This window comes from Thamnophis elegans, chromosome 2, assembly GCF_009769535.1.
Source record: "Thamnophis elegans isolate rThaEle1 chromosome 2, rThaEle1.pri, whole genome shotgun sequence".
In the NCBI taxonomy this organism is placed as follows: Eukaryota; Metazoa; Chordata; class Lepidosauria; order Squamata; family Colubridae; genus Thamnophis; species Thamnophis elegans.
Window position 1 is genome coordinate 61,610,757 of NC_045542.1, and position 144,179 is coordinate 61,754,935.

At 40.4% G+C, this 144,179-nt stretch overlaps 3 protein-coding genes and 1 pseudogene across 7 annotated transcripts; all 4 read right to left on the reverse strand.

The window, feature by feature from the left end:
- Nucleotides 1-5,054: 5,054 nt before the first annotated feature.
- LOC116503849 (Golgi apparatus membrane protein TVP23 homolog B-like) lies at nt 5,055-16,419 on the reverse strand. Of its 5 annotated transcripts, none has more exons than XM_032210519.1 (7): nt 16,335-16,419; nt 14,167-14,252; nt 13,443-13,587; nt 11,092-11,181; nt 9,027-9,158; nt 8,806-8,934; nt 5,055-7,838 (listed from the first exon to the last, which is right to left on the reverse strand). In XM_032210519.1, the coding sequence occupies exons 1-7, from the start codon at nt 16,344-16,346 to the stop codon at nt 7,806-7,808; spliced, it is 627 nt and encodes a 208-aa protein (XP_032066410.1). In that variant the 5' UTR covers nt 16,347-16,419; the 3' UTR covers nt 5,055-7,805. The 5 variants fall into 5 exon arrangements, with proteins under 5 accessions (XP_032066410.1, XP_032066409.1, XP_032066411.1 ...); XM_032210518.1 differs by having other exon boundaries at nt 16,287-16,347; XM_032210520.1 differs by lacking the exon at nt 16,335-16,419 and adding an exon at nt 16,236-16,315.
- Nucleotides 16,420-22,401: 5,982 nt separating this feature from the next.
- CDRT1 (CMT1A duplicated region transcript 1) lies at nt 22,402-56,964 on the reverse strand. The gene is given in 26 exon segments (XM_032208886.1): nt 22,402-22,915; nt 22,917-23,226; nt 23,229-23,654; nt 27,277-27,327; nt 27,330-27,428; nt 28,777-28,898; nt 28,900-29,046; nt 36,048-36,060; nt 36,063-36,110; nt 36,113-36,204; nt 40,537-40,679; nt 42,099-42,247; nt 43,129-43,250; nt 43,453-43,656; nt 47,105-47,250; nt 48,683-48,755; nt 48,757-48,794; nt 51,815-51,942; nt 53,167-53,199; nt 53,202-53,369; nt 54,435-54,545; nt 56,424-56,543; nt 56,546-56,791; nt 56,794-56,820; nt 56,823-56,869; nt 56,871-56,964. Coding segments are annotated over 26 exon segments (3,270 nt in total). The 5' UTR covers nt 56,957-56,964; the 3' UTR covers nt 22,402-22,794.
- A 2,420-nt stretch (nt 56,965-59,384) lies between these two features.
- Nucleotides 59,385-94,667, reverse strand: LOC116523927 (annotated as a pseudogene).
- Nucleotides 94,668-114,228: 19,561 nt separating this feature from the next.
- Nucleotides 114,229-128,956, reverse strand: LOC116523928 (cytochrome P450 2C5-like). The gene is made up of 9 exons (XM_032239019.1): nt 128,780-128,956; nt 126,615-126,777; nt 125,383-125,529; nt 124,123-124,283; nt 123,011-123,187; nt 121,818-121,953; nt 120,089-120,276; nt 118,118-118,259; nt 114,229-114,416 (listed from the first exon to the last, which is right to left on the reverse strand). Exons 1-9 carry the CDS (start codon nt 128,954-128,956, stop codon nt 114,229-114,231), a joined length of 1,479 nt encoding a protein of 492 aa, XP_032094910.1.
- Between the last annotated feature and the right edge of the window lie 15,223 nt (nt 128,957-144,179).

Genomic DNA, 144,179 nt, shown 5'->3' on the forward strand with positions numbered 1-144,179 from the left:
GCAGTAGGCAGGACACACCCTTCCAATATTCTTGGCATTGTTCTCCTTTGTGTCTTGAGCTTTAGAACTCAGTGGATACCTGGATTCCCTTGAGGCTCCTTACTAGTGCTTCCTGAAGCTGTTGTCAGGGCTTCCATAGCATCTTTATATACAGAGGTTTAGCACTTTTCTGAGAACTTGTTTCTCTTAATGACACATTTACTGTCCTTTAGAGAATGCTAGTCCTGTGCTGTACAGGTATATTGCAATTTGGAAAGAGAGCCAGGGTCTGGTAGGTGTGCATTGCTTGTTGTATTACCAATGAGTGCATTACAGATTTTACAAATGTTATTACTGGAAGGGAGGGCTGCCATTTAGTTCACTCATATTCCATTGCCTTCTTCCTGAATTACTTATAGGAAGGTTTCCTTGCTGCTCACCTTGCTATTCTTTTGCGGTACCTGTTGAGGACAGTGTTTGCTCTGCATTGATTGTTTCATCTCTCACACACAAACGCTTTCACTTTGGGCTGTCTATTTTTGGATGTGAGGTTAGCACTGTTTCAGAAGCACAGTAAACCTGTGTTCAGAAATAGCCTGATAGACAGGTAACAAGTGCAGGGCACTTCTATGCTTGTAACTTGTTAGTCAAGCCACTTGACATGTGCTCCCACTAGTTCTAAGCACCTGACTACATCCATCCATCCATCCCTATCTCATCATGATTGATGATCACTTTTTCCACTGCCAGATGTAATTTTCAACAGGAAGAGAAACAAAGCCAAGGGGACCCCACCAATCACTTTCCTTAACATGTCCCGCATTAACACCTTAAGGACAGCACTAGTTGCTGGTTTCTTTTCGAGTTAGAAGAGAGATCTGCAAAGAAGGCAGTGCCATTTGTGCCATCATGCTTTTCTGCCTAATTCATGCTTTTTTCTAATTCAAAGATAGCATTTGGTGGCCACCTAGCTGTGCTCTTAATTTATTTGATGCCAAGAGAAAATAGACAGGAGTAACGAGATAACAGGAAGTTTTACTTTATGCTTTTCATATTGAACATCCAACCTTGCTTGTTTTGTTTTTTACTTCTTAAAACTGCCAGAAGTCATTCTCTTTGGGCATGATGATTCTTGTACTCTAACAGATTGAACGACATCCAGTGGGAATAGTTCATGTAGCAAATTCCTTGCTTCACTCTTCCTCTATGTTGCCGCTTCTGAGAACCACATAATGCCTTTGAAAGCATTGCTTCTATTTCTATTATACCAAAAGTTCATCCAAAATCCTTTTTAATGTTTACATTCCATCAACTATCAAATTGGGTGGCAAATAAAGGCCACTGCATTCTCACATCATAATGGGATGTGTTGCTTTCCAATTGGCAAGAAAAGCAAGGTTAGAAAAAGGCTATAATTAGCTGATGTTATTATTACGTGGGTGGGTTTTGTTTTTTGCTCTGGGGGGAAAAAGTACTCCTAAGGAATTAAGTAAACACCACCACAACAAAAGAAAGAGGACCAAAGCCCTTCCCAACATGCCTTCACAAGATTATACTACCATAGTATTTACCATATATATTTGCAAATGAATCCACCCATGTATAAACAACTCAATTTTGGGAGAATACTCTGGCACCTAAAATTCTCAGCTAATCTAGAGTTACCTGCAAGGTATTAAGAACATTCAAAATCCATAGGCATGTGGGGGTCTATACGTTAGGGCTCAGCAAAACAGCTGCTGGTACTCTTTCCTTTCACGTAACGGTATTTATGGTCATGTTACACATTTTTGGCGCACAAATTCCCCAATATTTAATCTATTCTCTAAATTTAGCTAGGAATGCTGTGGCTCAGTGGCTAAGATGCTGAGCTTGTCGATCAGAAAGGTTGGCAGTTCGGTGGTTCGAATCCCTACCACTGCGTAACGGAGTGAGCTCCCGTTATTTGTCCCAGCTTCTGCCAACCTAGCAGATCGAAAGCATGTAAAAATGCAAGTAGAAAAATAGGAACCACCTTTGGTGGGAAGGTAACAGCGTTCTGCGCGCCTTCGGCGTTTAGTCATGCCGGTCACATTACCATGGAGATGCTGGCTCTTCAGCTTTGAAACAGAGATGAGCACCGCCCCCTAGAGCTGGGAACAACTAGCACATATGTGTGAGGGGAATCTTTACCTTTAAATTTAGCAGCTTCAGCCCCATCATGGAAGTGTTTGCCAAGCTGATATCAATTTTACCAGAAGTGCTATCAAGTTAATTTATATACATCAATTCTTAAATGGAATATAAACATATTATCTATGCAGTAGTTTACAGCTGCTTAAATACCTCAGGGTTTCAGGGTCACCTTGCCAACTTGCAGTTCCATCTCAAGAACTAGGCTCCATTAAATGAATTTAATCTGCCAATTCATTTTCAAACACCAGTCTCTGCCTGAGGCCAATCCAGAATTCTACATCTTCAGCAGCTAATGATAGGAAGGATTGCTTTTTTTAAAAAAAAATGTAGAGGGGCAACTGGTGGAACTTCGTTGAAGGCTTCCAGGGCTGATTATCCTTCCCAGCTAAGAAAAAGCAGGTGGTTGGAAATAAAACTTTTTGTTCTTCTCAGCCACATTTTTTCAAAATCTAGGTCACAGCAAGACATAAGATGAAAAAGTTCTACAATATTCCCCCCCCCCTCTCCAATACTAGATAGAATAAATCAGGGATGTCAAACTTAGATCTGCCCCATGGGGGCACCCTGGAAACAGCGAAGAACTGGTGGTGCCTATGCCCTCCCAAGCTGTTTTTGGCTATGACAGCCTCCTGCAGCCCTCTGTGAATGAAAACATGTGCGGTCTTCCTGGGCTCCATTTTCGCTGGCAGAAGGACGCAGGATGTTGAGCTGGTCATGCCCACCCTGGCCACATCCAACACAACCTTAATGTGGCCCTGAATGAAAAAGAATTTGACACCCCTGGAATAGAGGATGTGATGGCTCAGTGGTTAAAGACACTGAGCTTGTTAGCTGGCAAGCTGACAACCTGGGTTCAAGACCAGAGTGCACAATGGGGCAAGCTCCTGTTACTTGCCTCAGCTCCTGCCCACCTAGCAGTTCAAAAGCATGCAAATGCAAGTAGATAAATAAGTACCACTTAGGTGGCAAGGTAACAGCATTCTGTGTGCCTCAGCGAATAGTCATGCTGGTCACATAACTACAGAAGTTACTTCAGACAACACTGGCTCCCTTGTTTAAGAAACAGAGATGAGCATCGTCCCCTAGAGTTGGACAGGGGAAACCTTTACCTTTACTAGATAGTATATCACAAATTGAAGAACTGGACTTTACCAGGAAACCATACCTTCTGTTAACAGAGAATTCTCAGCACAGCTACCAAACTGATTTCTTAAGAGAAATCAGGGAAAAGTCAATGGACAAATTTGACCACTGTGAATCCAACAAGTAGATATATTCTGAGAACGGACTATAATAGGAATATTCTGGCAAATGGATGCCCTCTAGAAACTTTGAACTGTAGCTTCTACATTGCCTTGCCATTTGCCATAATGACTGGGGTTATTTAGGGAAATTTCCCTTATATTCAAAGAAAAACAAGGTGGAGGTTTTCACACATCTAGTTCAGAAAGTGCAGTTGTACAGACAATACAAAAAGTGTTTTTAAATATTCATTTGTAAATAGCTATCTCACCTTTATGCATACAAAAGAATTTTTTTTTTCTGAAAGTGAACAAAACAGCTACAAACCTTATTTCCTAAATGATTTAAAATTTGAAACATTTGTACACATATCGAAAAGAACCAGAATTCTCAGAGACTGGGGCAAAATATCACGGTATCACTGCTGAAATTAATTTCCTAACTCCATCTTATAAAAAGAGATGTATGGCATGACTAGCATTTCGGACATACGCGCTTGTTTCAGGGCTATCCATCTGAAAAGATTGTCCCAGAACAGAAAGAAGATAGTGTGTTGGGATGTTGACGGAAGAATAAGGCTGTCTGGATGCTTCAGGAAATAGCTGTACTGAGGGAAGCATACACTATATATTAAGATGTCCATCTAGAAACAGCCAGAATGAAAAATGCTACCCATACTTAGTGGAAAATGTGGTGAACCATCAGGGAAGGCAATAGTCTGTGTTCAGGAAACACAAACAAATACTAATCTTGAAAAATTTCCAAAAGTAAGAATTAAAGCAAAGCAACAATTATAGTTGAAAAGAAGCACAGCTTTGCCTTCTAATTAAGTAAGAAAGGCACTTTAAACAAAACTGCTCATTTTGCAATGCCTTTGTATACTTTCCAGGTGCAATTATCTTTGGAATACTATCTGCCAAACCTCAGTCTCTCTGCTAAAGGATTATTGGTGAAGGTGTAGAAAATGATTGTGAGGTTGGAACAGATTACTTAAGAGGAAAGGAAGGTGACAATGTTCAAGGCTTTTTTACATAGAAATGAAAGGTAAAGCAGGAGGTAGTGAGAAAAAATTCAACTCAAACTTGACTGACTTCATGGGTAAAAACCATCCACATAGTTTTCCTAGCAACAAATGGAAGCAAAAATTCAAAATATTGTTTGTTGTTATTGTTGGTATCCTAATGTAGCCCACATCTCTATTATTTCCTGGGGGTGGGGTCTCCCTTGTAAGTTAAAGTCAGATCTCATTTGGCTGAGATTTTGGTGATCAACCAGATTAGCTTTGAAGAAGATATAATTACAGTGTAAATTTAAACATGCAGACTTTCAGGTTTTTTTCATTTAATATAACAATTGATTCATTCCATAAATCTAAAATGTGGAAGAATCATGACAGAAAAAAAACATTCTACAAACATCTATGCAATTTATTAGCATATAATACAGCTGGAAAGTTAATTAACTTTAAAAGCAATTGGATAGATTTATACATTATAAGGTTATCAATGGCTGATAGCTATGCATTTATTATGTGAAACAGAGGCAGTCTGCTCTCTAAACCAGATTTGGCTGAAATCTGACAATTATTTGATGGATATTTGCTTGGCATCTGATGGGCAAGTTTGGTGTATAGGATGATAGTTTATTTGTTTATTAGATTTATATACACCCATCTTGCTAGTTCAGCATGGTCCTTCACGTCTTACAACTATTGGGGAATTTGCCAGTAATTCAGTGTGCTATGTGAAAACTGTTGCTGGGAAAGGTTCAGCAATGAAAAGAAAGTTATTTATTAGATGACTTCGTATAGCAGAATAAGGGTTTTAAGAAGAAATTATGTTAAACTTTAGAAATGCAAAGTCCAGAAAGATTGATGAGTGAGAAGAGATGATAGGAAATATAGGAAGCAAAAAACCCGACAAAACTGGGAGATTCTCAAGAATCCCAGCTTATGTACATTGTTACTTTAAAGCTTGAATACTGTTGATACAATATAAGCAGAAACAAAACATCCCAAAGGTGATGTGATTCACACCCATGTAGGCACAACACTAACTTACTTTCTCAGTTAAATGGGTGAAAAGTTTTCCTAGAAACATTACATTTGCAGTCGTATGAATATTGTCTTTATGATATTCAATCTGTTGTGACTCTTTTCAGGTAACATTATTAGAATATGGTAGTTAGTGGAAAAATAAATTTGCAATCTTAAGTCGTTTTACAGTAGTGTTCACTAGTTGGGTAACCGAGGCCACTGAATACATCACTGAGGAATGCCAGCAACCAAAAGTGCTCAGCTAGATGGTTGCAATGTTAAGCTAAGGAGATAAAGCTCAAGTTGATTCACAAAATTCTTAATAATGCACTTAGAAATAGACTTGTGCATCTCCGAAACTACTGCAGCTGCTTTCCCAGAGAATGCAGTTGTGAAACGGGCAGAGCTCAAAAAGGCAAGGGAAGCAAAGGCAAAGAGGGAGGACTATATGAGAGTAATTTCAAGACGTAAGCTTGTTAATTGACATGACTATAGTGTATCACCCGAGACACATGATATTGGCACACTAAATCAAACCCATTCACAATTTCACAGCTTTAAAAAAATATATTTCTTTGAAAAACAGGTTAATTTGAAAGGTCCACAAACATGCACGATGCAAAACAAGAGATTTTAAATGCATTATTTCTGTATTCCAAGAACCTTCACTTTTCATATCCAAATATGAACATTAACTATCACCATTCATAGAAACTTGCCAACTGTTTTTCCTTTTAAAAATGAACAATAAACCACCATTAGGCTTACATTAAGTTTGCTTATAATCAATACTTCTTTCCTAAGCTTAACTTATAAACTATCTGAACAGTAACTGTAACACAACTTTAACTCCTGTTTAAGCATCTTGAGAAATATACAAATTGATCATGTTTGAAATGAAGAATTGGATGTCCATCCAGTAAACAGTAGTAACTCAATAAACTTTCTGATTTTTGAAAAGCAACACAGTGCTTGTGACAAGCTAGGCCCTGTGCATAGAACTCACTCTATTCAAAGCAGGACAGTTTGTAGAAATCTACAACATTCTTAGTAGCATCTAAATTCACTGAAGCTTTGCTTACACTTGTAAAGATATATTTGCAGATGGGCTAAATCAGTAGTCCCCAACTTTTGCAGCTTGGTGGGCTGGCTAAAGGAGGGAAGAGGGGAACTGTCCACCAAAGTGGTAGGCCAATGCACATGTTCATGCAGCTTGATTTGCGCAAGTTGAGCTGCGCACACATGTGCACATGCGCCGGCCCACCACTTGCACAACTCAAGCTGCACCCACATGCAGGCATGCCAGCCCACTGCTCACACAGCCTGGTTCCAAATAGTTCATGGCCCAGTAGTGGACCACGACCCGGGAATTGGGTACGCCTGACTTAAATCATTCCAGTGGATTACCTGGCCTGATTTTTCTAGTAATATGAGCCCCCTAAATAGCTCAATCTCTTATTTCACCAGTTCTGAAGTTGCTTGTTTGGGTTCATTATGAATTGACACTAGCAATTTCAGAAGAGTTGTTCTATAATTATCAGTAACTTGTTAAGTGGCACAAAGGAGCATACTCAAATCCTTTTTCTCTCTATAGGATGCTATGAATTGAGATCTATATCCTTGTAGGCTACTATAGTTGTAGCCTGAGAATTCTATTTTACTCAGATAGTAAGCTGAACAGAACTTGCCCTTGCTTCTCAGGAAATCTCAATAACCAAGAAGGCTCAGATCAAAACCAAACAAGAAAGTTAATTTTTGCCAATCAACAGGCATCAGTATTTTTCCATTCTGATTGTGAAACTGGAACCCTTAGTTCTTCCTCTCAATTCCTGATCTTTAGCTGAAATTATCCAATTGTCCAAATTATCTAATTCAGATCTAAAATACCTGCTTAAAAATACCTGATCTTGCAACAATGTAGACATTAAATCGTGTATTAAAGGTTACATTCCATAGTTCTCATGTGAGGAAAGGTTGCTCAAGTCCTCATCATGAGACTTCTTGAACAAGCTGGTTTTGAAACAGCAAAAATATTTGACTGCAAAGTTCTTGGGGACAGTTTAGGCTATTTCCAGAATGCAACGTTATAAATAGTCACAGATGTCATCACTATTTTTTTAACCTACTTCTAAGTGGAGAATTAATTATTTAATTAATTAAAGAGTCCAGCAGTCAGTTGAGTTAAGAAGAGCTCTGTAAAATCTATGTTGTAAGAAATGGTAACAATTAACACTTCTATGGGATATTTAATTACAAAAATCCATACACAATTATAAATTTCCTGTACAGAGCCCAAGAAATAGTGTTCGCCCCCCCCCCCCCGCCCCATTCTCCTTAAAGACTGGAAATGGCAGGTAGTGTTTCTTCATGAAGCTCAAGATACAGTTTGGTCGTCCTTGGGCGTGGTCTGTAAAAGAAATGTAAATAGCATTAGATCAGGACTTATACTGACTATAGTTAAACTCTTGAAAAAAAGTCTTGTAAGCTGCACTTGCCCCAATTCTGCAAAAAATATTCTCTGTACCACTTTCTGTGGGCAGATACAATGCAGAGGTGGTATTCAGCAGGTTCTGACCAGTTCCGGAGAACCAGTAGCAGAAATTTTGAGTCCCACCTGATTGGGAGGGAATGGGGATTTTGCAGTAACCTTCCCCTGCCATGCCCATCAAGCCACACCTACAGAACTGGTAGTAAAAAAATTTGAATCCCACCACTGATACAATTACTGGACATTGCCTAGAAAAGGCTGTTAGCAAAGCAGAGTTTTTTCAAGGAAACAATACCATCTAAACATTGTCTCTTAAAAAGGTTAAATGGAGCAAGAATGGTTATTAAAGTCATGAGGAATGTATAAGCTAGGGGTCCCCAAGTTCTGGGCTGCAGTCCACTACTAGGCCATGGTCCATTCAGAACTGGGCTACGGAAGTGGTGGTGAGCATGAATGCAACTCCACACCTGCTGCTTGCGCAAATGGAACTGTGCATTCACCTGCTGCTCACGCGCAACCATCCCCTCTTCTCCCTCTGACACTCCACCAAGCCAGAAAAATTGGAGACCGCTGGCCTAAACTTCAGACCCTCAAAGTCATATTTCTCAAAGTTAAGTCATATGTATTCAAATTAGCAGGAGAGCACTGTGAAAGCTTATGTGACATCTTTCCTCAACAGGCCAAGGCAGTGCTGTAACGCATACAACTGAAACAAGCACCCATCTCAGTTGTAACAGAACCTGAAGAGGCCATTCTTGGACCTTTAATTCTTTAAATCTCTAGGCTTACAAAAAGTAGCAAAATCAGGAAATGAAGAGGTAGGTAAGCACCAAGGCAAATGCTGGGAGAGGGGAGAGAGAGTTGCATAAATAAAATTCCGATGTACCTGCCGCAGGAACTGCCTTCCCAAGTAGAAAGTTGCTGCGCTGGTCAGGTTCTTCCTGCTACCCACTTTGCACCGAATATAGCCATAAAGATTAGCTCCTTGCAATGCTACACCCATAATTACCACTGCCTATAAAAGGAGAGGAAGATATGTGAGAGAAGCAAGGCCTCCCTGTGCCCCAAGAATGAGTTTAGCAGGAGACAACTGGGCATTTTACTCACCAGCCACTTAACTTTGAAAGAAAACAGGGCAGTGAAGGCAAAAATCACCCAGAGTAAAGGACACGTGATTAATCCTAGCCAGAAGATTCTGGACTCTGCTTCTGAAATAGCTTTCCTCCTATGAGCAGATGCCTAAAAATGAACGGCAGTAGTATTTTACTTATGCTGTATTTTATTTTTTTAATTAAGTATAAAGCAACCTTACAAAAAGCTTAGTTAAATAACGAAAAATCTCAGTGATGATAGTACAGCTTCTGAAGCAGCAGAATCTAATTATTTTTTAAAGAAATCATGCAAGTGAAGGCTTTATATCTTTGGAGTTGTATTTTTCTTCAGAGTGGAAAAAGAATGAAGTACCCTTTCATCAAAAAAGGGGTACCAACCCAGCACCATATTTTACAAAGCCTCAGCTATCCCTGTCACTCTGTGCTCTTCAGGCCCTGCCATGCCCAGCTGGCCTTCACTGTCTTAGTCCCACTGCCAACAAGACATGCCTGGCCTGGCTCTATGTGAGGCAGCCTCTGGCTTCAATAGATGTTTCTCCCAATGCCGAGGTGGCACAGTGGTTAAATGCAGCACTGCAGGCTACTTCAGCTGACTGCAGTTCTGCAGTTCGGCTGTTCAAATCTCACCGGCTCAGGGTTGACTCAGCCTTCCATCCTTCCGAGGTGGGTAAAATGAGGACCTGGATTGTTGTTGGGGGCAATATGCTGACTCTGTAAACCGCTTAGAGAGGGCTGAAAGCCCTATGAAGCGATATATAAGTCTAACTGCTATTGCTATAATGCTGCTCATGATTTGGAGAATGGCGTGAGCAGCCTTGGGAAAAGGCCTCATAACCAGAAGCTGCTTCACACAGGGCAGACCTCATCAGCAGTGAAAGATGGTGAAGGTGAATGTGGCAGAGGCATTTGGCCACTGTTTGGTGCTCGAGATAGCATTGTGCTGAAGTAGAGGCCCACACTCATCAGTGGTGCTGGCTGGCTGTCACTTCTGAAGGCCCCAAGCCACTACTTCAACCCCAACATTGCTGCTTCTGCCAATAGGTTTTGTTGTGCAGGACAGCCAAAAGGGCAGAAATGTCCTCGCAATCATAAATGCAGGTAAGGTATTGCAAAGTAACTGAATTCTAATCATGTAACCACAACTTCAGGAATGGGACCTAAATACCAGTCATTCAGCATTGCTGTAACTTCAGTCACTGAAACAATGGTTGTAAACTGAGAACTACCTATAAAGAGCAATAAATACCATTGCTTATACAAGTCTTCACGTGATGAAGACCAAAGGGGATCAAATGTTTGAAAACTAACTCTAATCTCTGTCAGCATGTCAGGAAACAGACAACACAAGAACTAGAGTTACTCATCTTTATTGTTTAGGATGTAGTGACAGAATCCTGGAAAGCCTGAGAAAGTTTCTTTCTCCCTATTATAGTCAAAGTGAACTAATCTGGAGTTTCTTCCTCACCCCCTTCTGTATTTCCTAGCTAAGATGATGTTTTTTGTAATGACTGTTGCATATTCTTCTTCAAGACTATCTTCATATTCCTGTTCAAGCCTGTAGGAAGTATAAACTGAGAACCTACCCTCAAACTCACATTAAAGGAAAGGGAACATTTCATTTGCATTGACCTGATGTATCTACATATTTTCATGACTTAAGACTGAAAAAAAAAAGATTCTCAGCATGCCTAAAAACTGTTGCTTGTGTTTGGTTCTTTAAAGTAACTAGCATCATTTTATTCCTATACAGGAGCTCTAAAATATATTGCTTGTATGATTTCAAAATTTGATCTTACTCATTCAATTATAATTCTTTAAAATAAGTTCAATAGTTTTATATCATTCATCTCCCTGCAAAAGAACACATTCTGTACATCTTTGTAGCCTAGTTTCCAGATCAGAGGTTAAAGCAGATTTCAAATGCACACTACTACGAACCCCAATAATTGTGCTGTGATTTGTATGTAGTGACCTTGTATCCAATTCTGGAATTAAAAGTGCTCTAAGCTGTAGAGTACACCATTCACAGTCATTCCCTCAGCAACAGGGGAGATATTTACCTTCCTGGCTTCAAACACCCAGTGACTTTTGCCATCATCATCAACCTGATTCCACCATCGGAGGCCAACCATCAACCTTCCTGTGACATTCTGGAAAGAGTTAAATACAGAATGAAAGTGCTTCCTGCAACAGCAATCATACATTTTGCTAAATAAGCTCCCCCAAATGGCTCCACTGTTTTATACACGAAACTCTAGTGAAACAAGAATCTCATTCCTGTTGTGCTGTTCAACAGCATAACTACAGGCAGCTATTAGAGTCATAGTTCTAAGTGAGCTATCAATTGCTCAACTTGTACTAGTATGCCCCTGGGCCACATTATCGGCAATCCTATTACGTTTACTGCAAATAGTTGCTTGGCAAGCAAAGTTATAATTTCAGTGACATGGAGACATGTTGTTACGAAGTTTCTTAGACCACAATCTGAACATACGTTATATGCCTTCTGGTTATTTCAAATGGCACAAAAATAGTTTGCCATGTGTCTTCCTGCCCAAATAACTCTGGAATGTTTATAACAAGTGCCTGCTTTAAAGATATAAACAATTACATGATGGAAATGCTTTTTCAAACATTCAAACATATTTGTAATATTATCAGGCATAAAAGTGCAATAACACATATTTAACAATGTTATTACTCACTTTGACATGCTCTCTAAAATACGTTATAATAATGGCAGCATGACCAAGGAATAGAACTAGCCTCTACATTGTACAAGGGAAAGAGGCTGTTTTGTTCAGTATCTGTAATAATGAGGAGTCCTAAGCAAGCCAAGGGACAAATCTAACACTGTTTGTCAATTGGAATATATACTCTATCCTCTTAAGCCTTTGTTCACTTAACACGTAATCATGCTGTGTTAATTTGACTCTGGATTTAATATATAAATGTGCTTAACTTCCTTCTACAATGAAAGCTTCTTGCTTTTTCTTCTTTTTGGCTCTATTCTGAATTCCATGAATGCAAAAGAAGCATGCACGTTTTCCACAGGATTCCCATCCTCCCAGTTCAAAAACTCTGTAGTAACTTCTGCTTCTATAAAGGTTAGGAGAATAAATTTTAAAAAAGTGCTGTCTCTTTTGGTGGCAGAAACATCCCATAAGCAGAACTCTGACAAAGTAATGTTCCAATAAAAACAGTAATTAAAATCCACAAAAAGTAGTTACAAAGTATTATAGGGAGCAAGCCTTCTGCATGTACCGCATTTTTTGCACTATAAGATGCTCTGTACCATAAGACACACCTAGCTTTTGAAGAGGAAAACAACAAAAAAAATCTGCCTCTTCCTCCCAGCTATGTGCCTCCTTGCAGAAAACAGCAAACAGCCTGGTCAGCTTCAGGACAGCCTGATTTAACATGAACAGTAGATTGGCGGTTGGATCGGCCTCTCCCAGAATACTGCTGATCAGCTGTTCCAGGCTGTGGGGATCGCTGCTGCCCATCGCCGCCGCCTATTGCTGCCTCCACAAATCCATTTTCAGCCTCCACGCTCTCCATTATTGACCTCTGTGTATCTCATTTTTGGCTTCCATGCATCCCATTTTCAGCCTCCATGCATCCTGTTTTCAGCCCGTTCCAGGTGCCTGGAACAGGCCAAAAACAGGATGTGCAGAAGCGAAAAACGAGATGCATGGAGGCCAAAAGTGGGATGCAGAGAGTCCGAAAATGGAACACAAGGAGGCCAAAAACAGGACGCACATAGGCCAAAACCAGCATGCACGGAGGCCAAAAATGGGGCATGCAAAGGCTGAAAATGGGATGCACGGAGGCGGCGGTAGGCAGCAGCGGCAATCCCTGTAGCCTGGAACATTCCGGGAGACCGATCCAACCTCCAATCAGCTGCTTGTGCTAAATCAGGCTGTCCTGAAGCTGACCAGGCTATTTGCTGTTTGCTGCAAGGAGGCAAATTGCTGGGAGGCAGAAATCAAAGGGGGGGGGGTGTCTTTGGCAACATTCACTCTATAAGATGCACAGAAATTTCCACCCACTTTTTTTTGGGGGGGTGCATCTTCTAGTCCGAAAAATACGGTATATACAAGGATGGTAAAATGTCTACAAATAGAATAAAGCGTAAAAATAGCCACTTTGTTGTATTTAAGTGCAAATGTAAACTTTTATGTTCCTTACATATGTTCTGATATAACTTTAGTAAAACAGCTCAAAGCACTACAGAGCACCCTGCCTCAGCTCATTACTTTGATCTCTGTATTTGAGGAGCAGAAAGAAAAACAAGCTAAATGAAATCAAAATTAGTATTTTAATTTTGATTAACAGTACTGTTCCCTACACTACCAATTTCTCTGATAGGAAACATTTTCAAGTATCAACATGTTACGAAATGACTTACCTTCACTGCCCAAAAGTCACACGATAGAAGTAAGATGATTGTCACCATACAGGCAATATAACTGTTGCTTAACAATTCACAAAGTAAGTAGACAATTATTGCACTGACACGGAAGAACAAGTGGAAAAAGGAGGCTATAGGATGTCTGTAAAAGATATATGAAGAAAATAATTTGGTTATCAATTTCAGTATTTAATCTGGCCAAATCAAGGTTTAGAATTTATGCTATTATTCCAATTTCATAAAGGCAGCAATGTTCTTATTAGCATAACTATATTATTATGATTGGTCACATGGTCAGCCAAGTGTTTAGGCTGGATTTGGCATTTTTGTCTATCTATTGAGTCCTTCCCAAGGACCTGAGTTAGGCAGATGTTTAATTGTATTAAAAGTATTAAATATGAACAAACAAATTTTTAACTTTAAACACCATATTCCACATCATTTTCTTGCAAATGTCTGCTGAGGGTAAAGAAATGTAAATATTGCAGTTCATTCAATGTAAGTCTCCCCCTAGATATGATAACGAAAGCAGAATCTATGCCGATATTGATGAAAATATTTTCAACCTATACACCTACACAAGATTTCATCATCATCATAGTTACTAAACCAAACTATATTTGCAGACTCTTAGGAGAGTTAGGCCATGCCAGAACTTTTTCCCCCAACTATCATCCCAAAAGCCCGTTAAGACATAGCAACCTATTTCTTTCCGACTTACCTTATTTTTGATTTCTTGGGCTTTCTAGACATTTCATCTTCTCTTTCATCAAAAAGTGAAACATCTTCCGTCTCATCATTACTATCCTAGAGTGATACATGCAGATTTTAAAAATTGGTTTTTTTAAAAAAAATATGCCATTGTGCAATAATTCAACAAAAACCTCCAACATATGCTATTATGATAAAACTATGGGTGCCTGACGGTGAGGGTAAGGGGGAGCAGATGATAAAACAAGAATTGTGACGTAAGCTCCATAGTGAAACACGACTATGATTCTCACAGGGTTATTATTGTGGGAAAAATAAGAAGCAGGAGTATTAGGTACGTCCACAGGCTTGAGTATATATATAAAAATCAGGATGTTTTATTAGCATCAGCATCATTCTGCTGAAAATGCCAGATTCTGTGGTACTTCTGGATGAAACTTAGAAAATTACAGAGACATGAGGAATATTATATAATTTTACTTGGCTAAACTCTGATTAAAATAATAGCAACAAAATGTAAGGTTTTTTAATTTTAAAACTCTAGCAAAACATATTTATTTCCAGTTTAGTTAATTAATGTCATTATAAAAAGGAATGCAATTGATTAAATAAAAATGACTTTTTTCTTTTATTAAGAATACTTATTCTACATTAAACTAGAAAATATTTCATAGGCCCTTCAACAAGTTTGTTACACGTTTTCAGGAATGCATGCATTCTTGAAACTGATACCACGTAATGTTAAAAAGCAGATGGCTAACTAAGTACACTAAAAACCATGTCATCCTCAGTGACAATATTTTTAGGGCCCAAAAATAAAACTCTGAATATTGGATCTGTTATCCATTTCTTAGCCTTCAATCAATCAATATAATTATTTCTGTCAAAGAAAGCTTAAAAGTAGTGATTAAACAATAGCACTATAAAGAAAACAACATTTTTAATGATTTTCTATGAATGTGTGCATCGCATTTTAGCATACCGTTATTAATAAGCTAAAAACACTTAAAACCTGAGCTAAGAATAACCTAAAATAAAGGATAAAATCATGGCATTATTGAAAGACTATGTCCCTAATGAAAACCAAACAGGAATCTGAAAACATTCTCTGATATCATTTTTCAGTATTGTTGAGAATTATTGTTCATAATTCTCTGGTTTAGTAAAAGTTTACATTTAGAGCCTCAGGTAACACTACTTGTATCCCTTCAAATATTTGAGAATCTCTAACCTGTTAGCACCCCCATTAATTTTCTTTCATTCCAACCTACCCTGCAGGGTGGTTGTTGCAGGGAAAATTAGAAGAGAGTTCAAAGTTTATTGCTTTGAGCTTTTGAGTGAAGGGACGATTAAAGCTCAAAGATTAAGTTCATTTCCTCACTAATGAATTATAAGCCTTGGGGCCATTCACCCAATTTTGAAGAAATATAAACCCTCATTACTGATCTTTCAAATTGATTATGGGATGACTCTAGAAGACGTTATAAATTACCAGTGGAAAATATACTTAGTTGCATAACTAAATAAAACAATTCTAAACTTAATGTCATGTATTCCAATTCACAGGCATATAATACTGCCACGAACCTGCTGTTCATGCGATATGTTAAGGTCACCTTACTATATTTGAGTTAAAAATGACCAGTAAGCACCAGCAATCTTTAAAAGAGTTTGCTGTATGCTGCCGCCTTGCCGACCTGGAATTTTCGCACCCCGCAAGTCTCAGTCTTCATAATTTGCTAGAGTTCACCAGAGGATTTTATTTAGACAATTCACAGTTTCATTCCAATTATACCCACATTTTAATTGCCTGGGAGCTCCCCCATCCCAAATTAAAAGCAATATACAAACACATTTAACAGTTGGGGACAGGAGGGAAGAAATGCTTTGCGGGCATAAGCCCGGTCATCATCGCGGGATAAGGAAAGAAGATGAGGGCAAGAACCAAGCCCTTCTTCTTCTTCTAACAAAACAGCTACAACTTGTGCAAGCTTAGGGTAGGCTTCATCGCCATGTACTCATTTCCCGCAGCCACGACCTTGGTTTGGAAGTCCTCCACCAGGTCCTCTTCCAGCTCACCTCCCTCCCCAATATTAAAAAATCCCTTCAGTCCCGATTCAAGCAACCCACTCGGCGTCCCGGGCCAGCGCTAGGAAATAATAGCCCCTGAGATCCCACCTGCCGCAACATCGCTTCCGCCTTCTGCCACGTCACAAACAACTCCCCCAAGCACAGTCGTCTATGTCATCAACGCACGACGGACGCCAGGCTATGTGGTGATGCCTCCAAGCCAATGGAAAGCCGTCAAGCGTTGACTGATATAGATATATGGCAAACAGCGTTCGTCTCCGTTTGAGATTAGATTATCTCTATTCCGAGTACGAGGGGCTTCTCTATGTTTCTCAACCTTATCAGTTTTAGGATGTTTGGGACTTTTAACTGTCACAATACCATGCAGGTCGACGCTAAGGTTAATAAACACTGTTCCAGATAGACTCTCTAAGGCAGAGGTCTTCAAACTTGCCAACTTTAAGACTTGTGGACTTCAACTCCCAGAGTTCTCCAGCTAGCTAGGCTTGCTGGAGAATTCTGGGAGTTGAAGTCCACAAGTCTTAAAGTTGGCAAGTTTGGGGACCCCTGCTTTAGAGAAAGTCAGGATTTTAATAGGGATAACATGGGGAAATGTAACGTGGCACTCAAAATGAAACCTATTGCAATTAATCATTATATTCTTTTAGCTCTTAAGCTTTAAGAATGGGGCTGCCGGCATAGTGATTAGCTTTAATATAGATTATGTTAGTTTAGCGCTATGCAGCTTTTGGTTAAAGTCAAAATCCTAAGAGGTCGCTTCCGGGTCGCGGCGGGAAAACTTCCGGCCGTGATTCTCCCGGCTTCCAGCCTCCGCCGGCGGCAGGTCAGGCTCCGTCGGCGCCGGCAAAAACGGGGAGTGACGGGGGACCGAGAGCGGAAGTCCCGCCCCCGAATCCCGGAAATGGCCGGACTGTCTTAGGAAGTGGTACTTCTGGAGTTCAGCTACGTGGTTGTTGTGAGGACCGTCCTGGGCATCTGACAGATAAAATCACGTGGATTTACTCTGTGTTGGGCTCCAGCCTTGAAGCAACCTCAGCAGAGGATGCCGGGGCTAAATCTTGCATAGTTACCTGTGAAGTGTTTAATGCCACCTCACCTTTGCTTGTCCACCTCTGTAGGGGCTCCGTGTTTCTCCTGGCTGGTTCAGGCTCCCTGGGAAGGGACTTGTGATTGGGTTTGGGCAGTAGCTTATTCCTCTTTCCTCTTCAGGAGGCAGTGGTAGCAATAGCAATAGCAGTAGACTTATATACCGCTTCATAGGCCTTTCAGGCCTCTCTAAGCGGTTTACAGAGAGTCAGCATATTGCCCCCAACAATCTGGGTCCTCATTTTACCCACCTCGGAAGGATGGAAGGCTGAGTCAACCCTGAGCCGGTGAGATTTGAACCGCTGACCTGCTGATCTAGCAGTAGCCTGCAGTGCTGCATTTAACCACTGCGCCACCTTGTCCTCTTGCTGAAGGGATTATCACTCAGCTAAACTTGCCTGGGCAATTTTCATTCTTTCCCTGTTAGGGCAGGTGTAGAGAAATGGCCACACTGCACTTTCAGTAGACTCTGGATGCAATTGCTTTTTTGGCAGATGAGGTTAACTCCACGGACCGGCCTTTCTTAGAGCCCCAAAGATCGAATTCTGAGCCCAAATCTCAGGCTCTGCTTAGTGATGAATGATTATTGTGTTTCTCTCGTGGGCTATGTGTTTGAACTTTTGTTATTTTATTTTTAATATTGTTCGCCAGTCAAAGTTACTTGTTGAGATCGGCAGCTGTATAAATTGATTATATAAACCCTAGAAAACCTTTTCCTAAAAAGAAACTGGGAAATGAAAGAAATGCACAGCGGTGGGGGTGGCGGTGGGGGGTAAATGAGTCATCTCAGCAAACCAGGGAGTGCAAAATATTTAAAAGCTGAAACTGTGATCCCATCTGAAATGCCCTCCATAAAGTTTTATGGCTGTGTTGCTCCATTTCAGGACAAGGAATCATGCTGGAACGCTCCCCCTACAGTGAGACTCCACAGTCTCTTGGGTTGGCCTACCTTGCAAGGTTGTTGTTTCAGGGCAAATGAAGAAGGGGGGCCCTGAGAAAGGCAGGGGGCTTGAAGGGGGCGCAGGTGACCCGGAGAGCCCCTCAAGCGGGACGGGGGCACTTTAAATCCCTTGAGGACACCCCCCCCCCGGGGTTGAAATCTGGTGACGAAAATTCGGTGAAAATGTATTTATTTCATTCATTTTTTATGAAATTAAATTTTTATGAAATTTATTTGCATTTCAAATGACTCTGCAGCATAAAAACCTTAAAAAGCAATAAGATCACAGGATATAAAATGACCGAAGTAGATAAATTAAGATCATTGAGTGAAACAGAGCATATTTCATGTATTAATTACATTTCTTTATCCCAACTTTTATTACTATTAGGAGGAGGGTGTGAGTGTTATGGGGAGGCCCAGCAAAGTGAGGACTGGAGGCGGGGGTGGAGGGCCTTGGGAGATGTTGAATTTGGGGCCAAGACCGGGTTTGGTGACGAGGGTGATGAAAGAAGGAGAAGAAGGGTGCCTTGAGAGGTAGTGGAGGCCGGCATGGGCGCTGCAGCCGAATGGTGAACTAGTGAAGGACGAAACAAAATTTGAAGTCTTAACCGGAGAAGCCCGATTAGCGAATGATAAAAGATTTAGAAAACTCATTATTGGCCTGATGCGAGATTGTTGTGATACATCTATCTATGCCCAAGAAAACTTCATGCATGTGTCTTATTTTATGAGAAACTAATAATTGTTCGACCTTGATTGAAATCCGTTCTGATTATAAAGCTGCTCTGCTTCTTAATGTGAGGTTCTGAGGTATTTTTCCACGCATATTAATAGAACTGTTTCACCTAGTAACTTTTTTCCCCTACTGGCTTTTTTCCCCTACAGTCTTGACTCAAGACTGTTCTAATAGCAATAGCACTTAGACTTTTATAACACTTTCCAGCCCTCTCTAAGTGGTTTACAGAGTGAGCATATTGCCCCCAACAATTTGGGTCCTCATTTTACCAACCTCAGAAGGATGGAAGGATGGTGAGATTCGAATTGCCAAATTGCAGTCAGCCAGAAGTCAGAAGTAACCTGCAGCAGAAGTAACCTAAAGTAAACACTGCCACCACGCCTCTTAATATCTCCTGAACTATGAAATTAGTTCAGAGAGATGAATAATCTGTAAAGCAAAGGGAGATTCTATGAAGATTCTCAATCATCCAGGTCATGATTATCCCACAGGTGCTTTTTCAAGTTTCTTGTATCTACTGGTGGGGTCTCTCTTCAGAATATCATTGTCCTTTAGAAGTTTGTTCACCTCCGTCTTTTAGTCATCTGTGTTCAGGATGAGTGTGCATCTGGCAGAATGGTGATGATTGGGTGTCTTCCTAGAAATATCACTGCTCTCCTTTCTTGAATTGTGAGGTTGGAAAAGGGGTGTTTTTGTCTTGACAAAGGGACAGATGTTCTTGGGAGCAGTTTTTTAAAAAGATTTTCTAGGGGTGGGTTTCTGTCTGTCTGTCTCTTCTTCCCCTCCCCCCCCCAGTAGTGAAATTCAATTTTTTATACTACCAGTTCTGTGGGCGTGGCTTGGTGGGTGTGATGTGGCTTGGTAGGCATGGCAGGGGAAGGATGCTGTGAAATTTCCATTCCCTCCCCACTCCAGGGAAAGGATACTGCAAAATGTCCATTCCCACCCCATTCTGGGGCCAGCCAGAGGTGGCAGCTGCTGGTTCTCCGAAGTACTCAAAATTTGCTGGATTTCACCCCTGCTCCCCCCCACCCACCCTTAAGGCTAGGCCAGGAGCTTGGCTTCTATGTATCTGAAGGAACCAGCAATTGTGCAGATAGAAGAGCAGCATAAAATTTTACTTACTTATCAAGGCTTTGCATCATTCCATAAATAGGCCTTGTTAGATATTAGTTCTAACTACAGTGGTTTCCACCAAGGTGCTCTGTTCCAGCGGGAACAGAGGTTTAATCCTATTGGTTGAAGGGTCTGACAGCTCCATATAAAAGGGCTGCTGTGAGACTCAACCTTCGCTGGATTATTCTCACTTGTTGTACTTAATAAAGAGCTGGACACAAAATGGCCATGCACGCCCCACCGACTTTGTATGACCCAGTCACTGAGCACTGGGATTCATACATGCTACGATTTGATTGCTTCATCGAGGCAAACAACCTCATGGGCCTTCCTGAAGGCCAGAAAAAGAACATGTTTCTCGGATACTATGGCTGGGAAGTGTTCGAGATGGCAAAAAATCTCTCTTACAAGTGCACAATAAATAAAGCACACAACAAAGCCCCTACCCTGTACCCATTGTACAGCACCTACTTCATTCACTAGGCCCAGGAAAATCTTCACAAAATTGGGCATGGCACAGCCATACCAACAATTCCCTGTAGATAGCACTACGGTGGAGGCCCAAACCATTGTGACGCACAGGAGTGCATTTAAATGTCACCGCCTGCAATTCGGTGTTAGCATCGCCCAAAGCGTCATGGAATGGCTTTTGCAGGGGATTCCAGGAGTCATCCCCTATTTCAACGACATCTTCCTATATCAGTTGACTCCAGCCCATCGAGTGATATGCTCAATACAGGTGGCAGCGACTGGGGGGAGGATTCCGACCCGATGATAATGAAGCCTATCAAACCGTTTGTGATACAGGTAGTGGTGGAAGTGGCCAGGAAACAACAATGTACAGCCCTGATCGATTCAGGGTGCACTTGTTGCTTAATGAATGCCACAGTCGCTGATAGTCTGGGGGTTGGTCTCAGCAAGTTGGCTAGGCCAATGTGTTTTAATCAGATGGATGGGTCGTTATTGGGAGGCCAACCAGCCACACATGTAACTGATCAGGTGGTATTGCGGATAGGGCCTCATCGGGAGTTCTTGTGTTTTGTAGTGGTTCCACACATTAGATGAGATTGTACTAGTGTGGCTGGATAAGTGGGAACCCACGATATGGTGGGGGGGGGGGGTAGTAGGCATCTCAGAATAGGCCTTGGTCCTGCCCTCCCTCCTCATGAGGCACAAACCATGGCCCAGGGTCCGGTGGGATTCTGGGCTACAGTGCCATTGGTACATATAGCTGGGGAGGAGCGATTCCTTCAGGTATATGCAGACTTAAAAGATGTATGTAGCGAAAAGGAATGTATACTCCCCCCCCCCCTCACTGCCCCACAGATGGTGCAATGGAACTACTCCCTGGGGCTAAACTGCCAAAGCCCTGAATGTATTCTATGACCCCACAAGAGCTAGCAGAAAAGAGGGCATACATAGAAAAGAATTTTAAAAGGGGCTTTATTCAGCCAGATAGATCAAGGGTGGCGGCCCCCGTTCTTTTCCGGGAGAAAAAGAATGGCGGCCTTTCTGTTGACTTTTGGGGCCTTAATGCTGTCTGTGTGGAACATTTGTACCCTCTCCCTTTAATGAAGGACATGCTGGCTAGATTAGCAGAGGGATGCATATTCACGAAATTAGATCTTAGGGAGGCTGGTGACAAATGGAAGACAGCCTTTAATTATCCTCTAGGCGGTTACTAGTTTAGGTTATGCCCTTTGGACTGCAAGGAGCCCCAGCGGTGTTCATGCAGCTAATTAATGAAGTGCTGCATGAGCATCTATATCAAGGGGTACACAAACAGCTAAGTAAATCTACAAAGCTAGTGATAACTGAGAACAATCCACGATTAATTGCAGGGTGGTATTTGTTTTGGGTTACGAGGGGATGGGTGTGCACACTGAGGTGCAGGTTATCCTAATTACTAAATAACTATAAAAGGTGTGGGGAAGGCCTGGTGGCAGCTCTGACAATTTATTTGTTGCCTTAGTACTTTGTTGGTCAGTTTGTGCCGAAGGAAGAATACAAACTGCATTTCAAATCATTCCTATGTTTGGCTGTTTCATTAACTCTTCAGAACCTGACACTTAAGTATCAGGCTACCAAAATGTATTGCTGGAGGTGTGATTTAGTTGCTCCCACTGAGCTTTTTATGTGAAAAAAAAGGTCACTTGCTGCAATTTTCTGTCCAGGAACATGCACAGTACTTCTACCCACCTGTATCATTTATGCCAGTTATAAATAAAAGCATTCAAGTACAAAACAAACACTAATTTCAAATTTTGAAAAATATTTTGTAAACATATAATTTTGGTAATTTTTACAACTACGCAGTGAAACATTACACTAAGATATCAGCTAAGTAAGATACCTTAGGAATGCATACATATAATTTATGAAGCAAAATTTATAAAAGGTGTTACCAATCTTGTTAATAAATGTTCATGAACAGAACAGGAACTTTAATAAAATACAAATGTTGCAAACTGGAAATATTTTGGAAAGGGAGGGAAACTCTTCATTTTTTGAAAACAAGGAAGGTCTAATTGTTTGATATAGCAGTTTGTCACAGTCTCCCAAGAGGGAATAGGACAAAATTTCAGAGCAGAGGGAATCAACAGTACCTGGGCTGGAATTTTGCATTTGTTTTTCAGGGTTTGTCAGCTGTATTAAAGAAGTTAGCCTCAAATGAAAACATTAGCTCCAAGTTCAGGAGCAGCAGTTTTTCCCTCCTTAGTGAAGTCATCTATAGGAAGACCTTTAATTTTCCTCACCCAAGCATTTTTACACACCTTTTCTCTATTGCAATAACTTTGTCTTGGTTGCCTGGTACTCTGCAATCTTAGCTTCTTCATATTCTTTCATTTGTTGTGTAGTCAAAAGTTGGAACCCAGAATTATAACGATAAGGATTTGGATTAATGGCATTAAAAACTTTTCTGCGCCGTGAAGTTACATTGATATCAGGTTGGGCAATCTTCATTCGTGGTATTTTGATGGATTCAGCTGAACTTGTAAAGCCACCAATGATCTTACTCGCGGGGACAGCTGGAGATGAGATGTTAAAATAAGCTTTCCTTCTTGACAAGCTGCTGCAAGACTTGGAACGTGTGATACAGGGGGAGGAATGAAGGATTTCACAGTACTACCAAGCAAAGAATTCTTTGTATTGAGCTGTAGCATTTTGGTTTCATAAGGTGAGGAAATCTTTTCCATACCTAAAGTGATACCAGCAGCCTTTAGTTGTTTCACTTGGGCTGCTAGATCTGTTGCCTTGTTCTTTGAGCTTTGAGCAGATAGAGTTGATTTAGGCTGTAATTTCTTGGGCTGAACAGGTTCCCAAGCATCTTTAATGTTCATGTTGTATGCCATATTGGCACTGACGTTATCTTGTTGATAGGCATGATGTACTGTACTGACAGTGAGGAGTATCTGATCATTAGATATGGGATCAATAGGATGCCTCTTCTTTAGGTGATTTAACAAAGCCTTGGTATTCTGGCTAAATAAGGAAATGGGTGGAGTTTCTTGTACTAATTCCTCATCTGTTTTAAAAAGAAAAAGAGAGAAAGGAGTTTAAAGCCTAAAATACTACCTATTGATATCAGAACAGGACTTGAAGACAGAAAGCAGGGGCAACTCAGCAGAAGGCCCTGCAACCTGGTCTTCAAAAACAGACATTAAAAAATACTTACAGAATTAGAAAAATCGGAAGCTTTATTGAAAAAACCCAGGAAACTGTTTGATTTATTAATTTAATGAACATATGGGTCATCTTAATCACAGAGGATTATAAGATTTAAAAGCACCTGATAATGATAATAAATAAACATAGAAACCATCAACAGTAATACCCAATGGCAGGAAGAACAAAAATAAAACCCAATTACAACCATAAGACAGGGATTCAACATCGGGAACAAGTCATAACTCACCCTCTATTGAGTGACTGTATTTGGGCTGATACTTGCCAAAGCATCATGACTACAGATTATAAACAGTAAGCAAACAATTCTGATATTTAAAAAACAGGAAATGCAAGGAATATGCATATGTTGCACTGAATCACCCACTCCAATGTTCCAATGCTTCTCTAACTCTTAACAGTTCCCAAATATCTATTTTTTAAGGGTAATGCTTTGCAAATCATCATTTCAATCAATGAGCACTTACCTATAATAAGTTTATTGAATATGGTGAAACTTATTTCCAATTGAGAATACTTTAGACCAGTGATGGCAAACTTTGGGGTTTGCCGTGTCAAAAATCTGGAAAATCCCCAACTTGATTCGGCTGATGTGTTATATTTCATACCCAAAGAAAAGAGAATCAATTCTCTATCTCCCCTCCATCTAGGCTTACCAAGTGTCAACAATGACACTTGACAGCAGCACAAAGACTGAGCCTGAAGTTAAGGCCTGGGCTTTGACTTCAACCCTAGCATCACCACTGCTATTGATAAAGAAAACCTTGCACCATGCCCCAAAGCCTATGAATCTTGGGGAACAGTGCAATTGCATCATGAACCAGCACTCCCATGTATCTACCATGTGCTTCTTACATTCAGTATTTTCTTTCTGTTGACAGCCTACTTGAGGCTGCTCTGGGATACCAAGGACCTTCATTCTTTTCTTTTTAAATATACTTTTTTATTTCCATTTTCATGACATACAATCACATGTATACTATCACATAGCCAATATCCTATTGTATTAAGTAGTAATTACATCAGTTCCTCTTGTCATCAACGCCCCAAAAGATAAAAACCCATTATTAGCTCTTCTGCTCTCCATACACCTCTTTCTTCTACCTCTCTCCTACCTCCTTTCTTCTCTTCATCATCATTTCCTACTCTACGTCCCCTTCCTTTCTCCTTCTCCTCTCTCTACATTCCACTCCTCCTTATCCTCCTCATCTTCCCCCCTTACCCTCTCTCCTATCCCTCTCTTCCATCTCTCTTCTCCCTTCTGTTTCCCACTCTTCCTCTCATTGGTGTATTTCCGCTTCTGAGCAAGCTCCAATCTATGTTAATGGTATTTATGCTTCCATATCAATATACTTAACATATCCTAGTTTCAAAGAAAAAATAAGAGAAGACAGTATACATGTGGAATCGTATTACATTAAAATCTAACACCCCTCGTCAAACCTAATATACATCCCTCCCTCCCCCCTCCCCCCCCAACCCCCCCTCCCAGCCTTCCCTCCCCCTTCATTCTTGAAGTGGCTTCAGAGAAAATTCTTCCGCATCCTCTGCAGCCATTCTTGCATAACCTTTGCAGCCTCAAAAATCCCACAACAATGGGATTTTCAAGAATAGTTGTTGAGTATTGGTGAATGCTGGCATGTCACCCAAAATACGATGTGGTTATCTCTGACATGTATGTCCTACGTTCTCCCTCACTGCATTAGATTATAGTGAAAGTCCATTTCATTTGTAAGGTATGAACTTGCCAGTGCCTGCTTTCTTTCTAAGATTCTTCTATATCCCTATTTGCTCAATTTAGACTAGCAGCAACTACTAGTTATTCATCAAATTCTCAAGGCTATCAATAAAAGCAGTACTAATTGTTATTAACATCATACTGCAATGTTCCTAAGATAAACTGCCATGCAACAAGTTTAAAGTAATTTGGCTTGGTTCTTTATGCAGTAGTCAATAATAGTAACCCAGTGGCAGTTTATGGTATGTCTGAAGCCTGAATTCTATTTTGTGCATAACATAATAATACATAATAGATTATCTAAACATCAGTCAGAGTTTTGTCTTTGGTAATGGTAAAAAGCTTTAAGCCTTGTGAAAACCTGGCAGACATTCACAGGGCTCTTGATTTCTTTTGTCGTTTTTTAAAAGTGTGTCTATATTTATTTTAAATAAATACAGTATGCACTTCTTGTGCCAAATTCGGTGTTTAGAATTATAAATAAAAATATTAGATAGAATAACAGAGTTAGAAGGGACCTTGAAGGTCTTCTAGTCCACCCCCTGCTTAGGCAGGAAACCCTACACCACTTCAGACAAATGAATATCCAACATCTTCTTAAAATGTCCAGTGTTAGAGCATTCACAACTTCTAGAGGGAAGTTGTTCCACTGATTCACTGTTCTCACTGTCAGAAAATTTCTCCTTAGTTCTAAGTTGCTTATCTCCTTGATTAGTTTCCACACCCATTGCTTCTTGTTCTACCCTCAGGCGCTTTGGAGAATAGCTTGACTCCCTCTTCTTTGTGGCAACACTTGAGATATTGGAACACTGCTGTCATGTTACCCTTAGTCCATCTTTTCATCAAACATATTGAATTTCTTATTGAATTTCTTATATTCACAGTGGCGACAAAGGCAATTAAAGCCAACAAAAAGATCTGTTTGGCACATAGCTCAAACCCATATCATTTTATTTATAATTCTGAAATGTTCTTTTCATTCCCATTATGAGATCCTGGGTGCAGGGAAGGCTTGAATATCCATTTGGACTGAATGGTTTGTTTAGCATTGAATGGGGACAGCGCACATCTACATGGAAGGGACTGGAGAGAAAGCATAGGCACAGAGATGGATGAAGGTAAGGCTACAGCAGAAGGGCCAATTGAATGGAATGAACAGAAGAATAAAATTACCTTCCAAATTTTTTAGCTATCGTTTGTTTTATATTTTAAGGGAGAGAATTCAAAAAGAAAACAATCTGGTTATAGGAAGATGTGGGGTGAAGAGTTATCCTAAAGGGTTGTGATGAATGCGTCCAATTTCCAGCTACAAGACCAGATACGATGCTTAATACCCCCTGCATCTTTAAGGGTATTTCCCATCATTAGCTGAATAATTAATAACTGGCTTTGCATACTCAGGAATCCTAGCTTATAGCATAAAAATATATGGAGCAGATAGTCATCTTTTCCAGTTGCCTTTGATTTGGGGAAATCAGATAAGTCTGTGCAGACTTCAAACCAATTTTCCCATTTTTTTTATTCCCAATTTTTTTTTTTTTAGAATATTCCACTTTGGTTAGAAATTGGGAGATCATGACAGTTAATCCATTTTTTTGTAATTCTCTTTAGTTTTGCCCATAAATTAAAAACACACTTTATTTTCTTAAGGTATTAATCAGTAGCCTAAAGGTAGATATAGTACCATTATAACTTTTAAAAATAATTCTCAAAAATTATTTACCAGAAATAACTTTCATTAATGTTGAAGATTGCTCCCGTAAGGCTTGATGGCAAGTAGAGAGAGTCTTTGCTTTTGGTATGGATCCAGGTCTATGGCTGCCTTACCTTCCCTCTTCCGGGGTAAAGGAGTCTTCACAATTTCATAAACAAGGGCTAGAAGAAAATCACATGGTTAGCAATCCAAAATGTCACGCAACAGAACGCCATGGAATAATTCTAATTAAATATGGCCTCATAAAGTTAGAGGATTAATTCCCACAGTGGGATTTTGTAGAAGAAGGAGACTATACATCCGATGTATATTTGTGTGCATAAAGATCCTCAATATGGCAAGTTTTGAAAAATATCAAATACCTTGGGAGAAAAGCATACCATACCAGACCTTTTCAGTTTTGAAAGAAATCTGAAAAGATAATTCATGGTGTTTGCAGATGAAACTTTATCATACAATTATTTTGTTTCCCTGAAGAATTTTATAGAAGATGAAACATAGGTTTCATATCTTTGGCTTACAATCTATTTTATCTTACTAAGTCTATGTTTTTTCCTATTAAAATATTACAGTACAGCAAAATAAAACATCTGTACAATTGTTTGACTGATATCCCCCAAAAATTGTCTGGAAGCATAGCTATCTTATAATTCCACTTTAATTTATTAAAACTTACTGAAATATCTCCATGAGAATTAAACAGATATAATACTTGGTATAATAATGGGACCTGACAGTGTTCATTAAGTACAGAGCCGTGATGGAACAGTGGTTAGAATCAGAGGTGGGTTGCCAATTTCTTTACTACCGGTTCGGGTGTACTCCTGAGTGCACGCGAGATGCTTCTGTGCAAGCATCCGGGCAGGTGGGCAGACTCTCCCACCACTGCTACTGCTGGTTTGGCCAATCTGTGTGAACCAGGAGCAACCCACCTCTGGTTAGAATGCAGTATTCAGACTAATTCTGACAACTGCTGACTGCCAGCAGTTTGGCATTCGGGTCTCAAGGTTAACTCAGCCTTCCATCCTTCTGAGTTGGTAAAATGAGGACCTAGATCAGTGGTTCTCAACTGGGGGGTTGAGCAATTGTCCCAAAATATGCACAACTGTATCACCCCAATTATACTCATTCAGAACTGATTCACCAGTGTGTAGAATTTATATTGCCACTGGTTGGCAAAAAGAATGCATTAGTTACCATGTGATTATTTGGACGCTATAGTTAAGTGTTCATGTTATGAACATAATGTATTTTTCACTTTAACATAAGATGGAAGAAGAGTCAGAGCAATCACATCATTTCATTTCCTGCTAAGTGTAGTGTGCAAATGCACACTACACATTTGTAGATGGTATTTATCTTATTGATCTGAAGAAAAGGCTTCCTGTTGAAGCCATCCATCACCATCTGCTCACTCTGACATAATTGTTGGCAGAAGGGGTACTTCTTGCTAATTTGATATACAGTAGATACATACATATACAATTATACCTGCACAAACATATATACCTGGGACACTTTTGGATAATCTTGTGGTCTGCTGGGAAATATAATAGGAAAGTACTGTGTCGTCAGCTTCTCTGTATAGCTTCCAATTTTTCTTTCTGGCTCTTTCTCTCGCACGGATTTTGATATGGAGGCGGCTTAATTTGGGCTGGTACGTCATGAAATCTGCCTATGACTGCTTGGTTAGATATTCTATTAGCAGCTATATTATGATCCCATTCTACTTCCTCAAACCGGAACAAAACCACACTTCCTTCTGCGTTGATCAATAATCTAGGAAAGAAATTGTATGAGTGAGAAAACATAAAATCTGTCCACTGATTCAAGAAAATGATTTGTAATGAAGTGGCTTCAGGTTGCTGACACAACAACTATTCTTCCTTGCAACTAGGGCCCCCAAATTCTATTATTTAAAATCAGAAGATCCACAATAATACAATCATAGAAAGGGGAGGTTGGTCACTGCAAATGAAGGAAAGGTCTCCCCCCCCCTTTTCCCCATCACAATCTGAATGAAAAATATTCCTGAAAAGCTGTTTTTGCATGGTCAAGGACATTTCCAGTATTTTCCTTCCAATACTAATACTTTGGATGATTTTCAAGGAAAGAGTCTTCTTCTGCAATTCCTATACACATTAAGTAGAAATGAATTTACAGCTCGCTTTTCCATAAAAATGAGTATATAAAACCAGATTGCTATATGAGTCACTCTAACACAACAGCAGTAACTGAAAACATATCACTTTGATAGACTCAGGCTTCTCTAAGTAAAAATACTTTGATATCAAAAGCTATCAAGTAATCAGTTAATTCTCTAACCAGGGAACTCTTGTTTTAATTAATTTTAGGACATTTTTACAGATTAAAGACAATACAAATTTTTTAAAAAGAGTAGGAAATAAAAGAGAAAGGAACAAAAAAGAAAAGAAAAAGTAGATATAAAGAAACAGCTTCTAATTTTCTTTACATCGATTGTAAATACATTGATATTCCAGTTCAGCATTAATATTTAAATTACTTGTATCATTGTGTATATTTTAATCAATTTTTCTAACTTTTTTACAAGTGAATCAGGCATTATAACATGACCATTCACATTTACCATATTTCCAATATACATACGCTTAGCACCTTTATACATTCCAGAAAGTTTTCCTGATGTCATGTGCCAACACAGCATTTTACAAACATTCTCTTTTAAACTGTAACATAAAGTGAAGTTCAGCCCTTTCAACCACATATTTTCCCATTGATCCATCTGTATATTATAATCAAAGTGCTTAGTCCATTTCGTCATACACTCATTAACTTGTTCTTCTTGTTTCAAATTACAGTAAAACACACATATTTTTAGCAATTGTGCATAATGTTCATCATTTTCACATAATTCTTTGAATTCTGTCTTACATTGTTCAGTTCCTAAAATCATTTATCTACTTAAAATCTTTCTCTTAACTTAGGGTGACCAGACGTCCCGCTTTTGGCGGGACAGCCACGCCTTTCATAAATTTTCTCGCGTCCCGCACGGTTCTTAAAAACACACGCTTTTGGGGCGCTCGCAGCTCCCTCGCTCCCCCGCCCATCAGCTGCTAGCTCGCTGGGCTGGCTCATCATTCGTTCTATCCTACAAATTTAAGCCAGCCCAGGCTGCCGCTCACTGAGTGGATTGGCCTGGACTCCAGCCAATCAGTGAGCTGGCTGGGATGGAAAATTTTCAGCACGCCACGTGCTGAAATTTTTCCATCCCAACCAGCTCACTGATTGGCTGGACTCCGCTTAGCTGAGCACGCCTGCGTGAGTCTCCATTTCATTTCATCTTTTGGGGTTGCAGCTGCGCTCACTGGTGAGTAATCATGTTATGAATTGGTACCGGGTGGGAATCGGGAGGCACTGGGGGGAGACAGCCCTCCTCTCCTCCTTCTCACCACTTTGCGGAGTTCATTTCACCTCCTCGCGTCACGCCAGCCCTGTGCTGCGCCGCCACGGGCGCAGAAGCTCCGGAACGAGTGGAAGTTCTCTGCGCGAGTGAAACAGCCCCCGCCGCGTCACCGCAGAGACTTCCACTCGGTCACGGACTCACGGAGCTTCTGCCGGTGTGGCGGCGCCTGTGCTGTGCGTTCCCAGCGACCATGCCGCGAGTCTGTGAGGCGTGGTAGCATCCCCTGCCCTCCCCTGTGGCTCTCCTGCGGCGGCGTCCATTCAGTCACGCATGAGAACTTCCACTCGGTCCCGTGGCTTGTGCTGCGTGAGGTGAAACGGCCGCAGCCGCCTTGCTCTCCTGCCGCCGGCGTCCATTTTCAGTCGCGCAGAGAACTTCCCACTCGTTCCGGGTGGCACAAGCCCCGGGAACAAGTGTAAGTTCTCTGCGCGAGGTGAAACGGCCGGCAGCCGCCTCGCTCTCCCTGCCTCTCCGTTCCCAGCAGCCCGTCCTCTCCTCCTCCCTCAGTCCTTCCCGCGCCACTCGCCAAAATCTCGCTCATCCCTCCCCTGTTTCGGCTGCTGCTGGCCATTGCCCAGCTGCCGCAGCCGCCTCCCATTCTCCCTCCCTCCCCCTCGGACTCCTCTTCCCGCCTCCGCCGCCTCGGCTGGAAGGGCCGGAGAGAGAGAGAGAGAGAGAGAGAGAGAGAGAGAGAGAGAGAGAGAGAGAGAACGGGGGAATCTCTCGGGGCTTGCCAGAGCGCTGCTCCTTTCCCAGAGCAGAGATAGAGAAGGAAAGAAGGGGGGAGAGAAAACTGGGTGCCCGAGCTCTTCCCCACATCCCTATGCAGCGGGGAAAGAGAGGTCACTCCCAGTGAAGTGTCGTCCCCACGCTCCCGCTGCTTCTGCCGCAGCCACCCGAGGCTGAGACGGGATTCGGGTTTTGACAGATGCCCGTTTCCCCACTCCCCACGCCCGAGCCCTTCCCCCACATCCCTATGCAGCGGGGAAAGCTCGCTGCTTCTGCCGCAGCCACCCGAGGCTGAGACTGGATTCCCCTCTGCCAGCGCTGGGCAGCAAGCTGAGATGTTAAGCTCACTCCCTCTTCTTGCAGCACGCTCCGATGCGAAAAACGCCGAGATCCCGCGCACATTGGGGGCTGCTGCGATGTCCAGGGAGGCTCAGCTGGTCTGAGTAGCAGGGCAGGGTGTAACGCGGGTGCCCAGCTCAGGTGCTCTGAGCAGGGGGGGAGCCACCCCCTCTGCCAGTGCTGGGCAGCAAAGCTGAGATGTTAAGCTCACTTCCTCTTCTTGCAACACGCCCCGATGTGAAAAACGCTGAGATCCCGCGCACTTGGGGCTGCTGCGATGTCCAGGGAGCTCCAGGATGACTGAGAATCCCCCGTGTTATTCCAGATAGGATAGAATATTGCCTTTTCCACTTTTTCCATTCCCCCCAATGGCGGTTAAGAATCGCAAAAATTTGGGGCGTTGTGTCTGCGGGAGAAGAAAAGAAAAGAAAGGAAAAGGAAAGAAAGGAAAAAAAGAGAAGAAAAGGAGGGAGAAAAAGGGGTTTGTTGTAGAGTTGATAAAGAAGCTTTAAGAGTTTGGCGGCGAGAGGATTCTGAATGGATCCGAATGATCGGGACTCGAAACAGCTCTATTACGTCCGTGCTTTTTGGGGGGGAAGAGAGAGAAAGAGGGAGAGGGAAAATTTTTTGGGAACGGTCGTAGCCTTCCTCATCTGGATCCTGGAGCGAAGCGCAAAAAGCACAAAAAAAGTGTTGGGGTTTTTTTTGTATACTCTGATTTTTGTCTCTCTCATTACTGTTTTCAATTCAATTCTTTTTTTCCAGTCTTTTTTTAAAACTGAACGCTTCTACCTCCACCCCTCCTTCGCAGTCTGCCCCGAGGAGTTTTGGAGTGGAGGGGAGGAAGAGGGTTTGAGGCGTGGGGATGGAGGTGGTCGCCGCTTAGTTCCCCCGCCCGGGTTCCGGCGGAGAAAAGAGGACGGGATGGGGTGGGGTGGGGGATCGGCTGGCCAAGATTTCCAAGCTCGCAAACAGCACGGATCCTCCAACTCTTTCTCTCCAGCTCTAAGTATTTACACTGAGGTTTTTAGCTCCAGCATCCCTGTTTTTAAAATGCTGAAGACCCATCCTGATCCCTCCAATGACGTTCAGATAATGAAATATGCAGGGCATGTTGTAGTAAAAAAAAATTGCCAATTATCATGATTGAAACAGGATCTGAATTGTAGAACTCCAATTTGCTTGGCATAATGTTTAAAGGACTTTGATTTGAAGAGAAGAGATTTCAGAGGAAGAAATGGCTGTGGCTTCAGAGGAACAAGTGGCAGCCTCAAGTTACATGAGCTCGCCATATGTCATACCTACATGCTTGCAAATTCTTTTACTTATTGACCAAAGACCCAGCTAGGAAAAATGATAACCATGGAATCCTTTAGTGAATGCTATGCAGCAGTATGTGTATCAAAAGCATAGATTTACAGGAGCTTAGTAGAAATGTGGTGTAGTACTAATGCAAATCAAAAGCAGAAGAATTTATCCTTGAGGATCTTTACTATTTTCAAGCCTCTTCCCTCTTCAGGCTTCAGAATTTAAGGAAAGAGAGAGGGAGAGGGAGAGGGAGAGGGAGGGAGGGGAGAGACAGAGAGAGAAAGAAAGAGGGAGTGTGCGCACAGGAGTGGGGATTTTCTAAAAATCCCATTGAATCCAGAGGAGGGAAGAGAGAAAGAAAGAGGGAGTGTGTGCACAGGAGTGGGAATTTCCTAAACCCCATTGAATCCAGAGGAGGGAAGAGAGGAGTGGGCTTTTTGTAAAAATCCCATTGAATCCAGAGGAGGGAAGAGAGAAAGAAAGAGGGAGTGTGTGAGGTGGGGGATTTCCTAAACCCCATTGAATCCAGAGGAGGGAAGTGAGAAAGAAAGAGGGAGTCTGTGAGGTGGGGGGATTTCCTAAACCCCATTGAATCCAGAGGAGGAGTGTGTGTGTATTTGTGTGTGTGGTGTGTGTGTGTGTGTGTGTGTGAGAGAGAGAGAGAGAGAGAGAATATCACTGTCTTGTAGCTTATGATTCTTGATGAATGTATTGTATTTTATTTTATTTATGTACACAGAAGACAAATTCCTTGTGTGTCCAATCACACTTGGGTAATAAACTATTGTAGTCTACTCTACTCTACTCATTTTCTTTCAATTCTAATAGGGAGTTTAGCTTCTCTCTTGAAATGTAAGCTAGCATAATGCAAGCTAGCTTTAGCTTTCAAACAGTTCATTTAGTGACCAAAGTTACAACGGCCGATGACCATTTTTCACACTTAGCGACCGTTGAAGCATCCTCATGGTCACGTGATCAAAATTTTGATGTTTGGCAACAGATTCATATTATGATGCTTTCAGTGTCCTGGGGTCATATAATCGCCTTGTGTGACCTTTTGACAAAATATAAAATTTTTAATCAAGCCGCCCCCCCCCCCCCCCCCCCGGTCAATGGTGTCCCTCTTTACCAATCTGAAAATCTGGTCACCTTATCTTAACTCTACAGTTGAAAACTGTTGGAAACTAAACCTTTCTGTGTGTGGTCAATTCCTCCTTTGACCACATTTTATATATTCTGTGCTTTTGTTTTAATAGCTCTCAATAGGTTAACCATTTCTGTCTGCTATTTCACAAAAGGCATTTTCAGGCACAACCTAAATTGTATCTATTCCATTTGTATCTATTCCACATCCTCCATAAACACTTCTAGTGTAATGATTTTTAAATACACATTAACATTAACTTTATCATATTATCAAAAATCATGCTATCCATATCTCAGGACATATTCATATCTTTTTTAGTTCTAATATTCTCTTATTTCTCAAGAACATCCATTCTTTTGTTCAAACAAAATAGTAGGCAATTTCAGATCAGGCCATCCCAGTTCTCCTCGCTCTTTTTCATCCTGAGTAAGTCTTCATTTATTTCTTCATACTATCTTTTTTCCATTGCTTAAATGGAACATCAGTTGTCAAAATTGGTATTGTTTGATACAAAAATATATTACTCTAGGCAATATATTCATTTTTATCCCAATGACAATTTTCCCCATCTTAACATATCCTCCTTGAATTCCTTCTTGAAACCTTAGTATAAATAGTTTGAAATAACATATACCAGTAATTCATTTTTTTTTTTCTCAATCTGAAAATCTCAATGTTGGTTTTTACCATCTTTTTGCTGGCATCTTCATTTTATCATTACTAACTTTAAAATCCTACTATTACAACAAAATTGTTTAATTTTTCATTAATATTTCTATTCTTTCCAAAGGGTCTTCCAAAATTATCACCAAATACAATTAATATGTTTAATCTTCTCTCCAACAATTCTATCACCCCATCTTAATACTTAATACTTAATTCAATACTCCAAGAGTTAAACAAAGAACAATGGTGACAAAGGATATCCTTGTCTTGTTCTATTCATGGAATTCCAAGCCTATAACCTTCTCCCACCAATATACAGTACTTCAGCTTTTTGTGGGATAGAAAATCCCTTCCCAAATATCTGAAACCAGAAAAATTTGAAGACCTGTAGTTAAATTGATCCTAAATAGCTTTCCCCATAGCTACATTTTCCATAATATGCACAAATGTAAATATGTAAGCTTAGCATGGGTATTTGTGGCCTGTAAAGATAAGAGAGTGACTTCAAATGAGATTGGATGGCCTGTTCATATTAATAATTAGTGTAATACTGCTGCACTATCATGGGTGGCTGTCTAAGGTATGCATATTGTCAATTCTATTACAGGAAGAGTTATATTTTTAATTTAGTTTGAAACATCATGATTTTCTTCCTCTTTCTCTCAAAGAAAAACAGTCAAGAGAAAACAATACAATGAAGGCAGGATTCAAGAATTTAGAAATCTACCACTGTTGAACGGAACAATGTTTAGCTATTTTTGAAATTCCGTAAAAAGTATTTTGGAAGCAGAAAAACTCAAAATCGTCTTTCAATTTTACATGAGAAGACTGAACTCTGGAACTTTTATAGAAGGAAACAATAAATAAAAGATTCACCAAAGACCCCAGTTTAAGTTACATTGATTTGTTTTCTTTAGTTATTTTGTTTGAAAGTGTACATGGAAGGTCAATGCATCATTATAGCCAGACTTTAAAAATACATACCTCAGAAGTAATACCCATCAATTTTAAGTAAACTTACTTTTTAAGTAACAATAATTCAAGACTATGTTGCTTGGGGCAGGTTGGATTCACAGCATTTCCATATATCTCTTTCTTTCATTACCATTATTATTATTGAATTAGGAATAAGAACTTTAATCATACCTGTTTTCTAAATACAGAAGGACACCACTGGGTCACCTCTGCTGTTTGCTCTCATAACCCTCAACAGATTCCAGAGAAGAAGTTAAATATGCGTATCTTCCCATCAGCGCAGCCACTGATGACTCTGAGATAAACAAAGGCCAGCGATAGAACCTCCCTACAAACAAGATCAGCAATTAAAAACAAATAGTTATCTTTTTAATTAAGTTGATACATGATATTATTTTAAAGCAAATTTTAATGCAGTGATGTTTATTTAATATACTTAAAATTATCAACAATTATTTAAAAAGCCTACAGTATTAAAAGAAAAAAATAAAGATTCTTTCAGCATCACCATCTACCTAGCACCATCTAGAATGTAAGTATTAGGATAAGATTAACTTTTCATCCAAAGTTGAGTATAACTTTTTTTACTTAGATGTAGTACAGAGACAGAACAAACTCTATGATAAAATAGATGCAAAATTTCAGATTATGTTCTGAAATGGTTTCCTTATTTGATGAAGGAGGGAGAAAAAGAAAGAAGAAAAGAAAAAAAGAGAGGAGAAAGCTACAGCACAGACTTACAGACTGATGTCAGCCCTATTTGACAGACTAGATCCAGGATGGCAAACCTATGGCATGCGTGCCACAGGGAGCCATTTGTCAAGGCACGCGAGGCATTGCCTGCAGCTGGCCAGCGTGCATGCGCGTGCTGGCCAGCTGAGTTCAGCCTTTTTTAAAGCCATTTTTCGGCTCCAGAGGCTTTATAGGAGCCTGGGGAGGGCGAAAAGAGCCACCCTCGCCTCCCCCGAAGCCCTCCGGAGGCTTCAGAAGCTTCCATGAAGCCCCCAGAGTGCAAAAAAACGGCCCTGTGGCCAAACAGGAAGTTCAGGAATGGACTTCTGGTTTGCTCGTAGGGTCGGTTTAAGCCCTCCGGAGGCTTCAGGGATCTTCAGGCGGCTTCCCTGAAGCCTCCAGAGGGTTAAACCGACCCTCTAAGCAAACTGGAAGTCACTTCCGGTTTGCTCGTAGGGTCTTTTTAGTCCTTCAGAGGCTTCAGGAAAGCCTGAATTTCCCTGAAGCCTCCGGAGGGCCTCCGGGGGGGGGGGGTTGTTTTCACCCTCCCCAGGATCCTATAAAGCCTCTAGAACCTTCGGAGGTTGAAAAAAGCATGGAAAAATGGGGGGGAGCGCCTCTCATGTGTGCATGCACACCTGGGGGGGTGGGTTTCATGCATTGCATTATGGGTGTGGCATGCCTGCGCACGACCCCCCTGCATTCCCCCCATGGCACGTGAGCAAAAAAAGGTTTAGAGATTAGAGATTTAGAGATTTATTAATATTTGTAGGCCGCCCTTTTCCCTGAGGGGACTCAGGGCGGCTCACATAAAATAGGGGAAGGGAGATACAGACATTAAGGTAAGACATATAATAAATAATAAACAACTACATTCATCATTCGGGAGGGGAATTATCCTTGTCCCCAGGCCTGACGGGCGAGCCAGTTCTTCAAGGTTCGCCATCACTGGACTAGATCATAAAATTAACTCCACAGAATGGCTAAAGCTACTTTTATTGAGTTTGGCCATAATAACAGAATCTTCCAAGTCTGACTGTTCTAATTCCCTAATTCACTGAGATAAGGGTCTTATCTCATGTGAGCCACTTCCAAATGTTATTAGATGCTCTGGAGTTTAAAAAGTGCTTTAATACCTTTTGCCTAGGCAACAAAACCTGAATATCTCTATCAGTGTCATCTACCTTACTTTATACAATGTGAACAGCTAAACATTCATAACTCCTTAGGTGCCATCTATCAGTCTGACCTGCCCAGAGTGTGTCCAGAATCCAATTTGGATGTTTCAGGTTCATCCTTGATTTTTTATGAATTAAAAAATATTCAAAATCACCTGTACTCACAAATCATTCTAAGAAGAAAAAAATGATTGTACTACTGTACTAAGAGAGCAATTGCTAGAGAAAAAATTGGAATTTAACATTTGGAATGTGAAAAAATAACTACCAAAACAAACTGAATCTCTTAAATGAAAGCAGTCATTGTACATTATGTGGGCTAAATAGGGAGCTGCCTGAATTAGGAAATTATATTGGTTTCAATCCTGTGTGCCAGTGGCACCTTACTCTAAATGCTAACAACAAAAAGAGCAATAAATCAGACTAGAAAGGAAATGTGATGCAGAAAAAATAGATGATAGATTAAAAGAAATATTCTCTCCTTCCTGTTTAGAGACCAATTAGTTATCCATTTCACAACTATTTCAGGTGCGAAATGGAAGGCAGGGAAATTCTTGTCAATGGTCTCTCAGCTTTCCTTGCAAATAATTCTTGTATATATCTATATATCTATATCTATCTATCATCATCTTCTATATATTATTTATGTAACATACATACATACATACATACATACATACATACATACATACAGAGCCGAGGTGGCGCAGTGGTTAAATGCAGCACTGCAGGCTACTTCAGCTGACTGCAGTTCGGCTGTTCAAATCTTACCGGCTCAAGGTTGACTCAGCCTTCCATCCTTCCGAGGTGGGTAAAATGAGGACCCAGATTGTTGTTGGGGGCAATATGCTGACTCTGTAAACCGCTTAGAGAGGGCTGAAAGCCCTATGAAGCGGTATATAAGTCCAACTGCTATTACATACATACATACATACGTTCCAGCATAACTCTGGAGCGCCTCGAACAATTTCAACCACACTTGGTACACCTAAGACTTACCCTCAGGAAAAAAATACTGGGGTGGGGTGTAAGATACCCCTGGTGTGTGTGTATGTGTGTGGAAGGAGAGCGAATGTGGCATCTTAGGTCAGCAAGTGTTTTGATGTCAGTTCCTTTGCAGCTTCCTCTGGAAAGCCAGCCATGGCATTCACCCTCCAGTGGACCAATGGGGAAACGCCTGATGGATTTGGGGCAATGTGCCAGGATTGTAGACAGGGCGGAAAGAGGAGCGCATGGGAGGGGAAAAAGAGAGGACAGGGATAATGGGCATGGGAATAGGGGGAAGAAAGGCCCCTCTCAATGGCTCCCTGTCAGACAAACGTTTTGACGTGTATACCCAGGCAATGCCGGGGTTATCAGCTAGTTATATATATAGTTACTGGTCATGACCTCCATCTGATTTGAATACTCAGTTGTATCTGTCCGCCCCGTGCCAACTCAAATGAAGCGGTGGACGTGATGAACCAGGGCCTTGAAGCTGTTAGGGACTGGATGAGGGCTAACAAGCTTGTGCTCAACCCAGATAAGACCGAGTGGCTGTTGTGTTTCCCTCCCACTAATTTGGCAAGTATTCCATCTCTCAGGCTGGGGGGTCAAATATTACGCCCCTCAGACAGGGTCCGCAACTTGGGAGTCCTCCTGGACCCACAGCTGACTTTTGAACCCCATCTGTCAGCTGTGACCAGGGGGGCATTTGCCCAGGTTCGCCTGGTGCACCAGTTGCGCCCCTACCTGAACCGGGAGGCTCTCACAATAGTCACTCATGCCCTTGTGACCTCTAGGCTGGAGTACTGCAATGTGCTCTACATGGGGCTGCCCTTGAAGAGTATCCGGCGACTTCAGCTAGTCCAGAATGTGGCCACGCGAGCGATTGTGGGTGCACTTCACTTCACCCACATAACACCTATCCTCCGCGAGCTGCACTGGCTTCCAGTCGATCTCCGGGTACGCTTCAAGGTGCTACTTACCACCTTCAAAGCCCTTCATGGTAGTGGATCTGGGTACTTGAGAGACCGCCTACTGCCAATTACCTCCACCTGACCAATTAGATCCCATAGATTAGGCCTCCTCCGAGTCCCATCTGCCGGTCAATGTCGACTGGCAACTACGCGGAGGAGAGCCTCCTCGGTGGCAGCTCCGACCCTATGGAACGATCTCCCCGTGGAGATTGTACCCTCACCACCCTCCAGACCTTCCACACAGCCCTTAAAAACTGGCTATCCCGTCAGGCCTGGGATTAAAGACTGTAACCCACCCGAATAGTATGAATGTCGTGCTTTTAATGATGTATTGTCTTATGTGTCAATTGTTTGTTTCCCTCCCTTTTCGAGTTGTAAGCCGCCCTGAGTCCCCCAGGGAAAAGGGCGGCATATAAATAAATTACTCTAAACTCTAATACTCCTAGATTGCAGGCCTCTTCTTCCAGAACCATAGTCAGCGTCAGGACTGGCATAATCCTTGAATCAGATGGCTTCTGAATTAATAGCTGAGCCTGTCCCTGTTTTTCTCATCTGGTTCCAGTCTTCAGTCTCTGGGTCATCATGACCTTGACTGCATCTTTCATTTAGCCAGAATGAAAATAACTTCCTTCATGCCAGAAGACTACCTTTCTCAATGGTTTCAAGATTTATCTCCCTCTTTCATGGTTTCAAAATATCTTCCCCAGTGGCTTCAAAGAACACAATGGTTCTTTAATAGAGTGATTGGTACAGTTTAAAATGCAAACTGTATTTTATATTAAAAAGACTTACTTGGGATGTCGGAAAGCCATTAGACATCGCTTATGTTTTCCCACCATGCTCCATGCCAAAATATATCCATCACTGCTTCCTGTCACAAGATGCCACTCATCAAATGACAAACATTTTACAGCACCTCGATGACCTTCTAAAACCTGTAAAAGGAGGAGGAAGAAGAGGGGGGGGGAGGCTTCTCTTTGTGTACTTTTGATATAGTACTTTGATTTGATTGTGGCTGATTGCTTATTTTGCCAGTGAATATTGAAGCTAAAACTGTGAAAGACTTTCCATAGATTTCTTTTGCTAGCCTCTCTCCCAAATGTCACTAAGGCTAGCCTCTTTATTGGATTACAAAATAACCAGAGTGATATTGTTTTTCCTGCTCAGAAGTATACTGTATAGAAACATTTCTAAAGCTTTGAATGATTTCTATTTATTGTGTGTAAAATGTTTATCAGATATTCCCTATAGAAAATAAAAAGATGTTAGATGTAAGATCCAATAACAACTCTTAAACTGGAATAAACTGGAATAAACTCTTAAACTGGGTCTTAAACTGGAATAACAGAGTATGAATCAGTGTTTTTCAACCTTGGCGATTTAAAAATATTTGGACTTCAACTCCCAGAATTCCCAAGCCAGCAATTTGCCAAGATTGGTGTACACTAGCATAAATAGCAATGCTGTATAACTATGGCCATAAGTGTCTCTATCCCATCATGATGTATTTCAGTTACAGAGTTAATAAAAAATATCCCCAGCAGATATCTCACAAAGTGAGTTACACATGCTTATTCCCACAGGAGTATATATGTTCCACATAAAATGAATTATGTTTGAGAAGAACAAGCCTTGCTAAAGAACAATGAGCCCTGAGGGTAGGCATATTAATCATTGACTTTGTTAGAGAGAAAAAATAGAAAAGGTAAAGTAATTCTTTTGATTTCTTTTGAGCCAGCCTTTCAGTTGCTCTGATACAAGAATGAAATACTGCTTTTTTTTACTCCTTAAATATCTTTACATTATATCATTATATCATAATATTACATGTTAAGATTTCAAGATGAAACTTTAAAAAACTTTTAACTTGTTTTTGACGATTATCTTACCAAGTTTTTATTTATTATTTATTTATTTTGGGGGGGGGATTTGTTTGCTTGCTTGAAAACTTTTCTCGTGTAAGAAGAAATCCTAGAGTATCACGGGAATCTCAAAACTCTACAAACAAGATCTCAAGATTATTTCCCAATTAGTGATTTATATATCATGTTATAGAAGTATCCATCCAGCTTTTGATAAATAACAGTAATGAAGACAGACTTTGTACCACTTTAAAGGGGACTGAATAGGATTTAAATTACTAGTGGAGAATTGACTCAGGGCTAAGACCAATCTCTCCTGGGCATGTCTAATTTATAGCATGATGCCTAAGGGGACTTTGCATTGAAATGTATTTTAAGCACTTTCTGATTCTTCCTGTACTCTTGTCAGTTTGTAGGTACAATTGCACTGTTGGTTACTTACCTGAGTTTAAATGTGAAAGAAATTGGGCCAATCTTTTGGAAAATTCATACCTTGATTAGTATATATGACTCAGCATGCCAAACTTTCACGAGGCCCTTGTCACAGGAACTCACAATATAAACCTCATTCATTTTGGCAGCCCAAACATGAGCTTTGTGCGTGAAAGTTTTAATACATCGCGCAGTTCTCATGTCCCACACTGTAAAAAACAAGAAGATGTAGTGATTTCTTAGCACGTTGCTCATCCTGTTTACTCAGAAGTTAAGTTTCAATGCATTTAATGCGGCTCAGTCCAAGATAGAAAAACATCAGTGAGACTTATCTGGGAGGTTATACATCACATGTATCAGAGGAGTGTGATTTATCTATATTCACTGAATTGTGTTTTATCTGTTTGAGAAATGCACTGCTAGGTTGCTTATACTACGTTAAACCTTTGTGAATGAGTGGTTCAGAATATGATGTCCAAGTCGGCAGGGAGCAGAAGTAGTCTGCACTAATGCATTCTAACCATTGCACCACCATAGCTGAAAAATGAACCAAGTAGGATTTTTAAGCCAGGGAAATAAGGCCCCACTGACTTTTGGAGTGTTGTTCTCAGCATGGTACGTTAAGCCTAGTGTAGCCCTTGGGCTGAGAACATCAGTGATGGGTTCCTACTGGTTCGGACCGGTTGGACAGAACCGGTAGTGGTATAGCAGCCTGGGTCGCTGGAACCTGCAGTGGCCCAGGCCTGCCATGTCCCGAACTGGTTCCCCGGTCTCTTCTGCTGTCACTGCCATGTTTCTGCACATGAGCAGAACAGTTTTCAGTCAACTGCGCATGCGCAGCAATGAGTGGGGGGGGACTTGCGAGCGCAAAATGCCGTCTCAGTGAACTGGTAGTAAACCAGTTAGGAACCCACCACCGGAGAACATGCTTCTGATTTATGTTGGAAAAAGTCATGATTGGCTCATTGTCAAGCAAGTCTTCTTTTCTCATACAACTTACTAGTTTCTTACTTTACCAACTTTAGCATTTTAGCTGAAGTCATTGATCCCCCCCCCCACTTCTCTAAGAGGGATTAAAGCTGATATTCACATTTTGCTGTGCAGTCTTTGGATGCAGACACAAATCTGAACTTGCACACATCCAAGCAAGTGATATTCCCTTTATGGCCCAGAAAAATCTTCATACAGGTTCCTTTTCTGATGTTCCACATTCTAAAAAAGAATTCAAGAAAATGGTAAATAAACACTATGCAAACAGAAACTGAAAAACCTATTATATAGCCAGAATAAAACAAGCTGATCTTCCTCATTGTTGCATCAACATTCAACCCCCCACCCCAAAAATGGAAACTAACTCCTGGAAAAGGTAGATTAAACTGTCCTGGGATAAAGAAAGGACATTAAAAGCATTCACCTGATACTGAGATCATAGCTGCCACTCAGGAGGAATCCTCTGTCTTCATGGAGATACAAGGCTCTGATACTACCAGCATGCCCAGTGAAGACAGGAGGGACATTCTTAATCTTCTCTATATCTAGAAAGTGGACTTTTCGATCTAAAGAACCAAAGGCCAATAGCCTTCCAGTAGTGCTGTGAATCACTCGATTGGAATCCAGACTGAAATAAAAAGCAAATGTTAAATTAGGACCCTGATTTATTTTAACAGGCATACTATAATTTCTACATCCCTTTCCTTGTTTCCACTGGTGGGGCGCAAAATAACCAAACCTTACTGTTTCCAGACAAAGATGCTTCCACAAGCTTGGAAGGATAGTTCTTCCATATGTTTGAACAATTCTTATGGGTGAGTTGGTGAGATGTATCCTTTTTCAGGTTTCAGCCACATACACACATATGGGCATTTATCAGTTTTACTTTCAGGCAGCAGAGTTAACAATGTAGCATGGAATATCAAGCAAAGCAATTTTTCTTTCAAATAGGAGTGTGCAAGTTAGTTCAAGTTTCAAAGTTTCAAGTTTCAAAGGACATGATGGCTCAACAGTTCAACACTGAGCTTGCCAGTTGGAAAGCTGACAGCCCAGGTTCGACACACGAGCACCAGGCAACTGGATGAGCTCTCATTACTTGCCCCAACACCTGCAAACTAGCAGTGCAAAAGCATGCAAATGTGAGTAGATAAATAGATACCACTTCGGTGAGAAGGTAACAGCATTCCATGCACTGTTCCCTCTAAGATGCGCGGCTGCGTGGCTGCGCACATGGCATGAAACACCGCACAGCAGTTTCTAACTGCCGCGCAGTGATTTCTGTCACAGGCTCGGGAAGCTGAGGGGCCTCAGATTTTCTGTCTTGGTTAGGGTTACCATGGCACAGGGGTGGGGGAACAGTGGCAGGAGCTTACACAGCACAGCCGGTCTCCTAGGACCTCCTAGGCGCTGGCTGCGCCGCTCATTACCGTCAGTCGCCCCGCAAAAGCAAATGCGGGGAAGTCCTTTGCAGGCAGCTAGAACTGGCCGCCCGCAAAGGACCTCCCCAGACTTGTTTTGATGAGCACAGAGCGACTGACAGTAGTTTGCGCGGGGTGCGGCCACTCAAACTAGCATCAGTCACCCTGTGTTCAGCAAAGCAAGCCCGGGGAGGTCCTTTGTGGCGGCCAATCCAAGCCGCTTGCGTGAAGGCTCTGCAGCTGAAGTGAACCCCCCAAAGCCCCCACCGCCACCAGAATATCTGCTGCTGCCTCTTCCTCCTCCAACAGCACTGCCGTATTTTCCGTCCGACACTGCAGCTGAGATGAAGCTGCCAAAGCTCCCGCCAGCACCCCCGCCCGTGGCAGTGGTGCCTCCCCCTCCACGCGAAGCACCTGAGCTGGGCCCCGCGTTATCCATCCCCCGCCCCTCCTCCGCCGTGCTTTTGAGGAGCCATGAGGCTGCGGGAGCTGTAGGAAGGCAGCGGAGGGGGCGGGAGCAGGAAAAAAAGGCCTCATGGCTTCTCAAAAGCACGGTGGAGGTGGCGGCAGGGGTAACGCGGTGCCCAGCTGAGGTGTTCCGAGCGGAGGTGGAGGCACTGCCACTGCTGCCATGGGCGGGGGCGCCAGCGGGAGCTTTGGCGGCTTCACCTCAGCTGCAGTGCCGGGCAGCAAATGTGGTGGTGCGGTTGGAGGAGGAGGAGGCAGCGGCAGCAGTTATTCTAGTGGCGGCGGGGGATCATTGGCATATTCAGTGGCAGCCCTGCCCCCTGTGAAAAAAAACCGAAGATGGAGTAGATCCACGCAGATGACGTCGCTGCAACATGACTGGAGGAGGAATTCTGGGAGTTGAAGTCCACAAGTCTTAAAGCTGTCAGGTTTGAAGACCCCTGGGTTTTTTTTTCTAAAAGGGTTAGGGGTGCAAGGATCTTGTAACAATAGCTTTAAGACTTGTGTGCTTCAAATGCCAGACTTTCTGAGCCAACATTTTGGTTGCTAAGCAGCAGCGTTGTTAAGTGATACTGATATTATAATACTTTTAATTATTGTGGGTACCTTGAATAAACATAACTTTGAGTTTCAAATAATACTGATTTTGTTGTTGTCTTAGGTGACATTGTGAAAAAAATTCAGGTGCTCAGGCATGAAAATGTGCCGCTCAAACACTACTTTTCTGCTCACGCTGAAAAAAAATTAGAGGGAACATTGATTCCGTGCACCTCGGTATATAGTCATGCTGGTCATATGACAAGAGAAATGTCTGTCTCTCTTGGTTAAAAAACAGAGATAAGCACCACTCCTTAGAGTGAGACACCCCTGGACAAGGAAAACCTTTACCTTCACCTTTTCAAGAACCAGGTCAAAGTTGTCAGCTAGTCTAAGGATTTAAGATTCAAGAGTAGAATTCCTACATGGAAGTCATACAGGAGACAGATGTTGTTTCCAGCAAGGAGAACAGAGGCAAAGCAAGTCTCTTATATAGGCAGCAGCCAGATATCACTAATTAGAATGTTTAGTCCCTCACCTAATAGACTTTCTCTGTTCTGTTTTCTCTTCTATTCATCTAGAACCTGGGCCCATGACAAGATGAATGAGAATTGGATGAGGGTAAATTATATCTTAGACACATACCGTATTTTTCAGAGTATAAGACGCACCCTTTTCCTCAAAAAGAGGCTGAAAATCTGGGTGTGTCTTATACACCGAATACAGCATTTTTTTTGCCTCCCAAAGCGCCACCCTTCACCAAAATGGCTGTATATACCCTTATGGGGGCTGGGGAGGGCAAAAATGAGCAAAAAAACAGGCTGTTTTTTTGCCCTCCCCCCAGCCCCCAACAGCACTCTATAAGCCTCCATAAGGCTATGCATGCAATTTTTTGACAAAAATGGGCCCATTTTCATGAAAAACGGGCCATTTTTTGCTCATTTTTGCCCCCCCCCCAGCACTTTGCAACTCCCCCCCCCCAGGCTATTCATGCCTTTTTGGGGGGTGGGGGAAACGGGCCCATTTTTAGAAGGTTTGCAGAGTGCAAAAATTTTTTCCCTTTTGGAAAGCTCTTTAACTGATTGATGAGAATTACATTGATCAAGTGCTGTGCCAGCAGAAACACCTACCTATCTATGGTATTTCTCTCTATCTCTATTTCTCTCTCTCTCTATCCCACTCCCTACCTACCTAACTACTCTCTCTCTCTCCCTACCTATCTACTGTATTTCTCTCTTTCTATTTCTCTCTCTCTCTCCCTTTATCTACCTACCTACTTACCTACCCTACTCTCTCTCTCCCTATCTAGCTACGGTATTTCTCTCTCTATTTCTCTCTCTCTCCTTTTATCTACCTACCTAATTACTCTCTCTCTTCCTATCTATTGTATTTCTCTCTCTTTCTATTTCTCTCTCTATCCCTCTTCCTACCTATCTACACTCTCTCCTTCTTACCTTCTGTATTTCTCTCTCTCCCCCTCTCTCTCTCCCTTTATCTACCTACCTACCTAATTACTCTCTCTATCTCCCTACCTACCTACTGTTTTTCTCTCTCTTTCTCTCCATCTCTATCCCTCTATCTACCTCCCTACTTTTCTTTTTAATTTGCCTCCTCAAAACCTTGGTGCGTCTTATACTCCCAAAAATACGGTACCTGTTTATTAGAATACGAACATTGTAGCCACTGCAGAAGACATTTCTTTCTTCTAATTTGATAGTGTCTGTCTCCTGGCCGTGATATGCTTTCTGCATGTATTCAATTTCTTCACTTTGACTTGTAATTTGTTGCTGATCATAATCCTGCAAGCAAAGCAAACAGTGACAGTGATAGATGATGAGAAAGGGAAAGCAAATAGCATACATGGAAATATGTGACTTCCTACTTAAGCTGGCAGAAGTGCTGGATTTCTTTCTCTCCCCAAATCTTCTCGTTCTTAGCAGCATAACCAGAACAAAAAGATATACATATTCCAATAATTATACACTGACATTTCTCCCTTTGGAAAGAGAAACAGTACAGTTAAGGGCAGGAAAGCTCCATCTTTCTATGTTTGATAGTTTCCATCTGCTACACGGCAGTGAGAAATTATCATCAAAATGCCTTGAGACTAATGTGCTGGACTCATTCATGAAGGTTTGTGTACAATAGCACAGAAGTAATTTACCATTAAAATCTGCTAGCATTTGGTTTTCTGATTTAATCTGCAGCCTTAGAATTCCTTGGTGGTCTCTCATGCAAAGTAAAAATGAAATTTATTGATGCTTAGCTCTGAAGCCCAGGCACAATGAACTAGGCTCTGCCACCCTACATAATAACTATATAAAATCCTGGAATTCCCCATCAATCAGTTCATGGAATTCCAAGAAGGAAAAGGGTTCTGCCCCAGCGATGCAGAGGGCTTGGGGCATGCAGTTAAACTCTACGCTTAGGATGTTCTTTCAGACCAAGTTTATTATCAGGCATCCTTAATAGCAAAACTTATAGTTCAGTGTTGTGACTCAGCAGCAGTCTTCTGTGAGTCTTTTCGGGATGCAAGATTAACGATGCAGCTGGGGCTCGTTAGTGGGGTTTTGGAGATAAAAGGACGGATGCTGCCACACCCTGGTTGCAGGAGTCAACATTCATTCATGCATCAGTCTCATCGGTCATGGTTTGTTTGTGATTTGCTTTCTGTAACCCTGATTCAAGGAGACACTTGGAGAAGTGCATTGTGTTGTAAGAGTTTTGTTTTGTATTCTGTTATCTGGTCAGAGACTTTATTTATGTTATTTTTGGGCTCGCAGCCAGTCTGAGCCGAGAACTGATAAAGAGAGTTCCTTTTAAGTTTGTTTGCCTGTCGTCTGTTAACGAGCGAGGAAGGGGAGACAGAACAGTTCAGTGTTAAGATACTTCTGACTTTCCATGATCTGACCCATCACGTAGTGTACAAAGTCTGTGATCTTCTATATCCCTTGATGAACAGAGATGAGGAGATGAAGGGGATGAGCGGTGGTTGCCATCCCAGTTAACAAAGGGCGATTCAGAGAGTGACCAGTAATAAATCACTTTTCCCGGCAGAATACCTGCTGCCCAATCAGGGAACACAGATGTGGTCACATGTTATGGAACTACATTTCCCACAAGGCAGTTCTGCCTACATTTCCCATAAGTTAGTTTCTTAAAGGAGACAGTTCTTAATTCCTACATTAGCTATATACTGTTGGGACAGCACAAAAAGTATCCACAATTTACCTTGAATTGCTTCTTAGTTTTGGTTAGAACTATATCACCATTTGCTGTTATGCGAGGAATAGCAACCTTTACTTTTGGCATAGGTGGAAATTGCTCCTTTAGGACATAAGCCCTGAAACAGATAACAAAATTGCAAATTCATAATACTGCACAGGATACAGTTCCTTAAATAAATGTGTTCCTGAAAAGGTAAATCCAAAATGCTACAAACATACAGTACACATTTCTTTGTGAAAAGTCAAGATCAAATTTAGAGATGGCTTTGCTCAATCTACTGTCTTTAATGGTGCAGGGAGATTTTAGCACTGATATCGTTTTGAAACAAACCATCTAATTCAGAGCAAGAAAACAAGCATTTGGGGACTAGGGTATAATTGTGGCCTCATCAAGTTTTCCTCATCACATTTATTGTGAGAGAGATAGGCAGATTTAGTTGGAATAATGGCAGATGACTGGCAATAAAACAGAACCCTCTACCACACTTGAAGGAAGCATAGTAAGACAGTCTTTTCTTCCTTGCCCTTTGGAACATCATAATCTCCAATGTAAGATCCACCCTCCCTTTTGACCTTCCATAATGGCCTGAACATTTGGCTCTGCCAGCTGGCCCAGAGCTCCAAGGGGGTTGCACCATTCTAGAGGTAGTTATTGGATTAGGAAACACCCCACCTCTCCCCATGTCTTTTGTGTTCCCCTCCTCTCCATCTTTTAACAATGTTTATTACCTTTTTTATAAAAGACGTGGTGGTGCAATGGTTAGAATCCAGTATTGCAGTCTAATACTGGTGGGTGCCAGCAGTTCTGTTCTGACTGGCTCAAGGTTGACTCAGTCTTCCATCAGAGGCAGGTTGCTCCCAGTTTGCATCGGTTCGGGCGAACTGGTAGTGGTAATTGGGCCTGGGTTGCCAAACTGGTAGTGACGGCTGGCTGGCCACACCCCCAAACCAGCTTGCTTCGTTCTCAAAGAGAATGAAGGGGGTGTGGTGCACCCAGAGCTGCCACTTCTTTGCAACAGCCGAGGATGGAAGAGGAGCCAAGGAACTGTAGGGAGCCTCCTGCACCTCCCTCCCAGCCTCCAAGCTGTTTTCAGGCACCCAGCTTGCCGGCCTGCCCCCATCCCCATTGTAGGTACAACAGCGGTGGCTTCATGAGATGGGGGCCCCTCCCCCATCTAGCTGCTTTGTGCAGTGATGGAGTGGTGTGGTGTGAGGTGAGTGTGGCTGGGGAAAAATGAGGGAGAGGGGGAGAAGGTTTCTGCTAGGGAAACGGGAAAGCAAGCTAAGTCACCTCAGCGAGCACCACTCTTCCTCTCAGTCACCTCTTGAGGTTGACTGGGTTGGACCCACGACTGCTCTCACCTGCCCCACTTCTCCTCATGGTTAACACCATGTTTTGCAGGAATAAAAGTGAGGATGCAGAGAGAATCTGGAGAGGAACAAGCAGGTTCTGAGCAGGTGGGCAGGCACCTAACATACATGCGTTTTCCCCTCTCGACTTGCCCATTCACGGCCACACGGCTCTGGCCTGCCCACTCCCCCTGCTGGACCGAAAAAGCAATGTGAAAGTTTAGGCTTGATGGCCTGTTGTCTGGGAAGGGGGAGAAAGGAGGTGGAAGCACCAAGTGGGAAAACGTCTCCTTTAGCTGCCTTCAGCCACCTCTCCCCTTAGGCTTGCTGGGTCTAGGTGCTCGTTTTCCTACTGGAGAAATTCCAGAAATCTGGAACCCCGAGAAGACGGCTGTGGTGCTTGAAGACCTATGCGCATTGTGGTCCTGCAGATGCTGCATCAAATGTAGGTATCCTTGAGTCTGGCGATCTCAATTCCTAGTAGAAAGTGAGTGGCAACCTTGCAAGGTTGTGAAATTCTGCTCTGAGAGAAATTTCTGACATTTTGCAAGGCAGCTATCAAAGAGAATGAAGCGGGCGCTGCCCACCCAGAGTCGCCTCTTTTTCTTCGCAACAGCCGAGGATGGAAGAGGAGTCAGGAACTGTGGGGAACCTTCAGTGTGTTTGCACCTCCCTCCCAGCCTATGCCTGTGCTCTGCACCATTTTTGGGTGCCCAGCTTGCTGGCCTACCGCCCGTCCGTCACGTTACAATGGCACTGGCTTTGGGAGATGCTGGCCAATGCTGAGGCACAGGGAAAGGCTGGGGGGGGGGGGGTTCAATGCTGAGGAAGCAGCAGCTGTGGCAGTGGAGAAAACGAGGCTTTTTTGCCAGCCTCACAGCAGAAATTTTTGCCGGTTTGGTGGGCATGGCTGGGGGGGCAGGCATATGACTGAGTGGGCATGTGCAGCCCACTCAGTCACATGCCCCTCCCACCTAGCCATGCCCACCGAATTGGTAATAAAAGTTTTTGAAACCCACCCCGCCTTCCATCCTTCCAGAGTCAGAAAATGAGGACCCAGATTGTTGGGAACAATAGCTAATGCTGTAAACAACTTAGAGAAGGCTGTAAAGCATTATGAAGTGGTACATGTACAATTGCTATGTTTTCTTTATTATTTTAATGTGTGATAGTTTTAATGTTTGTTAGCCACTCAGAGTCATCTTTGGACAAGACGGACACCACATAAATTTAATAAATAAATAAAATTAGAGTGGGAGAGATCTGATGGTTTCCTAAGCTAGTTGCTTTACTCTGCCTAATAATGTGCAGGTAAAACCAGCCCTGCAATAACAATTTACATTGTTAATTGGAGGAAAGAAACACCCACACTAGAGAATAAAATCATTGTAAATCCCTTTTTATGATCCTGTAAATTCTTAATTCAGGCAGGCGACTGGATGGAGCGAGCATTTATAAGATCCTACAATGAAAGGCAAATATTTCATTGGAAATGAGTATAATGTTCGCATGAATAAAAAGTCACTGTACATTTGCTATATATAATAAACATATTAAGTCAGGCAGATATGTTCCAGGGGAACACTCTTCCAGATGTTAAGCTGGTCAGCTGTCAAGCTTAAAAGTTGCCTTCTCAGATGCAGCTCGGAGGAAGAAGAAGAGGACAATAGTGCTAAGTGGAAAGGAAGCTAAAAAGTCCTGCTCCTTTATGAGGCAATTACAAGGAAGGAATTTTCTCCATGCATGCCAATGCTTGGATAAGAGGAAATGAATCTACTACACATACCTGAAAAAATGAAATCTGACTTCGGAGAACATAATTTGCTACTACATCACATTTAACTTGTTTGACCAAAAAGTTCCAGTGCGGACTTACAGAGGCACATCGTGATAAGGTTTTCATGTCTAACATTCCTGGAAAATCCAAAATAAAAAATATTGATTTTCACCAAAATTACTGTTTCTCTCCTCCCCACCCCCAATCAGTTTGGGCCCCATCAGCTCAGTAGAAGAGCAGGGTAGTAACTGAGATGCCAGTTGTTCCCTGGTTACAATAAGTTTAAAATGGTTTGACTAGTATAAGCAGAATCCTCCCAGATTTATTAGAGCAAAATGTGTCTTGGGATCTCTGAGACTTTAGAGCAGGAGCGTCAAACTCAAGGCCCATGGCTGGATTCGGATTGCAGGGTGCTTAGATTTGGCCAGCGGGGCCACCATGGAAACAGCAAAGGACCACCCCCACAGTGCCTCTGCCGATAAAAATGGAGCTCAGGAGAGCTGCAGGCGGACCTGCGAGCTCCATTTTCACGAGCAGAGGGTTGCAGAAGGCCATTGCAGCCAGAAACGGAGCTTGGGGCCTGTTTTCACTGGCAGAATACTCGGGCCACCACAGGCACCCTTGACGCAAAGTGATGTCAAGGCTGGCAATGCCCACCTCGCCATTGGAGGTCAAACACAACTCTATGCAGCCCTCAATGAAATTGAGTTGGACACTCCTTCTTTAGAGCCATAATAACGAAACCAAAATTGAGATAAACATAATAGACTTCAGATTCTAAACTGAAGAATGATTCCATTTGCCATCAACAGGTTTAAAACAACAAATGCAACCAGTAAAACTAACCATCACTCTTACAAGCCTGAACAGTTTTCACACTTTCTCAGACTCAGCAGGGACGGTTCTTGACGGATAGTATATTTTAGGGTTCCATCAAGGAAGGACTTTAAAGCCATTGGTTAAATAGCTGGGCGCATCCTGTAAATAATTCCTAAACTTCCATGTAGCTTGGATTATTTTCATCTTGGCAAACCTTGTTCCTATATCTCTTATGGTTGGCCTCTCTTACCACTCTCCTGTGTTGTCAATATAGCCCTTTCAAATCTCTGGATATGGGAGAAATACTGGCCAGTTCACTCCTTGCTTTTCCCTCTCTAACTCACTTTTGATTGCTTGTTTATCTATTTGCATACATGTTAACTTCTGAGGAACATGGAACATTTATAGCTTATTCAGCACTGTTGCAGTCAGCTACGGAGCTGGGTTGATTGAATGGGCTCCTGCAAGGACAGCATCCCAAACCGGGGGAGGGGGGTGGCTATTGTAGAGAAGAAAAGGTTGAGGAGATATAAGATCCTTACTCAAAATGGATTTTGATAAGTGGACAGGCAATACCGGATGAAATCTTTGGATTTGTTGGGGGACAGCTGAGGAGAAGCAGGTGGAGTGGTTGCGTGCAAAGTCAGTACTGCAAAATAGTTAGTATCACTTTCCAGCTCACTCAGTGCTTTTTTGAAGATATTATCTGATTGTTTGGACCAAATCTTTTGTACATGGATATTACCTGTGGTAAGAAAAGAAAAGAAAAACAAGGTACAAGTTATAATGTGCAGGGACAACAAGGCATTAATGAACCCAAATGCAAAACCTGAGTGATTCATAGATGAACTACTGGATTCCACATTGTTTACTAGGTGCAATAGAGAAAAGTGACATAGATCTGCCCCTCTGTCCTACGGGATTGGGCGGCATATAAATCTATTAAAAGTTAAAGTTAAAGTCTTAGAAGAGTGGTTGAGGGAGGCAGGCAAGCTAGAATCCTGTTAGCCTTTTCCCAATAAACCCTTATTTTTTCAATCTTGACAACTTTAAGATGCATAGATTTCTACTCCCAGAATTCCTCAGCCAAACCTTCCAGCCCTCAATCAGTCCACACACGTGAAATTACCAAGTTTGAAAAACACTACAATAAGTATCACATTGCACTTGTTTCAGAGGCACTGAGGCACTTCTGGGTTGAAAGGATTAGCTGGTGACATAAGCATTGCTGATGCATACCAATTGTGGACCCCATTCATGTCCCCAAAGAAGCTAGAGCAAAGCTCACCCTGCTCCATGGCAGCACTCGGGTCTCAAACACAAGCTTGCTACTTGTCAAAACAGTGTCCTAACCACGCAAGCCACTCTGCTCCTCATAAGCTATCCAAATCCATAGTATTTGTCACCTTACTTGCTAATGGCTTATTATCATTATATGTCAATCTATGTTAAGGGAATGTAAGAGGTATGTTTGTGGGGAGAAATATGCTGTATAATTCATTTCCTCTGCACAGACTTCACCTGTACATGTGCAGTGATCAGCCATTGTAAGAACAAGTTATATACAGGTCTTCAGTCTAATCCAAAATAACATTGCTATCTCCTTATGGGAACCTCATGCTGACAAATAGAACATATACAGAAGTGGGCATAGATTGACCATACTGCACTGGGAATTTTCATTTTCATAATGAAAAAAAAATAGTATTGTTATTCATATAAATGTGTTCACATAAAGAAAACTGCATGTTAAACATGACTTACATTGTATATTGTATATACTATACAGTACATAAAAATCAAACCATACCAAACACGCTGCTTGCTTTTGAAAGAAACTGGGTTTCACCCACTTGGGAAAGTGTAGATCTCATGGGGAGAAGAGGACGCATGTCAGATTTGCTCCGCTTTTCATGTTCTTCTGTCATAGATTGAAAGATGAAATAATTGAGCAAGAACAAACGGAAAGGGAAAGCAGAACAATTTCATAAAAATATGTCTCCAGATGGGAAGACAAGAGAAACCAACTTCTTGTTCTTCAGCTCTTCTACTGAGATTTGGGCATTTAGCAAAAGCAATAGCACTTAGTCTTATATACCACTCAATAATGCTACAGTACTTTAATAGGAAAAGATAATCTGATACCGTTCCAGACCCAACTTTCAGTCCAGACAGCATGCCAGGAATGAGAATGAACACTGTAAATAGTTGCTTCTTTATTGTTGCTTACGTATTTACAAGAATCTCCAAAGACTAAGTTTCATTCTCTTGGGAACAGCCAGATAGAGGCTTCTAGTTGTGATTGGACCATGTGGCAGAAAACAGAAATAAGGCTGAGCTCACCTCTGAACAGTCTGGCAGAAGTTCCCCTCATGGGAATTTGAACAAACAAGTAATTTATTTTGTTTACTCCCCTTGGGAGTAAAAATTATATACACAAGAATACATGTTTGGAACGGTGACATGACAGGATGAATATTTTGGAGAAAAAAAGTTATATTTGGTGGATACCTTAAGGAATGCTGAACATAAGACATAGACAAAATATGGAAATAAAATTGTAAAAATAATATGTTTATTTATTCTCCCTCCAAATGTATATAGGTCGTCCATCTCACAAAACAAGTCACTCTGGGTAGCATATAGCAAATATATATTTATTGTGGGGTCCTGGACACTCTCTGAATTTGGCTGATTTCTTGTAGAAATTTCATTACCCAACAACAACCTCGAGAGCACCAAGGCCCTCATTGTTCAACCTGAGCGGCAAATATTCTCTTCAAAATGTATTGCACATTATGAAACTCAGGAGCAGGAAATCTAGGTGGCACCTTCTCTCTGAGTATTTAGGAAGGTGATAAAAAATGAAGTTCCGGAGAGCTTGTAAAGATTAGAAGTTATCAATAGGATATTCCTGTTAGTGTAATTTTGATAATTCAACACAGAATAAAAGGCTGTAATGTTAGGAAAGATGGAAGGAAAAAGATGAAGAGAACTAGCAACAAGGTGGATGTACTCAGTTCCAGTGGCAATAGATGCATTGTTGGGAGACTTGAAAGAACAGGTTGGGGATATATCCTGATGAATAAAATATATTTATGTGGTCACTAGGAGTAAAAAATAACTTGATGGCACACAATTTTATTTTTTGTATTGTGTTTTATGCTTCACAGTCTATCATCAGGAGTTTGGTGTTACAAAAATTAAGAACATAAATATTACAGGTAACTACAATCCACGCTACAATTTATTTTCTGGATATCAATTTATGCTGCAGTCACATTATATATACAGTATTACCTACTTACCATCGAATCATTCCTTTGCACTTAGTGTATTTTTCTTGAACAACAGATATAGGATGGTATTATAAGCATGATACACAGCAATGCTGCAAGCTAATTGATGATCATTAGATATTTTGAGTGATGAAAATGGGATAATGCCTTGGGTAAACTTCATTGTTTATTTCTTTATTAGATTTTAATACCATCTTTATTAATTTTATAAATAATTCAAGGCAGCAACATACCTAATAGTCTTTCCTTCTCCTATTTTCTCTGCAACAATACCTGGTGAAGTGAGCCCAGAGAGAGTGACTGACCCAAAGTCATCTTTTAGGCTTGCAGCTGCAGTCTAAAGCAGGACTAGAACTCAAGACTCCCAGTTTTTAGCCTGATGCTTTAACTACTAGACTGATGGTGGAACATCAACAACTAAAACCCTGCGATCCCTCCCCCACTTCGCTGATGCTAAAAAAAAAAAAAGCTCCCGCAATTGTGGCAATAGTGAAATTTACCTTTTTCCACGTTTTCAGGCATGGCATTCTCGTGTTCACCTATGAGGATACGGATCAGAGTAGCAGCCATCAGCAACAACTTTGAGTCGCACATTTGCAGCAAGAGAAGTATGTAGTTTGCTTGGTCCAAAAGCAGGTGCCTGCGAACCATCTCCAAAGATCCGCCATGGATTGCGCCAGTTTCTGTGGATCCATTGCCCGATCCAGAGCAGAAGAGGCTCTGAAGGTGGAGCTGACGCTGGAACGGGAATAGTTAAAATCCTTGGCATCGATAGCCTGTAGGAGGTTCCATGAGTATTTCAGGAGATCGTAGCTTTCGAACCGGTTGATGATCCCCATCACGAACGTCCTCTGAGTTGCTTGGCTGCCCGAACAAACCACTCTCGGGTGGAAAAATCTTCCAGGACAAGATGCAGGATTTGCAGCGGTAGCAAACCGGAACAAGTCTGTTGCTTCTCACATCTTAACTCTGGGGCATACTTTAATTTATATTCGTGGGTTGCCTCATCCTCCGCAACTGAAGGTGTCTTCATGACAGCAATCTCTGATTCACGAAGGATAGGTGGAGCAACTGGTAAAATGCAACCAGCCCCTTAATCTCCCCTTGCCTAACTACTCTAATTCGACTCCAAGCAACAGCAAGCCAAAACTGTCAATAAGAACCCGGCTAGTTTCTGTTGGTGGAACGCTTTTAAAAAAAACTCCTAGGAGACCCAGTTGCTACCGTAATTCTCCTAAAATGTGCCTGAGTGGATACTTTTACAGTAAGCATGCATGTAAATTCCATTAGACAAAGGGCATCAACCAATTAATACAAAGCAGGAAGTGCAATTAAACAGCGATCAGCTTCAGAATTATCTGTTAACTATTTACTATCTGTTAAATGTCGGATAGATGTTGAAGATTGAAAAGATGGCTGTTAGATAACTGGGATTAATCTTATTTTAGAAATCCTAAAATCCCTAGGTGGAGAAATCTTGGAAAGCCAGTACTATCCATGATTCATTTTCTATAAATGAACCAAAGGGAGTTATTTTTCTTCCTCTGTCACGTTCATTTCATGTCTTCTCTAAGGCAAATCAGAAACAAAACAGAATGGTCTCAGACTTACTGGTTTGATGGTGCCAAAGTTTCAAGTTTCAGCCATTAATATTATATGAGTTTCAAAAAAAAGTCTTTGTCCGTCCCCCCCCCCCTTTAAATGGGAGAGAGCCATTTTAAAATAATAAATAAGAAAGTTTCCCTTTGGAGAATCTGGCTGGCAGCAAGTAACCAGCATGAATGCCATCCCTCATCTAATGTTTCTTTTTCCCCCCCTGTATTCATTTCATGTATCAAAAATCATGTTTTACTTATACATGTTGTCTAATACATGCTTGACAAAATAAATAAAAAATAAAAATAAATAAGGGGAAGGCTTCCTCCTTGGAATTGACATAGCTTTGATCAGGTACTGAGAAACAGGTCATACTACACCCCAACAGTTTGTAGTACTGAGCTTGCTATAGTGTCTTTCTTTCCATATTCTTAATCCCACATTTTTCTTCCTCCCTGCTCTCTTTCCCACAATGAGCCTCCAGTGCGGGGGAGAACTATCTTCACATTTCTGTTTAAAATGTTCTTCTTAGTATTGTAGGAAGTTATCACCCAGCCCTCTCCCAAAAAAAATGAAATATCCTAGGAAATATTGAAAAGGCAGAATATTTATCTGGACGTGAAAAGGAAGAAACGTGTTTTAAAAGACAGAATAGGCTGCCTGCAGCTTCCTGCCCATCCCCCTGTGTTAATGAGCCATTAAAGCCTGAACTAAGTCCACTTTACATAATAAAGAGTTCTTCCCCTTCAGCTCCAGAGTGATGGGATTAAGGCATGATAATATTGGCCCTTTACCCAACTTGCCACATGGCATCTGAGAACTCAACCAAACCTGGATTCAACAATGCAGCCAGAGAGTTGCCCCTGCATAAACCCCATGGGAGTCTTACAACCAATCTGAATACAAGCTCAAGATCAAAGGCCAGAGGGCGGCATAAAAACTAGGGTCTCAGCTTCTCTTCTTCCCTTTTTCTCTTCTCTTCTCCACCAACATTGAAGGCATGTGATCACCTTTTCTGTTCAGGACTCAAGCCATGTGGTCCTGTCCACTATTAAAAACATCTTTCCAAGCAGCCTCCATGCCTCCAGTGTCTTTTTCCCCACTTGGAGCCAAACCCAGAAGGACTTTCTTCCAACAGTATGAATTCCGCTTCATCCCTTTTAGTTTTAGAAATTTCTGCCATGTCTAAGGTTGAGGAAATACCGTTAAGTTTCATTTTGTTCATATTGTTCTACATTTTTTGGCTAAATAAACAAGCACAATGAGCATTCAGGTCAAAAACTTTATTTGTTTTAGATAATAGTAAGAAACTACTCTCAGATTACATTGAAATCATTTTACTGAAATCAATTAAAAGTTATATTACATATGATTCATATTATGAAACTCTGATTCGTACTATGGTGACTGTATTTCAACAGAGACAAGAAAACATTGATTAGATTTGGTTACCAGCATCACTAAAATTCTTTCCTAAAAGGATGCCAAACGGCATTTTTAATGACATATTTTTTAAATAATTATTCAATGTTAACTATTTTTCATTTATTTAGTTACATTCACATTGAATAAATCTTAATTTTTGGCATGGTTTCAGTCTAAAATTGAGGTTATGGTCCTGTCATACTACTAAAAAGTTAAATCAACTTTAGCTTGAAAAAGTTTGTCCTTTGTGAATCAGATTCTCTGGATGAAATCAAAATTCAAACATCAGTAGAAATAACTGTAATGGTGGTGATGGTGCTATTTGTAGTAAAACAGTCATTTACTGAAATATATTTTGAATGCTTTTATTTTTCAGCACTCCATTCATTTCTGAAACTTTGAACACAGTATTAGAAATTTAGGGCTGGGATGGAGGAAATTTGTTTTTGGGACAATTGCTAATTTATATTTTATGTTTGATTGCCTGAATGTACCAATGCTTCCCATCCTTTCTACAGCCCATAAACAAGTTCTCTAAATCTATGTCTTTAGGGTCCATAGTCAATTCAAAAGTGAAGTTCTGGAGCATATTGGCAAATGATATGAAGATTTCAATTTTAGCCAATGATTCTCCTGGACATACTCTCTTCCCTGTAAAGAGGGGGGGGAAAAGAAGATAAATAGACACAGGGAGTGTGGCTATGTTTGCCATTTTGAGTTATTTCTAAAGATTACAAAGGGGGGGGGGTGCAAAACAAACAAACAATTAATTATCCACTGTCTTATGCTACCCAGAAAGTAAGGCTTCATCTCAGATTAACAGATCTATAAGAAAGATCAAAGAATATAAAAGTGACATGGCAAGGCAAATATTACATGGCCAGTACATTTAAAAAAAAAAAAAAAAGCTGGCAAAGCAAGTAACAAGAAGACCTGACAATGACTAACAGCAGAAAAATGGAAGAAAGAGACTATTCTGATTGTGTACTTTATATGCATGTAATGCATACTAAACAAGAATTGAGAAGACAGTAAATACCAGCTCTATAAATAAGCTGAAGAACAGTGGACCCCTAATTATCTGCTGCAAGAAGATCCCATTCTGTTCATGGAGTAATAGAATAGGACTGACAACAAACAGCAGCATGGCAAAGTAGCAACAATGGTGCATTGAAGGATTAGCAAAAATGCCATTTATCTCCAAGCAACAACTGGTGGGACTATAAAACAGACAAAGTAATGGAAAATGAAGACACTAAATTGCTTTGAGACTTTAGAATTCAAATAGATAAGCACCTGCCACATAACACTCAAGAGGTGACAGTTATGATAAGAAAGACAAAAATATTGATAATAGATGTAGAGACACAGAATAAAGAGAAATACCTGGAGAAAATCACAAAGTATAAAAACTGCAAACAGAACTAGAAAGTCTTGAAGCAAAAGAAAGCAAAGACTGTAACAATAGTAATAGGCACCTTAGGTGAAATCACAAAATAACTAGAGCACCATTTGAACACCATTGGCATTGACAAAATCATCATCAGTCAATTGCAAAAGGCAGCTTTACTTAGAACAGCTTACATCCTGCAATGATGTCTTTAACATCATCAGACAAGAACATCTGCCTACCCAAGGTCCATGGAAAGGAATCAATAAGTGGAACAAGAGTATCAAATTCAGTCTAAATATTTGGTTGACTATGCAACCAAACCATGAGAATTAAAAGAAAGACAAACTTTCTTAACAGGCAAGACCTAACAATATTACCCAGATAACTACCCTGTAGACCTATATGACTTACATTCACATTGGCAAGAAATAGTGCATGGAGAATGACATAATCAGGTTTCCTGAATCTTCCTAGAATCATAAAATTAGGGAAGATTGGAAGGGGTTGCTACATTATCAAGACTACAACACTGGGAAGAGACATTAACTCTCTGCCTCAATTTCTCCACCCTACACTAGTTGAGCCTCTCCTCCCTGCTATTCTTTTCAGGGAGTACAAAAACTAAAAGTAAGAAATAAGGAGCTAGAACAAATCACAGAAGTTTGTTTTTATATATGACAACTGCAGCAGACTATTGTAAGCCCAAAATTGGAAACATTACCCACAATGGAGGAATGGTTGGTGAAGATGAATGGAACTTGCAGAGATGGCTAAATTAATTTTTTAGATTAGAAAAAAGACAATAACTACATTTATTAGCCACAGTGGGTAAGTGCAATACTGTAAACTACTATTGCTGACTGGCAGCTGCCTGCAATTTGGCAGTTCAGATTCACCAGGCTCAAGCCTTCCATCCTTCCAGGGTGGGTAAAATGAGGACTCAAATTGTTGGGGGCAATAAGCTGACTTTGTAAACTGCTCAGAGAGGGCTGTAAAGCACTGTAAAGTGATATATAAGTGCTGTTGCTATTTATGGCTATATGAAAACCTCTTATAGTCTTTTTGCATGAAAAAGAAAAAAATGACTTATAGTTTCAATTATTAGGAAAAAATAGATAACAGAAAAAAGTGAGGTTTTTAATTTTTAAGGAAATAACTTTTAATCATTCTTGTATATGCTGCAAAAGAAATCGTGAGCTTTTAAAAAAATATTTTCATTCTTTTTTCTTCACTTTTGTTTTTCTTTTTTCTTTCTTTTTAGACTGAATTAGTTTTTTACGCTATTTTTAAAACTGTTAATAAATGCTTTTATTACAAAAAAGAAACAGGCAAAGAAAACTGAAAAGAAGAAAATATTAATCTCCTCCAGTGTTTTGGTCCTATCATGAAACTATATCTCCTGCTCTATGCTACATGTTTGTGGCTTTTCAAGAAAAAAAGTCAACCTTTAGTGAGGAGTTGATTAGCAGTCACTATGAATCTTCTGGTTCTAAAAAGTTCAAAATTTTCCTTCATGATTGAATCAGATTCTCTCTGTGATTTCGCCATTTACTATGCATGTTCTGGACAGGCTCATCTTGAAACTAATACAGATTGTGGCAAGGGCAGCCAGGAAGAACATAGGTGAAGTAACAGTTCAGCAGCCTTGTGGGAAGTTATCATCCAGCCCTCTCCCAGAAAAAATGAAATATCCTAGGAAATATTGAAAAGGCAGAATGTTTCTCTGGATGTGAAAAGAAGCATGTTTTAAAAGACAGAATAGTTGCCTGTAGCTTCCTGCCTACCCCCACTTTGTCAATAGGCCCATTGAGATGGCCAGGCTAGCCCACTTTACATAATAAAGACTTCGCCAGCAGCTACAGAAAGGGCATGATAATATACTCAACTGAACCACAAGGCATCTGAGAACTCATCACAGCCTAGAGAGTAGCCCCCTGCATGGCACCATGGGAGTCTGACAACCAATCAGAATACATTTCTTACACAGGAACAGGAAACAGAGAGGTGGGACCTAAACAGGTATAAAAAGCCTAGCAAGCCCCTTCCTCAGCCCTTCTCTTCTCCTCCACCTACATTGAAACATGTGATCACTTTTCTGGTCGGGGCTCAAGCCATGTGGCCCTGTCCAACAATAAACCATCTTTCCAAGCAGCCTCCATGTCTCCAGTGTCTTCTTCCCCACTTGGAGCTGAACCCAGAAGGACATTTCTTTCAACAGCCAGGTAACTGACCAACCTTGAACATTCCAGATCACTAAATTAGCCATAACCCCTCTGTTACCTGCAGAGAAAGGCAAGTAGGCATCCTTCTTTTGGAATTCACCAGTCTTATCCAAAAATGAGCTAGATCAAACGTCCCAGGATTATCCCAGCAGAGAGGATCAAAATGCACTGAAGCCCACAATGGAAGAACAGTTGGTGCCCTTTAAGGAGACAAGAAGATACAAAGAGCAAAGGTGGATTTTTTTTTCCCAAAAAAGAAACAGGCTGCTCTTAATTCTTTCAATAATGTGAATTCTTGGAAGATTAAAAAAGTAAAACATTGATGCAATTTACAAGGTACCGGTGTTGACCACTGCATATTCACATGTTTAAGACCTACATAAAATTATATTAGTGTATTAAAAATATACCAAGACTGAATTGTCTTCTATGTTTCACAACACACAATCTATATTTATCCATATTTGTATTATTAAACTTTGCAACTTTCAGATTATTGGTGGAATTCAGGGTAATTCCTAAATTCTGAGCTTCTCTATTGTGATCTAAATTACCAAAAGAAAATACTAGTCAAAAGTGGGAGTGATGTTATTAAAAATTCTTGAGAAATTTAAAGTTAGCTATTTAAGGTGTCATTTGTTTTCTTCATCAGGAAAAACTTATTTTGAATTATTTTTTGAAATGCCCCTTGTGTTCATACGGTGCTGCCTTGGTACAGCAGCACCATTATAATTTAGTGGCTTGGATACATTTCTCTATGGTGCTTTTTATCCAGAATGAGGTTGGGGGATTAAAACATCCCAAAACAATACAGAAGACCAGAACAGAGACAATGCTCACTGATAATGTTATACTTGGCCTTCACCATTCTCTGGCAGACATTTTTTTCAGCTTGGTTTTTCCTGCAGGCATTTTATTATCTGATTAATAATATCATCATCCCTCCAAAGTGGAGAAATAAATTGGTTGTTGTTACAGCATTCTGTGGAATTGGGGGATTTTTTTCCCTTGACTGTTCTGTTTATTTGAGTGTTAAAAGGTGTGTAATGGGGAGGATGTACTCAGGGCTGCAGCCTCTTGCTTTCATCTTTATTGTTCCTTTTGAAAGATTTATCAATTAGATTGGTTACATATATTTGATGATAGCTCATTTTTCAAGTTCCAAATGTCTAAGAATATGTTGCATTTTGAATCCTGTTCTGATCAAAGACATCTAAAGTTTCTCAGTTGAAATTGTGGTTGAACCTGCCTGTGTGTTGTGAAATTAAAGAACTTTTGTCATATCTTCTGACGAACAAACTGAGATTGAGATGTCAATTTGCATGCATTGAAGTGAGCTATTGCTATATCCTATTAGTATGCAACTCTATGTTAACTATATGGGCATTTTATACAATGGCAGTAAAAATAATAATCCATTGAGAAGTTTGAAACTTTTTAAAAAAAAATATGGATACCAAAAGAGAGTTTTCATTAGAAATCAAAAACGTAGGAACTAGTGGTTCAGGAAGGTGCTTCTTTTAACAGAGGAGATTCTGAAGTATTGTTTTATTATTTTTATCTTCCGTTCAATCGTGTCTAATTCTGTGAGATTTTGAGGACAAGTCCCTGCAGCTTTCTTGGCAAGGGTTTTCAGAAGTGGCTTGCCAATGTCTCCTTCCTAGAGCTGAGAGAAAAGTGACTGGTCCAAAGTCACACAGCTGGCCTCCCAGTTTCAACTCTGCTGCTTTAACCACAAGACCACCCTAGTTCTCTAATATACTTATACACATTTATGTTCATCTTAGAATATTTATAGCTTCCAAAATCTGACATAAATGTTTCATTATTATATTATTTTACAACATTAAAGCATATAGCAAACATTTTTATTGTCTATAAAATTTTAACTATATTTTAAAGATGATGTTTTAATATGGTTTTGGCAAAACTGTTGAGGGAGGGAAAGTTATTATGGTAGGAATATATTTTTCCAGACTCATTTCCATTCTTTGTCTATTTTTCCTCTCTCAAAATTAATTACCTGTTTAAAAAACTGCAACGTGCCAATTAGCAGTTATTTGGGAAACAATTATTAAAAATGCCTGTACATATGAAGATGAAAAACAGATTCAGTACCTCCAACAAAATATTACTTTCTTCTATCAGGAAAGCAGAGATTTTAGAATCCAATAGAGACAAGTTAGATTCATTATCCATCATTTTTACTGATAGTTGAAGTATCTTTTTTCCAATCTGGGAGATGATTTCCATAATTATATTATGAATAAAAGTTTAACAAGAAAAGCATTGATCACCTTTCTAAACATCCTTACTACTTGGTGCAAGAGAAAAGAATTATTTTTTATAACTAAAAACCTTGAGGGAAATTAATGAAATTCTGCAGGATGGAAATTGCCAAGAATCATGAATAACATTTGCCTTTGCAAATAAGTAGAGAGTTCTGTAAAAACCTAGTGTCCTAAAAGTTCAAATGATATTAAGAAAATATATGCAGCAATTATAGCAGAAGTTTAATCATTCTGCAATTATAGTTACATACTGTATCTCTGCGCAAACAGAATCTCAAACTTCGGGATTTTTTTATACCTGAGGGATAAACTGTCCCTTGAAAATCACATTCTGGGTTGTTGTACGTGGGAAGGTCTCACACTCCCAGGCTGAAAACACAGCATCTCATGAGCAATGCATTGGTGTATGGCAGGTTCACCTTATCCTCCATGGAGGGCTGGCGGTTTGGTCCCACAACCTCATCGATTTCCTGTTGGATTTTTGCTGCAATGAACTACACATTGTTATAGTCCAGACCTAAATCACACTCATCTTTATAGAGCAGATAACAAAGATGCTCAATATGCCCTTTAAGAATAGTTAAACAAGATATCCTATACTACTCTCCATTTACTTCTCCACTTGATACTTAAGAACAATGATAGCAATTTTTTCTGGCTGGATGTAGAACTTGGGGAAATCTACCACCAATTCCCATGCAGAATGTGGGCTAAGCTAGTTGGGTAATTTGAAAGTTCATTTTCCCACCCAATCCTCTTCTCCATCTCCAGTACAATACATTAACTAGGTAAATGTAAAGGTTGCCCTGTCCAGTTCATGGGTGGATTCCAGCCAGCTTTACTGCTGGTTTGCTTATGTGTGCATACGCAGTTCAATTAAATTGTTCTGTGCATGCGCAGAACTAAAAAACAAGATGCGATGGCAGCCGGGGAAGGCGGTTTGGGGGTGTAGCAGCCTTGGGTCTCTGCTAGTTCCAGCGACCCAGGCCACCATACCATTATCAGTTCGGCTGAACTGGGCCAAACCAGTAGGAACCCACTGCTGGTCCAGTTGCGCCTGACCTCTAGGGTGCGATGCTAATCTCTGTTTCTTTCACTGAGAGAGCCAATATTGTCCAAGACATTTCCATGGGCATATGGCCAGCATGGCTATATGCCAAAGGAGCACAGACAGCAAATTCTCCAACTCTTTAACTGTAAGATAGTGGTCATCCAAATTATATAATCTGGATGCAGCTGCTGCATAAATGTTCTTGGAGTCAGAGTTGAAGAATGATACTTTGGTGCATGAAAGGACTTGTTTTCTGCTAGTTTCATACAGGTCCTCCAAATGACAGTATATATCCTGCTTCTGATCATAGAAGAGGGTAGGAGAATACAAATATGGCTACATTTTGTAGTTTTATCTGTACCAGGTCACTTTCAATGATGCACCACACTTTTTGAACCAAGTTACATAAGGAGAAAAACTGAGAAATCCCATCTTCCCCAAGAGCAATGATGGCCATTGAAAAGGGAATTCTTTTCTGCCCAGACTAAACAAATGCAAGACCATCACCTTTCAGTTACATTTCTATTAAGTGGATAGGCTAGTAGTCAATTTCAGAGCTTGTCAATTTCTATATTTCTCCAAAATAATTATTGACCTCTCAACCCCTAATAGATAACAGAGAATTAGAGTTATCTCTCTTTTGGCTGCCATGTAGTGGACTGCCATATTTATACAGTCAGATGAAACCATTGACTGAGTTGTTGGAATTTGCAACAAGGCTATATTTACATCAGTTTACATTCCAGGATATAATGCACTTTTAAATAGTAGCATTCTATGAAAAGAAATAAAGAATTAGAGCTTCCAACACCCACAATCACTAAGGAATTTCCTCATCTTATATGTTAAAGGACAAGAGATTTTCCAATTATGTTGATTACGATAAGGATGGGCTATTCAATTTCAAAGCTTTGCAATCAACTGATGGGTCAATAAAATGTCTAAAAAGGGGAGCAGGGGGGGACCACCATATGACACCTCAGACAAAATAACACTGTAAACAGATGATGGCCCCCAGAACAAAGCATATGAAGGGGTTCCACAAGTGAAATTCCAACATAATGCTACTTGAGTAGAGTAGACCTTTGTCTTCAGTTGTGTCACCTTAAGCTTCCTCAAGCACCATGAATTGTCTCAAAGGAGACATTTGATTTTCAACATATTCCTGTTGGAGTCTCTTAAACCAGCTTAAGCCTTCCTTAGCAACAGGATAGAGGTTCTATTGTGAGACACATTGTTAGTAAATGATAAGTGGGTATCTTATACCACAATAAGGATGCTGAATAGGTAGGAGCCTAGCGATCAGGGGGTGCAGTGCAATATAAGTGTGGCAGGAATTGTTGGTTGCCTGAGGGACGGAGGAAGGTGTGTGACTGGCCTGCAAGACATGGCATGGCTGGGTAAGGGAACTGTGTTAGTGGCTGGCATGGCACAAAAATGGCATGACCCAGAAGGCTGCAACCAAGCTAGGGCAGAGCACAGGTAACTTATCAAAATGATTTTCAACCTTCCCTGCTAGTTTGGCCCTCTGATATCCTTGTGGGAAGCCAGCAAGGAAGGTTGTAAATCAAGTGACTATAGGACCTTACAGCCATAATAAGAGTGAGCCAGTTGCCAATATTCCAATATGGTCATGGACCAAGAAGTTGTTTGATGGATGGTCCTTGCTTTGAGGACTGGTTGTACGTATCATTTATTTATATCTATCATAACTTTAATGGATTCTGAATGAGTCATTGTTAAATGAGATATCAGTATTTGAAATATGGCATACATTTTCAAACATTGTTAAAATTATTTCAATTATATTCAATTTCAGCACAAATTAATAGGGAACATGATAAATACTTCTGGTTCTCAAATTACAATATACTTTTTTTTATGTGGAGGCTTTGAGGGTTCTTCCCCTCATTACAAGATTGATTCTTACAATATGTTTGTTAACACAGGTACTGTATATGCAGAATCACCAAGGAAATATATTTAGAGTTACAGTATATAACATTTAATTAGGTTCCTACTATTCGAAGTTTTGTTAGTAGACTAACTGGGAAAGCGTGATCTAGCAGTTAAGGCACCAGGCCAGAAGACAGGAGTCTGTTCTACTCCCACTTTGGGCATGAAAGCCACCTGAGTAATATAGGCCAATCACTGTTTTCTCAACTCAATCACTCTACTCTGTTATTAGGGGAAAAATAGGAGAAGGAAGGAAAACTTGCATGTTCTCCATCTTGAGTTGCTTCTAAAATAATAAAGAGCACATAAAAATCTAATAATAAATATTTGGAAACATGGGAAACATGCCAACTCATAGTTTTTCTTTGCAGGATATCTGGGAATCTATATTTAAAAATAATATATAATATAAATATTTAAAAATCATTTCATATACTGCTGGACTTCTGGGAACCTGGCCAGAAGGATAATACCATATGCAATAGCATTGGCTGTGGTATCTGTCCCAGCAAGTAAGAGCGCAAACACAGTCATGATTAAGTCTTCCATACAGATAACTTTAGAATGTTTGTTCCTGTAAAGTAAGGTAGAAAAAAAATAAAAGGTAGAAGTTATAGTGTGTAACTTCATCATCATGTCATAAAAATTGTCCACCTGCTTCTCATTTTATTTTTTTCTAGACCAATTTCGAGGGGAGGCAGGGAATAATCCAAAATGTAATTCAATGTAACTTAATAGATGTTTGGATCAGATAGATCAATGTTTAAATGAAATAGAAACAGCTGAGATGCAAATGAAACAAATAACATCTTTTTCTCTCCTGTATCATCAAGTTTTCCCCAGATTCCTTCCAGTTATGAAGTCATTGTAATGCAGAAGTTTCCTCTTATCTCCTCTTCATCGAATCTCCTCTCTATCTCCATCTCACAAACTGAGCTTTTGAATTTGGCTCTGAAGCATTACATTTCATTCATAAACTTTCTATTCACTGTTATCCCCTTCCATAGACCTTTTCATTCTGGCCAAAAATCCTTAATGTTCAAAGGATATTCTTATCTCATGACTCAAAGCATCCAGATTAATCTTGCAATGAATGTTTGCTAGCCCCAGTCCAGGAATCTGGCACATTGTTTTGCTCTTTCAAATAGTACCCAAAAGCCTAAAAACAAATAACAGATGAGTAACTGTGTCGAACTACACCCTCCTTTGCCAGCAGAAGGGACATGGGAGGTTTCCCAGGTACTGTCCAATAAGGACAGGGACATTTTTAACCCTCTCCTCCTTTATAAAATAAAAAAATGAGAAGGAAACATCTGACAGAAGCATTTTCCTATTCCACATTTTTAAAAAGAATTCAGTGCAAAGTTCTAGAATCATACTATTGATTTTGTGGCTGTTATTTTGTTTGATGTGGCTTGGAGGATTACAGGGTTGAAATAGGAAATGCAATGCTCCCAAAGGTTCCCAGTCCTACCCTAAATTTGATGGAAATTAACAACAACAACAAAAAAACCAGCATCCCAAACTAGCCATTCTGTCACTATTCAGCTTCTGAAATGTTTTTCCAAGTTTGCCACTGAATTATAGTTTTAAGTGCAATGACTGAATGGACTAGGTAATTATTTAATTTGTTTTAAAGCAATTAATCATATTAAGTTTCTTGGTCCTGGCCCCAATCATTTAAGGAACACATCAAAAGCCCATTCTCTACAGGACTCTCAGACCCCCAACAAATAACATTGCTCTTCTCTACAGGTTTACCTGCTACCAAATTGGCTTTGCTAACTCATGACATGATATAGACATGGGCTATGCACTTCCCTCAGTGCTGAAAAGGACACTATAGGCAGAGCCACACAACAGTTTCTTAAGGAGTGAGTTTGTTTGTTACAAAGATTACTATTTCTAGGAAACCACCATCCTAGCGGCTGCATATTTTATTGCAGTATTGTGGCACAGGAGGGAGGCCACCATTTTTTGCTTTCTGAAGTCTCAACAGTACAAATTTCTCCCATCATCAGAGAATGGAGCAGAAGTGCATAACTGAAAACTCTGTCTCTTTGTACTTGTGTGCGAAATATCCTTACAATATACCTTTCTAATTTAATAAGGAGGCAATCAATAAAGTCTCTGGGATTGTCTGGATCCAGGGTCTTCTTGTGAGATTCCACTCTAGTCCTAATGTAGCCACAAATCTTGATACAGTCAGTGACAGCTTTACTGTGAGGTCCAGGAAGGAATTTCATGATATTTGGCATAGCGCTATAAGCCTGTAACATGATGATAGTAAAAGTTAGCCTTTCTTGTTTGTTTTCTTGTTTTGCCTTTATTTGTATGCCACCCTTTTCCCTGAAGGGACTCAGGGCGGCTCACAATTCAAAAAAGGGAGGGGGAAAAGACAAACAATAGACAATACAGCATGTTAAAAAGAAAACACAACAATCGCACAATTTGAGTGGGGGCTACAATCTTAACACCAGGCCAGCCGGGACAGCCAGATCTTTACAGCGGCGCAGAAGGACTGGAGGGTGGTGAGGGTCCGAATCTCCACGGGGAGTTCGTTCCAAGGGACGGAGCAGCCACCGAGAAGGCTCTCCTCTGGGTAGTTGCCAGTTTGCACTGGCTAGAAGATGGGATTTGGAGGAGGCCTAATCGATGCGATCGAATCGGTCTAGTGGAGGTAATTGGCAGTAGGCGGTCTCTCAAGTACCCAGGCCCACTACCATGAAGGGCTTTATAGGTGATAAGTAGCACCTTGAAGTGCACCCGGAGATCAACAGGTAGCCAGTGCAGCTCGCGGAGGATAGGTGTTACGTGGGTGAACCGAGGTGCACCCACAATCGCTCGCGCCGGCCGCATTCTGGACTAGCTGGAGTCGCCGAATGCTCTTCAAGGGCAGCCCCATGTAGAGCACATTGCAATATTCCAGCCTAGAGGTCACAAGGGCACGAGTGACTGTTGTGAGGGCCTCCCGGTTCAGGTAGGGACGCAACTGGTGTACCAGGCGAACCTGGGCAAATGCCCCCCTGGTCCACAGCTGACAATGATGTTTGAAGGTCAGCTGTGGGTCCAGGAGGACTCCCAAGTTGCGAACCTGTCTGAGGGGCGTATAATTTGACCCCCCAGCCTGAGAGATGGAGTACTTGGCCAATTCATGGGAGGGAAAACACAGCAGCCACTCGGTCTTTTCTGGATTGAGCACAAGCTTGTTGACCCCCATCCAGTCTTAACAGCATCCAGCCCCTGGCTCATCACATCCATCGCTTCGTTGAGTTGGCACGGGGCGGACAGATACAACGGGTATCGTCCGCATATTGATGGTACTTTATCCCGTGCCGTCGAATGATCTCACCCAGCGGTTTCATGTAGATGTTGAAAGAAGGGGGGACAGGACCGAACCCTGGGGCACCCCACACGTTAGGGGCCTAGGGGTCGATCTCTGCTCCCCAACTAACACGACTGCGACCTGTCCGAGAGGTAAGAGGAGAACCACTGTAAAACAGCGCCTCCCACCCCCACCTCCCACAGTCGTCGCAGAAGGATACCATGGTCGATGGTATCGAAAGCCGCTGAGAGGTCAAGGAGCACTAGGATGGAGGCGTGGCCTCCATCCCTGGCTCTCCGAGATCATCGGTCAACGCGACCAAAGCGGTTTCTGTGCTGCAGCCAGGTCTGAAGCCAGACTGGAACGGATCGAGATAACTGGCTTCCTCCAAGGACCGCTGGAGCTGAAAGGCCACCACCTTCTCAACAACCTTCCCCACAAAGGGGAGGTTGGAGACTGGAACGATAGTTGTTTAAAACAGCTGGATCCAAGGATGGCTTCTTCATGAGGGGTCTCACCACCCACCGCCTTTAAAGCGTGGGGGAAAGATCCCCTCCCGAAGAGAAGGGCGGTAACAACCGCCTGGATCCAGCCTCGTGTCACCTCCCTGCTGTTTACAACCAGCCAGAAGGGGCACGGGTCCAGCACACATGTGGGAGGCACCTACAGCTCTCATGGCCTTGTCCACATCCTCAGGGGTAACAGCTTGAAACTCAATCCAGCGATGACTTACCAGATCATCCCTTAGTGCCTCGGCTGGTACTGCAGAATTGGAGTCCGGTCCGCCTGGAGCCGAGCAACCTTGTCTGCGAGAAATTGGACGTAGTCCTCAGCCCTGCCCTGCAGCGGATCGCCCGTATCCCTCCTATTTAGGAGGGAACGGGTTATCCTAACAGGGCAGCTGGGCGCGACTCAGCAGACGCAACCAGAGAGGCAATGTGTGTTTTCTTAGCCGTCCTGATTGCCCGAACGTAATCTCTGGTGTAGGTTGTCCAAAAATGCTCGGCTCGATTCGGATTTGCTGGGACCTCCATAGGTGCTCTAGGCATCTTCCTTCGGCGCTTCATCTCCCGGAGCTCCTCAGGAACCAAGGAGCCTTCCGGGTATCCACTGCCTCGGAGCGCCGTAGAGGCGCAATCCGGTTAAGAGACTCCATCGGTGCCAAATCCCAGGCAGCAACCAGAGTCTCCGCCGAACTGTGGGCGAGAGCATCTGGAATAACCCCAAGCTCCGTCTGGAACCCCAAAGGGTCCATAAGTCGCCTGGGGCGGAACCACCTGGTCGGTTCCTCCTCCCTACAGTGGGGGTTTGGTCTCCGAAAGTCAAGCCTCAATAGGTAGTGGCTGACCATGACAGGGGCAAGATCTCGCTACCCCCTCAGACCAAGATCACAATTCCACTGCTCCGAGAGGAATACGAGGTCAAGCGTGTGACCCGCTGAGTGGGTTGGTCCTCGGATTACTTGGGTCAAGCCCATGGTTGTCATGGAAGCCATGAACTCCTGCGCTCCATCAGAGTGTTCACCGAGCGAAGGCAGATTGAAATCCCCAGAACCATGAGTCTGGGGAACTCAACTGCCAGCTCGGCTATCGACTCGAGGAGCGAGGGGAGGGCTGTTGCAATGCAGTTAGGAGCAGGTACGTTAGCAGCAGACCCACTTGACCCTTGAGGTCCAACTTCACCAGCAGGGACTCACACCCGACAAGCTCCGGAGCAGGGATCCTACGAGGTGCTAGAGACTCTCGGATAACAATAGCCACGACCCCCACCCCTTCTCTTAGCCCTCGGCTGATGGAGCACCTGAAAAACCCTCTGGGCACATCTCTACGAGGGGGACTCCTCCCTCCGGGCCCAGCCAGGTCTAAGTAATACATGCCAGGTCTGCCCTCTCGTCTAAAATTAAGTCCCGAACGAGAGGAGCTTTATGAACAACAGACCTGGCATTTAGTGACGCAGCCTAAGGCCAGAGTCCCTGATTACTCACACCACCTGGCCTTGGAGTGGGACTCATAGGGCCGGAAGGAGGGATCTCTGTGGACGTAGCGAGCCCTCCTTCCCCGGTAATGGCCTGCCCTAAAGTCCCCGCCATATCTGCCCCTTCCCTGTTAAGACCGTAATGCTCCAGCCCACTCCTGTGTCCGTGGTCTCCCCATCCACCCCCACAACCCCCGCGTGCTCCGGCAGGCCCTTCGAAACAAGCATTTTGTGGCTGGGATTGACCCAGGTCCCTCCAGTACTTCTGCAGAGCACTCAGTATAGAGGGTGCCTGGGTGAGGCCCCAGCCTACTCAGACATACCCAATCACACACCCATTCATTCCCCACTGACAATTTAAAAACACAGAGAAAAATACAGCAATATAGGAGTTAAAGGGGCACATACACCAACAGTCACATCATTCACACCTCACTCATAAAATGCGGAGACTAAGTGCGCAGTCTAGGATGGAACACAGTGAGAAGGGGGGAGGGGAGAGTACTCCGCTCCTCTCCCTTCCTGTGGCAGTTAGTTGATAAAATAGTTAATAAAAATAATTAAGAGCCCAGCTCCAATCCATTGAGGGTATACAGGGGGGGAGGGTGGCGTTTCCCCCCTCTGGTAAGGTCGAAAAGTCCCAAAAGTCCAGATGGTTAAAAAGACCGCCAAAGATTTTGGATCCGGGTAGCCAAATGTGTAGCAGGGCGTAGGGTCTGGATGGCCGGAGTGATGTCACTAGGGCAGCAAAAGGTAATGCTGGTTGAGCCGGTATAGTTTTGTTCGCGGATGTTAAACTCTGAAAGCTGCAATTGTAGGCTGGGTGGATAAGTGCCAATTAAGAAGGTGGTAAAAATGACACAGCAACGACAGAGAAGTAAGAAAGGCACCAGTAGTTGCCACTGGGGGAGTCCAAGCTCCAAATACGCTGCCTCTCCGGAGTAATGGTGACTGATGTAAAGTGACCTCAGTAAAGGTAATATACTGGTCAGCACAACACTCCTGGGGCAATGGTAACAGTTGATGGTATTGGTTGCCACAGAGGGCCTGTCGTTGAGTTTCTAAAGTTCCAGTCCCAGTCCCAGCAGGTAAATAGTCCGGCAATGTGAAGCCCCGAGAACAGCGGCGAGGTGGAAGAAAAAACGCCGCACCAGGATGCAGGGGGGGGGGAGTTATCGGAGCTGCAGTGGGGGCAGGAAACTAGTTCCTCTGTCTCCCAGTCCAGTCTAGGCATCTCTCCTGGGGTCCCCACCCCCTCTTTGGGGTGCAAACCAACCCCTCGGTGCTGCCCAATCCACAAGAGTTCAGCGTCTCTCAAAGCAGCGGGGCCGAAGCCACCGCCTCTCACACGAGAGCCGCCGCCGCCGCTCCCCAGCTGTTCCAAAGGGCCGACGAGGAAAACCGCACTGGAGGAGGTAACGCCGTCTTGGAGCCGCTCAGAGGCAGCCCCCTCCTCAAACAGCCACCCCCCTGGACAGCCCGAACATTGGCGCCCCACAGGAACCCCTCAATTACCATTTCAGGGGTCCTGGTCGCCAAAACCGGTCTTTTTCTTCTTATAACGATCAGAGCAACGAGGCTCGGCAGCCATTCCCGTTCTCACGCATGTGCCTGGTTGCCTTCTGTACAGCTGCACTGAAAAAAATTGTCTTCCATATAAAGTGTCCTCTTAGTTCTATTTTTTAAAATAAAATAAAATACAAGACCAGTATAAACAGTTTCACTGTAATATGCAATGCCTGCTAATCAAATGAATATAAAATATAAGCTAATGGAATCAAGCTTATTTAGTTATGATTTTTTCTCTCTTTAGTTATAGCTCCTCAATTACTATTTGAGAAATAATGGAATGAAAGCTGAGGAGTTATGGAAGACTTAAAGAACAATTATGTATGAAGGCCTCTGAAATAACAATAGTTAGAGCTCTGAGTAGTTAGCTGAGAAGAAACAGGGCTGAATCTGTATGCATCTTGAATAACTCTGGAAAGAATCACTGCTACAACATGTGAACTAACCAGAAGCAAGATGAACAGTCACTTGCATAAGAGATGCAGGCTGATTCTCACAAACATACTTTTAGGTCACTTTAAAAAGCCTCCAGTTTTTGTAAGTTGGAGGGAAATAACTGAACCAACCCTCTTAGTCTTAAACAAAGAGAAAACTCTGCTTGTAGAATAAATAAAGTTGGCATACCATTCCAGGAGCACTCAAAAGGTAACCTACAAATTCCTTAAAAATTTCCAATCTTTGAATGAACATTTTATCATCATAAGAGTATCGTTTCCCAAAGACAACAGCACATATCACATTAGAAACAGCAGCTGAGGTGGTTGGGACTACATCAAAAGGCTGATCTGCAACAGCAAAAAGAAAGGGGAGATGATGTGACCTTGTTTGCAACCCCCAAATCCTTTTCTCTAGTGACTTTGTGAATTTTCTTTTACACTACATTCTGTTTAGACTTACACACATGTGGAATCTTTATGGTTCCAATGACACCTGCCTGGAAATTTCTAGTGTACAGCCTGATTCTAGTATATGATGTCATGGTTGTAATTTGTGCCTCTTTGAAAGACAATGAAAGTGCAGATGGGCCATTTTTAGGAACTTCTCAATCCAGTGAACAGACTCTGGAAGTCAGGATTCAAGACACCATGTGCCATTCAGGTAGATTTCAACCCACTGTTTAATTGTAATCAGCTACCTTCAGAAGTATAACCAGAAAGGCAGAGTATTAATTCAAGAAAAAAACCAAGCATTTGCTTCTGAATTTAAAGATGAAAAAATAAATACACCATCTCACAGTTTTTGTGAAGCAAATGGAGACAAGAGCATTATGTACACTATCTTGTGTTGTACACATAAAGGTGGGATATAATTCAATAAATCAATAAAAATATTTTGCAATGTAGGATCACCTTCAAGCTTGATATCTTTTCTATCAAACAGAGAGCCTCTTCTGATATCCGTTCAGCCATCGACTTCTTTCCCATTCCAAAGTTCCTCACAGTGGTGAGCGTAAAGCGACGCAGAGCCTTCCATTTTCGTCTTCACCAATAATCCCTGAAAGAATAGAAATTGCAGTAACAAACAACAGGCACAGCAGCATTTTTTTAAAGAACAAAAAAAGCAATCTGCCCAGTAGTCTCCCTCACCGGCAAAACATCTAGCCTTCTCAAATGTAAAAGTAAACATGCATTTCTTTTTCCTTGATTCATTGATAATTTGGCAAAAAAAAAATTTGCTCATGAGTTTACACTATTTATTCAGATTACATCTTGAGCAATGTTACAAAGTATTTTGATAATCATATTTAATATTTAAAAGGGATAGCTTTTTTTTCTGAATATTCCTTTTTACCTGCTTCCTACCAATAGACATCACAAAAAGCCATACTTGAAAAACAAAACTGCTATTTTCCGTTTCTTGATATTTCCTGAAATTTGACATCTTCATTTCTGGAACGTGACAATAACTGAATGAGAACTGAATTACTGGATAAAGTTTGAAAAGACCTTCTGATTGCAACACCTACCTGCAAACTATTAACCTTAAAAGGTTTGAGTCTAATTTGTAAAGATATGTCCAACTTTGAAAGAGTGCTTCAGCTCAATAATTTTTTCAGTTAATTCACTCTCAAAGTAGATTTGTAGATTAAGGAGATGAATATTTCAAGCTACAAATAGTATCTAATGGTTCCAAAGTTTTTTGTAGCCTTTTGAAACGCCTTAGAGGTTTGATAGCTTCACAATTGCTAAATATTGCAGCTTTGGTATTGAAATGTCTTTCCTTCCTTCCTTCCTTCCTTCCTTCCTTCCTTCCTTCCTTCCTTCCTTCCTTCTTTCCTTCTTTCTAATAAAACAGTATACTACTATGCTAAAGGTACTATTTGAACAAAAACATATATAAAATGATGGTAAAACATCTAGCTGAAACTTAATAAAGTTAACGTCTTCTAAAAGATCCATTATTCCTATTATTTTTTACTATCTTTCAGGTTCAGGGATTTTACAGTTTCCTCAGGATAATTGATGAACACTCCTTCTTAATCTAATTTTAAAGCATTAAACTGTTCCTGAATCTGTCATCAAATTATACTTATGAAATTATGTGACTAGCATTATCTATAAAGGGGACATGCATATTCACACCAGCGTACCTACCATCCCTGTCTTACTGTCCCATTTATATGTACTCTTTTTATGTATTTATGGCTATGTTTCGCTTATTTTTATCCATTTATTTGTGCCAATTTTTTCATGTGTTTTTCCTACTTGTTTCCTTGTACTTGTTGACAAATTAAAATAAAATAATAAATTAAATAAATCTGAAGTGTTTTGAAGTGTATTGCTAGAAGTTTCTGTTGGTTTCTGACTGATTTTTTTTTTTACTATTTAAATTTGAACTTGGTTCTGTTTTATCTAGTTCACTTTAAAGTTGGCTAAAACAGGATTGAGGACACTACAGTTCAGAAATCTGTTGTTTGTGAGGGAATATTGAATAAAGGGGAAAATTTCCCTCAGACCACCCAAGTGGCTACCATATTATTTGGATTCTAATGCCAATCAGCTGAATGTGGGATAACTGACTTCTGTCGTGCTACTCTTTCTTAGTTTGGTACTTTATTCTCCAACCAGAGTTTTGATTGAACAACTTTTCAAGTACCAAGAGCTTTAGTATTTTATTTCCTTACTTAAAAATATGACCACCATCACTTTCTTAGAAAAGTTAATATTTTTATCTTTCCTCTAGCAATTGGAAACTACATCTCAAATTCAAGTGAAAATAATCTGCACTCACCATAGCCCTTGGTTATTTCATTAAGGATAGGTATAGGAGGTCGTCCTCCAAATTCTTCACTATGAGTTATCAGGGTATCTTTCACTGCCTCGTATCCACAAACTACAACCAATGGGTTTGGTCCTAGCCAGATAGTAAAAACTGACCATACTTCTTAGCAAGCTTAGGACAAAAGACAACAAAGGTATGAATTAGTAGGATTTGAGATCTCATTTTTTGATATCTGATTAATTAATAGCTCTGAATACATATTCATATTTGTCACTATTAGAATAGCCCGCTCCCTCTTGAAAGGGAGGGATGCGGACGACCCTTTACAGGGTAGAGCTGAGGAATTTGTTCAGTTTCTAATGGATAAAGTCGCTCGGATTTGGAGTGATCTGGACTCCAATTGCACAGTACCAGCCGAGGTACCGGGGGAAGGTCTTGAGCGGATTTTATGGAGCGAGTTTCAACTTGTCGCTCCTGAGGAAGTGGACAAGGCCATGGGAGCGGTGAGTGCCTCCACCTGTATACTGGACCCGTGCCCCTCCTGCTGGTCTCGACCAGCAGGGAGGTTAAACGTGGCTGGCTCCAGATGATAGTTAACACCTTTCTCCAGGAGGGATCCTTCCCGCACCTCCTAAAGGATGCGGTGGTGAGACCCCTCCTGAAGAAACCTTCTCTGGATCCAGCAATTTTGAGTAACTATTGTCCAGTCTCCAACCTCTCCTTTGTAGGGAAGGTTGTTGAGAAAGTGGTCGCCTTTCAACTCCGGCGATCCTTAGATGAAACCGATTATCTGGATTCCTTTCAGTCTGGTTTCAGGTCTGGTTACAGCACGGAAACTGCTTTGGCGCACTGATCGATGATCTTTGGAGAGCCAGGGATAGGGGCCACTCCTCTATCCTAGTGCTTCTTGACCTCTCAGCGGCCTTCGATACCATTGACCATGGTATCCTTCTGCGACGGTTGCAGGAGGTGGGAGTGGGAGGCACCGTGCTTCGGTGGTTCTCCTCCTACCTCTTGGACAAGTCGCAGTCAGTGTTGGTTGGAGGGCAGAGGTCGACCCCTAGGCCCCTAAATTATGGGGTGCTGCAGGGTTCAGTCCTGTTCCCCCTCCTATTTAACATCTACATGAAGCCACTGGGTGAGATCATATGCCGGCACAGGATTAAATATCATCAATATGCGGACGAAACACAATTGTATCTGTCCACCCCGTGCCAACTCAGTGAAGCGGTAGAATTGATGTGCCAGTGCCTGGAGGCTGTCAGGGTCTGGATGGGAATGAACAAGCTTGCACTCAATCCCGACAAGACTGAGTGGCTATTGATGCTCCCTCCCAAGGATGGTCCAGCTATTCCATCTCTTAGCCTGGGTGGGCTCGCAATTTGGGAGTCCTCCTGGATCCACAGCTGACTCTAGAACATCATCTGTCGGCTGTGACCAGGGGGGGCTTTGCCCAGGTCCTCCTGGTGCACCAATTGCGACCCTATCTGGACCGGGAGGCCCTTCGGATAGTCATTCACGCCCTCGTCACCTCAAGACTGGATTACTGTAATGCGCTCTACATGAGGCTGCCCTTGAAGAGTGTTCGAAGACTTCAGCTAGTCCAGAATGAAGCCGCACAAGCGATAGTGGGTGCACCTAGGTACACCCACGTTACACCTATCCTCCGCGAGCTGCACTGGCTTCCCATTGGTCTCTGGACACGCTTCAAGGTGCTAGTCGTTACTTTTAAAGCCCTACATGGTATCGGACCTGGTTACCTGAGAGACTGCCTCCTACCAGTTACCTCCCAGAGACCTATTAGATCGCACAGACTAGGCCTCCTCCGGATTCCATCTGCCGCCCAATGTCGGCTGGCAACCCCCCGGGGGAGGACCTTCTCTGTAGCTGCTCCAGCCCTATGGAACGATCTCCCCGTTGAGATCCGGTCCCTTACTACACTTCCGGCCTTCCGCAAAGCGACCAAGACCTGGCTGTTCCAGCAGGCCTGGGGCTGTTGAATTATCCAGCCGCATCCTAAGTTATGAATGTTGTTGAATTTTTAATTTTTGTCTTTTATTTCTTGTATCCCCCCCTTCCCTTCTTATTTGTTAGCCGCTCTGAGTCTTCCGAGAGTAGAGCGGCATACAAGCTAAATAAATTCAATTCAATTCAATTCAATTCACTTAACATTAAAAAAATATTACCAATGTAAGAGCCAAACCTTTTCCTAATCTAACATTTAATATTAGAAATATCCTTTGGATCAAGTTTTCCCAACTTGAAATTTTTCCACTTGAATTTTAATTTACTATAGTTAAAAACTTGATGGCCAAGAATTATGTTAGCTGGTCCAAAATGCATGGTTCAAAAATGGTGCAGAATGAATTCATTGTGATTAAAAGAAACAGATTCATATTAAAAGTGACTTTGCTTTCACATTAGAGCTTCATTCTGGGTTCTCCATTAAACATCACAAGTGTGACATTCAAACATCATGATACAACATGCATTGTTTAAATCCTGGTTTGTTTGTTTCTTTATTTATTAAATTTAACTACCAAACTCTCCATAACTCTGTGCCATTCACAAGTAAAAATAATGGCATATAAGAAAAAATATAGCAATAAAAAAGGGACAAAGTTAGGGGGAAATAATCAAAGGAATAAGCATGAAAAAGAATAGGAGCACATAACCAAAGAGAGCTTCCTTGTCAAAGGTTTAGGAAGAGAGGCAAGTATTTAAGAGTCTTTGAAATGCCAAAAGAGTGAGGGCCATTTAGATCGGGATATTCCAGAGGGCAGAGAAACATGACTGGAATGAGTCTAGATAATTGGCTTCCTCCATAGTTCACATCACTTGCACATTGCCCATCATCTCAACAACCTTCTCCAGAAAGGGAACATATAGTTATTGAAAATATTGGATCCAATGGTAGACTATTGCCTCTTTTATCACCTCCTCAATCAAGGATGCTGACACTACACTAAAGACCCTACCAGGAGAACACAGAATGGGCCCAGATGCCAAACTGATGGCAAAGAGAACTTTGCCAGTAAACGAATACCAGATCATGCTATCAGGCCCAGCACCTGGTTTCTCAGCTGATCCTGCCCTCTAAGAGAACAAGACAGAACAGATCTGAGGTATTTTATCCACTAGGTAGTCTGATTTCTCTTCACAGTAGCCCTCCCTCCCCATAGCAGCTCCCTCACCCTGAAAAAGACTACTAAAAAGCTATTAGTAGATATAGTAAAGATGCAGAAGTATTAAATGTCCTTATAATGACAAAGTATTCCCTAATATAGGCTTTTAGTCACATCCAGGCCCTCCTCCCCCAAGTCCTACCATGCTGCCTCATTGTGGCAGAGAGTGTTCCTTGGAGGGATGAGCAAAGAATGTTGGGAGTGTATAAATTAATTATATATTTCCAGCAAGGTCACCAAGGTGCAAAGACTGTCTTACCTTTGGAAAGGTTTTATACAGAGGCAGAACATCTTTTTGCAGTAGATTTCCCAGAAGGAGCCAGGGTCTCGGGCCAGGAGGAAACCTGGCTCTTTCTTGCTGAAACCGGAAGGCCCAGAATATGAGCAGAAAGAAAATGAACAGTATTATTGTCACAGGAATCAGTGCCAACTGCATGTTTATTCTTCTTGCCTGGAGGGAGTAAAAGAGATGAGACGGCTTGGAAATGAGTCTGGGACACACAGAGAATGACAGAGGCAAAGTCAAATGTGATTGTTTCTCTAGCTTTCTCTCTTCCACTCTCCAAGTTATCTTTTCACTTTTGCAGGCTATCAATTATTCCAGAACATGAAATGCTGTTGTTAAATATATGTTTTGTTACCATGAGCAAACTTAGAGCAATTGAAGAATTACTCTAATGACATATTTCTAACTAAATAAAGGTTATTTAATTAATTCAATTTTCTAGATTGAAATAGGTATCTTCTGATTGTGGGTAGACTTTGAATGTAAAATGCTAAATGGTACTAGAGCAAGTATGAAGGAGATAGCATTGGACAATCACTTTCTGGGCAAGCAACTGAACTTGATAGATTTCTACAATAAGAAAATTGTGGTTACAAAATGAACTGTTGGCAGTTCAGCCAACAAAAGAAAGAAATAGATGTACAGATGAACCTATCTGAATAAGCATCGTGGGAAGTATTTATAAATTTATATAACTGTTAGTAATATTGTATAGGAAATCATGTGTTAGTTAACCTAGGTCTCCAACATAGTGACTGATTAACAGCCTCTGAAATCCTTTTAAACTTACACAAACATAAGAATTATACAATTATTTCAAATTGCAAACACACATAAATAAAAACACAAAACTCAATTAACACAACATAAACATAAACAGCATTATAACATAGTTCAAGTGAAAAGACCCAATCACATTACTTAATTACTTGATTTAATCAGCTCCTTCTCAAGAATCACACGTGCACACACCAATGCCCTCAAGTGTCACACATTTCTAGACCCCCCAAGATCTACACCAAGGACAAGCTGTCCTACAAACAATCTCTCTGTACCCCATTTTCTCTGTAGCTACCCCTATAGGCAAACCTCTTTGATTTTGTCTAGTCATTCAGGTCATAGTTGTCCCAAAGGTGTTTCTTCAAGAGGCAACTGGACTTCCTTTGTTTTTTCTTGAAGATGTTTTGCTTCTCACCCAAGAAGCTGAAGAGGCCTCTTGCCTCTTGCAAAAGCACCTTTGGGACGCTATGCTTTTGAGAATAATTAATTTCCCTTTTCTCACAGATGCCTGAATTTCATTTTGATTTATTCTTGCACAACCCCAACTTGAGTTGGAACCCAAATTATTCTTCTGATAGCCCACAAATAAGGCTATCTTCTGCTCTCATCATCAACAGTATGAACTGGGCAGACAGTGGAGACAAAGGAGAAGGAACAGCTTGTTGCACTTTCCAGATGTCTGGACTTCAGTTCTAAGACTGCATAGCTAGCATAGCCAGTTTGGTCTAATGGTTATGACACCATGTCAAAAAGCTGAAGATCATGAGTTCTTGTCTCGCCATAGCCATGAAAGCCAGCTGGGTGTCCTTGGGCCAATCACTCTCTCTTAAGACCAACTCACCTAGCAAAAGATTTTTGACAAGGAAGCTCTTACTGTTTTTCAGGCAGAAAAACAGAAGAAATATCAGTTAAGATCTTGTGCTAGTTGCTTAACCGTTGCTGAGCAAGTTTAGCAGACAATTTTGCTACCTTGAACATAGTTGTTTATCTACAAGACCATCCTTTTTGCAACATCATGAAAGTTAATATATTATCAATATAGTTGTTCTAATGAACTTGGACAAAATGAGAAAGAGTTGTAATTATCTCACTTTTAGAAAATAAAACTACTGTTTATAGGACACCATGAGGCAAATAAAACATATAAGCAATTAGACAGACATTTCCACTTGAATAAAAAACAATAGCACACATACTTGATAGATAAAAAGAAAGCACAAACCTATACAGAATAATTAGATTTATAGAAACAAATGAAAGCTTGTCAATATTTCTGTGCTAGCTTGATTGTACTCATTTCCAATAAGGTACCACAAACTATAATTTTGCATGGATTTTATGTTGCATTGATGAAACTGTAATTAAAACTCCAAGTAGGGTAACTGAATCAATTTATTGTAGTGAAAAAAGAGAAGCGTGTTTTGCATTTTAAATACTTATTTTGAAAAAAATTAAGAATGAAAGAATAAAGTTGCTACTATAAAACTGTGTTATTTGTTCATTAACAAATGTCACAAAACTTTTAGTTATGATACTTATGATGTTACTGCTTCATTCATGTGAAGCTATTTAATATCTAATGAAAGTAATATAATACTTATATTCTTACATGAATATAAAATTGATACTTTATTTTAAAAAAGTCTATCTTCTGGTGACTGGATGGACAAATCATAAACTTGAACTGTCTCCATTGTACGTGTCATATGTGTATGTGTGCGCGAGAGAGAGTGAAATATAAGAATACTCTGTAGATAACACTCCCTTCCTTAAGTAAGTAGGGGTTTATCAAAACAAAATTCATTGGATCCCTCATGACTAATTGATACTGAATATAACAGGATTCTTTCATTTTTTTTAGTCCAAATCTCAAATCATGAAATGATTTCTTACCTGTGCAGAAACAACTCTAATAATCTGATCTTCAAAATATGAGTGGGTTTTTTTAAATGAAAATTGCTGTCAGGCCTGCAGTTGGATTGGATTGGATTATTACATTTATATGCTGCCCTTTTCCCCGAAGGGGACTCAGGGCGGCTCACAATTCAGTCAGGGAAGGGGGTACAGACAGGGGATAAAAAGATGAACATAACAATACACAATTAAAACACACAACAACCATACCATTCGAGGAGGGGGGCAAAAGCTCTTTAGCCCCAGGCCTGTTGGAACAGCCAGGTTTTAAGGGCTTTGCGGAAGGCCTGGAGGGTGGTGAGGGTTCGAATCTCCACGGGGAGCTCGTTCCAGAGGGTCGGAGCAGCCACAGAGAAGGCTCTCCTCCGGGTAGTCGCCAGTCGGCATTGGCCGGCTGATGGAATTCGGAGGAGGCCTAATCTGTGGGATCTGATCGGTCTATTGGAGGTAATTGGCAGCAGGCGGTCTCTCAAGTACCCAGGTCCAATACCATGAAGGGCTTTATAAGTGATGACTAGCGCCTTGAAGTGTATCCGAAGACCAATAGGCAGCCAGTGCAGCTCGCGGAGGATAGGTGATACGTGGGTGAACCGAGGTGCACCCACGATCGCTCGCGCGACTGCATTCTGGACAAGCTGAAGTCTCCGAATGCTCTTCAAGGGCTGCCCCATGTAGAGCACGTTGCAGTAGTCCAGTCTAGAGGTCACAAGGGCATGAGTGACTGTTGTGAGGGCCTCCCGGTTCAGGTAGGGACGCAACTGGTGCACCAGGCGAACCTGGGCAAATGCCCCCCTGGTCACAGCCGACAGGTGGTGTTCAAAAGTCAGCTGTGGGTCCAGGAGGACTCCCAAATTGCGAACCCTGTCTGAGGGGCATACTGTTTGACCCCCCCAGCCTGAGAGATGGAAAACTTGGCCAATCAGTAGGAGGGAAACACACCAGCCACTCGGTCTTATCCGGATTGAGTACAAGCTTGTTAACCCACATCCAGGCCCTAACAGCCTCGAGGCACTGGCACATCACGTCAACTGCTTCGCTGAGTTGGCACGGGGCGGACAGATACAACTGTGTATCGTCCGCATACTGATGGTATTTTATCCCGTGCCGTCGAATGATCTCACCCAGCGGCTTCATGTAGATATTAAACAGGAGGGGGGACAGGACCGAACCCTGCGGCACCCCATAATTCAGGGGCCTAGGAGTTGATCTCTGCCCTCCGACCAACACCAACTGCGACCTGTCCGAGAGGTAAGAGGAGAACCACCATAGAACAGTGCTTCCCACCCCCACCTCCCGCAGTCGTCGCAGAAGGATACCATGGTCGATGGTATCGAAGGCCGCTGAGAGGTCAAGGAGCACTAGGACGGAGGCATGACCTCCATCCCTGGCTCTCCAGAGATCATCAGTCAGCGCGACCAAAGCGGTTTCCGTGCTGTAGCCAGGCCTAAATCCCAACTGGAAGGAATCTAGATAATCGGTTTCCTCCAAGGACTGCTGGCGCCTGGGGTGGAACCACCTAATCGGTTCCTCCTCCCTACAGTGGGGGTTTGGTGTCTGAAAGTCAAGCCTCAGTAGGTAGTGGTCCGACCATGACCTAAAAGTTATATTCTTTTTAGGATATTTGGCCTGCCACACACTCTATAATTTTTCTATGCTGTTTCATTACTATAGTAATTGGGAGGGGGAATATTAAGGAGTAGAATTGTAGAATGTGTTGTTGTCATTCCTTTCTAGAAGCCCAAGGTCATTCTTTGTCTCCGCACCTCTGCACCTGACCGGAACCTGATGGGTGGAAATGGCAGTGTGGCTGAAGAAGATTGGACCATGTGATGAACTTGTGGGTGTAGGGGCAAGATATTGAACTTTCAACTGGGTGGGAACCCAGGAAGTTTCAGATTCGGGATCCCACAGATGTGCCAACATGTCTGTCTTATTAAATTGGAACTTTAAGGATAGCTCTGCCTTGGGTTCTGATTTAATTCTGCATGATATTTGGAACACTGACAATTGCTTTCTGCTCTTTAAACAATTTAAACTGTTCTTTAAACATTTAATTCCACTACTAATACTTGTAACAACTCATCTATTTCATATGGATCCAATCCTCTCTGATTGAATAGCATTTCTCCATAGTTGTTTCTTATTCCATAGTCTATTTGGTTGAAATATTTATATCTGATAGTATCAGGTGGAAGTTTGAATTTACATTGTCTGATGAAAGTGTGGGTAATAAATGAAGTATTGTCTTAGCACAATTTAATTAAAGTACATCCTGAATGATGGTCTTACCCAGTTCAAAATTTCCAGTGGTCCTCCGTCATTACAACTTAAGCATTCCTATCAACCTTAGTGGTGTGTGAAGCTAGATGCTTACAATGCTGGGTTAGTTAGAAGTGCACAAACATAAACTGTGTTCCTTTGCAAATAATCAAAAGAAAGAAGATGAGAGGGCAAACAGAAAAAATATCCCTATGTATAAAACTTTAATGAACTGAGAAAAGGAAAAAAAAGTGGTTGTCAGTGTATATTCAAGAATTTTTCCAAGAATGTTTGTAATATGTCCTCGTCTACTTTGCAAGTCTCTTTCTGGATTCCATATGTCTAAGCACATATTATTAATGAGAATAACATGGACTTTCACAAAATTGGACCTAAATGGACCAATCCTTCCCAAACACCCCAATGGGATGGTGTGTTATGGAGATATAGTCACAAAGATGTCCTCTTAAAAGGCAGTATAAGGAGAAAGTGAGGCAATGTGTGTTGTGATGTAGAGGTACAAATTCTACCATTTATGTACTTGTGCTGGAAAATTAGATATTTAGGCATCATTGTGGTTTGGGACGGAGACCTCAATGCATATGTACCATTTGTCTATCTAGCTTGGTCATGAAAGGCATTGCCATTAGACTATGGAGTGCGGGAGAGAGGTTGGCCTTCTATTTATCACCCAGGGATCCTGCAGTACAGAAATACTAAGTCAATGTCATGTGACAAAGACGAGAGATAAAAAAGCATGTATATGTATTGTTGGGAGCCCATTTTTATTCCTTTCTTTGTTTACATATTTATAGGTTGATGTATGTGAGTGCACAAGAACAACACATTAAAATTGCATATATGTTTTCATATGCACCAAATATATCAGTGTACCCAAAATGGTTGCTTACCTTTGTTCTATTCCCTTCAGCAATCTCTAGAGGTGACTGATTTGTAATGTTTACGAATGAGGAAATAAGAGTATGTGCCCAAAGGGAATATTTCCTTGTTTCCCAATGTGAATGATAAATGAAATGAAATGTAAGCACTAATTAGCAGTCACATTAAATACATGCTTATCAGAAAAAGGCATTGTTATTTGTTTCAGTGATCTATACTCTTAAACTTCTGCATATTTTCCAGAGCTATGTTAAGCTTCTCCAATCTGTCCTGACCTAAAACCTTGTAAATTTATTTCTGTTTATTTCTGATTGGTTGGGAGCAATCTGATCAAATTTCATTTCTGGTCCACTCATCATTTAGTTTAAAAACCTGTATATTGCTTTAATGTTTGTTGAGATTGTTCTTGTTATTACACATGGAATTGGATGAATTTTTAAGAAGAGCTAGAAAATCATAGGAAGAGAACACAAACCAAATTCCGTAGAATTCTCTGCTGGTTTCAGGTTGGACAATGAAAATCTGAAAAGTTACAATTCAAGACAGAGTGAAACTTTTCTCCACCAAGCAGCCTGATTTAGCTTCAGTAGTTCTCATCACCCACAACAAACCTCAGTCATCCTGAACAGGGTTACAGAACAGATATCAGTGGACAAAATAAGAGTGTAGAAACATTGGTATTTTAAAGTCCTTATAACTATGCCTAATATAGTCTCTTACCCATGTTGGACCCCCCCCCCAACACCCAGTTCTGCTGTGCTGCCTCTTTGAGCAAAGCATGTTGGAAGTGATTGCTAAGATTCCAGCAAGCTCACCACAAGATGTGAAGATCATATCAGCTGTCCAGCTAAAAAAACAGGCACTTATACTGTGTTCCCGAAATATAGGAAGATGCTGAGGGTAGATGATAAGGATAAAGGCATCCATTCATACTGCGTGGGGAAAGACAAAGATAGCCTTCATTTTAACAAAGAATCTACATGGGTAGAAAATATCAAATGATTAACAATATTGTACCAGGTGATTGGCCCTCCAAGCCATTGAAGAATGTTAAGGAACTTTCAGAGTAAGAATATGTATGACTACTGGCTAGATTAAAGTTAATAGCTAGTTTAGTTGCTAATGTTGCCATATAGGAAAAGAAAATCTAAAGCTGCAAAGACAGAATTACAATAAGAAGACGGAATGTGAAAACTAAAAATGTTGACTATAACTAGACAATCCATGACCATTGATCATCATTTCAGAGATACTTCCTCAGCTAAACAGAAAAACAAAATGTCCAAGGGTGGGAGCAAGAGCAACTTCTGACTTCCTGACAGTTTCCCCATTGAGTTTCCTTGTGGCATGGAGTATGATAAATGTCCCTTCCCTTCCCCAAGTATGTGGCTGCTGCTAAGGAAGGGAGGTAGGTAGGGAGCAACATATTGGGAGACTGGCTGAAAAATGATCATGGAACATTGAAAATGATGATCATGTGACCATAGCAGCTGCTCATCAGCCCAGCAGCAAGCAATAGCATAGAAGCAACCATAACTTTTGCAAATGTCATACTCTTGAGATTCATGGATCCTGGATTATGGACACATTCTGTACATTAGCCCATTTAAGGTACCTTAGTTCAAAAAATGTTGCTTTATGGTGTACAATTTCACATAATTACAAAGGTCACAACAATGAGATTTTAGTTGTATATAAATATACAAATGGAACATTGGGAGAATATGTGGTTGAAATGGCTTAAATTTATATTATTACATAATTTAAAAAAAGTTTTTTTCCTAAAATAATGTGCTTAAGGTATGTGATTCCAGAAAAAAGTGTCCCAAATATATAAAAGTACCTCAAATATATGCTGGAGATGTGGACAATATGAAGGATAATTTTAGTATGCCTAATGAATAAGGCCAGGAAGTTTTGGTTTCAAATGCATGTAGTGTTACAAAGACCAACATTCAACTGAAGCCATAAGTTTTTTGTGGATTGACAGTTACCAAAAATAATAATGGAACATTGCTTTTATACATGATAACAGCTGTGAGACTATTATATCACAAAAATGCAAAGATTCTGAAGTATCCACAATATAGAAATAGTTGATGAAATTGGCAGAATTTGCAGAGATGGCAAAGTTGACTTGTTTGATGAGGGAAAAGTCAAGAACCAGACTGATTAGCAATTGGAAACCCTTTAGGACTGTTATGTGGTAGAAGAAAACAATTTTTTTCTTAATTTCTCTCTCTCTCTCTCTCTCTCTCTCTATATATATATATATATATATATATATATATATGTATGTATGTATGTATGTATGTATGTACGTACGTACGTACGTACGTACGTACGTACGTACGTACGTACATACATACATACATACATACATATATATATATATATATATATATATATATTTCTTTTCTAAAATTTGTATTGTTTTTATCTTGTAATTCTTTTTAATATAATTTATTTTAAAAAGAAAGAAAATGACTTTATGGCACATAATCAATAATGAAACAATAAAAACAAAAATTATACAATTGTATGGAGAACATTTCATCAAAAATAGCAACCTGATTGCTGTGAACCCTTGTTTAAAAAATAGTACTTTCTTTATTCGCATTATTTAATTTCATTTATTCCCAAGTAAATGATGTTGAACACAACAGCATGGTGCTTTAGCAATAATGTGACCCAAACTAGCAGCTGACTCCATTATTTCATGAGCTTTCCAAATGAAGTAAATATAAAATATGTTATCTAACAATGAATGATTTGGTCTCTCATCATATCTGTGCTTGGTGCGTTTCCCCAGAATAATAAAATATTGCCTACTTGGATTAACTGTGGAAGGACAGACTGCTGAGTAGCTTATGAACACCTATACTCCTCCTTTCCCTTGCCCCCAGTAACCAACCCAGCTGTCAATTAAACTGTACCTGCCAATCAAACAGCAGCACTTGGGAGGTTGAGGAGGGATAGAGAAGTTGAAGGATCTATCTTGGATGAAGAGGCTGAATAAATGCAATAAATGTGTGAGGGAAAAGTTCTTCTAGCCATTTCCCCTAGATGGAGCCAAGATATGGAAAAGGAGAAGAGTCACGAGGCCCACCCAGGAATAAACAAGCAGGAAAGACAAAGAAAAAGTAAAGACTTTGATAGAACTAAACTAGAAAACAGAAACTAAAAAGATAAAAACATCAGACTGAATTCTATAAAAACATTTTCTAGGGACAATGATCATAAGGATAAAGAGGGTTTAAGACAAAAGAGATATAGAGGTCAGAAATAAACATATAGGAGATACAGAATGAAAGATATGAAGAGAAACTGGATTTTAAAGAATTTATTGTCAAAAGTCTGTAGAGAATAATATCATCTCACAAATTTTACCTGATAATTCTTATTTAGCAATTGTAGTTTGTTCTAGCAAAATGTTTGCTAAACAAGTGACGTGGCTGAGACAAAGAGGCCACAATCACTGGTTGCTGACATCTCATTCAGATAAAATTCTCTTGTCCACTGTCCTGTACCTGACCTATATATTTTTTTTCTTTTTTTACCCCCTTGTAGAGGCTGTTTATTTCTGAATTGCTTTTTCCTTCCTTGTCCCACTTCCCAAGAAGTGCTAATCCTTTAATAAACTAAGTAAGATAACCAATTTCGTTGTATTTATTTTGTACCATGACAATGAAGACTATACTAAACCTCAGATCTGGGCCTTAATTAGTTGAATAGAAACCTCTGGTTGCATCTGCTGCTATTAACTGACCAGGCTTTAATCAGTTTCACACTGAAGATTTTTATTGTTCTAAATTCACAATTGGTCAGAAAATGATATTTTACTATTGTTTATTACTGTCATATTTTGAATGGTTGGTATCAAGGCAGTTGCTAAATAAAGACTACCTCTGTTAATATGATATTGATTTCTAAATAGTTGAAGGCATTTATTATCTATCATCTTTTTTTAAAATAGAATTTATTTTTATTTTCAAAACAAACACAACACATAAAATCTTCCTTCTTTACATACTGTAGAAAGTGTATCAGTTGGTTACAAAAGGTTTTGGTGCGTCTATCCACAGTTATCAAGCGTAATTCATATTAATTCAAGTATTTTAACTCAGATATTTATACATGTTACCATCATCATACCTCCATTTTCATTTGACTATAATTGTTTAAACACCCTTCATCATAAAATATACCAAGATTTAATACATAACCCACATACTGGCACTTCATTTAATATTTCTAAAATCCTCCAGTAACACTGAATCCTTATGTCCTATTCTAGCCAAACATCCATAATATTTAGTAACAAACTTTTCTAATCCTCCTTTCCAGATCACTGTTTGCAATTTTCATCCAGTTTCCTTATATTGTACCCATACATATATACAGATTGTCATCATTATCCCTCCTTTATTTTCCTATATCTTGTATCATAACATTTTCCCCCTAATAATCAAAACTTAACTGTATCTAACTTAATTCTTTTTTATTAACCTTTGTATATAATCCAAAAAGAATTCTAATCTTCCTTTCATGGGCACCATTCAATATTCATATCCAATTATTACTTATCATAACACTACACATTGTATACATTATTATCATTATCAATTATTTCTTTAACTATATCTATTATCACTAAATTTCACTAACTTAGTTTTAAGTTATATTCTTCCATCTATCAACCTGTATCTTTCCAATAACAAAACATTCTCATATCTTCTGCCATTTGTGGTACCAATCCTCTAGTCATTTTCTTGATCAGTTTTGTATGGACTCCTCTTAGCAACTCCTTGCTTATAAGATCTCTCATATAATCTTAATGCCCTCTTTCTGTTTCCTTATTTAGTTTGTCTTTGATTGTCAGCAGTGTTATCAAAACTTTTGCTAGTGGAATTTCTTTCTTTAAATCCATAGGTTCTTTAATTTTATCTTACTCTATAGCTTGACTTTTGAAATAGATTTCCTCTCCATTTAATTCCTCTTTTTGCATTCTAGTCTTTCCATTTTCAGGAACAAACCAATTACCATAGATATCAGCAGGTTTAGTCTCTATATATTCATTTTTCACTTCGGTTTTTTGAGTTGCAATCACCTCATTTTGCATTTGATGAACATTTTCATTTTTTTCATCATATTTTCTTGTTGTGCTCTAGGTATTCCAGTTTTTTCTCTGCTATATTTGATAATTTCTGTATTTCTGAAAATATATTTTGCAAAGTCAAGACCTCTATTTTTCCTTGGGATTGTGTCATTCTGACAAACACAGCTACTCTAGCTTGAAAGATCAACAAAATTAAAGCATAGCTTCACAAAGAATGCTGCTCTCATTTTTCTCAGGTTGAAAACATACTTCAAAGGGACATTTGTGTGCTCTTATCAGCCTATAGCCAAACAGTAAAGCCTTGTGGTGCCAAATCAAAGCAATCCATGAAAGAAAGAAAAAGCGTTCTGTTTTGAGTACACAAAACTCCGATCAACAATGCCACCCAGCCTCCAGAGCAGAGACACTATTAAATAGTTTTTTTGTATCTTTTTTGTATATCAAATTAGAAAAAGAGGTCCAATCTTTAAATGAATTAGAAAAATACCCACAGCAATAAAAGAGGAAAACTTTACTCTGTAAATTACAGAGAGTCACAAAGAGAAGGTAGAAGAAAAATTAATCCATCTGTTTCAAAAGCTTTGCATAGATTTGATCATGTAAATAACATTTAAAAAGTAAGATAACCACTGTCCAAAACCATTCCAAATTTAGTTCCGCCACTTGATTCTTCTATTCTTTAATTTACATTTTTGTGTTTTTAATCTCTTTTTTTAAAACAATAAAAATTCCTCACCAGCTGGAAGCATTTTCTCTTTCTGTATCCTTCTGTTTTGGAGCCACCCCAACTTTGTCAGTCTTGGCTGGATTTTTTGTATATTATTTATTGATTAGGTATTTTCATGTCAAGAAAAATATATTTCATAACATGGGCAAATTATTCCTTCTTGAAATACTATAGTATTAGTATTAGTATTAGTATTAGTATTTAATAAATTTATAGGCCACCCAATCCCGAAGGACTCCGGGCATATATAAAAAGAGCAACATTCTGCCCTATGCCAGTAATGGTGAACCTTTTCAGCAGTGAGTGCTGAAAAGGGAGCAAGCATGTTCATCTGGGATGCAACCTGGAAGAGAAGCTGCCCAGGTGGCATGCACGTTTTGTAAAATGAACTTCTGGTTTCCGGCACACACATGAGCAATTGTCAGCTAGTTTTCTGGTTACTGCTGCGCATGTGACAATCAGCTGGGTGGCGTGCATGCGCAGATGCACGCTGGAAAACCGAAGACCCGCTCTTCCACTTCTGGCACTGCTGCATGCAAGAAGGCCAGCTGGTCAAACTTGGAAGAGGAACAGGCAATGCCATGCGTGCCAGGCGACATGGGTACCTGTGCCACTTTGGGCACGTGTGCCATAGGTTCGCCATATTCCCTTCAGTGCTATTAATGTGTCATTCCCATGCCTTTTTTGGCTTAAAAGATTGCTCACCTCTTCATAAAATAAGCAACAACCAACAATTAATTGTGCTATAAATAGGTAAAATACAAAACATCAATTTTATAGATATAAAATATTATAAAATAACTAATACAAGCCCCGTCTATTTCTTTATTCTTTCCAAACTAATAGGATGATGGAGCAAAATTATCTGTCTACCTACCCATCTGTCATCAACAGAATAAAGCTCCCCAAATACAGAATACATCTGGATAAAATTTTGCTTGTGGACAGTAGCTGGACAGCATATTGCATTTGAAAGTGAAGCAGTTCAGGCTTGGGCTGTGGAGATAACACTATCTCAAAAAAAAAAAAATTCCCCCAGGCAATTGGGCAACAACTGGATATGGTTATTATTGCTTCCTTCTAAGACCTGCTTCTTCCTCCCACCTAGCCACAAGATCAAGAACCAAACTAGTATTAAGATATTGGGAAGAATTCCAGGAATGATGCTCTGCAGGCTTTCCTTGTTTTCAATCTTCTGGTATCTTGTTCAAATAACGCAACTTTTTTTTGCAGCAACAGCAAACTTTGCAACTTAGTTCCTGATTAGGGAATTAGTGTCTGACTGAAAACAGTTAACCAACCAACTGCTTTATTAAAGATTGTTCCTCTGCAAGATAACAGGAGGTAATTATATATTTCTGGGAAAAGCTGGGTCTCAGAAATAAAGCACAAGAAATATTTTCAGTTTTGAAGCTTCTAGAAATACATAAATGAGTTCCAAGTACTTCTATTCTGTGTTTGCCTAGAGCGGGGATGTCAAACTCGTGGCTTGCATGCCGAATGCGTAACGTGTTGACCAGAAGTCCCAATACACCACATGATGCTTCCATGACGACACAAGTTGGACAGCCCCAGCCTAGAGCCTTGTTTGATGCTTTAATTTTTTAGATTCCCTCTCCAATGAGCATCAACAGTAAAAACTATATATTTATGATTAGCTACACCATTTATCCCTTAATAAGGGTAAGTAGGGAAAAGTCTTCCAACCCTGAATAGTCATCAAATGCAATAAACAAAATAACAGAGTTGGAAGGGACATTGGAAGTCTTCATATCCAACCCCCTGCTCAAGCATGAGACACTATACCACTATACCAGAAAAATGGCTATTCAGTAGGACATGCCAATTTTTTGAACTTTCAATTTCCAAACATTAGGGATGCTCAAAAGTTGTGAACATGACTTGGGGTTTATAAATATATTTTGGTTAGTTTAAGATAATTTAGATGTGTATGGAAATTTTTGAATGGATTTCAAAATCATCTTCATAGTATAAAAGTGACAGCATTTTTAATAATGGTAAATTAAATTACAATCCTGACAGCAAAGGAGGAGGAGGCAGCTTTGTTTTGGAAAAGGGGGAAATTTTCATGCAAAATGTTAAATTACAATAGCAAAATGCTTTGTATGATTAATAAATCAACATTGAATCCAATTTTCTGAATGAATTCACCTTTATTCCTAGATTGTCCTCTTGTTAGGAGTCTCAAGGACTTAGTTGAGGGCACTGGATAACAGGAAGTTTTGTTTCTTACTGTCTCAAGACCAAATGTGGGGAAACAATACTCTAGTATTGCTCATATGAAAGAGAACTTGAAAATCAGTGAATACAAATATGGCAAATACTTTATCAATATAGTTGAAAAAAATAATTTTGACTCATAAATATATAAAGTTTATCAAAGAAATTGGTCCCTGTGTTTATTTTATGTTATTTGCAATTAAGTCTATTACACACTGTATCTCTAATGATATCAGAACAAATATAGCTTAAATATTTAAGAATTAGAACCATTTACTGAAAAACTATTGTGACCTTTCCTTCCAGCCATTTAAATATTTGGAGGAAAAAGCAGATAGAACATTTGAGAAGAGAGCTGATCATCAGATAAAAACAGATCATGTTGAAGAGCAAGCCTGCAGCTAAGGGTTATGATGTAAATGACCTCTGTCTTGCAATTTCCTAAGAAAATACTTAAAATGGCAGATTATACTAAAAAAAAAATACAACTTTTAAGCCTAAAATATTTATTTGACTATAAATCATATCATGATTAAATCAACCTCCTCCAATCTATCTGGTATGAATTATGGTCACAGTTAAACATTGCAGTCACCATGGATTGTGAAGATATCAGGCTGGAGATTGAAAGCATCCACTTTTCACTTTCTCTCTCAACATTAACAATATGTAAATTGTAAATAACATGATATGTTCAGAACCGCAAAGTATTTTTAGTACTATTTGAAAATAGGTAGGCATTTGAGGAAAGAAAACTCAGAACTAGGAGAAGGGCTTCAGAAATGATCATCAGGTTATTCTTCACTCATTCTTCTTGGAATTAATAGAAAGACTACACTATTCATTCATTCATTGCAAAACATATGGAAGATTTGAAGATCCACTTGGATAGAAATTCCTTGTAGATAAGTTAGAAGTATTTCTTTGAAAAGTCATGTTTTAAATTAGGTGGCTTTGTGATTTAAGCTGCTCAGAGTTAAAGAAACTGAACAACATAGAAACCTAAGTAAGCAATAAAATATAGATAGTCCTCAACGTGACATAATGGAGCCTGCCTGTTACAGTCACATGTCACAATGGCCATTAAGGAAAGCATCTCATTTAATGATCCCTCATCCCAGCTCTCTCCAGTGCCGTCATCAAATGAATGTACAGTTTGTAAAATGAAGGGGTGGGGGAGGCCCTTGCAGGCCTAGCATAAGCACAGGACCACCTGCCCCAGCCCTTCCACTCCCTCCAGGCATCCTATGTTCTGCTTCAAACCTCTGGAGTCCCCACAAACCTTTTCCAACTCCCCACCAGGTACCTCTGGGTCTTAGGCCTGATTTCTCCCCCACCCTCCTCCTCACTTACCTTTTGAAGAGCGCTGAGGCCTTTCAGAGTGCTATAACAGATCATAGATCATGCTGCAGAAAGCTTTCAGAAGCTTTCCAGTTGAGCAAATACAAAATTAACCATTCAAAATAACAGCATACATCATAACCCTAGTCAAATAAATTGAATGTGTATTCATTTTTCTTTACAAAACAATATTACAATTATTCAGATTTTTTTATCCTTGCTACAAATTACTTCATTGGAGTCTCAATCCAAGAATAGAAATTGTCAAAATTTTATCTGGGATTTTCATTTTTCTTTCCTTCTTAATTTTTAAAGCCTCGTCCAATGTTCTTTTTATATCTTTTTATATACAGACTGTTCCCAAGAAGACACAACATAGCTTGCATAATTTTTTCCAACACAGTCCCCATGCAGTTTGGGGTGAAATTCCTCAAAGTTATCTCTAAATGCCATTATAAATTGCTTGGGATGCGTGTGTGCGGCTGGCGCGAAGAACAGGGAGGCAATGATAGCATTTTGGGGGGGCGTGTTGAGACCTCTGGTAATTTTCAGCAGCCTCTAGCCATTCGCTGTTGCCAAAAAAGAGAGCTTGTGGAGTCTGGACCAGCTGCCACTGGAGGAAGGTAAGCCCAAAGAAAGAGGCTGTCATGGGGGAGGAAGTGGGACTAGGGCAAGGGCTTTTGAAGGAATGGAAATGGGACTGGCGAAGGGAGAGTGGGTGGCATGCAGGAGGAGGTCTTTGACAGATTAGTAAGGTGACCAGACATCCTGATTTTGGCGGGACAGTCACGATTTATAACAATTTGTCCCGTGTCCCAGGACGTTTTTAAAAAATCCCGATTTTCTGCCTTCATGTTGAAAGCCCAGTGGATTAGCTTAAGAAATCCTAACCAGGGCAAGACAAAAGACACTCTGTCTAAACCCTCTCTCTCTGTCTCAGTACTTTCATTGAAGATATTAAAACTTTAAAGCAAGAAAACGGACCCCCCGCTCTTTTACCTCCTTTTATAAGAAAAATGACCCAGTACCATAGAGCTCCAGGAAATACTTGGCTAGAGAAGTTGCAAGTGTTCCTTCCTGGATTTTCTGGAGGGGAGGGGCACGGAGGTTGGAGGTCGGCTCGTGTGGAAAAAATGGTGGCAAAGTTTCTTTGAAAAATATTTCCTTGACTAATTTCACTATTTTAATTTGCTCAGTTCTTTGTATTAACATCTACATCATTCTGGATTGACTTGGAGTTCCTGCCTGCTGGTAAGTGAGCTGGGTTTTTTCTTTTATTTTTTTAATGTATTTTAAAATAATATTTTATTTATTGTGGATAGGATTTTTTTTTAAATAGTTTTATTCTGTGTGGATTCTTTTTTTAAATTGTCTTAGACTATTTAAAAAAAGATTCTATCCAAAATACAAAATACCAGCTGCAGTTATTCACTTAAGAACGGTGGCAAGAAAGGTGGTATAGTGACCAAAGTTACAATGGCATTGAAAAAAGTGACTGATGACCATTTTTCACACTTAGTGACCATTTTCACACTTAGCGACCATTGCAGCATCCTCATGGTCACGTGATCAAAATTTTGATGTTTGGCAACAGTTACGATTTATATTTGTAAATTGTAGTTATGTTGAAATAAAAAAAATTACAATACTATTTTTGTGTTGTATGAAAATTTTTGTTGCTCCATATAAAATTATTAATCAAGCCATCTGCCCCCACTCCCCCGGTCAAAGGTGTCCCTCTTTACCAATCTCAAAATCTGGTCACCTTACAGATTAGGCCAGGCCTGGGCAGAAAATAGGTAGATAGGTAGAAATTCTTTTTTCCCCCTATCAGGCTCTGTGGGCGTGGCTTGGTGGAGGAGTGTCATGTGACTGAGTGGGCATGATCATGAGTGACATCGAGTTGCCCATGCCCACTCAGTCATATGACACTCCCCTACCAAGCCACGCCCACAGAACCAGGAGTAAAAAAAAAATTGAATTTCAAAATTGAAGTTAGTCTCTTTTAATTTGTGGTGATGGGAATCAGCTGGGCAAAAGAATACCCTCTATGGTGGTTGTTTCCAACACTACATAAAGAGCTTCCTCCTGCACCCTCTCACACATTGTTTTCTTCCCCATACCCAGATTTCACAAGGTAGGCAGTGTGAAATGGTGCACTTCCCTCCATTTGTCTCATTCTTGCTTTTCCAAAGGTTTCCAAGCAAGTTGCTACTTATCTTCCTTTAGGACTCAACGTTTGGCATGGCCTGTTGTTTGCTGCACATTTGTGCTTTAGCCACTTTTTCTTTTGAGCTGAACTTTTTCTTCAGTTTCCTCAAGGCAAACAAGTTGCAGAAAGATTTTTCTTTCCTTGCTTACTTCCTTTCCTCTATCTTAAGCATGGCAGCACTCATCAAGGTAACTAACTTATAGATTTTGTCACTCTTTCCAGACATGCAGTAAATTTAGTAAATTGGTTTTCTAAAAGGGATCAGGATGGGAGGGCAGAGGAGTTGTGTTTAGTTTCAGTGCCTAAATGGAGAGGGGAGGGTGAGGGAGAGAAGAGGAAGACCAAGAAGTCTCTCCTGCCCATCTTTTTTCATTATTGGGGAAATGTGGATTTCTGGGAGAGGGAGGGGTTGAGCAAGGGAAAGATTTTGGGAAGCTCACCCTAGAAGCTTCCACCTTTACATTTCATTTTTTTTAATTTCCCTTTATTTGTATGCCGCCCTTTTCCCTGGGGGGACTCAGGGCGGCTCACAGTTCAAAAAGTGGGGGGGGGAGGACAAACAATTTTCCGACATGAAGACAGTACAACATATTAAAAGAAAACACAACAGTCACACAATTCGGGTGGGGTTAGAATCTTAACCCCAGGCCAGCCGGGATAGCCAGATCTTTAAAGCAGCGCGGAAGGACTGGAGGGTGGTGAGGGTCTGAATCTCCATGGGGAGTTCGTTCCAGAGGGTCGGAGCAGCCACCGAGAAGGCTCTCCTCCGGGTAGTTGCCAGTCTGCACTGGCTGAAAGATGGTATTCGGAGGAGGCCTAATCGATGCGATCGTATCGGTCTAGTGGAGGTAATTGGCAGTAGGCGGTCTCTCAAGTATCCAGGATGCATGTGGGATGCCTCAGAGAGTGGGAGACATGCACGGTAATGCCTCCCCATCTCACATATGGCCTATAATGGGCCACCTGGGCCTACCTCACCTCTGAGGCATCCCTTGTACAGCTTTCCACCCCACTTGATCTCACATGCTTCTCCCCATCATGCCTGGCCGCATTTACCTCTTCCAAAGATCTCATTTCCCAGCTGTTGCGGAGGACACTTTGCACCATTCTGGAGGTGGGCACCCTTTGCCCATATCTCAGAAATTGTACCCATCTAAGAAAAGATCGTGAGAATGGCAGCCATTTCCAGAATAATGTGAGACAGTCTTTATATAAAAGACCATACAGTGCATTGGCTGATTCTCTTTCTGAAATTTGATTTTTTCGGAGTTAGCCAGTACACTATGTGGCCTTCTTATAGGAAAACCATGACATGTCATTCTAGAGTGGGTGCCCTTGGGAATTAGACCCAAGGGATCCAGAAAGGCAGGTTGGTCGTAAGAGTGGGTGGATTACCAATTGTCATCAAGTGATTGGGAGTGGCTGCAGCGGCTGTAATTTTGGGTCCAATCCCAAGTCCCTTCTTCAGCATTGTCAGAATTTCAAACAGTTACTAAATGGATGGTTATAAGTCGATGTTTGTCACCTTTTAAAATAAAAATGAATGAAGTAATATTTTAAAGTAAGGGAAATATGGCTCCACTGACTTCTGGAGTGTGGTTCTCAACATGATACATCAAACCTACTGTAGCTCTTAGGCTATGTATATGGCTCTGATTTATGTAGGAAAATGTCATGGTTGGTCTGATATCAGGGGAACAGTCTTCTTTCAGATGACATTTTCTCCTTCTTCTGACTCCTTCTGTGTGTGTGTGTGTGTGTGTGTGTGTGTGTGTGTGTGTGTGTGAGTGATGTTTTATGATGGCTGGAAGTACTTTACAGGCTACAAAGCACCTTTTCGAATGCTGTCATAACTTTGAACTATCATTAAATGACCAGTTGTAAGTCAAGGTCTACTTTATATTATATGGCCCCTAAAAATTATCATTACAGGTGTTTCCAATTATTTATTGTTTTTTATATAATTAATTCATAATAAATTATAATCCCAGAGTGGTGCCTTTTCATTAATTTAATCATTTTTGATTCAGTGGGAATGACCTTCTGCATCTTTCTGTTAAAAATGACAATCTTATTATAAATTCAGCTTTATTTATTTCAGATTTTTTCTCCCTTAGCCACTGGATATAAAATTCTGTGATTTGCTTTGAAAAGTTATAGGTATAATTTTTGAAGTTGCTAATACATCTAATTTTCAGGTGGTACCTGTAAGTGTCCCTTTAAGTTAACCATTCATATTAAGTTAACCATTCATTCATATTTTTGGTTAAGTAAACAGACAAAAATGTTTATCTTTTTTAGATAATAATAAGAAACTACTCTCAGATAACTTTGAAAACATACATCAATTGAAATTTTATTACATAGGAATCAAAATATGAAACTGATTCCATGCAATGCTGACTATGTAATATAAGAGAGACAAGGAAGCATTGGTTTGAATTTCATTATCGGAGTCACTGAAAATATTTCTGAAAAAGCTGCCAAATTGTTTTTTAATGACATAATTTTAAAAGATTCTAAAAAATTGAGCTTTAATTAATTTCATTTTAATTTCATTAGAATGAAAAAAATGTTAATTTGTACAGAAAAAGAAATGACAAAATAAAGAAAAAATCACATAAAGAATGACTCCCTCAAGTACAAACCAGTAACTTATCACATTCTGTAGTATTTCAATACAAAAATCTTTTCATTCTATATTTCATTTCTTATCAATAAACAAATTGTAAAATAGTCCTAATAAGAAAACACCATTAAAATTTGCCACAAATAATAACCTTTATACTTAATCAAATCAATTTTATTTTCCTTTTATGTTTTTAACACAATAACATATCAGTTTCTCAAAAAAACCCAGCAGAAAATATTTCTGTATCTTATTGGTTATTTACACTAAGGTGACCAGACGTCCCGCTTTTGGCGGGACACCCCCGCTTTTCAATGCATTTTCCCGTGTCCCGCCCGCCTTTTTAAAAGGCACGCTTTTTTTGGCGCTCGCAGCTCCCGCCCATCAGCTGCTAGCTTGCTGGGCTGGCTCATCGTTCTGTTCTCTATCCTACCGATGAGCCAGCCCAGCAAGCTAGCAGCTGATGGGCGGGAGCTGCGAGCGCCAAAAAAAGTGTGCTTTTACCTACCTACAAATTTAAGCCAGCCCAGCCTGCCGCTCACTGATTGGATTGGCCTGGACTCCAGCCAATCAGTGAGCTGGCTGGGATGGGAAATTTTCAGCACGCCTGCGCGAGTCTCCATTTCCTTTCACCAAAAGACGAAAGAGGTTGCAGCTGTGCTGACTGGTGAGTATTAAGAGCTGCGAGCGGATGGTGTGAGATCGCCGCCCGGTAGCCGCCAGAAGCCGCTCCCGGCCGCGGGCCCCTGCCCTGCCGCATCCAGCGTGTCTTCAACAGCAAGCGGGTTGCCCGCCTGCCTAATCCGGCTGGATACTTTGAATCCCCGCGCGTGTGGGCAATGCAGCTAGGCGGGGGAGGGGAGCTTCACTTGAGATGACCATGCTATGCCCTCCATAGCCTGGTCCTCACAAGCAGAGCCCGCCTAGCTGCGTTGCCCACACATGCGGGGATTCAAGAAATCCGGCTGGATACTTTGAATCCCCGCGCGTGTGGGCAATGCACCTATGTGGGGGAGGGGAGCTTCGCTTGAGATGACCATGCTATGCCCTCCATAGCCTGGTCCTCCCAAGCAGAGCCCGCCTAGCTGCGTTGCCCACACACGCGGGGATTCAAGAAATCCGGCTGGATACTTTGAATCCCCGTGCGTGTGGGCAACGCAGCTAGGCGGGGGAGGGGAGCTCCGCTTGAGATGACCATGCTATGCCCTCCATAGCCTGGTCCTCCCAAGCAGAGCCCGCCTAGCTGCGTTGCCCACACACGCGGGGATTCAAGAAATCCGGCTGGATACTTTGAATCCCCGCGCGTGTGGGCAATGCAGCTATGCGGGGGAGGGGAGCTTCACTTGAGATGACCATGCTATGCCCTACATAGCCTGGTCCTCCCAAGCAGAGCCCGCCTAGCTGCGTTGCCCACACGCGCGGGGATTCAAGAAATCCGGCTGGATACTTTGAATCCCCGCGCGTGTGGGCAATGCAGCTATGCGGGGGAGGGGAGCTTCGCTTGAGATGACCATGCTATGCCCTCCATAGCCTGGTCCTCCCAAGCAGAGCCCGCCTAGCTGCGTTGCCCACACACGCGGGGATTCAAGAAATCCGGCTGGATACTTTGAATCCCCGCGCGTGTGGGCAATGCAGCTATGTGGGGGAGGGGAGCTTCGCTTGAGATGACCATGCTATGCCCTCCATAGCCTGGTCCTCCCAAGCAGAGCCCGCCTAGCTGCGTTGCCCACACACGCGGGGATTCAAGAAATCCGGCTGGATACTTTGAATCCCTGCGCGTGTGGGCAATGCAGCTATGTGGGGGAGGGGAGCTTCGCTTGAGATGACCATGCTATGCCCTACATAGCCTGGTCCTCCCAAGCAGAGCCCGCCTAGCTGCGTTGCCCACACACGCGGGGATTCAAGAAATCCGGCTGGATACTTTGAATCCCCGCGCGTGTGGGCAATGCAGCTTATGCGGGGGTGGGGGACTCCGCTTGGGATGCCGGGTCATGCTGTTGAAGACGTGCTGGATGCAGCAGGGCAGGGGCCCGCGGGCGTGAGCAGAGCCAGCCACTGCTCCCAGTTGGGACCGGACGCCCTTAACTTAGCAACCCTGCATTGCTCGTAATCTTGAGGCTCCATGCGAAAGGGCTGAACGTGGAGGAAAGGAAGGCGCGTCGGGCATCCAGATCGCAGCGAGGAGAAGGAGGAGGAAGTAAATACAAGTATAATAAATACAAGTATTTATTATACTTGTATTTATTATACTGTGGATTTGGTCTGCATCAACCTGCCGCCTCCCCTCACCAGGCAAATCGCGGTGAAAACTCTGGGTGAGTCTCCGTGGAGAGCTTGGCGGGCAGCTGGCTGGACTTCTAAGAGGTGGGGGGGAGGAGCGGCAGCTCCTTGAAATGGAAAAAGGCTTGCTTCCTCCCCCTCCCCCAAATGAGACCGGGCTCCCAGCAGCGATTTGCCATTTGAGAGAGAGAGAGAGAGGGAGGGAGGGAGGGGGAGAACGTGAGTGTGTGTATCCCTCCTTCCTTCAGCCCAACACTCTAGCCCGGCTTGGCTCCCGCTTCGTCTCTCCTGCCTCTTCGCTTCTCTGTTCGATTGTTGAAAGTGGGAGCCAAACCGGGTCATTCCTTCCAAGAGGCAAGTTTCCCATTGATTGAATGACTCGCTGCCCTAGACCCTCTGCAGTCCCTCTCGTCTGGCCAGAATGCCAGCAAGAGTGTTGGGCTGAAGGAAGGAGGGATACACACACTCATGTTCTCCCCCTCCCTCCCTCCCTCCCTCCTTCCCCAGCCAGTCCCATGCCTTCTCCCAACCCCCGCCCCGTTCTCTTAGCTGCCCCGTTCTCTTAGCTACGTTCTGCCTTGTGATTGCTGTCTCCAGGCTCTCCTCTCCTATTATCGTGGAAGGTGTCTCATTTGGGGGAGGGGGGGGGGCAGGCCTTTCTCCATTCAACAGATCCAATATACAGAGTTTTATTTTTTGGCCCTAAAAATATTGTCACTGAGGATGAGAGAAATTTCTTCATCATTGCTATTGGCCTCAAGTAGCAAATAATTAAACATGGTTTTTAGTGTACTTAGTTAGCGATCTGCTTTTTAACATTACATGGTATCAGTTTCAAGAATGCATGCGATCCTGAAAATTTGTAACAAACTTGTTGAAGGGCCTATGAAATATTTTCTAGTTTAGTGTAGAATAAGTATTCTTAATAAAAGAAAAAGTCATTTTTATTTAATCAATTGCATTCCTGTTTATAATGGCATTAATTAACTAAACTGGAAATAAATCTATGTTTTGCTAGAGTTTTAAAATTAAAAAACCTTACATTTTGTTGCTATTATTTTAATCAGAGTTTTGCCAAGTGAAATTATATAATGGTTCCTCATGTCTCTGTAATTTTCTAAATCTCATCCAGAAGTACCACAGAATCTGGCATTTTCAGCAGAATGATGCTGATGCTAATAAAACATCCTGATTTTTGGTGAAAGGATGGAAAGAGGAAGGAAGGAGGAAGAGAGATCTAAAGTGCAGAAAGACAGAAGGCAGATCGGCAAGAGGAAGGAAGGAAGGAGAAAGAATGGAAAGGAAGGAAGGCTAGAAGGAAGAAAGAGGGAGGGAGGGAGGGAAGGAAGGTGAAAGGAGGAAGGAAGGAAGGGTACTTCCACTTGTAGGCCTGGGACTGAATGCAGGAGGAGTCTCCATAGGATCAGCTGCTCCTCTGATCATGGTCTATGAAAATGTTACTGCCTGCCTGATGCAAATTTAGACAGATGGTGCTTTGGGCTGCCCCTCAAATCCCCCCTTTACTCCTCCCCCTGTAGAATTCAGCCCCCTGAGTTTTGCCTTTGAGGGGCATGTGTGGTTATGGCGGATGGCAGAGTCAGCTGGAGGTTGAGAGGGGATTGGGGCTTTTGTCCGCCTGTGGAGTTCTCCCCATGGACAGGATGGGATGTTGGCATGAAAGGGATCCGGGCACAATCTCACCTGTTCCAAGTAAAGTTGCCTTTTGCAATTGGCTACCGGTAATCCTCGACTTACGACCAGGATTGATCCCCCAATTTCTGTTGCTAAGGGAGACGTTTGTTAAATGATTTTTGCCTCATTTTGTGACCTTTTATTGCCACGTTAAGTGAATCATGGTGGTTGTTAAGTCAGGAACATGGCTGTTTAGTGACCAAAATTACAATGGCATTGAAAAAAGTGACTGATGACCATTTTTCACACTTAGCGACCATTTTCACACTTAGCGACCGTTGTGGCATCCTCATGGTTACGCGATCAAAATGTTGATGTTTGGCAACAGATTCGTATTTCTGATGATAGTTTGAAATGGTGACAGTATAAATTATTGCTGGTGTAATACTTAACAATGGTTTTTAAGGATTTCTTTTATTTATAGAATACCTTTTTTTATTATTTTGGGGGGATTTTTACTTTTAAATTGTTTATAAAATGTATTTACTACAAGAAATGTTCCTTTTTGCAAATGTGATCTTTGCAAATCTTTGTGATGCAATATGTTCAGACCAGGTTTATGTGTCTCAAAGTGGCTGCTATTCTATGGGCAGGCCAGGTTGGTGCAAGGCAGCTTTGCCAGATTTGGTGTGTTTCACCCTCATTGAATTTTATATCGTATAAAGCAGTGGTCCCCAACCTTTTTATCGCCGCGGACCAGTCAGCCTTTGATAATTTTACCGTGGCCCGCTGAGCGCGCGCAGGGGTGGGGGGGGCGTTGTTCTGCAGCGATCATGGCCCCCAGCCATTAATGTCTAAACTGCTGCAAGATATACTTAAATATTGATAAAATGTGAGGGGGTGTACTCACTTCTGTGATATCTATCCATCCATGTCTGTCTCTGTCTCTGTCTCTGTCTCTCTCTGTGTATGTATGTGTGTATGCGTGTATGTGTATATATCCTCTATCTATCATCTATCTATCTATTTATCTATTTATCCATCCATCCATCCATCCATCCCTCTCTATCTATCAATCACCTATCCACCATCTATCTATCTATTCTAGCTGGCTGGGCAATTTGGGGAGTTGAAGTCCAAAAGTGTTAAAGTTGCTGAGATTGAGAAATGAGGACAAAACAAAAGGGAAGAGAATGAAACAAGGTCTTAGAGAGAGATTGCAAAATGAAAGGGCAACTTCTCTTTTTATTTCCTTCCACCCCCACCACCCCCACCACCCCCACCGTGCCTCTCTGGCAATTGGCTGCCCAGGAGGTGGGGAGGGGAAGATGTTTCACAGACAGCTGCCACCCGCCCATCTCTCTCTCTCTCTCTCCCTCTCTCCGCCTCCCCATCTGACCTCGGCTGCTCCACGGCGGAGACCCCAGAAGGCAAGCAAAAAAAAAAAAGGGCTCAGGAGTGGGGGAAGAAAACAAACCCCATCACGTTCCTATCTGTGAAAGCTCCCCGCTCCCTTCCTGGGCAGCCAATTGCCAGAGAGGCAGTGTGTGTACGTGTGTGGGGGGGGGGGTTGGCAGCCCGCGGCGCGCCTAGTCCGCTGTGGAACGCGCTGCCACCCGCCCAGCGCTCGCTCTCTCTCTCTCTCTCCCCCCCCTCCAATCTCCCGCTTCTGCTTCGACCGGCCAGCAACTTGTCCCCGCTTGCCCGGGGACTGGCCTCTGATTGGCTGGCGGGGAGAAAGCTTCGCCAGGGAAGGAGGCGAGGACTCCGCGGTGACGTCATGGGGACGGCGCCCCCAGGTAGCGGCGAACCGAACGCGCTCCGTCTCCACGGGCTACCAAGGCGGCCGGGCGGGCGGCCGGGGTGGGAGTGGGGTTTGGACCGGAGAGGCGGCTCTCGGGTTCGAGTCCCGGGGTTGATCTCAGGCTGCGCGTGTGGGTGAAGAGGCAGCAGGAATCATGGCCCCCGGCCGCTGCAGCGATCATGGCCCCCGGCCGCTGCGCGGCCCGGTGCCAGGTACTCCACGGCCCGGCACCGGTCCGCGGACCGGGGGTTGGGGATCACTGGTATAAAGAATGGAAGGAGGAAGGAAGAGAAAAAAGGAGGAAGGGAGTGAGTGAGGAAAGAAGAGGATGGAAGGAGGGAGGAAGGAAGGAAGAGAGGGAAAGAGCAGAAGACAGATAAGGTGAAGGTAGATAAGCAAGAGGAATGAAGGAAGAAGTGAGGAGTCTCGAGGAGGGGGAAAACATTTAGTGACCAAAGTTACAATGGCATTGAAAAAAGTGACTGATGACCATTTTTCACACTTAGCGACTGTTGCGACCATTTTTCACACTTAGCGACCGTTGCGACCATTTTTCACACTTAGCGACCGTTGCAGCATCCTCATGGTCACGTGATCAAAATTTTGTTTGGCAACAGATTCGTATTTATGCTGGTTTCAGTGTCCTGGGGTGACCTTTTGACAAAAAATTTTTTTTTAATCAAACCCCCCCCCCCCCCCCCCGGTCAAGGGTGTCCCTCTTTTCCAATCTGAAAATCTGGTCACCTTAATCTACACCCTTTAGAGCAAGGGTCTCAAACTCAATGCCCGCAGGCCCAATGTGTCATGTGCTGGCCACTCTCATCCCTGTATTTTTATCCCTTCCATTCACTTTTAAGATCTTTAATCCTTTCAAATAACTTTTCCTAAAAATCGGTTTAGTAACAATTTTTTTCTCCTCTTAGATTTTTTTTTTCACAAGATGGCCCTTCCTCAAGATGGCGTAAACAGACTTTTACAACTTTTCTCCCCCCCCCCATTCTTTCACTGTTCACTATTAAATTACAAACTACTTTTTAGCTGTAAGGAGGTTTGTGGTGGGACACAGTATTATACTGTATTATACTGTTTTCTCCTTTTAGCTTTTTTTTAAAAAGAGCCTTTATATTTATTTCTTATTTTTTATAGGAACATTCTACTTGTTTTTGTTGTTGTCGTTAGTTGTGAAGTCGTGTCTGACCCATCATGATTCACAACCCCATGGACAATGTTCCTCCATGCCTTCCTGTCCTCTACCATTCTCTAGAGACCATTTAAGCTCATGCCTACTGCTTTGGTGACTTCAGCCACCTCATTCTCTGTCATCCCCTTCTTCTTTTGCCCTCAATCTTTCCCAGCATTAGGCTCTTCTCCAGTGAGCTCTTCCTTCTCGTTAGATGAGCAAAGTAATTGAGATGAAACACCTTCCTTTAACCCTGGAGAAAAAAAAAACCTTCTATGTGGATGTTGGGTTATGACTTATCTGCTTCTATTATCCTTGAAAAAGAAAGAACAATGTTTATCTTGCCTCTAAAAGGAAATGAATTTTTTTTCGGGGGGGGGGGCAGTTGAAAAAAGAATGCTTGCTAATTTAGAGCATCTTATTTGAAAATATAATGGGTCAATAACGGTTATGCAAACTCAAGATGACATCCAAAAGGAGTCAATAGTTGGATTTGATTTTCAATTTGATGAATTGGAACCTGATCTGTTGCTGTCAGATGTGAAGAAGAAATTATTTGATTTTAAAAATATATAGATCTGGCAGAAAAGATTGAGAAGAATATAAGAAATTCTGAGATAATGGATATGATAAAGGTTGGACTGGACTTTCTTGGCAAGAGGAATGTTGTGTTATCAAGGAGAATTGTTGAACAATGGAGCTTGCAGAGATAAGTATAACAGAAATTTATAACAAAATATTTAAAACCTAAGAAAAGGTTTCAATATTAACAACCAGATAAGGGTATTTGATCCTGGACTCAGAGATAATGATTGAGATTATTTGTGGACAATAAGAAATCATGTAGACTTTCTATGAGTAAATAATAATAATCAACTGTTAACAGAGTGCTTTGTACTTTAACTTTGCTGTTATTTAACCTGTTAGCTATTTCTTCTTTCATTAATGTATGACATGTCAAGCTTATAAATTTGGGGGCTGTTTTGCAAGAGAGAAGCTATTATTGTTGCAATAGATTTGTCAATGTTCAACTAGGCGCAATAACATGTGTTTTTGTCCTCTGTTAAAGAAATTCACATTTTTTAAGTTTTTTATATAATTTTGTTTTTTCTTTGATTTTTTCTTTTGTATTTCAATCTTTTAAATAAAAGAAAAAATGTTAAAAAAAGAAATTCTTTCACAAATTTAAGTTGTTTCTTTTGTTAATCCAAGATAAAAAAGATGTCCAAATCATTCTTCTGATTTATTATTTCTATGTCCCATTTAATTATTATGACATCAACCAGGTTTGTTTGTATATCCAATGTAACATTGTTTTCCATATTATTTTTCTTACCTCTCATTGCTTGGTTCTATTTTTATCTTATTCAAGTTAAAATACAAAACTCCCAATTATTTTAAAAGCAAACCAAGAAAATACACAAAACAGTGAAACATTTAAAAAGTGCATTAAAGGGGGAAAAAGATCTAAGACATATACGCATATTATCCCACCAGCTGAATAGTAATAATACATTACTACATTATTAGTTTTCCATCCTTTGCAAAACAGGCCCCAATTTTTTTTAAACTACTAAATCTATTTGTAAATTATTATTTTGCCTTCTATATATTATATTAATGAAAAAATAGTCATAATAAAAAGGCAAGATTAAAATTGTAAAACCCTTGTTAATAAACTGTTATTGTAATAAACTCACAGAAAATTTACCATGCCATTTTATCAATCCCAAATTAGTAAATATCCTTAATCAAATATCCATATTTGTTTCTTAATACCATCTCTTATCAATTATCTGGTTAAAAATAATAAATTCAATCTCCAAAGTCAGTTTATCTTTCCCAAAATATCCAGATGAAATTGTTTTCCAGTTAAGTGTGATAAATCCATTCCAAATATTTTTCATCCTCCTAGGGAAAACCACTTTATCACTTCTTCAACTTAGGTCTCTGCTGTTTTAAGAATGCAGGCTTGAACTTCTGGGAGGTATTCGCAATCAACTAAAGTCTAAGTCTGTACAGACCATATTTCTTTCCAGTGAATCTACTGCTTTCAAATCACATTCTTCTTGTGAATCTAAGTTATCCAGAGCTACATGCATCTGAATTTTTCTGCAGCCATTATCTTTTCATCAAATGATAATGGATTTAAAAGCTTTTAAAAAAGCTTTCAACTAGTTACTGCATGTTACCACACAGTCTCTTTTTCAGATATTAGCCACATTTGCTTGTCTGTAATCTGATACACCGTTGCTCTGTAAAACTTAGCAATGATAGATAAGAGGAAACAGAATGTTGGAAGAAGGCGGGGCTTAGCAGTGAGAAGACGGAGTTTCAGGCTATTCCTGAAATTCCCCTATTCCGAAGGATTTTTGGACGGGTTGTTGGACCCTAGCTGTCCCGGAGAAGACAGTGAAAGGTGAGGGGAGATCCAGTGACCTCAGAGACGTTCGCAAAGTCTCGGGGGGGGGGGGCTTGGAATTAACCCCTCCTGCCAATTCCTTTCTGGATTAGCTGTATGCTAACCGAAACTGCAGGTTGCCCCTAAGAATGGTATAAGTGGATTCAACTGGTAAGCTGATTTTATTATTCAAAGAGAGACGGTCCGCACTAAAATTTAAGCTAATTGAAACCAAAGAACAGAAGAATCTAGCGGCGAATTGGTTTTTTTTTTTAGTGGATTTATGGCTGGTGGTTACCCTATTTCTTAAATGTTTTGAATGCTGTTTACGTGGATAAAGGAAAGTTTATTTTACTTCAACACCCCCTCAGGCTCTCCTTAAGTGGGCTGTAAACCAATTTACTATAATTTGGCTTCTTATAACCTGACATTTTTACTGCTTGGCTGTGTTGGTCTAAGATCAGATAAGACTGCATAGCTCCCAGCGTGTCCCTACTTGCAATTTCATCTGCATCACATCATGGCGTCTATACTTGCTTCAAGTGATTCATTTCAAAAGATTTTTTCCGCTTTTCAGAAGTTGTTTGATACTTATGAAAAATCTGAAAAAAAATCTGAAAAAAACTGGACTATTTGTTGTTTTTAACATTAAAATATGAAGGAAAGAGTCAGAACGTTGAATGTTTGAGTGCTCCTGAAATCCAAATGAAGAACGTCAGAAAGGAAGTCTCTCAACTTGCTGACACGCCAGGCATCTGTTCTACTTCGGAGGCAGAAAGAGAAAGAGATGCAATGTTTGAAAGAAGGGGAGCCATACAGAAAACTTATCTCAAAAGACAGATTGCAGGAGGAACGAGAAGCATTAAAGAATCTATACTTAATGAAACATTATTTGCAGAATTTTCGACACCACCCTTGAAAGTCAAAGACAAATTGAGTGGAACAAGCCAAGGACAATGTTATTACATCAGAGGCACCCTAAGCAAAAAGGTGCGAAGATATTTCTGTTTGGACTTGCTTATAAAAATGTTTGGGGAATTTGTTTTAGGAATGGTAAGAGGACTAAGGAAGTTTTGCTATTGGAGAGACATAGGCTGATAGACTGAAGAATACAATTGAAAATTAGCTAAATCTAATTACTCTTATTTGTAATAGATATAGCTGAATAATAATTGATATTGATAGTAATGTATATAATGTAGAGTTGATATGATAAATAATAATTGGATATGAGAAAGGAAGGTTGGAAATATTTTTGGATTATATATAAAGGGTATTAATCACAATAATTATCACTATTAAAAAACTAAATAAAATATATACAGTTAAATGTTAATTAATATGGGGAAAATGTTATGATATATGATATAACTACATAAAGAAGGGAGAATGATAATAAACTATACTGCATGGAAGATGGAGTTTCTGGTATTAAATATTATGGATGTTCAGCTAAAATAGGATATGAGGATTTGATGTTAATAGAGGATTTTAGAAACAAGTAAATGAAATATCAGCATGTGTTATGGATTAATTCTTTGGCATAGTTAAGGATGAAGGATGTTTAAATAACTATAGTTAACTAAAAGTGGAGGTATAATGATGCTAATATAGTAAACATTTGAGTTAAGATATTTGAATTAATATGAATTAATGGAAGAGATGCACCAAAACATGTTGTAACCAGCTGATATACTTTTTTTTTAATAATATATACCTGTGTTCCTTTTTTTTTCTTTTTTTTTCTTTTTTCTTTTTTCTTCCCTGCCTTGTCTTTTGTCCTTTTTGTCTTTTTTGTTTTTTGTTGTTGTTGTTGTTGTTGTTTTTGACTTTTTCTTTTCCCACTGGTGTGGGCATGTATTGTTTAAGATTATTACTTTTATTAATATTTTTAAATAATAATTACAGTCAAATGAAAATGGATATATGACGATGGTGATATGTATGAATATCTGAGTTAAAATGCTTGAGTTAACATGAGTTATGTTTGTTGACTGTGGAGGAGATGTACCAAAGTTTATTTGTGATCGACTGATACACTTTCTATAGATGTAAAAAAAGATGTTGTACTTGTTTCAAATTAAAATTAAAAAAAAATTTAATTAAAAAAAAAAGAGGAAACAGAATGTTGAAGTGAAGAAATAGATAAAGAAGCAGGGAAGATATTTCTGAATATTTTGATTCAAAGTTAAAATATTTTTTTAAAAAAAGCTTCAAATGTTTTCCAAATTAGTAAAATGCAAAAACCCTTTTTGTGGGAGTCCAATATAGATATCAGTCAAATGAAAGCACTTTCATTATCCATGTTTCCTTAAGGAAAAGCAAAAGTTATTACAAACAACAACATAAATCAAAGGGAAAAAGAAAAAAAAAGAGAACAAAATCAATCAGGGAGTTAAATCAGCATTTAGCCAGCCAGACAACTTTTAAAGATAAAAAGCAAAGTGAAACAAAAGTTTCAAAAAGTGAAGTTAAAACTCAGAGATAGTTAAGAAAACAAATTGCCAAGAGAAAGATGGATAACTGGTAATTTTCTGACCACTGACATGGGAAACTGGACTCTTCAAGATTCCTATTTCCAGGTGGGTCCTCAGCTATCTAAAAGTCATCTTGGGTCATTGGGCCATGGTGGTGCCCTGTTTAGAATGCAGTATTGCAGGCTAATTATGCTGGCTTCCAGCAGTTTGGTTATCATCGGCTCAAGGTTGACTCAGCCTTCCATCCTTCTGAGGTCAGTAAAATGAGGATCAAGGTGATTGAGGGCAATATGCTGACTCTATAAACTGTTTAGACAGGATTGTAAAGCACCGTAAAGCTTTATATAAGTCTAAGTGCTATTGCTATTCCTAAGTGTTCCCATTCAAATCCAGGGAGCAACACTCCATCTTTGGCAGCAAAAAAATAAAAAATAAAAATAAATTTCTACTGTTCAGCAACCATCTTGGAGAGAGGTCTTGTAACTTGACATTTGAAAATATATGGTCCATCTACATGCAAATTAACCACAATCTGTTTCATTTACTAAAAGTTGTCCCTTTTCCATAATTTATTTTGAATTCCAATTTTATAATTTCTGAGTGCATTGCCCCCAGATATCCTTGAATTCTCCCACAAGCAAATAATATTGTTCCATTCTGAATTAGTGGATATCTTCTTCGATAATTATAATCTCTAGTTCTCCTGTTCCTTCTAGTCAATCATCAAATTCCTCTTTTAATGTGATGGGGGTTTTCCTAATTAAGAACATCTTTTGATAGGAAGATTTCCTTATTTAACTCCTTCTGGCACTTAATTCAAAACTTTTTGATACTTTTAGAAACTTACATTTAGCATTAGAAATGTAGGTGTGAGTAGGAGAAAGTTGGAACATTCATTTATTTCTGCTACTAATTTAAATTTTACGTTTGATAGCCCGTAAGTAGCGAAACTTTCCTTTTTCCCTACAGCCCAAATACACAGCTTCTAAGTCTACCTCTTCAGGGTCTATTGTCAATTCAAAAGTGAAATGCTGAAGCAGAAAGGTAAAGTACAGGAAGAGTTCCATATCAGCCAATGCTTCTCCTGGACATGCTCTCTTCCCTGTACAAAAAACCCAAAGAAGATAGTTAGTTAATTGTCAATTAGTTGGTCAATTGTTGAGATGGACAACCAAACATATCAAATCAGTCAATAAATATATAATGCCTTTACGCTAGACAGAAAGTAAGGCATATTCTCACATTAGCACTGGAAAATGAAAATCAGAATACCAAAAAGAGCATATTGTAGTCTGAGTGCTGGGAAAATATCATAGCCATTCCAAAATATCTGGAACTTTTGAAATGGCTACCATTCAATGTTTAATTTGTTTTTTTAAAAAATAACAAATGCCTTTACACCATTAATCAACAACATCTGCCTATCCTAGGTTCTTGGAAAGGACTCAATAGGTACATAAAAATGCCAAATCCAATCTAAAAATCTGGCTAACTTTGCAATGAATCATAATAATACTGAATTCTAGAGAGAACATACTGGCCTACAATGAAGACCTAATGGAGACTAGAAAAGACACATGGCAAGACAAAGTACTACATGGGCAGTACATTAAGAAAATTCAGGGAGGCCGATGAGAAGATCTTGCAATGGCTATGAGCAGGAAAATTAAGAAAGAGACAGAGAGGCAAATTCTGCCTGCACAAGAAGAAGCTTTAAGAACAAATGCACACAAAGCCAGAATTGAGAAGACAGCAACAAACAGCAGATGCCATCTCTGCAAACAAGCTGAAGAAACAATGGACCACCTGGGTAGCTGCTACAAGAAGATTGCACAGATTGCGTATAAACAACAAAAAAGTATCAAGAATTGTGCATTAGAAGATTTGCTAGAAATCTCATTTGCCTACAAAGAAGAACTGATGGGACCATAAAATGAAGAAAGTAAAGTGCTCTGGGACTTTAGAATTCAAACTGACAAGCACATACTACATAACATCCCAGACTTAACAATTGTCAATAAGAAAAACAAAAAATGTCCAGATAATGGGTAAGGCAATACAGGTAGTCCTTGACTTGTTGTTAAGTGATATTTACCCCATTTTACGACCTTTCTCGCCCCAGTTGTTAAATGAATCACTGCAGTTGTTAAGTTAGTGACACAGTTGTTAAGTGAATCTGGCTTCCCCATTAGCTTTGCTTGTCAGAAAGTTGCAAAAAGTGATCACATGATCCTGGAGACAATGCAACCATCATAAATATAAATCAGTTGCCAAGTGTCTGAATTTGGATCATGTGACCTCAGGGATGCTACAATGGTCATAAATGTGAAAAATGATCATAAATCACTTTTTTCAGTGCCATTGTAACTTCGAATGGTCACTAAATGATCGGTTGTAAGTCAAGGACTGCCTGTACCTGGAGACAGTAAATTAGGAGAGAAAGCACTGGAGAACATAACAAAATACGAAGACCGGCAAATAGATATATGACTGTGGCAAAAGAAAGTAAAGATGGTACCAATGGTAATAGGTGCGTTAGGGGCAATCCCAAAATAACTGCAGCATAACCTGAATTACCATCTGCACTGACCATTTATTGGGAACAGCTTGCATATGGCAATGATACCTTTGACATCATAAACAATATCATCTGCCTAGCACAGGTTTTTGAGAATGACTCAATAGGTGGATAAGATTGCCTAATTCAGTCTAAATATCTGGCTGATTGTACAAGCAAACATAATAATATTTTTTTAAAAAAAAACATAAAGCAGACAAGCATTCTTAACAGTCAAGACCTAACAACTGTATCCAGATAACTATCCTGAAGACCTGTATGACTAACATTCACATTGCCAAAGAAAACTGTGCCATGGAGATGACATGAATTTTGTCTTCTTTAAACAAAGAGACTTTTCTGCTTTGTTTAGATTTCTCTTTTTTCCCCTGTCACTTGCTCTGCATCTAAGCAGAAACCTCTGGCTTTTTAAAGAGCTTTCTTATGAAACAGGTGAGTGGCACATTCTCCCACAGCACTTGCCAAAGTTTTTGGTGAGCAGTGTCGGGAAAAACTAAGCACTGTTCCTCAGGAGCAACTGCTTCTGGAGAATATTCAAAGGAGCAGCAAAATAAAGTCAAGCAATGTTTTGTTCTGAGAAGTGAGAGGGCCATGCTGCTTCATGAAATGGTTTTGAGGAAGTGGCACTGAAACTAATTTGATGGCTAGAAGTGAGAAAGACGTAAGGAAATTCTTGTTGAAGGTTAACTTAGAAAGAACAAAAGCTACTTTACTGTTTAACACTTCAATAACGTTCTAAGACTATGTCCGCAGATAAGACCAACCAAATAAAAGTGGTAGAGGAAACGCTAGCATATTTTACCTTCTAGGTTCAAACCTTCACAAGGATATCCCAAAGGTGCTTTTTCGGGAAGCAACTGGACTTTCTTATTTTTCTTTTGAAGACATTTTGCTTCTCATCCAAGAAACATCTTCAGCTCTGATAGGATAGTGGGAAATGGAAGGATCTATCCTGTCAGAATTGAAGAAGCTTCTTGGATAAGAAGTGAAATGTCTTCAAAAGAGAAAACAAGAAAGTCCAGTTGCCTCCTGAAAAAGCACCTTTGGGACAAGCATGACCTGGATGACTGAGAATCTCTACAGACTTTCACAAGGATAGTGATTGTAATCATGAAATAAAAAGATATCTGCTGTTTGGATAAAATATTATGACAGATACTTTAATATCCTTGGAGTATTTTAGTAAATTGTTTTCAGCTTTTAAGACCAAACCAGATATAAGAACAAGGAAGTCGCAGTCAGGTTTCCTGCATCTTCCTGGGATCTTAAAATCAGCCACCAGAGGGAAACGGTTGCTACGTATTAAGACTACAGCACTGGGAAGAGGCACTAACACACACATACCACAGTAGGTGGAAGCCTCTCCTCCCTGTTCTTCCCTCCCTGAGGTAACATTAACTAGGAATAAGAAATATGAAAGAAGCAACTAAAAATAATTCATAGAACATTGTACTTATCACAGCTGCATCAAGATTATTATAAGTTCCAAAACTGGAAACAATACCCAGAGTGAAGAAAAGATTGGTGAAGATGATAGAACTTCCAAAGATCATTAAATTAGTTTCCTTGATTAGAGAAAAAAAAACAATATCTACACTGATGGAAAGCCATTTCAAGCACTTTTCACATGAAAAAATAAAAACATGCAGTCATAGAAAAATAGAAATAGATAATAGAAAAAAACTTAAAGAAAGAGATCAATTTGTATTTGCTTCAAAAGGAATTGGAAGCTTCTTCTGTTGGTTTTCCTCTTCTTCCTCTCTTGTTTTGTCCTTTGTAGTCTGTATTAGTTTTGGTTAATTTTTATATTCTCGTTAAAACTTTTAATAAACATATTTAAAAAATTATCTAGGGAAAAGGGAAACTGGATTAGGGAAAACAGTAAAGAGGAAGATACTAATCTCCCCTATTGTTTTGGTTCTAACATGATCCAAATTTCTCTTCCTCCTCCTATGATTACTTATAGCTTTTTCAACAAAAATTCCCTTTCAGTAGAGGGGTTGATTAGCAGCTACCATGTCTCTCCTGATTCCAAGAGATTGAACATTCTCCTTCATGATTCAAACATATTCTCTCCATGATTTGAAACTAATACAGATAGTGGCAAGGGCAGGCAGGGAGAACAGCATCTGTGAGCATAGGTGAGGTAAGAGTTCAACAGCCTTACAGGTAACTGACCAATCTTGAAGATCCCAAATCACTAATTCAGCTATAGCCCTTGTTACCTGCAGAGAAAGGTAAAAAGGAATCCTTCTTTTGAAATTCACCCTTCTTGTCCAAGAAATGAGTTGGATGAAAATTTTCAGGATCCTCCCAGCAGACAGGATCAAAATGAATTGAAACCAACAATGGAAGAACAGTCGTGCCCTTTAAGGAGACAAAATGATACAGAGAGGAAAGATGGATTTTCCCAACCTCATAAAGAAATAGACTGTTCTTAATTCTTTCAAAAAACAAGACTCCTTGAAAGGTATATGCAATTTACAAGATTTCTCCATACCTGGTGTTTGCATATTACCATACTCATTTTCTCCAACAAAAGAAAACGTTTATTTTGAATTATTTAAAAATGCCCTCTAGTTGTGTTAATACTATATTACCTTGGCACATTAGCACCATTTTTATTTAGAGGCTTTGATATATTTATATATCATGCTCTTTATCCAGAATGAGGTTGGGGGATTAAAAGCATTACAGAAGACTTGAACAATAGATGACTACTTAGTTCATTACAGTTGTTCACTGATAATGTCGAATGGTGGCCTTCACCATTCTCTAGTAGACCTTTCTTTCAGCTTGGATTTTTTCTTGCAGATATTTTATTACCAGATTAATAATGTCATCAGTGCTCCTAAGTGGGGGATTTAAGTTGGTTTGCTGTCCACAGCCTTGTGTGGATTTGGGAAGATTTTTTTCCTTTATTGTTTTGGGTTTTTGAGTATTATTTAAAGGGTGTGTATTTGGGAGGATGTGCTCAGAGCTGATGTCGCTTGCTTTTCCCTTTGATTGTTCCTTTTGAATGGTTTATCAATTAGGTTTATCACTCTATATCTGCTGATGGATAATTCTTCAGAATGATAAATGTTGGAATTGTGTTGCATTCTGCAACATGCCTTGATGTAAGAAGTTTATACCTTCCAAGCTGAGATTCTGGTTCAATTTATCTGTATATTGTAACTTTAAAAAAATTATTATGTCTTCTGAAAGACAATTGAGAGGTCCTTCTTGTATCTGCAGAAATGAGCTGTTACTATGTCCTGATATAGCTAGGAGACAATTATATCTATTCAGTTATATAGCACCTTATACAATGACAGTAAAAATGATAGCACACAAGCACTGCAAATCATTGTGAGGGATGAAATGTTTTTAAAATATGTATGGATACCAAAACACATTTAATTAGAAACCAAAAGATAGCAACTGGTGTTTCTCCTCTTTAGAGAGGAGATCCCAAATTATTGTTTTATTAACTATTTTTCTTCTGTTCAATGATGTCTAGTTCTCAGAGATTACCTGGACAGCATTGCAACTTTCTTTGCAAGGTTTTTTAGAAGTGGCTTGCTATGGCCTCCTTTCTGAGATGACTGGCCTAAAGTCATCCATCTAGCTTTGTGTCTAAGGTAGGAGTAGAATTCAGTCTCTCTGGTTTCTAGCCTGATGCCTTTACCACTATACCAAACTGGCTCTATGGCTTTATGATTGATGAAACCAAATGTAAATAAAAAGCATATTCAGTACTCCTACAAAATATTACTTTTCCACTATCAGGAAGGCAGAATTCTAGATTCCAAAAGAGGCCAACTAAATCAATTAATCCATCATTTTTACTGAGGACATTTATGCTCCCATTTTGCATTCTCGAAGAATATTTCCAGAAATGTATTATGACTAAAAGTTAAACACATAGTGCCAGTTTTCTTATTAAACATCCTCAGTTGCTTGGTACAAAGAAAAAGGAATTAATTTTTGTAGTTAAGAACTTCAATTGAAATCAGTGAAGCTCAGCAGAACGGAAAATGTCTCGGACGGTTGACGACATTTGCAAATAAATAGAGCATTCTCTAAAATCCAGGGGCCTAAAATAACATTCACAAAATATAAGCAGCAATTACTGCAGAAGCTTAATTGTACTGCAATTGCAGTTTCATATTTGTATGCAGAGAGAATCCCAGATATTGTCTGATTTTTCACACCTGAGGGATGAAGTGTCCCCTGAAATTCACATCCCGAGTTGTCATGCGTGGGAAGTTCTCATTAGTAAAGTGTGGAATACGTAGGATCTCATGAATAAATGCATTGGTGTAGTGCAGCTTCATCCTATCCTCCATGGAGGGAGCACGGTTTGCTCCCACAATGTCATCAATTTCCTGCTGCATTTTGGCTGCAATGAATCATACTTTTTAAAAACAAACAATATTTTTTTTCAACCACTCCAGACCTAAACTTCATTCATCTTTACGTAGTGGATAATCAAAGATGCACTCCAGTTTCTTCTCCATTTCACATCTCTTTGGGCTCATTCACCTAGCTATTTGCCCTGCTTTTTTCCCACCTAGAGCTGGGAAGAAAACATATCAACATAAAGCACATTGCCCCACTTTGTGCCCTTAAAGGATAGCTAAACAAGCCATTTTGTACCACTGTCCATTTAGCTTCTTCACCTGACACTGTGAGGGCAGTGACCAGCAATTTTCTCTGGTTGGATGTTAAAATTAGAGAAAACCATCTCCAATCAGCATGGAGGCCAAGCTGGTGCTTAAGGGTTCAGGCATTCCATTCAATCATTTCTTCCCACCTCTTCCCCACCCCACCTCTATGAGACAATTAGCCCATTGAATCCTGAATGATAGTTAATTCTTTATCTGTATGTGTTTAACTGCAAAATAGCAGTAGTCCAGATGTGTGTAATCCAGATGCAGCTGTTGCATAAATGTTCATGGAATCAGAGTTCAAGAAAGATACTTTGCTGCATGAAAGAGACCATTATCTGCAACACTCACATGTGTTCTCCAAAATTATTACTGAACTATTGATTGATAGTGGGCAGTAGCGAACAGCTAGAGTTTACAACCAAGCACAGTGAATACCCAGGACCCCTCATTTCAACTCTGAGCTACTAATACAGATAGTCCTTAACTTATGACCACACTGAGCCCAAGATTTATGTTGCTAAGTGGGATAATTAAATGAAATTTGTCCCATTTCATGACCTTTCTTGCCTTTCTTGTTAAGTGAATCACTGCAGTTATTAAGTTAGTAAAGTGTCATTAAGTGAATCTTCACTAGTTTCCCCATTGACTTTGCTTGTCAGAAGACAAACTGAGGAGTCACAGAACTGCTTCATTTTACTGCCTTAGAGCAGGACTTCAGGCTAACTCACTGCTCACTCTAGGAGTTTGATTCTGAATGGCTCAAGTTGACTCAGCCTTCCATCCTTCCAAGGACAGTAAAATGAGGACCCAGATTGTTGGGGGCAATAGGCTGACCCTGTAAACTGCTTAGATTGGGCTGTGAAGCACAATGAAGCAGTATATAAGTCTAAGGACATTTACAATACTAAGAAAACATGCTTAGAGAAATCTAACATTTATATTGGGTTCCTATTATTTGAAGTCTCTTTAAAAGGCTAATTTGGAAGGTGTCTTTAACACATTGGATTGTCACTTGAAATATCTGGAAACATAATGAAAAATGGCAGGAAAATGCCAACCTGTAGTTTTTCTTTGTAGTGTATCTGGGAATCATGGTGGGTTGCTAACCAGTTTACTACCGGTTTGCTTGTGCATATGCTCGCAGATGCGCAGAAGCGTTCGGGCGGAGCTTCCCGCTGCTGCCACTACCAGTTCAGCTGGTGATTCCCACCACTGCTGGGAATCCATATTTGAGGGAGAAAATATGAACAAAGTTTATCATATCATATACCTTGGACATCTGAGAATCTGGCCAGAATGACAAGGGCACATGAGATGCTACTGCTTGTGGTTTCTGTTCCAGCAATGAAGAGCTGAAACACAGACATGACCAAGTCTTCCATACAGATTAAGGAAGAATTTTGTTCCTGTAAATTAAGGTACAAATAAAATAAAAAGGCAGAATATGTAGCTGTATCACAATGTCATCAAGATGTCCTCCTGTTTCTTCTCACTTTACTTTTTTTCTAGACCAATTTAGAGGGCAGGCAGCAAATAACTCAAGGTAGAGTTCTCTATATTCTCTATATTAATTTGAATACCCAATTCAATTGAACAGATGTTTGGGTCAGATGGCTCACTGTTTAAATGAAAGGGAAAGGGAAACAGCTGAATTCCAAATAAATCAAACTGGTTCTTTTTCTGCCCTGTATCTTCAACTCTTCCCCAGAATCCCACCAGTTATGCAGCTACTGTAATGCAGAAAATTCTTTTTTCTCTCTTCTACATGGAATTTCCTCTCCATCTTCAACTCACAAGCTGAGCTTTTGAAATCTTGCAAGCATTTTATTCATAAACCTTCCTTTTCCCTGATATCTCCTTCCACGATCCTTTTCATTCTGCCCAGCAACAGCCACAAAGCTTCGCTTCCCTCAATGCTCAAAGGGCATTTGCTATCTCATGATTCAACAGCATCCAGATTAATCTTGCAATGAATGTTTTACTGGCTACAACTAACAACCTGCCACAGTATTGCATTCTTTCAGATGGTACCAAGAAGCCTATACATAAGTAACAGATAGGTTTAATTTCCCTTGTTGAGGCTACAACCTTCTTTGTTAGCAAGAGGGACAGAAAAGGTTTTCAGAGACAGTTCTAAAAGAACAGGGACACTTTTAACCCTCTCCTCCTTTTTTTAAGAATTGAAAAATGAGTAGGAGTCCTCTGCTAGAAGCACTTCTATTTCTACATTTCCACACAACAGTTTCTTAAGCAGTGAGTTTGTTTGTTTATGGAGGCCACTATTGACTTCATATTTTACTGCAGTTTTTGTGGCAGGGTTGGAAGATAACAGTCCTTTTGCTTTCTGCTGTCTCAGCAGTACAAATTGCTCCCTCTCCTAGATGCCATCAGAAAATGGGGCGCAAGTGCATAATTGGAACGTTGTTCTTTGTGCATTGTCTGCTAAATTTCCTTGCAACATACCTTTTCTAATTTAAGAAGGAAACAATCAATAAAGTCTCTAGGATTGTCTGGATCCAGGGTCTTCTTGTGAGTGTCCACTTCATTCCTAATAAAGTTACAGACCGTTTTACAGTCAGAGAAAACTTTCCTATGAGGGCCAGGAAGTAAGTTCATGATATTTGGCAAACTGCTGTATACCTGAAACATGGTGATAGTAAAAGTTAGCCATTGCCAGTTTACCTCTTTTGCTTTTGCTAGTTCTCTTATAAAGTGCTCTCTTGTTTCTTTTTTCTTTTTTAAATAAACTATATGATGATGTTCGTCCATCGTGTAATGCAAGATCAAGTAGAAACATTTTCATGTTATTCTACAGTGTCGTCAGACCAATGGTGGGATTCTACTGGTAGTTCCAGTGAGCAATTGGTCCCCCACCCCTGCCCTTTCCTGTCCTATATTTCCCTGTTTTTTAGTTCAGCTGATTCACGTGGCACAGTGGATTGCCACCCGTCAGCTGTTTTACTCACCAGCACTGACATAGAAGGTAAGTGTTGAGTACTGAGGACAGTGGCTGATAGACTGAGGCGAGACCATTATAAGTTCTTAAGCGTAAAATGGGCAGTTTTTGAACTCTATGCACATGCTCACCAAACCGGTTGTTAAACTGGTTAAATCCCACCACTGCTTCAGACCAAATAAATATAAAACATGAGCTCATGGACACCAAGTTTATTTAGTTATGATTTTTTTCTCTTTGATTATATTCCCTCAGTTGCTATTATGCTAAATAATAGAATGAAAGCTGATCTATTATGATATACTTAAAAACCACTTATTTATGTATGCCTCTGTGAAATGGGTAGTAAGTAGAATAGTTAGCTGGGAAGAAGCAGGATTGAAGCTGTATACATCTTTGATAACTCTGGAAATAATCACTGATAAGTAGAAACACCTGAACTAACCAAGAGAAAGGAGAACAGTACTTGATCAAGAAATACAGTGTGATTCTCACAAACTCACCTTTTAGAAGTGGAAGTAGGTAGAGAGGCCACTTTGTTTTTAGGTTGAAGGGAACTAAGTGAACCTCCTTAAACAAAGATAAAATTCTATTGTAGAAGTACATAAACGTGACCTACCATTCCAGGAATGCTCGTAAAGAAAGTCATAAATGCCTCCAAGGTATCCAATAGCCTAGTGAATTCTTTATCATCGTAAGAAAATCGATTCCCAAAGATAACAGAGCATATAACATTAGAAACAGTAGCTTTGATAAGTGGTACTATATCAAAGGGCTGATCTGCAAAGAAAGTGAAAGGGGAATAGACATTGTTTGACCAGGTTTTGCATCTTCAAATCTTTCTCTGTAATGACTTTCTAAATTTTATTTATACAGGTAATATTAAACTAAGAACGGGTCACTTTAGTGACTGTTTAAAGTTACTACCTCCCTGGAAAAAAAGGAGTTATGACTCTGTTCTGAAATTTTGATTGTTGCATCCTCCCCTCCCCCGTTATTATGGCACTGTACTTTAGACACTCAGGAACATGGCTGCATATATGGCCATTTGTAATGTCCCATGATTGTGCTTTATAATGGTTTTGGCAAACCATTTTGGCAAAACCTGTCATAGTAAACAACGATCACTGTGTTCACTTCATCACCACCAAAATGGTTCTAAAATTGGGTCAGTCTTGTGACTGATTTATGATCATTGCAACATATGGTCATAATGGGCAGGCTCCATTATAGTCCTACAGTACATCAAGGACATGTTATATTCTACTGGGAGTTTAACACTTATGGAACTTCTTGGTTCAAACAACATTTGCCAAGAAAATTTCCCATTGTACAGCTTGTCCCAAAGGTGCTTTTTTCAAGAGGTAACTGGACTTTCTGGTTTTTCTTTGATGACGTTTCGCTTCTCATCCAAGAAGCTTCTTCAGCTCTGAGCCTCTTGAAAAAAGCACCTTTGGGACAACCATGACCTGGATGACTGAAAATCACCATAGACATTGTACAGCTTAATTTTAGTAAATCTTTATCATGGTCATAATCTGTGCATCTCTGAAAGACAATGAAAGTGCAGATGGGCCATTTTTCAACCTAGTGAACAGAGTCTGGGAGGAGGGATTCAAGGCACAGGATGAACCATGCAGGTAGGTTTCAGCCCCATTTTTTAACTGAAATGGGCTAGCTTCAGTAACATAACTCAATAGTATCAATTCAACAAAAACCAAGTATTTGTTTTTGATCTTATAAATAAACACAAAGTGGTTGTGGTGAAGTGGGGGGCAGGAACATTATATACACTGCCTTGTGTTGTGCATATAAAGATGGTATATAATTGTATAAATAAACAGATATATAAATAAAATCTCCTGCAACATCAGATCACCTTCAAAGCTTGCTATCTGCTCTAACAAACAGTGAGCCTCTTCCAATATCCTCTCAGACATCGACTTCTTTCCCATTCCAAAGTTTCGAAAAGTGGAAATAGTAAAGCGACGCACCATCTTCCATTTCTCATGTTTGCTAATAAGCCCTGGAAGGATAGACGTTGACAATAACAAAGAACAGACACTGCAGCATTTTTTAAATAATAAAAAAGCAACTTGCTCAGTAGTCTCCCTCCACCCCAAAAGTATTACTCTTCTCAAATAAATTTACATTTCTTCTTTCAGGAGAAATTGGTAGTTTGGCAAAAGGTAAAGAAACTCAATTTGCTTATGAGTTTGGATTCTTCTTATTCAGATTATATCTTGGGTAAAGTTACAAAACATATGAATATTTTGAAAGGATAGAAGAGCTTCCATTTTTCTCAATATTTCACTTCACCTGCCTCTCACCCATATACATAAACAAAATCCATTCTTGGGGTGGGGGGAAAACCTGTTGTTTTTCATTGCTTTAACATTTCCTGTAATTTGACATCTTCAGTTTTGGAACGTGATGACAATTGGATTACTGAATAAAATTTGAAAAGGTCACCTGATTGCATCACCGACCTCCAAACCTTTAGCCTTAAAAGATTTGAGTCATCCCCTCAAAGTAGTTTTGCAGAATAGCAAATTAAACATTCCAATCAATCAATAATATCTGATGACTTCAAAAAAATTTATAGCCTTTTGAAAGACTAGAAGATTTGAGAACTTTAGTATTACACAATATTGCTGCTTTGCTATTAAAATATACTCTAAAAATGGCAAAGGACAGATCTTTCTTTCTCTCTTCTTCACTTTTTAAATTTTAGATATGGGCCAGTTTTAATTTAAATTTGGCTAAAACAGAATTGAGGAGATGGCAGTTCTGAAATCTGTTGTTTCTGAGAGAATACTGAACATAGGTTATAATTTCAGATCACCTAACTGACTACTATATCAATTGGACTCTTGTGCAAACCTCTAAATACGGGATTTCAGTGCCCTGCTGTTTCTTCTTTTAATACTCTGTCATAACCAGACTGAACAGATTTTCAAATACCTATAAGAGATTTAGCAATTTCATTTTTAAAAATTTCTTGAAAAGAACAATGGCCACCATTTGCCTGGAAAAGTTAATGTTTTTATTGTTTCTCCAGAAATTGGAAACTACATCTCAAATCAAAATGAAAATAATCTGTGAACTCACCAAAGCCCTTGGTTATTGAATCAAGGATAGGTACTGGAGGTCGTCCACCAAATTCTTCACTATGAGTTATCAAAGCATCTTTCACTGGCTCAATTCCACAAATCACAATCATTGGCTTTGTAGCTAGCCAGACAGTAAAAACTGGACCATACCTTTTACTGAGCTGAGGAAAAAATCCATCAAAGGCACGAATCAGCAGGATTTGTAATCTCACTTTTGGATATCTACTTCAGTTAGTGGCTCACAATATTTTTTACTCATGCTATTGCATTCTGTAATAACATTATTAGATTTTTAAACAAGAAAAATAAAAACTTACAGAAACTAATATTTAAGAGAAAGAAAAAAGTAGAACAGATTAAAGCCAAAAGTATAGCAAAAATAAAAAAATACTAAGTAATAACTTCTGATTTTGTTTTGCATAAATTATAGATACAAATTTACATTAAAATTTTACTCTATGGGTATAATATAACTTTAATTTTACTATTGTGTACTATTTTTCTAGCGATCAAATCCACATATTATTTCATTCCCCCCCTCCCCACTATTTCATGCAAATTATCCTAAAGTGGCTTCTACTGGTATTAAACTTAATTAGTATCAATTAATCCATTTCTGCAAACTCCTTCATCTTCAACAACTACTACTCCATTGTGGATAGCGTCAAATCTTTCCACTGTTGTGTATATAAAAGTCTTGCTGCAGTTATGTATAGAAACAAAGTTCTATTTGATTTTTTCTCCTAATGATTTTGTCAAATAAGTCCAAAGTAACACTTTGGCTTCAGTTGTATATTCATCTTTAAAATTTTCTGAATTAATAAGTATTAGGTATATTATAAGTATCAAACACGTTTAGATTTTCTACATATCTAGCAAGCATGAAGAAGTCCCCTACTGTTGTTGATGACATAGCTCTCTGGAAATGGCTCTACTGGGAAAGATAGAAGGAAAGAGAAGATGATCAGGAGCAAAGTTGATTGGACTCAAGAGTGATAATGAGTGCACCATTATGAGACTTGAAAGAACATGTTAGGGCTAGATCATCATGGGCAAAATCTATGTGGATACCAGGAGTAAAAACAATTTGATAGCATATAATGAATCTATCAGCAAAAACTTGTGTCTGGAGAACTTGCATTAAGTCTTACTCTAATGGTGTTCTACTACATGAAACTATTAATTGATATTGTTACACTTTAAATCAACTTTTGTATTATATTATTTTCTGAACATAAACAGTTTGTGGGGGTTTATACGTTGTGGATGTTTAAAATTTTTATTATATGACTTCCTACTCTTCTAAGATGTGAAAGTGTACAAGGATTTGTCAGCATATGCATTTAATAAATCAGTACTTCCAGATCAGGGCATTCAAAGAAAGGGGAAAGAGCATGTCATACAATTCACACTTTTATTCATCATGGTTTCTTTAATAAGCTACAACTTTCTAGGTTCAAGCAACCCATGGAGCCATGGGATTAAATCCATGTTATGTGGGTTCACCCAAAGCCTCATAAAAGCCATCTATAAGGGATTTAACAGGAAGTTCTTCAGCTGGACAGACATGGGGGATGTGAGCTCTGAAGAGCCTCACATGAACCCTGTCTGACAAACCAACTCTGGGGATCCTTTTTTGGACCAGAATCCCTCTGGAGGGGTGGCGAAGGAGGGGCAGCATCTCATCAGACCCAGAGGGAGGCAACAGGTCCCTTCTTGGTCGGAGTTTTGCCCTATGAATTGGAGTGGGGGTGGCACCCATCCTGTTTTAATGGCTTCTGAAAATACTTCCCAGATTATCAACTGATTTTCAGAATGAAACAAAAGATCAAAATATAGCCTAATCTGAATAAGGCGAACAGGAAAAAAACCAGTATCATTTATATTAGATAATACTTATTTTGACCTGTACAATATTCTATGCTTCTTATTCATACCACTTAGACTTTGATAAAATATGTTTGTGGTTAAACCTATAAACAAACAAACAAACAAACAAACAAACAAACAAAAGACAGACAGTGGAGCCAAGAGCATATTTAATAGTGCTGAAAAAAAAACCCCAACTTTGAAATATTGGCTTTAGCTTTCCCAAAATAAAGGAAATTGATATCTTGAATCTCGGACCCACTAAGAAAGGAAACCGATTTAAGACTGTCCTACCTTTGTGTAGGAGTTAAACAGAGGCAGAACATCTCTTTGCAGTAGATTGCCTAAAAAGGGCCACGGTCTGGGGCCAGGAGGGAGTCTGACTCTTCTTTGGTGAAACCGGAAGGCCCAGAGTGTGAACAGAAACACAATCAACAGTACCACTGTTCCAGGGATCAGTTCCACCTGCATTTTTATTCGTTCCTTGATAGAGTGGAATAGATGAGAGTGTGGGCTTGCAAGAAACGGCTAAGTGTGAGACACACAGATAATTACAGGGGGAAACTCAATGTGATTTTTTCTTCTAGCTTTCTTCATTTCACTCCCCATGTTATCTTTTCTCTTTTGTTGGTTTGCTTGCAGGCTACTAGTTATTCCAGAACATAAAATGTTGTATTTAAGTATTCATTTTGATCCCATAAACAAATCTGAAGCAGAATGAAGTAATACTCTCTTGATATGTTTCTAACAAAACAAATTTCTAGAGTAAAATAAATATATTTTGATTGTGGATAGATTTGGGATGTACAATGCAGCTAAAGTATGAGGCAGATAGTATTGGAAAGTCATGTTCTGGGCAAGCAGATGGACTTGGTAGATTTCCATAATAAGGAAATTGTGGTGACAAGACCAACTGTTGACCAGTCAACAGTCAACCAACAAAAGGAAATAGATGAACAATGAGTCTGTTTTAATATCTTTAAGTCACATTTTGCTCTCATCATCTCTATATCAGCTGGGCAGACAGCAGAGAGATAGGAGCGGGAACAGCAACTTGTCCATTTCCAAACATTTGTACTTCAATTCTAAGACTGCATAGCTAGCATAGTCACCAAAAAGAGATTGTGAGAATTGCAATTCCAAAATGGATTGCATGTTAGGTTTGTTATCAACCCTTGGCTACAATACTGACGGTCAATATTTCTATTTCATAAAGGTAATATAGGGGAAAAGATTGGTAGTTTTAAATTTTCGAAATATCCCCAGAGCAATCAAATTAACAGGGATGGACAAAGTTCGGAAGGGACTTTCACTTTCATAAAGGTGTATGGAAAGCATCCCCATGAAACTGCTTCTCAAAGCAATGATACCTCCTCCCCACCCTCTTCTTAAAGTAAAGCAAGATCAGCATTGAGTTGTGTCTGGGGAGGTTCTGACTCATGAAGACAGTGATGTGAAATGCTTCTGCACAAGTCTCTTCTCGCTACTGAAACTGCAGGATGAGGTTCCAGAAGCAACATGGAGCACCTCACTGAGGCAAATCATGACCCATCTATTCTGTGGCAACGAAATTGTGTTGGTTTTTATTTGTTGAAACAAAATCCTGTCATGTCACATAGGCCTTGAGTGTTCGTTTTTGCAAGTTGTCTATGCAATAGCCACAGAATCCAATCAAGGGCAATTCATCATAGACACACTTTACAACAACCCATGAACAACATAACAATAGAAAAAATATTTCTTTGGCTTAGGTTTGCCTGTTCCTAATTCATAAACACTGGGCATATTTCTGCATTTAGCAAAACGGAAGCAAACCAATCAAGCAACCAAAGTAATGCAATATTTGCATTTAAAGACTGAAGTTCAACCTAAAGATGTGCATGCATTTTTGGTAAACAACAAACACAATTTTGCATTTACAACATGCAATCAGAAAATGCAATTACAATGATGACGCTATTTAAGGAATGATCACAATGCACATACCTTTCAACAATCTACTTGAGGCTTGTCCTCCACAGCAGTGGCCCCAAATGGTTCCCCTTTACATGAACATCTGGTTTTATACCTGCTGTGCTTCCTAATCCCCTCCTCTTCCTTTTTGTTCTAGCCAATAGCAGCAGGAATGGAACTGGATTCTTGTTGCAAACATCAGAAATAATGCAGCTGAAAACAGCCTCTCTTTTTAAATTGTGCTTTTCCCCCTGCCACACAAACTTAGATCCTTCTGTCACTGTTAAAATGAAATATCAATTATCAAAACAGGTATTGTTACAATGTTACAACAGGTAAAGGAAAGAAGAGACCAGTTTTACCTGATTTAAAATGTTATTTTGCAGTTTGCTGTTTGATTTGAATAAAAGAGTGGGTGTTGCTGAGAAATAGACTTTTGGCGTTGGAAAGACATGACCTGAGATTTAAATAGTATAGACATTTGTGGTCAAAGTTAAAATAGATTTTAAAAGTCATTATTTTCGACATGCCATATTGAGAATATGGAATAGATACAGATAAGATTGGGAGTTGAAATAGAAACCTTTATGTACATTTCTGTTTTAATGGAAGGAATATCAGTTAAGATCTTGTGCTAGTTGCTTAACTGTTGCTGAACAGGTTTAGCAGAAATAGTTTGGTCTTTAAATCAGTGTTATTTTGTGAAAATTGCTTTCTGTTTTTCAAACAATTTCTACTAGTTTCCTTGAGGAACTTTTGCTTATGTCCCAAATGAAAACCTCTCAAAAAAGCCTACAAAAAATAGCTTAAAACAGCTATCGTACAGTGCTATAGTCTACTTGCACTGCACTCTCAACATATTCAAAGTAATACACTTTATACGCCCGCCCACAACCATTTCATCCCACTATTAATCCCTAATTTTATTAATAATTCTACCTAAAAAAAAGAAGTTTTAGAAGTTTAAAGCCCTGTAGTTTCTTCTTCCCATTCAAGCATCTAATTCCTATTGCTTTTAGAACATCTTTTTCCCCTTAATGTGGTAGGAGATGGCGGCATCTGTTGAGCAAAGGCTAGGCTTGTTTCAAGAACAAGAGAATTAGAGATTAGGGGCTAAATTTACATTCTGACTGCATGTTCTTGAATTCATATATTGATAATGCATTGACTCCCCCCCCCACCTTTTTCCTGTTTTTTTCCCCCCACAATGCACAACTGGAAATGTTCTGTCGGTCTGGATTTATTTCCTGTTCCTTAGTCTGTCTGGTTCAGATATTTGTATCATGTGGAAGTCTGAGTTTACATTGCTTGATGAAAGTATGGGCAATCAATGAAGTATTGTCTTAGCACAAATGTATTAAATTACGTCAGAAGAATAATTTCCCTCCTGAATGATTGCCTTACCCCCAGGTTAAGATTCCCAGTGATCTTGGGAGACAGAAACCATTGGATATGTACCATTTGTTGGGTCACATTGTCAGCCTGAGGGTAAATAACATTATTTTTCTGCCAGAACCATAATGCTATTTCATTATTTTTCTGTGTAAATATGTTTTATTTTCATTTTTTCATTTTCATTTCATACGGTCACATAAATACTGTGCATAACCGGGGCCATATAACATTGAGCAATAAACACAGTGATCCTTGTCAACAATACTCCCCAAAATACAAACCCAATATACCACTTCAACCCTCCATACACCCTTTCTTTCACCCCCCTCCAACTTTCCTTTCTCCCCTCCAACATTCCCCTCTACCCTACTTCCCCTCCCCCTCTATCACTCCTCTCTCCCAATACACTCCCTCCCTTCCATCTCACCCTCCCTCCGATCCTCTCTCCCACCCTCTCTACCCCTCTTTCTTCTTTCCTTCTGCTCCTCCCTTCGGTGTATTTCTACTATCTATCAATATATTCAGCTTCCTATTTGTACACTAGAATTAAAAACGCAACAGTATACAAGTGCAATCATATTAATCACTTTAAAATCCAGCACATACTATATTTCCCCCCTCCCCCCTCCCCCCTAGGACCCCACCTCCCTCCCCCCCCGACTTCCCAGAGCCCGTACACGGTATAGCTTTTTATCAAACACAGTCGGAAATATATTAAAACCAAGGAAATTTTTTAAAAAAGAAAAAAAAGTCAGTAAAGTCTCTACGTTGAACTCGAATTGAGAAATGTTTGGCAAGAAAGAAATGCAGAGGCATATGACCTCACCCTTTTTTCTGATGGACATCTATCCCTTTCAAGGATTGATTTTATACAAATCACTAATGATTTATTTTCTAGGGTGAAGAAGACAAAGATTGCGGTGAGGGTCCTTTCGGACCATAACCCAGTCTGGACGGAATTGGGAAGGGTAGTGCAGGCAAGAAGGTCTTGGAGGTCGAATGAGAGTTTATTTAGATATGAAAAGTATATTAATGATTGTAAAAAATTGCTATCTGAATACTTTGTTCTGAATAAGAATAAGGGTACTTTCATGGGATTTGTAGGGGATGCAAGTAAAGCGTATATGAGAGGAGTACTGATGAATATAAACAAAATACATAGAAATAAACTAGGGCAAAAACGAAAAGAATTGGAAGAGGAAATTAAAAGAAAAAATTGAAATGTATCCAAATTGTGTTATAGAGGGAAGGAGGTGTTTTAACAGGAGGAGATTTAAAAGGCATTCCGGGAATTTTTTTTTTTACAGAATTGTACAAAGGGGACAAAATTAAGGGTTTAGATATAGACAGATACTTAGATAAAGAGATAATACCCCTGGTTAGAGAAGAGTACAGGCAAAAGTTGAACCAACAAATAACCTCTGGGGAAATCCTGCAGGTGATCAAACAACTAAGATTAGGAATAATGTAAACTGCTTAAAGTTTGAGTAACGGCAAGAAGCTGAATGCTATTTCATTATTATGGTATTGTTATTATCTATTATGATTTTTGCAGGAGGAGCTAATCTTTTGTTTAGCACCAAAGATCTTGCAATGCAAAAATACTAAGTCAAAATCATGTGTAAGGAAGAGAGGTAGAAAAGCAGGAATATGTATTATTGGGAACTAATTTTTGTTTCTTTGTTTACATATTTATATGTTGATGTGTTTAAGTGTATAGGGGTGACAGATTAAAATTGCATATAAGGGCTTGTGTGCACCAGATATTTCAATGGATCCCAAATCGTTACTTAACCTCTGTTCTATTTCTCAAAATGACCAATTATGTAATGTTTACAAATGAAGAAAGAAGGTATCTGCCCAAAAGGAATATTTTCTTGTTCCCCACTAATTATCAATCCCATTAAATATACAAAAAATGATTACAGTTTTTTTAGTCCTCAAATCTTAAACTTCTGCATATTTTCTAGTATTTTGATGTAGATATCTGGCTCATAATTGTGAATGGTAATTGAATGAACGGTAATTAAATGAAAGCCACCTGTGTAATAGTTATTGTATACTTCTTTTGGATTTACAGCTTAATATTTGCAAGACTTTGTAGATATTTCTAGACTCCAAACTATTTTTTTTAAAAAATACCTGTTGTGTTTTTCCATACAGTTCTTGGTACTTAATAGTTTTCTCTAAATCAACCGAGCTACTCATTAGATATATGATTTTCTTATATAGATGCATAGATTACAAAGTATATGAATGTTGTGAAATTAATTATGATTCTCTTTGTAAACAGTTATACCAAATATGACTATGGTATATATTAATTTAGGATAAGACTGCAGAAATTAAAATATCTCCTTTATTAAAACTGCTATTTTTATTTCAAACTATTTTTATTTCAAACTACTTAATTCACTTTGTAAAAGTTCAGTGATAGAAAACCAAATGTCAGCATTCCAAGTATCATGCAGAATTAAATCAGAGTCCAAGGCAAAACGATCCTTTTTGTTCCAATTTAATAAAACAGACATCTTAGGCACATCTGTTTTAATCCCAATACTGGAAATGACATCAGAATTCCACCCAGTTCATGATCTTGTCCCTACACCCACAATCCATCACATGGTCCAATCTTCTTCCTCCACGCTGGTGTCCATGCCCAGCTTCTTCCGGTCAGGTGTGAAAGTCTGGAGACAAAGGATGACCTTGGCTTGTAGTAAAAAATGAAAACAATACATTCCACAATCTCACTCCTGTCTATCCCCCCCTCCCATTGACTATACTTAAAGAAACAGCATAATGAAATAAGAGAAAGTGTGGCAGGCCAAAATTCTAAAAGGAATATAAATGCAGGACTGACAGGCAGCCCCTCCTCAGAAGAAAAATGTTTCCTGAAAAGAGAACAACATAAAAGTTAACATATAAAAAATCAACCACCTACTTCCACCCCTAGGGAACCCTTTGGCTTATCGGGAAACTTCTTGTGGAATTGTTCTACTAACTTTTCCACTTTTAAGTTCCAACTTAGCAATAGCAATAGCAATAGCAGTTAGACTTATATACCGCTTCATAGGGCTTTCAGCCCTCTCTAAGCGGTTTACAGAGTCAGCATATTGCCCCCACAATCTGGGTCCTCATTTTATCCACCTCGGAAGGATGGAAGGCTGAGTCAACCCTGAGCCGGTGAGATTTGAACCGCTGAACTGCAGATAGCAGTCAGCTGAAGTGGCCTGCAGTACTGCACTCTGCCCACTGCACCACCTCGGCTCTTTTCAACCAAGTGGCTTCAGACAAAGGGTAACCCTTCCATTGCACTAAATACTGCAAGCGACCCCTATTCAACCTATAGTCTACAATCTTTTCCACCTCAGATTGCGGTTTCCCTCCTATCACTATAGATCGTGTTTCCCCTTCTATCTCTAAAGGAGGAGAGAAACTTTGGGTGGATGCTCTTATGCTAGACCCATTTACTGGTTTCAACAAGCTACAATGAAATTCCAGGCCAAATTTCCCTAGACTTCTGGGTAGACTGAGCTGAACTGTAAATGGGCTAACTATTTCACTATCGGGAATGGACCTAAAAATTTTGGACCAAATTCCTTGCTAGGCATTCCTAATCTTAAGTATTTGGTAGACACAAAAACTTTGTCCCCCACATGGAAGGGGTTTTGGAGTGAGCAGTGTTTCTCAGCTTGCTTCTGGTAGGCTTCTGCTGCATGGGCTAGAACCTTCTTCATATTCTCCCAACCTTTCTTTAGTATGTCCATCCATTCATTCAAAGACATGGAGGAGGGAGGTTCTCTAGGCAGCTCAGGTATGGAAACAAATTCCATGCCACTGGTAATCTGGAAAGGAGTAAATCCAGTGCTGCTGTGAACCGCATTGTTGTACGCCACTTCGGCGAAGGGTAGCAAGTTTGACCAGTTGTCTTGCTGATAGTCCACAATGTATTGTTCCACCAATGCATTGGCTCTCTCTGCTGCACAGTTCATGCTGGGATGAACCTCTGAACTCAGTTCTTGTGTGGACCCCTTGGATCTCAGGACCTGGCTCCAGAACTTGGCTGTGAACTGGACTCCGCAGTCTGAAATGATCCAGATTACTCTGTTTCCACTGCTGTCTGGGAGTTGCACGATGAAATCCATTGCGACCTCTTCCCATGGTCTGTTAGGGTTGACCACTCATTGTAGCAGTCAGACTGGTCTGTTGGGAACGCCAATCTCATAGCTGTCATCAGCTTATCCTGGCTTCCATTACTATCACGCTGTGGTCTTCTCGACAAAACATCCCCCAACAAGTTTTGGGTTCTTGTTGGACAGCTGGGTTTTTGTCTCTGCTGCAGGTTCTGGGCTCTTGGATTCAATCCCAGGCTGGCCCTTTTCCTCCATTGGTGGTATTGGCTCATCCACAATCATCAATTTCCTACCACCGTCTTCCCACTTTATTGTCGGTTTCCACTTATCAAGCCATGCAAGCCCCAAGATTATTTTCTCCGGCATCTCTGGAGCAACAATGAATCTGAGAAGCTCGCAGTGGCGGCCCACTTGTAACTTCACCAGTTCAGTTACTAGCATGGGTTGGGCCCCTCCATCTACCTGTTCACCCCGAATGGGACAGGCTAGAGGTCTCATGCTTATGCATAGTTGCTTGACAATCAACGTGCTGATTAAGCATCAAGTGCAACTGGTGCTCACAACTGCTTCAACTTCCCCCTCCAACCCCGTCTTAGGCACTTGGAGGTTGACTTGGAAGGCGAAGGATGGGTGCATTCACCATTGGGTCATCTTCAGCAATTTCCTCCTCCGAGGCATCCCCCTTGGTAGGACTCTTTGTCACCTTCAGTTGGGGATCCTCTTCTAGAGGTTGGTTGCCCTTTTCCTCCTCTGAGGCTTCCCCCTTGGTAGGACTCTTCGTCACCTTAAGTTGGGGATCCTCTTCTAAAGGTTGTTCGGCCAGATGACTCTTTTGTGGTGGCATCTGGGGCCTTCTCTTTTCCGCTGTGGCGGTTGGTGTGGACATTTGTGGCAATGGGGCTGGAGCCAAGCACTCTGACGCTTTGTGGCCAAGTTGACAGCAAAGGTGGCATTTTGTTGGGCCCCACGAGGAAAGGGACCTAGTTACATCTCTAAACTTAGGAACTGCCTCATCACATTTTTCCACCATCCATTCTGTAGCTAGCCCCTTGGTAATCCCATTGTTGAGAACATTTCTCTGTTGGAAGGTTGGGCAAGAACCTTTTGGGGCATTGCAGGGGAGACTGGAACCGGTGAGGAGGTCATTCCCTCGGTTGGCCACTGCCCAGTTGTCTGCCATGGTGTCATCTGCTGAGGAAGGGCAGGTACCAATTGGAATCCCTTAATCCCATGACCTGGGATTAAGACCCATCCTGAGGGTGCCTGATTCACAGGTTGCAGTTCACCCAATGATGGCTGATTTTTATTTGCCAAGGGCCGCTCTGCTGGCTTGGAGGATTTCTGGCCCAAGGGCCCCTCTGCTGGCTTGAAGGATTTCTGGTCCAAGGGCCCCTCTGCTGGCTTGGGGGACTTTCCCATGTTGATGGTCCTGGAGGTGGCCACTGGCATCTTAACTATCCATACTCTGGGAAGAAAATCCAATTTAGTGGTGGCTGGTAAGTGGAGGATGTTTGCCAAATCCCTTCTTGCTGGCTGGGTTGAAAATCCCATTTTGCTAGGGATTCTGTCTTCAACTCAGTTGCAGAGCATTGGTTCATTTGGAAGGAGTCAAAATCTCCACTCCAGGGTTTTTCCCAAACCTTGGCTGGGGGAAAGGAGGGGTAGAATGCATTCACATTTAGTTGTCCAGAATGGTCCAGGATCTCCATTGGAGCTGACTGCGTTTATTCCTCTTCTTTGTATCCCCCACAGGCTGGGCTTCTTGCCAGCGGCAATGATTTTTAAAACCGAAACTGCTTTTGCCTTTGCAGATATTTGCAGAGGAATGTCTCATTTCAGCTTCTTCTCTCAAAAGGCTTTCTCCAAATTGTTTGCTGATGTTTTACGCTGACTGGTGTGGTTCAGCGTTGGAAAAACAGCAAACCTCACCAGCCCCCCCCCCCCCCCCCCCCCGTGAGGGAGGTGTGCTGGTGATTTATTTTGAAGAGAGTATTGGGATAATGTCAGCGTTCCAAGTATCATGCAGAATTAAATCAGAGTCCAAGGCAAAACGATCCTTTATGTTCCAATTTAATAAGACAGACATCTTAGGCACATCTGTTTTAATCCCAATACTGGAAATGACATCAGAATTCCACCCAGTTAAAAGTTCATGATCTTGTCCCCACACTCACAATCCATCACATGGTCCAATCTTCTTCCTTCATGTTGGCATCCATGCCCAGCTTCTTCCGGTCAGGTGTGAAAGTCCGGAGACAAAGGATGACCTTGGCTTCTAGTAAAAAATGAAAACAATACATTCCACAATCTCACTCCTGTCTATTTCCCCCTCCCATTGGCTATACTTAAAGAAACAGTATAATGAAATAAGAGAAAGTGTGGCAGGCCAAAATTCTAAAAGGAATATAAATGCAGGCCTGACACCAAGCTTCTCTGTTTTCATTCAAAATGGCCGGGCATAAATACATTTAGTGTATTTACATTTTAATCAGGAAAGATATTTTTTATTCCAAATCAGAAATTTTATCTGAAAGCATTTCAGCATAAACGCATGATACTTTTAATAATTTGATAGCAAAATAAATGTTAATTTTAGGAAAATTTTGCAGTTTTTAAAATCAGACATATATGGTAATTTTGAGAGAAAAATATCAGAACAATAAAAACGTGTATGGAATATCTTCTAGTAGCTTTCCCTTCCTCAATAGCTATGCAGCTATCCATTTTTAAAATATCATCTTTAAAATATAGGTAACATTTTATATATATTAAAAAGATTTTTCTATATAGTATGATGTTATAAAATTATATAAGAAGGAAAGCAGCAATCAATCACCTGCCTTACTTTATGCCAGATTATAGACGTTATAAACATAACAAAACATAATATGAAGGCTACCAGATGTGAAGTTGAAATCCCCAAGAACCGACAGCCTCAGGTCTCTATTGTCAACCCACCAACATATTCAGCAGCTCAAGCAGATATGATGCTGGTTAACTGGTAATTTACAAATACCAATCACAATTGTTCCCTATAACCCAAATTCAACCAAGAGCCTCACATGCAGTTTGCATCACAAGCCTCCAAGCCCACAACAATTTGCAGATGATAATGCCCAACCTTTCCCCTTTCTCTAAAGTTTGAGCCATACCTAGGAGGCCCCATTTTTAAGAACTTCCCATGCTGGGGCCATTGAGGACCGTTTGTTGCCACATCCACAATCAAATTTGGATGAAGAAAGATATATTGCAGACTGACTTGGCAATCAGCAGTAATAGCTGGAGTCCAGGGCCGACAAGGATCTGTCAGCCCTTCAAAGCAGATCAGACCACTTATAGCAGATTATTGCGTAGATTGCTGTTTTTCCTCCTGTGTTACTACCCATTACACTTTCTCAAGTTTTATTTCTGCCCTGGACTCGGGGGAGGAGACAAGAGGAGATGAGAGGGCTTCCGGGGTGGGATCTTGCTGATGGCGGTGGCTTAACGAGCTGCTCCCGGGTTCCTGGCTGCGTTATCTGCCTAAATACCTGGTAAACAAACTCATTCTTCAGGCAAAGAAGATGAGAGAGAGATCCAGCTGGCAAGAGCTTTTCTTTGAAGTTTGCAGCCTTTTTGTTTGCTGCGAACGGAAGGGGGGCCTACCAAAGGCTGAATCACACCTCCGAGCCAGGAGCTTCTGCCGTAACCACTACGGCGCAAAGTAAGGAACCCCCGCTTAGGACAATTTTTGATATATCTATTTGAGATTAATACAAGCAGAGTCCGTACCTGAGAACTTTATCTGTCCCCCCCCCCTTTTTTTCTTTTTTCCTTTAAAAAAGAAAGAGCTTTCTTTGTGCATCGAGTTTCTAAAAAAAAAAAATAAGCTCCTAAAATGGCGGATGCCACATTCTTAACTGCCCGACAGAGAGAAAGATAAAAGGAACAGCCAGATGGCATTCTCTGACTAACTAGTTTTGTTTCTTTGAAGACCTACCAATAATTTTTTTCTTATCAACTTTTAAAAGCTGTAAAAGCCTCCTTGTTAATATAGAGACATTCTAAACAGAGATGAATATGAATTGTTTCATAACAATGCTAATCTTTTGAAACTTGCTTTGTTACAATGCTCTTTTCTGAAACCTTTTGAAAAACTTCTAAGAACAAATAAAGGGGGGACCTAATACTTTCTTCTCTCGCAAGCTACACAACGGGCCAGCAGAGTTTGAATAATTGTTGAATAATTGTTTGAAGAAAAGAAATAATGGCACCAAAATCAAAGTCGGGGAGACGTCCTTTTAGGAATATACCTCACGCACTAGGCACAAAACTGCAGCTTTCACTCTCTACGCCCCCTACTGGAGATTTACTAACGAAAGAATTTTTTCTTGAGACTCTTAGAGAATTTAGAGAGGAGATAAAGAAACTTAATGCAGACTTATGTGACAAGCTTGATACTAGGATTGCCAAAACAAAGGACGATATGGTGGGACTTGTAACTGTATTGACAGAATATGTTGCTGGAATGGAAGATAAACTAGAGGTTCTTGAGGAAGCCAACACTAACTTGACATCCAAAATTGAAGTGATGCAACAAAAAGTCGAAAATGCAGAAAAACAAATTGTTATGATACACTACAAACAGATGGAGCTTGCATTAAGAGTCAGGGGGCTGCGTGAAAACGAACAGGAGAACTTGAAGCAGATTTTCTCAGAGGCTTTTAATCGTCTGGTGGGAAGACCAGGGATCAACTTTGACTGGCAGATCGAAAAAATTTATCGCATTAACTCTTGGGCGGCAAAACAGCGACAACTTCCTCGAGATGTAATTATATATTTTACTACAAGAGAGTCTAGAAACGTGATACTACAAGAGTCTTATAATACCAGGCTACAAATTGGTGGACAGGACTTGATTGTCTTGAAAGAAATACCACCCCAAATGCTAAGAGCCAGGAGAGATTATGCTTTTCTAGTGGAAGAACTCAGAAACCGTCAGATACAGTATAGATGGGATGTGCCATTTGATATTATAATTACATTTGATAAGCAAATATACCGTCTCAACTCTGTATGGGAAGCCCGAGATTTCTATCACAAGACCTTGAAGGTGGGACACCCTGAATCATCTGGATCTGGAGAAAGATTATGAGAAGGACAAGATAAACAGCAAATCACACAACTACCAGACAGAAAGCACCATTTCCTCCTTCCGGAAGAGCAAGGGACCAGAGAACAAGGACCCAGCCGTACGACTACCAGACAAATGGGAAAACAAGGCAGATTGCAACAACCTCAATAATCATCGACCATTGATCAAGGAGTTATGTCTGAACTCTTTACAGAAGAGAAAGAAAATATTTTACTATTTCAAACAGTTCAAGAACGATATAACTTGTCTGCAAGAAATTCATATTAAATTAACTGATCCAAAATATCTGTTCAACCTCGAACTTGGTCAATATTTTGTGACCTCTGCTACGCAAAAGAAAAATGGTATAGTTGTATATTTAAGAAAAGACATTAAGGCTGAGTGAACTGAAGCAGATCCCTTTGGAAGATATATCGCATTAGACCTAATTCTAGAAGGGAAAAAGACTTGATGGACAACTTTGAATTTTATACAAATCACTAATGATTTATCTTCTAGGGTGAAGAAGACAAAGAATGCGGCGAGGGTTCTCTTGGATCACAACCCAGTCTGGACGGAATTGGGAAGGGTAGTGCAGGCAAGAAGGTCTTGGAGGTCGAATGGGAGTTTATTTTGATATGAAAAGCATATTAATGATTGTTAAAAATTGCTATCTGATTACTTTGTTCTGAATATGAATAAGGGTATATTCAGGGAATTTGTAGGAGATGTAAGTAAAGCATATATGAGAGGAGTACTGATGAATACAAAAAAAAATATATAGACAGAAACAAGGGTAAAAACGAAAAGAGTTGGAAGAGGATACCAAAAGAAAAATTTGAAATGTATTTAAATTGGGGTATAGAGGAAGGCGGCACAAAGGGGACAAAATTAAGGGTTTAGAAACAGACAGATACTTAGATAAAGAGATAAGGCCCCTAGCTAGAGAAGAGTACAGGCAAAAGCTGAATCAACAAATAATTTCTGGGAAAATCCTGCAGGTAATCAAACAATTAAGATTAGGAACAATGTAAACTGCTTAAAGTTTGTGTAATGGTAAGAAGCTGAGTTCAACACAGAGATTTTACTGACTTTTTTCTTCTCTTTCTTTTTTCTCCCCCCCCCTTTTTCCCTTTATTATTAATTTTTTTTTCTCTTTCCCAACTTTCTTGGTTTTAATACATCTTAGACTGTGTTTGATAAAAAGTTATACCGTGTACGGGCTCTGGGAAGTCGGGAGGGGGGAAGGGAGGTGGGGGTCATAGGGGGGAGGGGGGAGGGGGGAAATATAGTATGTGCCAGATTTTAAAGTGACATGATTGCACTTGTATACTGTTGCTTTTTTAAATTTTAGTATAAAAATAAGAAGCTGAATATATCGATAGTTAGTAGAAATACACCGAAGCGAGGAGCAGAGGGAAAGAAGAGGGAGGGGTAGAGAGGGTGGGAGAGAGGATCGGAAGGAGGGTGAGATGGAGGGGAGGGGGAGAAAGGAGTGACAGAGGGGGAGGGGAAGTAGGAGAGTGGAATGTTGGAGGGGAGAAAGGAAAGTTGGAGGGGGGAGTAAGAAAGGGTGTATGGAGGGTTGAAGTGGTATATTGGTTTTGTATTTTGGAGAGTAAAAGGATGGCTGTGTTTATTGCCTAATGTTATATGGCCCCAATCATGCACAGAATATATGTGACTGTAAGAAATGAAAATGAAAAAATGAAAATAAAACATTTGAATAATAAAAAAAAGAGGAGACAAGAGGGAGGGAAGGAGGGTGGAAGGAGAAGGAAGGAGAAGGCAAGCTGTCAATCATCATGACCTCAGCTTCGTGCCTTGTCTTAATTATTTAACCTGTGTCCATTAAACATTTAATGGCTCGTATAAGTGAGTATTGATTCTTAGTTTTGAAGTCCATAAACAAAGACATTACATCTGTGTCTTTGGTGTCCCCATTCTGATAGAAGGTGAACCTTAGAGCAGAGTGCTGAAGAACAGGAAGAACTCCATCTTAATCAGGCTCTCTCCTGGACAGGCCCTCTTCCCTGCAATAGCAAACAAATAATGAAGTTTTATTTTGCAAAAGAAAGTTAAGACATATAAAGGCCAGAAAGAGACTTGGTAACTAGAAACAGAATAACAGAGTTGGAAGGGCCTTGGAGATCTCCTACTCCAACTTCCTGCTCAAGCAGGAGACTATACCAGGGATGTCAAACTCTATTTCATTGAGGGCCACATCAGGGTTGTATTTGACCTTGGAGGAGGGGGGGGAGAATGGAGTGAGTATGGCCAGCTTGACATCATTTTTGTCAGGGGAGAGGGTGCCTGTGATGGCCTGAGTGCTTTGCCAGCAAAAACTGGCTCCTGAGCTCCATATTTGGCTGTGACAGCCTCCTGCAGACCTCTGCCAATGAAAATGGAGCTCATGTGCCCGCCCCAACTCCATTTTCATTGGCAGAAGGCTTCAGTAGGCTGTTGTGGCTGAAAACAGAGTCTGGGAGGACCATGCATGGCCCTCCCAAGCTCCGTTTTCCCTGGCAGGAACTGCGGGCCGGTCCTTTGTTATTTCCAGGGCTGCCCTATGGGCCAGATCCTAAGCACCCTGCAGGCCAGATCTGGTCAGTGGGCCTTGAGTTTGGCACCCCTGCTCTATACATTCCAGACTAGTGGTTGTCCAGTCTCTTTTTAAAAGTGTCCACCCACAAGTTCTGAAGACAAGCCATTCCACTGGTTAATTCTTCTTACTGTCAAGAAATTTCTCCTTAGTTCTGTTGAAAGAAATGTCCTTCTGGGTTCGGGTCCAAGTGAGGAAAAAGGCACTGGAGACATGGAGACTGCTTGGAAAGATGGTTTTAATAATGGACAGGACCACATGAAAAAATTCCGGGAAAGACTTGGATTCCCTCAACGAAGTATTCGGCCCGTTTCCTCATAGGGAATTCTGCTAAGGTTTTCCAGATCCAAAAAAGTGGACCTCTGCCCCTCTGCAGTTAGTACCAGCACGTCCTTCTCTCTTTATACACAATGGGCCTTTCCTTTTTTTGTTTTCACAGGACAAAAGCAACAACAATAACAACATTTTCATTCACTTTTCCATCCATTTTCACACACA

Coding starts and splice junctions, on each gene's coding strand:
- LOC116503849 (XM_032210518.1), bottom strand. CDS start 16,346: ATGTTGCGGCAGGTGGGATCTCAGGGGCTATTATTTCCTAGCGCTGGC. Junction 13,588..14,166: donor CCCAAGAAATCAAAAATAAG/GTAAGTCGGAAA, acceptor TATCTTTTACAG/ACATCCTATAGCCTCCTTTT. Junction 7,839..8,805: donor GAAGGCAGTTCCTGCGGCAG/GTACATCGGAAT, acceptor TTTCTTTTACAG/ACCACGCCCAAGGACGACCA.
- LOC116523928 (XM_032239019.1), bottom strand. CDS start 128,956: ATGCAGGTGGAACTGATCCCTGGAACAGTGGTACTGTTGATTGTGTTT. Junction 126,778..128,779: donor TGTTTAACTCCTACACAAAG/GTAGGACAGTCT, acceptor TTTTTTCCTCAG/CTCAGTAAAAGGTATGGTCC. Junction 124,284..125,382: donor GCAGATAGCAAGCTTTGAAG/GTGATCTGATGT, acceptor CTTTCTTTGCAG/ATCAGCCCTTTGATATAGTA.